Here is a 139,049-nt window from a genome sequence, read left to right as displayed (position 1 = left end):
TCACAGAGTTGGCCTGCCGAGCACTACAGACTGATCTAAATAAACGACCCAAAATGGGACTCTTAAAGGGGCCTTTGAAGTTGTCCCTTGTTCTACCTGGATACTTCCACAGAGGTCAGTGACAAAGGGTCGTGAAAACTACCTTAATGGAACTACTATCCCCATCCTCCCCTCCCCCTACAGAAATGGAGAACAGAGACTACAGCTCTTGGGGGAGGAAGAAACTTTCCTCTACTCTCAAGGTACTTCCCACTGCTCTAATCAGAGGTGAAACAGCCCTGGCAGGTCCGTTTCAACTGTTCAGAACGTGTCTCCATACCTCAAGGTTGGGGGTTCTACCCCCCCAGTCAGGGCACATATAAGAATCAACCAATGACCGTATGAATAAGTCAAACAACAAAATCAGTGTTTCTCTCTCTTTCCCTTTCTCTCCCTCCCTCTAAAGTCAATCAATCAATAAAACAGACATGAGACAGATTACCAAGAAAAATGACCAAATTTAATTACATACCTATGGGTGGGAGCCCCACATGAGACCCCCACATGTGTGAGAGGTTAAGGGGCAGAAAGGGAAAAGGAGGTATTATGTGACATTGGGAGCTATAAAGTAAAGCACCGTGGGGCTTCGGAAGGTAATTGCAAGGAAGAGCACATGCTCAGTAATTAGTAGTTTACCCTGCCACATAGGTAGGTCATAAAATGTTATTTGTGGTGATAACTCTTATCATGGGCCAGGGCCCTAATTTAAATTCTTCTAGATAGTAAAGGAGAGAAGGGGGAGGGGCAGATGTTTCTCTGGAGCCCGCAGGGTCTCAGTTGCTCTTAGCTCAAAATAATCCTCATACCACCGAGGCACATCTTGAGGTGTCCTGGCCCTACAAGGGGTCAGGCAAAACTGCCACCAATACTACTTTATTTTTGTGAGCAATGTTGGGAGCCACCTAATATTTAAGGGAACCTGCCCACGGGGATCACAAAGGTCACCTTTCATTTCCAGATGAAATAATAAAATCTCAAATAAGTTTTTCACAAACCGCCCACACGGTCGTGACAGCACTTCAGCAGAAGCAGAAGGCAGCATAGTCACATGTCACTGACCAGTGATCTGCATGCTATATTTTTTCAACAGATTTTTCTTAAATGACACCAAGAAGGAATCTTGAAATCTTAACCAAAAATGATGCTAATAAGGGCACCAATTCCCCTCCCCCTTGCAAAATGTCCAGATATTCATTCAGGGTGTCATCATCACTAGCATTATTACACTTATCTAGGATGAAATTCCTTGTTGTCATAGCTGCCCTCCTCTGTACAGCCACTCAGCACTTTCCAATTTCCCAGCCAGAACGGTTAAGACACTGAAGGAGTCAAGCAGCTTATCTCTGGGCTTCCGCATGCTCACCCCCAACCATCAAAATTCTCAGACATCTCTATCATCCAGAACCCCTGAATCAGGCGCTAACATTCCATGTTCTTATCCCTCTTGCTTCTGTTCCTCCATAGACATGCATTCTCAGTGCTGAAGGGTCAGAGAACGTTCCAGGGCCTCCTGCCAATGCCTACTCATTGGCATTCTCCCTACACCTCTGCAGTACAACTTCACGGCTCCTAGCACATGGTAGGCAGTCTGTTGATTCTTCCCAGATGAGCAAACCAATTCAACCACAGTGACTAATCCTTAGTGTTATGGACAGAATGTTTGTTTCCACCCCAGATTTATATGTTGAGGCCCTAAGCTCCGATGTGACAGTGGGGCTTTTGAAAAATAATTAGGGTTAGATGAAGTCATGAGGATAGCGCTCCCATAGTGGATCTTACAAAAAAAGGAAGAGACACCAGAGTGTCCTCCCTTCCTCTCCCGCTCCCCACACACCCACACACAGAGGAGGCCATGTGAGCACAGAATGAAATGGTTGCCCTTTGCAAGCCAGGAAGAGGGCCCTTACAAAACCCAAATCTTCCAGCATCTTGATCTGGGACTTCCCAGCCTGCAGAATTGTGACAAATGAATGCCTGTTGTTTAAGCCACTCCGTCCGTGGTACTTTATTTTAGCAGGCCAAGCTGACTACGATGCTTACTTTGCCAAGAACTATGCTAGGCACCTTTACGTCTAAGGCCCTGTTTATGTCCTAACTTGCCCAGGTCAGGTGACTCTCATCATCACCACACATGTAAACATGGCACGAGGGCCCAGAGAAGGTAAATGATCATCCCAAAGCCACACAGCAGGAAGGGGGAGAGTTAGGATAAAAAATGATCTTCAGATTCTGTTCAGAGAACCTAAAATATGCTTGTTGATTAATTAGAATCAAAGGATGTTAAAATCAGAGGGGCCTTCAGCTATTTACCAGCTCAACCACATGGTGTAGACATAAAGAAACCAAGGCCCAGAGAGGAACTTGACTCCTGACAGTTCCTGGCAGAGCCCAGAGGCCATGTGTGTGTGTGCATGTGTGTGTGTGTGCACATATGTGTACGTGTTGTCAGGCCCCTCTGCTCCTGAAGCCTACACTCCCTCTGAATGCAGAGTAACATCAGGAATTACAAGAGAAGCAGCCAGAAATAAAGGGTGCCTGAGGATTAAGGCAAAAAAAAAAATTCAGCCTTCACAAGGGAATCACACTGTACCGAAATGGAACAAAATCCCCGCTGACTATGCCTTACGTGGCTTGGCTGTATCGGTGAGTACTTGGGAGAAAGCAAGAGAGAAAAGAGCAAAGGGGGTATAAATAAAAGAGAGAATTATAATTCAGAGAGAAGAGGAATATGAAAAAGCAAGAAGCATTGGCCAAGGAGCGGGCACATGCTGAGACATCCTTCCCCTCTCCCCTCAGACACTCACACAGCGGGGCTTCAGGAGTCCTATGAAGAAAGGGCTTAGCTAGCTGAAGGGAGGAAGAGCGGGGGACACTGTGGCTTCCACACTCAGCGGGTGGTTTCCCCATGAGCAGCACCTAGGAGCTTCTTAGGAATGTGGGGCCTTGGAGCCCCACTCCAGACCTCCGGAACCTGAGTCTGCATTTTAACAAGACCCCCAGGTACCACATGTGCACCTTAAAGTCTGAGTGGCACTTCCCTGGACAGCCTGCTTGTGGAGAAAGTACTGTGTTTTTATTAAGATTGCATGTTTATTTGAGATGATTTAAATTGGTCAGTGATGAAAAAGAATGGGGGTTGAGGAGGAGAACTAAAGCCCCCCAGGTCAGTCTTTGGTGCCACCATGGTGCCTTCCAGAAAAACAAGAGATTGTGAGGGGTTAGAAATCCCTTGGGGAACTGGTGAGGGACCGAAATCCCTGCTGAAAATAGAGAGCTTGGGCGCAGGAGGGGAGTGCGGGAGAAGAAGGTCTGGGATTTTTCTCCCCATGTGGTTTCTTTAACTCAGCCTGCAGTAGTTGTATCTACCAATTGGTAAGCCAACGGGTGCCAGCAATTCTGCTTCTGCTTAAAATGGCAGTTTGCCAGGGCTGAATTATGATACCCGCACCCCCCTGCCCCCCTCAAGAGCACACACACCCGCTATAAGAAGCCAGAGTACACTACCCATGCCTCTATTCCTGTCCCTGACATCCCCACTCAACTGGGAATCTCCCCAAAAGTTCAGCTCAAGACAGGGCTGTGGACAGATCTTAATGGGTATGCAGCTTCTGAATCCCTCCTGGAAAGGAATGGCCCACAGGAAAGTCCCCTGCAGGACTCGTGGACGCTCGAATGCCCTGCCCAAGGGGGCAGGAAACCAGCCAACAGAAGCGGGCTGGGTTGATCACAACAGAACTGGCAACCAGGGAAGGGAGGAGCTCAGGGCCAGCCAGCCATGGGAGTACCCACAGCAGGGAGTGTGTGCCCTGACGTTGCCACCTGGGATGCACAGCAAGGTGCAGTGGGTCACAGAGGTGCATGTCCAGGTGCCAATACAGCCAGAATTCAGAAAAACCAAGACCTCAGGGAACCAAGAGTTCTTTGTTAAGGAAGCCCCACCTTTCCCGAGGAAGCCCCCCTATTGCTATCCAGGCTGCATAATCGCTCCCAGCAAAAGCATCAAAAACAGAGCCACTGCTTATCAAAATCCAAATAAATACAAACATTCTCGGGCAAAAGGAAACTCACTGGGGCCTGAAATGACAAAGCAGCTTTGAAGGCAGGTGAACAGACTTCCACCCTGAAAACAGCGTGTGACCACTGGCAAGTTAGCTTAACTCTCAGAGCCTGGGCTTCCTCTGTCATAAGATAAAGGCTAACAGCATGTACCGCAGGACTGCGGCGGCAGTTGCAGCATATGGACACACGCACGCAGCACGGTCCTGGCCCACTGGAGGCTTTCAAGCACTGCGAGTCTAAGCCCTCCCCTCACAGTCTCATGTGAGCTCAGAGATGGTACCAAGCTGGGCTCTGGGACCTGCTCAGCCAAGCCCAGCCTTCTCACCTTGTTGCTCTCAGTCTGGTTTCACTTCCCATCCGGACCTGATTGCGATGAGTAGATTCATCCTTCCTACTGGCCCCCTGCCCCATCTAAGGCACCACAGGCCTTTTCAAGGCCTGTCTGAGAGCTACAGCTCTGTTTCCTTGCAGGGTTTGTTGTTTGTAGATCAGTAGGTCCCAGACCAAGCAGACTCAACACTCTGTTACGGGAGTTACAAAACATAGCTCTTTTTTTATGCTTTTGGGTTTTTTTTAACATCTTCTTTATTGTTGTTGGAATACAGTTGTCTCCATTTTCCCACCACCACTTTTCCCCACCCCCCCCACCCCCACCTACCACCTCTCACCCTTTGGCTTTGTCCATGGGTCCTTTATACATGTTCTTTTATGACCCTTTCCCTTCTCCCCCCCCCCCACCGCCCCGTTATCTCCCTCCCCTCTCCCCTCAGGTTACTGTCAGTTTGTTCTTTATTTCAATGCCTCTGGTCATATTGTGCTTGCTTGTTTTGTTGATTAGGTCCCACTTACAGATGAGATCATATGGTGTTTGTCTTTCATCACCTGGCTTACTTCACTTAGCATAATGCTCTCCAGTTCCATCCATGCTGTCGGGAAGCGTAGGAGCTCCTTCTTTCTCTCTGCTGTGTAGAATTCCATTGTGTAAATGTACCACAGTTTTTTGATCCGCTCATTTACTGATGGGCACTTAGGTTGCTTCCAGAACTTGGCTATTGTAAATTTTGCTGCTATGAACATTGGGGTACATAGATTCTTTTGAATTATTGTTTCAGGGTTCTTAGTGTATAATCCCAGCAGTGGAATTGCTGGGTCAAAAGGCAGTTCCATTTTGTTTTTTGAGGAAATTCCATACTGTTTCCCACAGTGGCTGCACCAGTCTGCACTCCCACCAACAGTGCACTAGGGGTCCCTTTTCTCCACATCCTCTCCAACACTTGTTATTTGTTGATTTGTTTATGATGGCCATTTTCACTGGCGTGAAGTGGTATCTCATTGTGGTTTTAATTTGTATGTCTCTGGTGGCTAGTGATGCTGAGCATCCTTTCATATGTCTCTGGGCCCTCTGTATGTCCTCCTTGGAGAAGTGTCTGTTCAGGTCCTTGTCCTATTTTTTAGTTGGGTTGTTTGTCTTCCTGGAGTGAAGTCGTGTGAGTTCTTTATATATTTTGGAGTTCAAACCCCTGTTTGAGATACTATTGGTAAATATATTTTCCCATACGGCTGGTTCCCTTCTCATTTTGCTTATGTTTTCTTTAGCTGTGCAGAAGCTTTTTATTTTGATGAAGTCCCATTTGTTCACTCTTTCCTTTATGACCCTTGCTCTATCAGTGACATATCAGTGAAAATATTGCTATGTGAAATATCTGACATTCTCCTGCCTGTGTTCTCCTCTAGGACTTTTATGGTATAACAACTTATATTTAAGTCTTTTATTCATCTTGAGTTTATTTTTGGTGGTAAGCTGGTGGTCAAGTTTCATTTTTTTGCATGTAGCTGTCCATATATCCCAACACCATTTGTTGAAGAGGCTATTTTTACTCCATGTTATGCTTCTGCCCCCTTTGTTGAATATTAATTGATTGTAGAGACATGGGTTTATTTCTGGGCTCTCTATTCTGTTCCATTGGTCTATGTGTCTGTTCTTATGCCAGTACCAGGCTGTTGTGATTACGGTGGCCTTGTAATATAGTTTGATGTCAGGTATGGTGATTCCTTCCAACTTTGTTATTCTTCCTCAAAATTGCTGAGGCTATTTGGGGTCATTTATGTTTCCATATAAATTTTTTAAATGTTTGTTCTATATCAGTGAAATATGTCTTTGGTATTTTAATAGGAATTGAATCTTTAAATTGCTTCAGGTGGTATGGCCATTTTGATGATGTTAATTCTTCCAATCCATGAACATGGTACATGCTTCCATTTATTTGTGTCTTCCTTAATTTCTTTCTTCAGTGTTCTGTAGTTTTGTGAGTACAGGTCTTGTACCTCGTTGGTTAGGTTTATTCCTTGGTGCTTTATTTTTCTTACTGCTATAGCAAATGGCATTTTTTCCCCTGATTTCTGTTTCTGATGTTTCGCTGCTGTTGTACAAAAATGCCTTTGATTTCTGAATAACAAAATTTATTTGCTATAAACACAAGGAATCTAATACTTGCACGTACAATTCTTTACAATGTAATAGAATGTCCTCACTCTGAAAGTGAAAAGCCACATGAATAGCATCACACACGAAGTTGGCAGAGGCATGAACTTACAATGGATAAGAAATCTGCTTCTTATAGAAAAACTGAAATGGAGTTTTTCACTCACATAACTACGGACTGGCCTTTCACCTACACGAATTTCTGGCAGGACATTCAAAAGACGAGCAGGATTCAGGACAATTCTTCACTGTGAGGGCCTGTCCTTGTGATGTCTGCATGACAAGACATCTAGCCAGCGTCACTGAATGCCAAAGGGACCACCCCCTTCATTTCGACAACTAAAGCTTAAAAAGCTTTCAGGATGCCTCCCAGAGAGCTGACCTGTCCCACTAAGACCTGCTATCGCGGACTGATGATAGGAAAGCACTCTAGCACAAGACTCATTTCACTGTCCACAGCTAGAAAGGACTTAAGCATCATCCAGGCCCATGAACATCGGAAGCTCCAGGGACTTTTCAAAATCCCCGTGTCCGAGCTCTCCCGCAGACATAGTGAATAAGGAGTGGGGCCCCCACATCCATATTTTGAGCATGCCAAGATAAGAGCTGCTAAAGCCCATATCCATTCTCATCAGTTTCTATGCTTTGGTCCCACAGCCAGTGCAGACTGAACCAAGAAATCCTGACTTTCCAGCCCCAAAAGCCCAGGCCCAGAAAATGGAGTAAAACCTATGGGTTCTTGTGCTGGTTTTGGAACGCATGTGCTGTGTAGCTTTGGATGCACCCTTTGCCCCTCTGCGTCTCAATTTCCTCACCTCAAAACTGGGGAGAGAGGGGGAGCTGCTCTTCAGCTCTGTCAGTTTAAAATTCCCAGCACCCCACTTGGGTTATACTTTCCAGAAGCCCCTGTTTGGAAACTCCACATCTCTGTCCCCAGGTTGCCAGGAAGGGCCCGCAACGATGTGGTGATTTGGTTGGAGAGAGTGTCTTCCTGGTTCCGTCTGGAGGGTGAGTGATGCTGCCAGAATGCCCTCAGCTCCCTCCCCCACCAGTGTTAACACAGATAGGATACAATAAGGAGGCCCAGCTTAATGTAAGTCCTGGATAAACAGAGGGCTAAGGGAGTAATTACAACCCTCAGCCCTGGGCTACTCTGTGCCTCGCTCTGCAGAACTGGTTTCCAGGGCTGACTCACTCAGAGCAGCTGCGCTTTGCACAGCTGAGCACACCTGCACTCCGAGCACAGGGGTCAGGGTAGGAGGAGAGGGCGTCCATCTTTACAAGAAGATGAATATCGTTTATGTTTTTAAAATGTAACTAAAGGAATTTTCTCTGGTAGGTTTTGAAGGAACTAACTCCACGCCCTGGGGATTGACCTGGGAGGAATCCAGGACAGTTTGTGCTGAGAGCACAGGATGAGCAGGAGTTAACCAGGAAGAGAGGGGCAAGAAGCGTGTTCTGGCGGAGGGAACTGTATATGCCAAGGCCCACAGGAAGGCCAGTGGGGCCTGAGAGATGAGAGTAAGGGGGAGGGGAGGGAGAAGCTGGTGTGCTGGTCAGTAGGGACAAATGTGTAAGGCAGGTGTGCAAATACACATGCCTTCAGGGGCCCAGGCAAGTCAAGTGACTGCTACCATTTGGGAATGTAAGCCTCAGGCTTATTCATTCATTCATTCATTGAACTATTATATGCTAGGTTGGAATATCCTAGAAGGGGGATGTATGTGACATCATGCAGACAAGATCCCTGTTCTCATGCAACTTACATTCCAGTGGAAGGGGACAGATAACTAAACATACTAAACAAGCTATATGGTAAGTTGGAAGGAGCCAAGGGCTAAGGAAGAAGAAGAAGCAAAGCTGAGTACGAGAAGTAGAAAGTGTGGGGCCTGGGGCAGGATTTCACGGGTGCTGCAATTTTAAATAAAATTTAAATGATAGCGTAGGTTCCACATTTCAATTTTCCGAACAAAGTCAAAAATCCAGACTATTTGGTTAAAATCTCTCAATTTTAAAATTGCGATGAAGCCTTTGCTAGGACGACTTCAGTTCTTTATGTTAAACAATGGGAACAGCTTTGGCAGCCCAAGAGGCAGAGCCCACTGAAAGGGTGTCGCTGCCCCGTAGAAGCAACCTGCAGATGTTAACAACAAGGCTCACAGCCATCTGCGGAGAGCGCTTCTTCCTGTATACGCCCAAGCTGGCATATACAGAATTTCCATTTTCTTAGGGCAGACCCAGAGGGGTTGGCCGCAGCCCCTTCTGTCCAAGCTCTGTTGGGAGGACAGGGCCACGGCTTCAGAAAGGAATGACACTGTCCCTGGAGCAGAAATGATGCTGATCCTCAGTCATACCCGATCTCCTATGGGCACTGGGAGTCAGAGGTAACATGCAGGTCACTCTTTATTCTTAATTAGCAAAAGGAAACAGCAAGCCAATGAGACGGGATAGTAAGAAGCTAGGAAAATTCCTTGGCAAGAGAATAGGAAAACTGAGACGTTTATATCCAGGAGCAGATGGTCACCAGGGCAGAAGGCCCTGAGTGCCTGGCAGGGGGCAAAACTGGGAAAACAAGGTCCTTGCCCCCAGGGTAACCTCTCCTCCCCTGGCCTTTCCTCCCTGGAGATAACATCTAGGAGATGATATCTAGGCCTCAGTCAGACATGTTTTAAATGCTTACTCTTACTATCCACTTTCCAAATATTTAAACCATTTCCACTGACCGCCCTTCCAAACATCTAACTCAACACTCCCTGGTTATCACAATATCTCAGAGTCAAGTAAACTCACTTCATTTGAATAGTCCTACAGGTTCTTCCAATCTACCTGTCACCCCAGTCCTGTAGAGCAAGTTGGTTATAGCCAGTGTGCCTACTCCTGACCCCAGCTATCCCCTTCCAGGGAAGCCTTACAAAATTTCTAGTTGAGGGCTGTCTCAGGACACGACCTCACAACCGTAACAAGTCAAATTCAAGGCCTAGTGGCAGACAATCGGTCACAGCACACACATGAATAAGGATCAGCAGAGATTGTTTGGGCTATACCCAAGGCTACGTGGAAAGCACTTACCTGGTAAGTCTTCCTAAATGATAACCCATAGCACCAGGCATATGTCACTAGATGCGCTGATCTATGAATTAGGTTATATAGAGAGAAGGTGACCTCAAAGGGAAGACACCATACAAAGCTCAGTTAACTGCTCTTCTTGAACTTGGCCCACAAGGCCTCTTACAATCAGCTGGCCACTGCCTCTCTCCACCGTCATCTCCCCATTTTCACCTCACCCTAAATGCTATGTCCCAGGCATACTTAAAGTGATCAGAGAATTTATTATCCCATCTGGGACACTTTTGAGAACGAGGACATAGTTTTTCTGGGACAACAGGCATAAACTGGACTGTTCTGAACAACCTAGGACTTCTGGTCTCCCAAGCCACATAGAACTACCTAAAGTCCCATAACATGCTGTGGGCTCTTATATTCCCAACTTTTGCAGATGTTTTCCCTTCTTCCTGGGCCATCCTATCCCACCTGGTCTACTTAGAACACATTCCACAGCCCAGTCCGTTGTGGATCTTTCCCCAAGACTCCTGGGGGGGCGGCTAGGGTTCTCCTTTCCCTGTGTCTGCACTGTCCCTAGCACAGGTGACATTCTATCTTAATTTCTGTGGCTCCCACAAGACCAGTAACCTCTTGAGGACGGGTATTATACTTTTCGTCTGTGTGTTCATGTTACAGATACCCAAGAAGTATGTGCCTGATCAGTGATTTTATGATTAGCTTGGAGAAGAGGTGGATGTGAGAACTACCTTCAAATATCTAAAGGGTTGTCATCACAAAGACGGCTGAGGCTTGATTTATGTAACCATAAGGATGGAACAGAATACTCACTGGAAGCCTCAAGGAGATATATTTCGGCTTTATATTAAGAAGAACTCTCTAGCCAACAAGACTATACAGAAAACAAACAGGCAGCAGAGTGCTGTTTGGCACTAGAGCTGTTTTGTTGACTAGCACGCATTGCGTAAGAATTTTGAGGCAACGATTCAAGAATGTAGTGGGTGAATGGGCTAACTACCTCAGTCTCTGTGATTCATTCATTCATTCATTCATTCAATGAGTATTTCCTGGGCACCAGGCATTACACCAGGAGTTCCATGAATTAGCACAAAGCGAACACGCCCATGTACCCACCATGCAGAACAAGGCCTTATGCTTAGTAATAAATGAGAGATTTAACCTCTGACCTCTTGGAGTTTGCAGACTTGTAGGACAGACACATGTAATTGTAAGAAGTATTAGGTATTAAAAATTAGTATGAGGGGAGAAATTGGAGTGGGGGCAGAGAAGAGACATTCAGGTTGAAAAGGCATGAATGTAGGAAGCTTGTTTGGTTCCATGCTCTTAGACCTTTCTGGAGAGCTTAGGCTTCTTCTCTCTTACCTGATACCTGCTCTTCCAGTTGGATAACCTCCCTGGGTGCTGTTTTAGATCTGTCCATACCTGTCAGCCCCAGAGCTGTGAGTCTTTCTCAGGTGACAGGTAACTAGGTAACTTGGATCATCCCAGGGGAGACAGGTGGGTGGTCACATGGGGTCTTTAGTCACACTCCTTTCTTTCTTCCCCTCTTCTCTGGAAGACCATCGGAGTGCTAGTCATACACTTCAGGACAATGGAGGCGAGTAATGCCATGGTAGGTATACCCAAGCTTGGCAGAGACTCAAACTCTCAGAGCGCCAACCCTTATCAACGTACCCAACAGTACTGGCCACAATTCAGAACTCCATGTACAAAAGACAATGGGTGAGCAAGGGGCATGCGATCACAAGATTTTCTCCTCTACACTAATGGGGAATAGCATTAGGATAATACACCAGCCATTCAAGAAATGTTTGCTTGATTCTGACATTTTTAAATGAATGAACAAATTTTAAAAATACTATGCATGAAATCTTCACTACGGGCCAGGCACTGTGCAGGAGGATTATATGCAAATTATCTTATTTAATCATCAAACAACCCCTGAAGGCTCACAGAATTGTTATTCCTTTTTTACAGATGAGAAAACTGAAGCTTAGACATTAGCATAACTTACCTAGGGTCCTATATCTAAAGAATGGCAGGCCTGAGTGTCTTCAGAGCCTGTACTCTGACCTCTATTCTGTAGAAACTTCCATGGGGTTAAACGAAATCCCAACAAAGTAAAGTGGATCAAAAGGAGCTACCTTCCTGAACACCAAAGGTAGGCGAGGAAGCCCTCGGCATTTTCGCAGGAGAGAAATCTAAAATCTGAGTTCACAGCATAGGTAAAGTCAAAAGAAAAACAATAAAGTAGGAAAAAACTTTTTATTACTCATATTACCAAAGGATAACTTACTACTTAATATGTAATTCATATGCCCATATAAGAAGGACTAATAAACAGAAAAATGGGCAAAAGATATAAACAGAGATCATAAGAAATATATACAAACAGCACTTAAACATGTGAAAAGATGTTCAACCTCACTCACCAAAGAAATGCAAATTAAAACTAAACAAATGTAGCATTTATCTCCTATAAACTTGAAAAACTTCTCGGATGCAGCTATTACGGCCTTAAATGTATAGTACATTTGAAAATAAGGAAACAATGTCAGTGACTTAAGCATCCATTTTAAGAAATTATAAAAAGAACAGCAAAGAAAGTAGAAGAAAGAAAATAAGAGGAGCAAAAAACTAAAAATCAGTTCTTTGGAAAAAAAAAAAACTAATGAAAATAATAACCCTTGGTAGGACTGATCAAGGAAAGAGAGAGAGAATAACAAATTTTAGTTTGACGTCAGGAATGAAAAAGAAGATATCATTATAGTCTTAAATACAATGCAAAGATATGGCCTATGCTATAAACTTGTAAATGTAAATAATATGGAAACGTTCCTAGGAAAATACAATAGATGTCAACACCAAACTGACGGAGGTCTTAGAATTATCTGGCAGAGATGTTATAGCAGCCATCATTTTTTAAAAGAGTGTTTCCATGAGCAATTAGGAATACCTTTGAAATAAATAGGGAAAAATTCTACACACATAAATTTGGCAAGTTAGAAAAAAAATACCAATTTCCTGAAAAGCACAAACCCCTACAATTTACCCGTTATGAAATAGGTCACTTGAATTGTCCTATAAATATTAACAAAACTGTCTTCATAATTCAGAGACTCCAAAAAAATAAATCTTGAGGTCCAGATGGTTTCACTGGAAAAGTCTAGCAAACATTTAAAGAAAAATTACACACATTTTATATACTCTCTTCTGAAAACTAGAAGAGAGCACTTCCCAATCCATTCAATGAAGCTAACATCAACCTGACACCGGAACCAAACGATAGCAGCACAAAAATGAAAACTAAGATCAATGTCCCTCATCAATATAGAAGTGACATAGAAGCACTAGTCTGTGACAAATTATTAGAATTCAATAATACACAGAAGGAATTATATACTATGTCCAGATGAGGTTTATTCCAGAAATGCAAAGTTGCTTCAATATCGAAAAAACAATCAATGGAATCCACTACATTAGCAAGCTAAAGAAAAAATTATGATTATCTCAATTCATGCAAAAAAGAATTACTTGACAGAATTCAACAACCGTTTATGATAAAAACTCAGAAAAATAAGAATAAAAGGGAAGTTCCTCAACTTAATAAAAAATCTACAAAACCCTACAACTAATGTTATATTTAATAGTTAAAGGCTGAACGCCTGCCTCCTAAGATCAGAAACAACGTAAGGATGTCCGCTCTCTCCACTTTATTGAACATAGTATGAGACGTTCTAGCTAGTGTAATAAGGCAAGAAAAGGAAATAAAAAGCACACCGACTGGAAAGAAAGTACCAAAACTCTCCCTATTTACAGATGATATTATTTTCTACATAGGAAAATCCCAAGAAATCTACACCATATCTTCTAGAACTAATTAGCGAGTTCAGCAAGGTAGCGGGTTACAAAACTAACATACAAAAATCTATAGACTGACAGACAATGCATACATCAACATTGAAATTTAAAACACAATACCATTTACAATTGCTCAAAAAACTTAACAGAACATGTACACGGTTTGCGTGCTAAAGATCACTCGATGCCGATGGAAAAAAATCAAAGATTTAAATATATGGAAAGACATACCATTCTCAGGTACTAGAAGACTCAACATAGTAAAAATGTCAATTCTCCTCAAATAAATACCCAGGTTTAACTTGATTCCTATTAAAATCCCAGCAAAAATTTTTGTAGATATATCAATAGATAAAGATTATTCTAAAATTTACATGGAAAGGCACAAAGAACTAAAATAGCAAAGACAGTCTTAAAAAAAAAAAAGCTGAAAGGCTGTGATATTGTGATTTATAACACGAAATACATACCTGGTCGTCATCCCCATTCCTAGCACAGAGCTCCTGAGGTCTCTTTTGTTATTCAGAATGAGCCCCTTTTAACCACACCTGGGTTTCTGTCAGTGAGATGACTTTTGGTTGCCAGGGCAAGCTCTCAGCCCCTCCCTCACATCTGGGGAGGGGAAAGAGGCTGGAGATTGAATCAATCACCAATGGCCAATGACTTAATCCATCATCTATGTCAGGGGTGTCAAACTCATTTTCACCAGGGGCCACATCAGCCTCGAGGTTGCCTTCAAAGGGCTGAAATAATTTCAGGACTGTATAAATGTAACCACTCCTTAACTGTTAAGGAGTGGAGATTACACCTGGCCCTTTGAAGGCAGCCGCGAGGCTGATGTGGCTCCCGGTGAAAATGAGTTTGACACCCCTAATCTATGCAATAAAGCTTCCACAAAGCCCCAAAAGGATGGGGTTTGGAGAGACCCCAGAGTGGTGAATGCATCCACATGCTGGGAGAGGGGGACACGTCAGTCCCACAGGGACAGAATCTCCTGTGCCCAGGACCTTTCTGGACCTTACCCTATAAACCTCTTCATCTGGCCATTCATCTGTATCCTTAATAATAGTAGCCTTTGTAATAAACTGGCAAACATAGGCAAATGTTTCCCTAAACTCTGTGAGTCATTCTGGCAAATTATAGAGCCCAAGGAGGGGATCATGGGAACCCAGTTTATAACTGGTCAGTCAGAAGAACAGGTGGACCTGAACTTACAGCTGGTGTTTGAAGTGGGGGCAGTCTTGTGGGACTGGGCCCTTAGCCTGTGGCGTCACTAGGCAGACAGTGTCAGAATTGAGTTAAACTCGTGGAGCACCCGCTTAGTGTCTCTGAAATGGAGAATTGCGGGAAGTGGGGAAAACTCCTATACATTTGGTGTCAGAAATATCGAGAGTGGAGAAGAAAATGAGTTTTCCCCGACAAAGTCTTACACCACCAGATATTAAGATGTGTTTAAAATGATAGTTATTAAGAGACTGATGTATCACTGGAATGGTAAACAAAGAGCACGAGAAAAAGCACGGAGTCCAGAGACAGGCCACACATACACGGATGCTTGAATTTTGATAAAAATGATACTGCAGAGAAGCAGGATGTGAACAGTGTTTTGAATAATGGTGCTGTATCAAAGGATATTTTCATGAAGAAATATGGCTCTTGACCCCTATCTTACACCACACACAAAAACCAAACCCAGATTGATATCTAAGTGTTCAAGGTAAAACAATAAGTCTTCTAGAAAACTTGTCCCCAGCCTTTGTGGCACCAGGGACCAGGGTTGGGTATGGGGACCCAGGAGGTGGAGCTCAGGCGGTAATTTGAATGGAGTCCATGGCAGGGAGGGAGGTTAGGGTTGCGTGTTCTAGAAAACCATACAAGAGATAACCTTGAGTGGGCAAAGATCTTTTAAATAGGACATAAACACCACTGATCTTTAAGGATGAGATCAGTAAATTGGGCTATGTTAAAAATAAGGCATTTCTTTCTGTGGTGGGCAGTGGGACAGACATGAGCGGGACAAAGGACTGTGGGCCAAGTGCAGAAGGTCACCAGGGCGGAAAGCCCTGGGTGCCTAGCAATGGGCAAACTGGGAAAACAAGGACCTCGCCCCCAGGGTAACCTTTTCTCCCCTAGCATATCAGAGGTCGTGAGGTTTAGACACCATGACCTTTCATATGGCTGGTCATGTGGTTCAGACCCTCCCCTCCTCGCCTGTCCTCCCCTGGCATGTTGCTAGGCATGCTGTTGGACCCCCTTAAGGGAGGAACAAACGTGGGGTCCAGAGATAGCCCTTAAGCATTAAGGTCCCAGGACAACGAGGTTCTGTCTCACAGCAGATACTCTGGGTCTCGGTCGTGTTTCAGCTCCAGGCCCAGAGAAGCAGCGAAACCAGACAAGCGAAGACACCATGGCTGACCTCAGGACCAGTCAGTAGAGGTCACGACCCTGAAAGGACACACTTGGAAAGCTGGTGAATAGTCTATTGGGATCCTGCCCAGAGACCTCCAGATAAATATCCTCAAGACCAAGGACCCAGTGCGGCTCTCTCTAAGGAGCATGCCCATGCCCTCCCCCACCAGGCACGTTTTTCCTTCCTCTCTTTCTTTTTTTCCCCTCTCTTACAGTCTTTTACTACCACTCAAGACATTTTCCTTTTTTAAAAAAATATTTTATTTATTTACTTTTAGAAAGAGAGGAAGGGAGGGAGAAAGAGAGGGAGAGAAACAGCAATGTACAAGAGATGCATCCATGGGTTGCCTCTCACACACCCCCAACCGGGGACCTGGCCCACAACCCAGGCCTGTGGCCTGTCTGGGAATTGAACCAGCGACCCTTTAGTTCACAGACCAGCACTCAGTCCACTGAGCCACACCAGCCAGGGTGACTCTCCCTTTCTACAAAGCTCCAAGGACCCTTCTTTTGTCCCTGTAACTTGTTCCCTGAGCCGGTGTCTTCTACTATTCACTTCTTCTACTTCTGTGACTTTCTAAATAAACTTCCTCTTACAGTTGGAGTCTTGGCTCTGAAGTCTTTCCTAGCCAGGACTAAGTACCCATGTTGCTAAATCAAGGTCCAGCCTGACCCCACTGGTCTAACACTTGGTGCCATTCTCGCTGCCACCAACATCTCCATCAGAGACTGCGTTTGGAGACAGAAGAGCAAGCCAGGGAAGGCAGAACATATCTGCAACACAATAACTTAGGATTTCTCTGATCATTAGTTCTCTCATCGGTTAAAAGAGATAATATAGCACCATGTAGGAAGTGCTTTTAATATTTTATCTTGTACCTCTTATAACCAAGGCCTCCAGGCAGGAGGACTGTACTTCACACCATTTCCAGGCAGGTAGAATCGGCCTCCTGTTTTTGACACTCTGCAAAGAAAGACGTCATCTTCCTCAGCCATCCTTTCGCAACCCTTTCAAAGCGGTGTTGAGGGCAGTCCCCAAGGTATCCCCTTGGTCCCCCAGATGCAGTCCGCATGCAGACCAGGTGCCTGGTCCTAAGTCGTACCATAGAAGCGTTAAGTGGTGCACGTAGGGAGGGGAATGTGTCTTTTACCGTCAGCCCGCTGTGGGGGATCCCCAAGTGAGCCCAGGGAGGGGCTGGCCAGGAGGGAAGAAGCCGTCTCTTCTTTCAAACATGTCATTTATCATAACAGTCACTAGGATTCCCAGAAGCATGAAAGAGGGGACTTTTAGAACGGTATCAAAGGGGTCACTCACCTCCTTCCCGCTGAGACAGGAGAAGCCAGAGGCCAAATGGGGAACATTCTGACCTGTGTGGGTGGAGAAGCGTTTAGGGAAGGCCAAGATCAGCGGCCACTCCCCATTGTGACCCCACACCACCCCTCAGCAGAAAGACTTGGAGTGGACTCTAGCTGTCCTCCTTCCTTTTATTCTTCCCCAGGAAGAGGACACAGAGTCCAGAAGCATCAGGCCACTAATATGAAGCCAGGAGTGGTGAGGGTAAAGACCCCTGAGTAGGACCATCCCCACTGGTTTCGAGGGCCAGAGGCTTCACGGCTAGGGCAGCATCAAGCACTACGTGCAAACCTTTCCCTAGTGTACAGGACCTCTTTGCACCCTGGCAGCCCTGATCCCTCCACAGCCCCGTGCACCGGGGATCAGCCTCATCCCCATTTTACAGGTGTCCAAGCTGAGCCTTGGAGAAATAGTTACTGACCCAATGCAATTCTCAGGTGGCAGACCTGTCCCACCTAGTAGTCGGCCTCCATTGAGGTACCAATAATAAAGATAGCAGGAATTACCACTTCTGAGCCAGGCATGTAGTCAAATAGGTGCTCACTTCCATTGGCTTTCAGAAGGACCCAGAACTAGGTGAGAGTGCCCCATTTTACAGGCTCAGAGAGGGCGACAGCAATAAGAGAGCACACTTGGGGCAGGGCACTGTTCTAAACACTTCAGTGTGCACTAACCCCTCAGTCTGCCCACAGCCCTGTGAGAATACGTGCCAGTATCATCTCTGTTTCAGAGATACAGAAACTGAGGCTCGGAGACATCGGAGGCCACGCAGCCAGCAAGTAACAGAACTGGGATTTGAACCGAACACGCTCACCACTTTTCCGCATCTGGCAGTACAGGCCACTCTCCCAAGGTAACACATCTAGACAGAGTCAGAATCTATTTGAAACCCCTCCCCTCCTGAAAACCCAGGGTCTTCCCACCCAGTGATCCTGCCGAGGGTAGGGCTAGAGGGCCCTCTGGGTCGTGTCTGTCCCTCCAAGAGACAGCTTTCTGCCAGTCAGTCTCCAGAAACAGGATCCATGGAGACAGAGCCCTCTGTGGTGGCATCTGGCCCAGTCACGCCGACAAAGCTGGGACCCCCAGCCCCACCAACCTTCTTTGCCAGTGTTCCCTTCTCTGCCTGCTACTTGCTGGCTGAAACCAGCCCGACTCTCCTTCTCTCCTTCGGTCCCCATTGAAAGCCCTGAATGGGAGGTGGAGAGGGAGCTTGGAGGGAGAGTAGAGCAGGCTGTCAGCGAGCCCTGCCTTTCCCTCCAGGGGGAGGAGGAGGAACTGGGCGGGGGTGAGGAGAGGGGTGCTGGGGAGCGGTTCTGGAGTTGTGGGGAGGGGGTAACCTAGCAACCACTGGCTCCTGAGTCACAAAGCAGACAGGCTTGCCCATTGAACCCACAAGTCTTCCCTCTGATTGTCCTCTTGCTCCTTCCTGCTCCGGCAACAGGGGCTTCTCACCCACGTGCTGGAGGGGGCACTCCCCCCGGTGAGTCCAGGGATCTGTCCAGGGAAGGAAATGGACACTGGAGCCAGACTGGGGCCCAGGAGAGGGCCCAGAGGGGCCGAGATGGGGAAAGGAGTGTTCTGTCCCTGGACTGACATAAGCGTCCAGACCCCATGTGCCTGGCTGGCGGGGGGCCCAAAGGGGGAGGGAAGTAGGGAAAGGACAGGCCTTACCTCTCTACAGCAGCTGTGCGGTGTGACCCAGTAGTGTCTTATAAAATCAGTTTAGTGGATCACATCTAACATTTCTGGAGTTTCTGGGGGTTTCTGGAGCCCCTTGAAGATTCTGTAACTCCGAGGGTTAATTCTCAGAATGCACCAACTTCCCATTCTTTCCAGCACCACCCCCGGCACCTGAAGCCCCCACACTCTGGCTATGTGTATACGTGTACACATTCAGGCCCATAGATTTAGACGGATCACCATCCTCGGCTTCCGCACCTGTCACCGATCATCCATGTCATTTAATTCATTTACTTAATAACACAATGGACACCAGCAAATGCACCTCCCAAACTGAGAACTGGCTCATCTCCACAAGCAAGTCTTAGGTGCTCCCCCCACCCCGCCCCCCGCAACTGCTCTCAGCAAGAGCCACTAGCTGAATCCTGTGATTCACATTTCCTTGCTTTTTCCATTCGCGTTTCATCATGTTTCAGGTAATTTTACTTGCTTTTGAACTTCATGTTTAATAAGGATCTCAGGCTATATAGTCTTCTACAACTTGCTTGTCTTAGCATTGTATTTGTAAAATTCAGCTATGTTGTGTATAGATGTGGTTCATCCATTTTAGTTGCAACCTGATGTTCAATTGCCTGAACGTACCTCGGTTTGTTTATTCATTCTTCTGCCACTGGACACTGGGGCTGTCCGCAGGTGTTTACTAGTCTGATACTTGTTCCTTTGCACAGTCTTACAAACAGCCCCACGTGGGCGTCTGTAAGAGCTGCGCCTGGGCCCACACCGGGGAGAGGACCTGCTGGATGATGCAGTATGCAAATGTTCAGTTTTATGAGATATTGCCAATCTTTTTCTCCCAAAGTGTCTGTTCCAGTTTACACCCTCGCGGCCAGTCTGTGAGAGCTCCTGATAGTCATCTTCAACACTAGCATTAAATGCACTGATCTTTATTCTAATAGAAACCATACAATGGCTACAGAAGTGAGAACCCAACTGGCTGAGCAACCGCTGACAAGGTGAGGCCCCGAATGCCTACCCTGCGCACTGAGGAGGTGGAGGTACAAAAGCGGCCTCAGAGAAACTCAATAGACTGAGGAGGGTCCAAGGGAGGCTATCCCTCCTCATCTTCCACTGCCATCAGCTAGGCCCCAAATGGGTTCTCAGGCCTGAGGTACCTTAGGTCACAGGCGGGACCCCTCTCTGCATGGGGAGAGGGTACGGTAGCAGGGGCCAGGAGCACTGAGCACAGGAATTCCAGGGATTTTCAAGGGGGGACATTGTTAGCTGGGGGCTAGGGGAGGCCGGCTAATGTGACTTTCAGGGAAGGTTTTCTTTATTTCTTTAAGTCCCAGGTCCCTTAGGAGCAAATCAAGGATGGAACAGGAAACTCAGGGGCCTGGTCAGCAAAATCCTCAGAGGGTCCTGAGGCAGAACACCTTGCTTAGCATATCCAGAGTCCATCTACACTCCAGAAGGACTCCCTCCAGCCAGGGCCACCGGGAGAAGGGGAAGCAGACAGCGAGCAGGCAGGTGGTCCCACCAGGCACCGGGCGGAGAGCAGCGGGGGATCCTTGCTGGAAGAGGACTTTGACCTCTTCCTCCAGGGGCAGAGGCAGAGCGTGCTCAGGAGAGGGAAGGGGTACAAGGTGGAGGACAGAGAACCTGAGACAGCTTGTCTCCAGTGAAGCGAAGCAAGAGCTTGAAGCTTCCCTGCAGCGTCGCACCCCTGAGAGCTGCCCCATCAGCTCAGCATCTACTGGGAGGGGCTCCCACAGGAAAAGGATTTGCTGGTGTAGTCTGACCTTGAGGCCTGCTTTGGCCTCAATGCTGAGTCTGGGCTAGAACTGCCGCTGATGGCATGGGGGGCAGGCGAGGGGGAGGAGTGACAGCCTACAACTGGCTTCTCTTGGGCTGCCAATAGTCTCGCTTGGGGAGAGAGCCTTGCTGGGGTCAGCCCTCTGGCTCTGGAAGTGTATATAATGTGCCTTTGCTCCATCCAGGTATTTGGATGAGTAGGTGGGTCCATAGCTTCTCTTTCTGGCTAGAGAGAGGGTTCCTGTGAGAAAACTGGGGTCCTGGGGAATTCCATTGAGTCTTCTCAGAGGGATCCTAGCTCCCTGCTAAGGCACCTTAGGAAGACAGAAGCCTCCCTGGGACTGGGGGTTGTCTCATTTGGGAAGGGATCCCCTAGGATGCCTGGCTTTAAGCTCAGGTGTGGGGGGAGGGGGCGGGGGAGGATTTGTAGAGAAAATCCTGGAAACTGCATTTCAGAGTATGTCAGGAATGGACTCTCTACTAAGCCCTGAGCTCTGAGTCTGGGCAGGCACTGCTGCCAGGAGGCTTCACTAGCTTCATCTTGACCCTCTTCTTCAGTCCAAAGGCCGAGCTGAAGGCTGAGAAGACAGAGCACAGGCCAAGGAGCCACGAGACCGACAGGCCACAGAAAGAACTGCTGGTCCCAGGGATTGTGGATTTCAAGGTGATCCAAGAGGCACTGAGGACCCCCAAGCCCCAAGCCCCTGGCACCAACCGCTTCGGCCGCCTCAGCCACCACTCTTTCTTCTCCCGGCATCACCCCCACCCACAGCGTGTGACCCACATCCAAGGTAGGGCAGGGGTGGCCAGGGCCTGGCTGCTGGTGGTGGGGACTTTTAAATCCTGGAAAGGGTGGACCCAGCCCCTATTTCTAGCCTAAGGCTCAGAGAGAATGGGAACTTGGCCAGGGTCACAGAGCTGCTTGGCCACTTGCAAGCACTTGGCCAAGCCAAGACTTAACTTGAGGAGCAGGCTCCGAGGGCCCTACAGGGTTTCCCTAGTTGCCGATTCTCCCATCTTACAAATCGGAGAAAGGGACGAATGTTCTGCCTCGGAGCTGCGCTCAGTTCTCCAGCACAGGTCATTTCACCCAGCAGTGTCTACTGAGCGTGAACCACATGTGAGTCAGGCACTGTCTTAGACCCTGGGAATATGACAACAAACAAGACAGTCCCCATCCTCAGGAGCTGACTCTCAGGGGTGTGGGGTGGGGGGAAGGACGGGGAAACAGACCAGGCGTCAGGGCATGGTGAGCGCCAAGGCTGTAGAGGGGGAGAGCTGACCAATGGCATGACTTTCGAGCAAAGAACTGGAAGAAGAGAGGGCATGAATCAACCATGTGGACGTTGGGGTGGGGGCGCAGTGTCCTGGGCAGAGTGAAGAGCGAGTATGAGGACCCCGAGGCAAGCCTCTTGCCTCTGTGGAGGGACAGCAAGGAGGCCAATGCGGCTGGCGCAGAGTAAGGAGGGGGAGAAGGAGATGCAGCAGAGAGGCAATGGGGACACAGATCGTGTGGGCCTTGGAGGCCACTGTAGCCGTCGCTGGGCCATGTCACTGAGTCAGATGAGAGCCACTGAAAGCTGAGAGCAAAGCAGTGTCAGAAGTGACCTATTGGCCTCTGTCTGGGTGGTGGCTCAAACCAGGGAGGTCGTAGTGGGAGAGTCAGGGGCCCCGCCCTAGAGATACACCGAAGGTAGAGCCAGCAAGATCTGCTGATTGATTAAAAATAGTGTGAGAGGGAGAGAGGAGTCGATGTGGACCCTCAGGTTTTGGGAAAACTAGAGTCGCATTAACTGGGACAAAGATGACTTCAGAAGGGGCTGTGGAGGATGGGGGAGGAGTCAGGAGTTTGGTCTGAGACCTATGAGGTTCAGAATGTGAGATCCTTTTAGACATCCAGGCGGAGACGCAGGGGGTCTGGAGTTCGGGGGAGAGGTGCAGACAGGAGGACGATTCCAGGACGGAGGGTGTTTGAAGTGGCGCACCCAGATGGGAGTGTCCAGGAGGCTGTGTGAATACAAGAACCTGGGGACTGAGCCCCAGGGACCCCAAGGCTAAAAGGCCGAGAGGAGGAGTAAGCAGCCAAGGAGATGAGTGGCTGGCAAGCTAGGACAAGCCAGGAGAGTGAGGGGCCTGAAAGGAAAGTGTTTCAGGAAGGGGTCAGTGAGCATTCGCTCTGTCCTGATGAGGCTGGCCCTCAAAGCTTAACTATCTAGCAGTAAGACGATATCACACAGGCCGTAGGCCAAGGGGTCCGCAGGTGTATAGTGCCTGCCACTACCTCCAGGCTGCCCGGAGCTCAAGCCTGCACAGGCCGACAGATGGTAGAAGGCTTTATCCAGAGGCTTAAGCTAAATCTCACTCTCTGCGGTTTGAGCCCAGGTCCCTCTCGTCAGAGACTATGGCTTATTGCTTCCACCCATATGTGTCCCTTGTCAGACTGCTTACCTCTGTATGCTCACACCTGTCACAGCCAAACGGACCTCAGGACTAGGGTCTCAGGAAGCCCAACTTGCTGCGTGACCCTGAGCACATCACTCAGCTGTCCGTTCTAAGTGCCCAGGGTAAGGTCTGGAGGTCACACAGGCTCTCCAGGCTCTAACGGTCGGTCTGTGGGCTGTGGGCACTGGAAGAAGTGGGGCCAGCACTCCCCCTGCCCAGCCTGCTGGGGCTCTCATGGGCCACCCAGGCCCACCCTCTCACAGCCTCCACCCCTTCACAGATCTCACCGGGAAGCCCGTCTGTGTTGTCCAGGACAAGTTCTCTCTGTCTCCCTTGCCTCAAGCCACACTCTTATCGCACTGTCTGATGGGGATGCCAACCATCCCTGCCCCCGTTGGAGACCCGCAGTCCAATCGGGACCCCCGGCTTTTTTCTGGTGGGTACTTGGGCCACAGACCTACCTTGGGTTTATGCCTCTCTCCAAAGGCTGTCCCACTTTCATAGGGGCCTGAGAAAAAAATAGTATCAGTCAGGTACCCCATCTTTCCCCCATTTCCTCTGGTATCTGCATCTACATTATTTCCCACCCCCAAGTCCTCAGAAACGTGCCCCTGCTTGGCTTTGAGGTGTTTGAGGAGTAATCACAAGCAGAGGACGAGCAGATTTGGGCAACAGTCCTGTGACTTACTATAAACAGGAATGAGATCGGAAAGATTTAGGACTTGTATCAGGCACCAGCCATCAGAACAGTCAGCCACAGGTGGCACCACTGCGTGCCCGAGGCCTCTGCTCTGCCAGGCTTCGCCCTTTCTGTTGTGGGGCGGGGTCCTGCGGAAGGAGCTGGGGCAGCCTGCGGGCAGGGGGGTTCAGAAAGCTTGGACAGTGCTCTGTAACCCCCTCTCCAGTAGCTCAGTCTTTTAGTAGCTGGCACTGAGTATTGGCTGAATCTCAATCTTGGCTTCAGTTTCCTAAAACGGACAAAGCTAGATTAAACCACTCGCATCTTGGCATAAATCGCCAAATGCTCTCCAGCAGCTCTCAGTCAAGCCACAGGCTGGGACAACCACAGCCCCTCCACAGCCCCTCCTACCCACCGACTGTGCGACAGTGCGATTCCCAATCCTTCCTCCAAGGGCACCGCTTCCCCTTCCCTTTAAGATGCAGGTGGACAAGTGGGAGGAGAGGATGCTCTTCCACCTACAGCCCCCCAACACCCGGTGCCAAAGGGAGGGCAAGCAGAGGGGCCCCAGACATCAGTTGCCAGGATCTTGTCCCCTTCCCCCAGAGGCTTGGAAGAAGGAGTTGAAGGACCTGGCTTCCCAGGTGGTCACGTTCAGCAAGGAGAATGAGCTGAAGAACAAAGAGGTGGGTGCAGAACAAAGGGGCTGCCTGGGAAGAGACCAGTGGGCCCAGCCCTTTGTAAGGAAACCCCGCCCCAGTCTGGCCAACCTGATCTGCAGAAGGGCAAGCGTTTGCTCAGCACTGCTGTCGGCACAGGGGTGGGGGGGCAACAAGTATGGGGGGCGGGTGGAGAAATGCAGGAAGGGTTCCTAGTTCAGAAGTGGGTGGGGGCATCCTCACAGAGGCACACAGCACAAAAGCTCAGAAGCTGGAAAACACAGAACATCTTTAGAGAGCAGGGAGCTGAAGTGCAGGGCAATGGGAGAGAAGGTGGGGAGGGGCTGACTTAGAATGTGGGCAAGAGCAGCCTTTAATTTCTGAACTTAGTGTGGTGCCTAATCTCATAAGGAGTGGAGAGCCACTGAAGGTTTTCAAACAGGAGCGGAGTGGTCTCATGGGTGCTATTTGCTGAGCAGTAAAGACAAGTTGGAGGCAGCTTGAGGGTAGTAGGAACTGGTCCTAGGAGAGGCCTGGCCCTTTGTGGGTGAGTCTTGTCCTACGCTTGTAACGGGCAGCAGAATTCTCATCTCTGCTCTGCAGCTAATTCGCTGTAGCTCTGGGGGCAACTCAGCTAAACAGCCTGGGTCTCAGTTTTTCTTATCTTTAAAATGGGAAGAAAAGATATTACCAGTCTTAACTGGAGTTGCTGAGTCTAGAGGCCCCAGGCCTTGTGCCCACAGGCCCAGCTTAGGAGGGTTTCCCAGGGCTAAGAAAGGACGCCAAGCTGTGGGAGACAGACCTGGGGGCAGCTGAGCTAGGAATTATGGTAGGTGGTGGGGACCTCAGCACAAAATACTGTTTTCAAATATCTGATAGGCTGGGGGGCAGGGGTGTAGTGAGGGGGTGGAGAGAGTAGGTGGGTGGCCAGAGTTCCGTGAAGTTTCAGGAGGAAGGGCTTTGGCTATAATGGAAGGGCCCTGCTGGGGAGAGGGGTCTAGGACAGGGCGGGGCTGGCCTGCTCAACATCCACGTCCCTGCACTGCTGTGATGCTGAGGTTCCAGGAGAGGAGGGGATAGGCACCCGGAGGCATGACCCAGCCTCCTTCTCTTCTGTCCTATCTGCCCTCTCTCCTGTCTGTCTGGCTGTTTGTCTGTCTATTCCATACCCCCACCCCTGGAGTCTCTGGCCACTTTTCTTCCAGCAGGAGGAGCCTAAACGGGAGCAGGGGGCAAAGTACTCAGCAGAGACCGGGAGGCTCATCCCTGCTTCCGCCCAAGCACTCAGCCGCCGCCACTCCCGCCAGGGCCAAGGGAGCTACCCTTCCAGCAGAGACGTAGGAGGCCAGACCTATGTCCTGCAGGATCAGGAGCTGCTGGTGAGACCCTAGGAAGGCCGGGGCTGTGGCCCTAGAGAGGCCCTAGTCTGAGGACAGAGAACAGGGTGGTGTCGCTCCCAGGCTGACAGCGATCCCAACTAGAACCCTTACAAACTGCTGAGTGTGAATTCTCCCAGGGATACGTGCACCTAATACTGTAAGACCTGAGAACTCCAGACCTGGGAGTCAGGAGCCCAATCCCCTGCTGCTTCCAGGTTTCTGTGTAAGCTTTTCCTTCTTTGTTAAGTCCTTTCCCCTCTTGGGGCCTTAGTCCCATGATTGAGCCAAACTGGGGGCATAGAAATGTTATCACTAAGGTCTGTTCCCGCTTTGGCACCTGGCAAGTTAATGAGGGGAGCTACAGTGGTGGAAGGAGAAGCATGGAGACGAAGGTCCTGCCTAGTGTATCCCCAGACCACCCCCGGTGTGTGGCACTCTGCCACCTGCAAGGCTGGCCCTAGCCTCGTCTCCCCACATTCTGGGAGGCGTCTGGTCTGTGCTATGACAGAGCACAAAGCCCACCTCCCCCACATTCAAGTTTCCCCATCAAGGCCTGAGATGAGTCCGTGACTCATTCCAGTGGGTTAAGGCATTGAAAGTCCCTGTTAAAATGCACACATGTTCTCCAGGAAAGGCCGGACAGTTAGCCAGAATCTCAACGCCGTGCCTGTGACCAGTGCGTTCAAAACAGTCCAATGAAGTGAGCGGAGCAGACAGGGCCCCAGATCCTCATTTCACAGATGGGGAGGCTGAGGCTCTGCCAGGTGACATTTTGTGGCCCAGGTCCCCATAGAGGAAGCAGCACAGCTGGGACTAGAACACAGTACTTTCTCCACCATAGGGCGGCTTCACCTTGTCTGGAAATAGGTTCTCGGGTTCCTTGGGGAGGGTGCACAGGGCAGGTAAGTTGGATGCCGGGGAAATTGAGAGGGACCCTGGGGCAGAGTGGGGGCAGGGTCACCACAGAGGGTGGGTACCCGGGGGCAAGGGTGGACACCCTAGCAGGCATAGGCCCGGGGCAAGTCAAGCGCAGGTTCCCCTCTGACCTCCACTGGTTCAAGTGGGCTCTCCTGAAAGAAGGAACCCCCTTTCCTAGGACACCAGGTGCTCCATCTCCCATCGCGGGCTCAAACTCCAGCCAAGCACAGACACAGTCGCCATCAGCATCATGCCCTAGGGAGCCCCTGTAGCCCTGTCAAGACAGAGCTGGATCTTTTCCCAATGATCCTTGACTGGAGGATGCAGGGGGGAAGGGGCCCTGAAGCAGCAAAGACGGCAGACGCTGAGGACGCAGCTGCCAGCAAAGCGGGCGTGCTGCTCCGTGGCGGGAAGGAGCCCCAAGCCGAGCAGCTTGCAGAACCAGCCGGCCCCCACTGGGATCACCCTGCCTCTTTGCTAACATCTCCAGACTCTGAATTTGGGAACTTCAGGGTGGGGAAGCTCCTGGGGTCCCTGAAATCCCCACACCAAGGACTCGGGCATTTGGGACTCGGTGCGTCTCTGAGGAGCTGACTGTCCAGCTCTGACTTCACCTTCCCCGGGAGGGACTTGGGGTACAACCAGCCCAAGCAGGGTTCAGAGATAGGGGTCCACCTATCTGATTCTGAGGGTTAGTTCTGCCTCCATCTCCCTGCTAGGTGGCCTCCTCTCTCAAGGCCTCAGATTGCTTACCTGTTCAGTGAGGAATTTAAGAATCCCGCCCTCCCACCCCCCAGGGCTGTTGAGAGAGCAGGCCCTCCGTAGAGTGCAAAGTCCCATACAGATGGGAGGCAAGGACCATCGTGGGGACCAATGTAGCCAAGCATGCGGTTCTGGGCCCACTTCAGGAGGCAGGTGCCTGCACTGCCGGCTGGAACAGGCCATCCAGCGCACTGACCCACGTCTGTCCTGCCCACAGATCTTGGAGCTCCTTTGTCAGATCCTGCAAACAGACTCCTTGAGTGCTATCCAGTTCTGGCTGCTCTTTGCTCCTCCCAAGGGTGAGACTCAGCCCCATCCCTGGTCGTCCTCGGAGTGGAGGCTGCTAAGGGCCTTGTCTGCTCATTCGGCAGCACTCAGATGTTACCGGGCTCCCTCCCCAGGGCCTTCTGCCTGAGCCTCGAGTCCTTTTGGAGCCCCAAACTACCTTTGTCCAGCTGGACATCAGCTCCCTCTTCCCATTCCTCAGCAGGATATCCATGACCCTGCTCCTCAGAGGGGACCCCTCCTCTGCGCTGACTGCAGGCCTCGGCACCTGGGAGGGAGAAGTCCAAAGACCAGACTTAGCAGACTCAGCCCTCACCCACCACTGTGGGAAATGCGCGCACACACAAATGCAAATGCATGCACATAAGGACACACATGTATATGCATGTGAACACATGAAAAGACATGCATGCACACGGTGGGACAGGGTAGAGGCTAGGTCTAAGTGGGAAGGTGAGGAGCGATGAGAGCTGAGAGATGATTGGGAAGTCTTCCTGATGGGAAGAGTGAAGGGGGAGGAGGAGGGGGCAGGTCCCCTATGGTCTTCCCAGACGGGCCAGGGTATGTGGTGTGCAGGTGAGCGAAGAGCAAGGTGCACACGAGGAGATGTGGAAGGGCTGGGTACACAGCACACACAGGGCCAGGGAGAAGTAGGGCCTCCCCGTGGGGCCCAGTGGGCAGAATGTGAGGTGGTTAGAGAAAGCCACCCTGGGCCAGGATTAGGCAGAAGGGCTGGAGCCCTGCTTCCTGCATCTCCCATCTAGGGACAAAATGGGGTCTGGGGTCCTGCCCCTGAGGACTCTGCTCCCCGGCTCTGCTTACAGAAAAAGACTTGGCCCTGGGGCTCCTGCAGGCAGCAGTGGCTCAGCTGCTTCCCCAGCCTCTAGTCTCCATCCCAACAGAAAAACTCCTGCACCAGCTCCGAGAAGTCCAGGAACCTCCTCAAGAAAGGCAACAGCCATCATACAGGTGGGCTTCACACCCCTCACTTGCCCCTCTGTTCCCAGAACTGCTCCCTCACATTCAGGCCCTGTCCCCCCAGGTGAGGCTAGTGGGGTCCAGAGAAGGGAGCCTGGGACTAGCCGGAGCCTGTCCTGGAGGGGGAGGTGAGCCTCTCTCATGGGACCCTCCAGGGCTACTTGCGCTGCTCAAAGACCCACTCTGCCAGACCAGACTCCAGCTGCCAGCTGTGGGGGTGCCCGAGGGGGTGGCCCGTGCCAGCTGTAGCAAGACAGGGCTGGAGAACTGCAGCTAGCCCTCCAGAAGCTCTTGGGAAGACACAAGTGGAGAAGGGGAGCTAACACAGGCAGGCAGTGGTGCCTTTCCATTGGTACTAAGGGCCCTGGATGGCTGGAGAGAAAGAAACTGACCCCAAGTGGGGAAAGGGAAGGGGAGGGCCGGACGGCCAGCACTGGCGCCTGCAGTACTGAGTGCCCGTGGTAGCTGCCTGCCATCGCTGGGTGCTTTACGTGGTTCTAGTCCATACAACCACCCGTGGAGGTCCTATCACCTCCATTTTATGGATGAGAAAACTGAGGCTCAGCCACAGTCGAATGGCCCCAAGTCACCTGGCGCTCAGCGGAAGAGCTGGGATCAGACTTGGGAGTGCCTGCCTTACACGCCCAGCTGTGCTCACTCACAGCAGAGCTTGTTAAAAGTGAAAATTCCTGGAAAGTCTAGCACAGCTGGTGGCGTGGGAGGTGGGTACACAGGGTTTGTGTATTTTTAACAATCTCCCAGGTATTTCTGATAGAGCTTGGAGAGCCCTGCTGGGTTGATGAGGACTTGAACGAGGGAAGGAGTGGGGGGAAGTGTCAGGAATGGAATCGGGAATGTGCGCACTTAGAGGTTGTTAGGTTGGGGGTGGTTGCAGCGTGATGGGCTTGGGGAGAAGTACGCAGGTGCTTGTGCTCGCTTAGATTTGTGGAAGGTACGGGTGCTGCATTTGGTTTTCTTTTCCACGTTGGGAAGCCAGAGGAGGCAGAGGAGCAAGGCGGGCTTGCCTCACCGTGGCCTTGGTGAAGCCACCTGCCTGTGTGAGCCGCAGTTTGTCCTCTCAGAAGCCTCTCTGCCATAGTTGTAGGGGGGACAAATTCCATTCGGCGCATAAAAAGGCTTGCCGAAGTGCAAAGCCGATACAAGATAATATAAGAGCGTTATTCATGCTTGTAAGTAATTCATCAGGGAAGCAGGTTCTCTCTTCTCCACTAAGGGGAAAGGATTCCTATCTGCGCGGAAGCAAGAGACCAAGAGAGGGCCTGCCCGGCGGGGCACTGGTGTAGCGGCCTCCCTTACAGCTCCCGGGATGGGAGCGCCTCGTTTCCCTGTGGCCACAGCAGGCAGTGGAGTCACAGTTGTCAGGGTCCTGCTTCGGGTGGTGCCCGCCACAGACAGACGCTTGCTGGCTCTCAGGGAGGCCTGGCTCCTGCCTCTTCCTGGAGAACTTCCCCCACCTCCCCACCCACCCTGCTGCTCTGCCATGATGTGCTCCAGCCTGGCCTTCCCTGACCTCCTTCCCTTTGTGTTGGTTACAGCCAATCCCCAAACAAGTCCAAGGCAGCAGCTCTACCAAAAAGCGAAAAGCCAGGTAAGATTCCCCGTGGCAGGTCACTGGAGGCTCACGGAGGCCCACCCTGGCTGGATTCCTCGGGGGGTTTAAGACTCCTTGGAGATGGGTCTCTGCCCAAAGAAGCTGTTCATCTCATCCACTCAACCATTCACTCATTCATTCGTTCAACAGAAACTTACCTAGCACCTGTGTGCCAGGCTCTAGGGATCACTGGGGAAGAATTCAGACAAGTCCCTGCTGCCAGGGAGCCTGCAGACTCGGGAGGAGGTGTGCAGACAACAAATAAAAACGCTGCAGGGGCACACATGCTGGGAGGAATTAAGGCAGGGCGATGTGGTAGACAGCGAGAAGGCCCAGAGCGGAGAGGGGCGGGCTCCTGGAGCTGAACAGCAGGAAGGATTCAGCCCTAAGCAGTCAGGGGAGAGCCCACAAACAGGAATCCTACCTGCCTGGTGTGATGGTGGAAGAGTGAGCAGACCAGGGTGACCCGGGCCTTGTGGGTTGGGGACAGTGGTAAGAAACGAGATGAGACAGGTGGCCCTGGTGTGTGGTCTCATGCAGAGGGCACTGGGGTGCACTGGAGGGTTATGGGCAGGACCCCTCCGGTTTCTGTGTCGCATATGGACTCTTGGGGGCTGGAGGGAATGAGGGAGGGGAGGAGGAGGCTGCTGTAGTCACCCCTGTGTCTTAAACCAAGGCAGGGAGGAGGGTGTTCGAGGGGAGAGAAGACAGTATCTGCCATGCACTGTATTCTCCCTCACGAGACTGTACCAGGCCCTGAGTGGCTGGCGGAGTGTCTGCAGAGAGTAGGCACTTCATCGATATTTGTTACCTGGATCTAGAAAGAAGAGGGTGGAGGCGAGGCTCAGAGAAGAGTCAGCTCTCCCAGGCACCGGCAGAGCCCAGGGCAGAAGCAGCATTGACTTGGGCTCTCACCCATCTCCCCCTGCTCTTGCACTTCTGCTTGGGGCCTTGTAGGGACAGGGGTCCCCCCAAGTCTCCTGGGCAGCTCCCAGGTAGGGGTCTGGCCCCTCCTGATCCTCTCCCGCCCGCTGTGTCTCCCCTTCTCCCAGAGCACATTGGGAAAGCACAAGTTCTGCGGATACATCCAAGCCAGAACACAGAAGAGAAAGCACCAAAGACAGAGCTCTAAGGAGTCTGCCCCGCTCTGCCCGCCCTGCTCTACAGTCAGCCCGGAGTTCGAGCTTGTTTTCGCCTCTACCACCTCAGAAGCAATACGTGCTTTCCTATCACACAGAGTCTATTAAAATAGGGTCTTCCCTTTAAGAGGACAGTTCCACTCTCCTATCAGCAGCAGGTCTGTGCTTGGGTGGTTTCTTCCCCGAGGGGGGTGAGCTGCGTGGAACCACCCTCACTCCCTTGGAGAGGCCTGAATGCCACTGTCCACGTAGGGCTCGCCTCGTTCCTTTGCCTTCCAGGGAACAAAGGAGCAAATAGTGGCAGGGGCGGCCCGAGAAAGCTCTGCTGCTCCTTGAACCAAGGCGCACAAGGCTCTGGGCAGGTTAGGGCAGAGGTCAGGAACCCACAGGACCCCTTATAATGATCACTGATACCGATTATTGAAGTCCTACATGGCACTGAGGCAGGGACTTTGGTAATAGCTAATGAACAATGTTACCTGTCCCCAAAAAGTCAGGGGGCTTTGGCCAAATACCAATGACAGATTTGCTCAAGGGTCTTAGGGTTTGCACACTGGAAACACACCTGGGCAATACCCAGTGTTCCGAAGGGGAAAGAAAAGCCGAGGGTTGGTACAGTAAAAAGCGCACTCAGCCCTGCACTCGCAGCCCCTGGACCGGGCTGAGATGGTATTTGCCAGGTGTCTGGTGGTCTGGACAACGGGACATTTGCTTCCTGAGGCCACTCACTGGTTCACTGCAGGTTGGATGCACGTCCAGGCATTTCCGCACGACGCGCTGACTTGCGTCCAGGCTTTGACATAGGGTCGGAAAGTTCAACAGTTTAAGTTCCCAGGGTCAGTTAAAACAAGAACAATTGTTTCCTTGTGCCTCGGCCTACCTAATTTCCATAATTTAGCAGCTTGACAGTAATGAGTCCATTTTATTTCTTCACTCCAGTCCTCAAACACTATGTCAACTGTTCTACGTACTTTGTATGTGATCCTATATTTGATTCTCCCAAAATCTCTATGAGGTGGAGTATTAATACTATAACTACTGTTTTATAGATGAATAAACTGAGGCTCAGAAAGGTGAAACAAGGTGTCCGAGGCACATCGTAAGTGGCAGACCCCAGATCCAAACCCAACAGGTCTGGTTCCAGAATCCTCACTGCACTCCACTGACTTACAAACAGCAACCCTCTCCAAAAGCTGGGACTACATTCCTGCAAAGCGCGAGGTTAGCGAGATGGTGGTTGGCAAGGTCAAGGAGGAAAGGGGCATCATCGTATCAATGTGACTCAGACACCCCCAGGGCGTGTCTGTCTTTTAAGGTCTGGAGAGGATGTCCATGACACTCTGGGAAGTCCAATGTCATCCTTGAGATGTCTGCAAGGTGAAATTCCCTGAAAGGTGGAGGGGAGGAAGGCACTGAGGATTTACAATGCCAAGGTCACCTGTGACTCTGTGCTCCTACTTCTCTGAGTTCAGTCCACGGATTGTGGCTCCATTCCACACTTGCAGCGCTGCTCCACTTAGGTCAGTTCAGGTGGACTGAGTCCCTCCGGGTTTTCCCAAATACCCCGTTCCCAGGAAACTTTTGTGTGCGCTAGGCTTCAATGGAGATTAGGGGCTGGATGGGAATTTGCTGTGAATCCAGCAAACAGCTTCATGCTCAATATTCAATAGCTTTGGTTTTGAAAAGTCCTTGGCCACTCTCCCATGGGGGATTTTTCCTTGGCGACAGCCTCCTGCCATGTCTCTGGCTTTCTCCTCCTCTGTCCTCTCCCCTGGACCGGTGTCCCCCTAGAAAGCCCACATTTTAATGCTTTTCCAATGTCTTATTGTGGTAAAATAGGTATCACGTAAAATGCACCACTCTATCCATTTTTAAGTGTACAGTTCAGCGGTGTTGTGCCGCTGTCACCGCGTCCGTCTGCAGGACCCTTTATCTTGCAAAACTGAAACTGTGAGCATTAATCACGACTCCCCACCCCCCGCCCGCCCTCCCCAAGCCCCTGGCCACCGCCATTCTACTTTCTGCCTCTCTGAATCGGGCCGCTCCGGCACCTCATGGAAGTGGGACCACACAGTCACACTTATTTGTCCTTTGGGGTCTGGTCTATTTCAGTCAGCATAACGCCTCAAGGCTCACCCACATTGTAACATGGCGCTGTTTCCCCTCATGTTTATTTATTTATTTTTATCAATGCAGCAGTTTAGCTTCTTCCCCCAGCCGCTCCAGCCCCTCCTTGGCCCGTCCAGCCTCATCACAGGTCTGTTCACGGAACAGGGTCCTTGCCCCTTGGCAGTTGTGGTTATGAGAGTGTACCCTCCTCCGCTACAAGTAATTAGGAATTCACACAGCAAAAATTCTAGAAGATACCTACTTCCAAAATAAACCACGCTTGTTTGCACAAAACCCTGGCCCTTTGGGTAATCCTTCTACCTCGCCTTCGATTTTTCAGGAAATACTGCCATGAGGTGTTCGCCACTGCAGCTTCTCACAACGTTCTCAGTCCACGTGTTGTAGAACAGACCCGGGGTGGGGCAGTGAACGACATACTATTGCCAAAAAGACCCTCCCTTTTTTCCGGGGGTCGTCCCCCCACTAGGTTCGCTTTGCCTGCTGCCAGAGGAAAGACGTCTCTCAATGCTGGAGACTGGTGAAAAGGAAAGGAATTATTTAAAAGTTATACAGACTTAGAGTAATGACTTAATGTCTTCGTTAAAATACTAAAGTCCTTTAGAACACCCACAGATGCACAGTCCTCCCTTCTCTCCTTTGCCCAGTCCAGGGTACCGTGTCTCAGGAAAAGAAGTAGAAGTCTGTGATTCAGGCTCCTTGGAACCATCAGCTGTGTCGCCACCAGGATCTCCAGTTACTCCAAAGCCATGTGGCACCTTCTCATGGCCCACCAGCAAGAGTCCTTTCACCTCTTTTCTTCCTGGCAAAGTCTCTCCTGCTCCCTAAGCTGTGTGGCAAAAGGGAGCACCCCAAAGCCATGTGGTCCTGACTCTCACCCCAGCCGTGGTGCCCCTACTCCACCAAAGCCGTGTGGCCCTCTCCTGGCATGGCTGCCATGCTTGGGTTTAAATCCCAGCGCCAGTCTTCCTCTGCAGCCCCATTTCCGACTCCTCCTACAATCAGTTACACCTGCCAGCATTTCCTATTCTTCCAGCTTTACTGGGCTGCCATAGTAAGTCTGGGCAGGTGTGGCCCCATGGCCTGGAGTCAATCATCTCCAGGATCTCAAGCAGCCACTGTAACCAGGGGGAGTTGCAGACCCTGTAACCAGGGGGAGTTGCCGCCCAGTTGCATCTTGGGGGGAAGTCACTTCCATCCCCCTGGTCCAAAGCATGGCCACAGCTATTTAACATATCCATGAAGCCAGTTAAAGGCTATAGATATGTTAAATAACCATGCCAGAGGTTAGCTGCACTGTTGTTGCTACGCAAAACAGCTGTGAATGGCCCTGCTCCATGTGTCCCTTCCCCCAGCTCAGGCTTGTGGGGATGGGGACATCCTATATATTTTTCTAATATTTCCTGGACACCTTGAGTTCTGGACCCCATTACAAATCCCTATTTGGGGTCCCCCTCTTGGCTGCACCCTGTTACAGACAGACTGCACCTCTCATCAAATTCGCCTAGTCCATCCTTCTAATGTATGCACTCTGCCTTCTCCAGCTGTTGTTTGGTTTTGCAAATCCATGCAAAGTGCCGGAGTCACTGCCTGGCCTTTGCACCCACGGCCATCGCAACTTAAAGAGCAGATGTTCCAGGGCCCACTTCTCACCCCCACGTTTTGAGGGTAGATTGTGAACAGGTCTTTCTCAGCAGCCCTGCAGTCTATCAGGAGGGAGGAAGATAAGGACAGGGAGCTGAACCGTGGACACACAAAAACAAGGTGGAAATAAACACCGTCGTATGCAAATGGAAGCTACTATATTGAAAAAAAAAAAAGTATGGCCCTACTATGGTTGAATGGGATAACTTGAACGCACTCAGTGCTCACAATACATAAGGTAGGTGTCATTAGCCACAGTTTACAGTAACCTGTCAAAGTTTACACAGCCAGTAAGTAGTGGATTCAAGCCCAGGGCTGAGGGGCTCCTCAGTTGGCACCCTTTCTGATACATCGCCAACATACAGGCCACACCCCAAACTCTACAGTCTCCAGACAAAGAAGTAGAGTCTTCTCTCACTTCTAGCCACATCACCCCCTCTTTCTCTCGGTTCTTTCTCTCCAGCTGTTGGATATGGAGCAAGGCGCGGTTGGCTCTGACTCCCGGGCCCTCTTCAAAGTCTCCCAACAGGGAAGCATCCTTTCCGTGTCTGAAGGGAGTCCTTGCGAAACCCCAGGGGGACAGCCAGCGGGGGGAGTCGAAGGTTCCAGACATCTGAAGAAGCACTGGTCAGAGTAGTCAGCGGCCTTCCTCGCCCATCAGCTGCGCTGGGCCTGGGTCCCACCGATCCTGCACAGGCTGGCTGCTGGGCTGTGGCCCGTAGGCCTGTCTGGCTTTGCAGAGTCTCTGTGTCCTGCTCGGCAGCACTGCCTGTCTCAGTGGCTCGGCCCCATTTGACTTCTGGGTGTCAGGACACTTTGGGGTTACTCCTAAGTTTTCCCTAAATCCAGGCCCTGGAATTGCTCTCCTCACCCTCTGCTTCTCTGACTGAAGCATGAAGACAGATTTCCCCTTTGATTGATATCCATAGCATCATAATCTTGGGGTGTTATTATAGAAGTTTCTCATACCATGAAGATAAATATAACTGTGTTAAATTAAATCAACGGCCACCGAAGTTCATCTGTTGTACCATCAGAGTGTACTTACCACACCGTGAGAAACGGTGACTAGAACAGATAGCAATTGAAGACCAGAGAGCCACCCCAGGACTCTTGGCTCAAGGACACACGCGGGGGTCAGCTTCTCGCTGCTCAGTTTGCTGGCTCATCGATCTCCCCGCCCCACCCATCCCACTTAGATAGGCGAGAATAGGCTGGAGACCCATTCCAGCAAAGGCAGGGGGGGAGATTGTGACCTCACTGCTAGAACCGTAGGACTCCATCGTTGGGCCAGGCAGTTAGTCAGCAGCTCTCTAGCCCCTTCCGAGCCCATGGGAAACCCCGCTGTGGCAGCCACAGCGTGGCGTCCAACTTCAGCTTAGACATCTGCAGTAACAGAGATCTCACTACCTGTCCTAGCTGCTCCAAATTTAGCTCTGTCCCCAGAGCCACAGCAATCAAGTCTCTCCTTCCCCTGGCTCATTTTGCCTGTGTCAAAACTCTGCAGGAAAGCTCGATTAGACCATGCCTCCTTTCAAAGCTTTTATACTGTTGGGAACCACCCTGCCTGGTTTCAGAAACTGTAGTCCCTCCTGGCTAAGGCTGAGTAAACAGACATCGCAACCATAAGCGTGAAGGAGACAAAGCTTATCTTCCTTGTAGGGGTCCCGCCTCTGCCCCCTTTCACTTCACTCTGCTTGGCCCCAGGGCGGATGACTGGTTAGCCAATGATGGGTAAGATTCCTCAAAGGAGAGATGACCTAAGACAGGCATGGTTGGAAAAGGGCCCTCAGGGAAGGACTTGGGGGGTTATAGAAAAAGAGGGTGATGGACCCTCGCCCCTCAGTTTTGACATTGCCTGAGTCCTCATTCTGTCTGCAAGAAGTCTCCTAATCTCTTGGCTGCCTTACTTCCCCTGCCCAACTTAAACTTGAAATAATGCCTTAAGCCTGAAACAATGCCGAAGGTGGGTGCGGCCCTGTGCTGGAAAGGGCAGGTTCCCTGGGGCAATCAGGCCTAAGAAAGAATGCATAAAATCCTGTGAAACCTGCTTTGCTAAGAATACCCTCAATTTAAATGATAAAGGTCCAAGCATGAAATGAGTGTTTCCCCAAAGTTTTATGGCCCTTTAGCTATCTGACCCTGACTCAGAATAAGCCCTCAGAGTTCTCTGGATGTTACCTACTGTTTGATCATTACTGCCTGACAATGATTGATGAGCTTTACATATACATATGCCCTGTATTCCTATGCAAATTAAACCCAATAAAAGCCCATTGAGGAACAGGCTCTTGGCCCTTCCCCTTTGAGAGACTGGCCACCTTTCCTCCCCAAGCAGATGGTGTCTTGGTAGACTTATTCTCATCTGTGGCTGCCAGGGGGACCCTGTGGGCAGAGCCCTCCCACATTCTACCTTTCACTTTAAAATTTTTCTTATTGAGTTATCTAATACTTTCAGAGAATGTAGTTAAGTAATAATAATGATAGTAGGCATTTTAATATTTTTTAAAGGAAATGCCTGTCATTTTTCACCATTAAGCATAAGTTGACTCTGTTTATATATCAAATATATGTCAACTGAAATACATATTTATAAGTGTTTCATTATTAAGTGTTTAATCCACATTGTAAACTTATGAGGAAGTTACTGTTATTATGACAAGTTTGCAGAAAAGGAGCTAAAAAAAGAAGCAACTTGGTCAAGGTCATACAAATAGGAAGCAGATTCCAGATTCAAATGTGGCAGCTTGAGTGGGCAGAGCCCAGGCTCTTTGCCCTGTCTGGCCCATGGTAACTCCACGTGGTAGAGATTGGCATTAGCGCAAGTCTATAGATGAGAAGGCAGAAGAGAAGTTAAGTGGTTGGTCCCAACTCCAACAGCTTGCAAGTGTGCCCTTCCCTGGGGTCACAGGGTAGTCTTAGAGCTCACCTCTGCTGCACACTGGGTAAATCTCTTCTGCATGCTGCGCGATTTTTCTCACATCTGCCTTCCATGTCACTGCCTTGGGCTCCAACTATCAATATACCCTTGATATTACTTTACTCTATTTATTAACACTGCAATGCTGTTATTTTTGTCTTTTGCTTCTTTTCCTAGCCCACACAACCTCCTTTTCAACTCCCTCTATTCTCCACTTTGAACTCTTATTTCAAATAGTTTGTTATCTTTAATTTTTTGAGAACACACATTTCTTATGTAATATTATCTTCTATTCCTGGGGGTATCTTCTTCCAGAATGTATACTTCATCATTCTCTGGCATGCTATTTCCTCTCTGCCTTTCCTTTCTTGTTTGATTCCTCCCTCCCTCCCTTTTCTCCTGTAGAATTTTTTGCATGGGTACGGTATGCACCAACGGTGGCTTCTGGATTCTCCTGTTTGTTTACCTGTGCCCTCCCCTCTGAACATGAACTTGAGAGCCTAGTGTCACAGGTTGATAGTCTCCCCGTTTTTTCCTCTTCAGCTGCCTGGGGCAGACTGGGTCCTGGGAAGCCAGTAAATCAATGGCGTCTCTGTTTTCTTCATCTATACTTTTTTTTTTTAAATAAGCTTTTAATTTTAGAACTGTTTTACATTTGCAGAAAATAGTACAGAGCTCCCATATATGCCACACCCAGTTTCCCCTACTATTTTTTAACACAACAGCTTTATTGGGGTTTTATTCACAAACGATAAAATCCACCCATGTAAACAAAGTGTATGACTTGATGGTTTTTAGTATTCACAGATTTGTGCGACACAGTCAATCCCAGAACATTTTCCTCACTCCAGAAACAGACTCCTGCACCCAGGAGGACCCCCCCCCCCCCTTTCATAACAGGTCTGCAGTAAGTTTCCTATACCCACTGGCCACTTTCCATTTGCTTGAAGCTTCCCTTGCCCTGTGCAACCACCAACTATTTTCTGCCTCAGTGGATTTGCCTATTCTGGCCATTTCATATAAATGAAATCAAAACGTGTGCTTCTCTGAATGGCATCTTTCATTCAGCAAAATGTTTTCAGGTTTATCCATGTGGTGGTATCAAGTATCACTACTTCATCCTTTTTATAGCCAAACAATATTTCATAATACAGACACACCAGTTTTCTTTATCCATTCTTCAGCTGATGGACACATGGGTTGGGTTGTTTCTACAGTACCTTTTGGCTATTGTGAATAGTGCTGCTGGACACATTTGTGCGTAAATTTGTGTGCGTTCCAATTCGTGGGGGCATCTACCTAGAGCAGATTTGCTGGGTCATATGACAACACTTTTTTTTAATTTTAATTTTAATTTTTTTGAAGGATGGCTATGCTGTTTTCCAAAGCAATAGCACAATTTTACATTCCCCCTAGCAGTGTATGAGGGTTGGGATTTCTCCACATCCTGTCAACACTTGTTAGTATCTGTCTTGTTAAAATTGTAGCCATCCTAGTGAGCGTGAAATGGTATCTCCCTGTGGTTTGAATGTGCCTTTCTCGGGTGGCACATGGTGTGGAACAGCTTTTCCTGTGCTTATTGGCCATTTATGTATCTGTTTTGAAGGACTGTCTATTCAGGTATAATGTTGTTTTAAAAACAAAACTCCTGTTTTGTATCTGACTCTCCATCCTGTCTGGGACTTCCCTAGGTCTACAGGGGGTGCCCTGCAAGAAAAGCCCGCCCCCCACGTTGGTTTGAGGATCTCAAAGTTCTGCTTGCTCTTTGCAGCCCAGCAGTCGGCGTTTTCTACACACCTAAGCCTGTGTTTGCCATCAGAGATCATTCATCTAGAGTCCTTATTGCTCACACGCTTCCTTCCTGACAGCTGGGGGCAAAGAGCAATGCACATTAGCAATTCTTCCACCTCCACCTAAGGTGCCCTTTACCCCTGCTGGGAGATAAGTACCAGGTGCGACAGCGCCCATCTGGGCACTCCCACACCCACAGTCCCTTCTCCACCAGACTAGGGGGCGGGGAACCTGTGAGGTTCCTAGACTTCTTTGCCCAACTGCTATCATTACACTACTTCCAGGGGACAAAGCAGGTGTCCACTCCTGGAGCCTTCGCTCGATTTGGCCTCAGTGGTGGCGTCTCTGGGTGAACCTTCTGAAGCATGTGGGTGTGGTTGAGACACTCCCCGGGTTTCTACAGTAGTGACCCATTCCTTGCTATTTTCATTTCCTCTGGCCCACCGACATGTGCACAAAGAAATGAAAACAACCACCAAGATGCTGTAATAGTAATTGCACTTTAATTTTGGCCGACTTGGTTGTGAACGAGTAAAAACCTGAGCAGGGTACAAGCACGAAGATCAGCTCGGGCTGGAAAACACACACAGCCCGCTATCCATCAGGAAGGCTGGGGACGCGCACAGCGGGGACGCGCACAGCACGGCCGCGCAGGGTTAACGGGAAAGGCAGTTTTCCCGAAGGTCTGCAGCAGCTGTCAAAGGCCGCAATCACCCCCTCTTTGAGTAACTTACTTTCTTATGAGAGTCCCCCAGAGAACTGTTGCTTTTTGATTTATTCCTGAAGATACCCAATTGCTAAACCACCCTTGCCTCCTGCCAGCCCCCGACCCCCAATTAAGCCTCACTTCCCCTAACCCTGCCTCAGAAAGCCACCAATCCAGGACCCATCCTGCGGTGGAAACCCAAACCTTGGAACAGACACCCCTCGTCCCTCGCGTTCCGTGGCGCTCCACGCCTCCTCGCCGCACCAAGTCAATCAGCTTGCTTTTGTTGAACCACAGGCTGGTCCTCTGCGGTCGCTGGCTGTTCGGCTTTTCAGAGCTGGTATTAAGTTGATGTGGCCCAGCTCTGTTTCTCCCATTCTGCCCAGTTTGGGTATGCCATCCAAGGCAACTAACCCCGGGGATTGATTGCTTAGGTGTTTCTTTCCTGCCAGCAGGAAAGGGGGGAAATAGTGCCGGTTCTCCCAGATCTGTCCACTTCTTCTAGGATCAGGCGGGCCCCCGAACAAGGCTGCCCGTGCAGAAGGTGGGCAGTCGTCCAGTGCCAACCATGGACAGCACTCGGGTGAAGGCCCGAAGACCCGCATGCACATCCCAGGGTCTCTCCCCAAACCCTGCCAGGGAACAGCCCTGTGGCACTCCGCCCCGCCCCAGCGAGCTGTCAGTCTTGAGCCGGGGAGTCCCTCCTCTCCTTGGGCCTCGGGTCATAGGTCAGCTCTCTTAGGCCCCTTCTTACTTGGACAGTGTGATTCTAAGTTCGGACTATAGAATTAACTGGGAATCCCTATAATAAAAATCACTAACATTTGTTAAAAGCTTCAAAAAATGTTTTTTTCTTAATCCTCACCCAAGGATATGTTTATTGATTTTAGAGAGAAAAAGAGAGAGAAATATTGATGTGAGAGAGAAACATCGGTGGGCTGCCTCCTGCACGCACCCCCAATGGGGATCGAACCTGCAACCTTTTGGTGTATGAGACGTCCTTCCAACCAAGCCACCCTGCCAAGGCCATTAAAGGTTTTTGATGTCCCTGGCACTATGTTTAGCATTTCATATATATTATCCCATTCAGTTCTCATAACAAGATTAGATACTACTAGTATCACCATTTTTTTAGGTGAAGAAACAGAGGCAAGGAGAGGCTAAGGAACTTGCAGCTGGTGAGGGCGCCGTGCGCGCAATCTGCGCAGCACACTGCTGCCCCCAGTACCACAGAGAGACCACAAAGCAACCGGGGCTCCGAGGCAGCCGTGACCGCTCCGCCACACGGCCAGACCCAGGTGCCCCGGCTTCCAGGCCAGCACCCTCTTCTAGACTCTCCTTCCAGAGCTGTTCGCAGGGCCCCCTCCGATCCAGGCTAGCCAGAGCCGAGGGAGGGCTCTCCTTGCAGGGCTCTGGCGCTTTTAAATAGCCTGACCTGGAGCTTCACATCCCAGACCAGAGTGAAGGAGGAGGAGAGGACAGAGGGGCTCCAAGCAAAGACGTTTTCGAGGCGGCTCTGGGAAGGTCTGGGCCAGCCCACCTTGGTCCAGCCCAGCAGACCAGAGGCGGTATGCAGCCGGAGGACCAAACCCAGACTGTCGGTAAGTCCCACTTGAGCTTTGGAGTACTTCTTTTTCCCCACCTTGCAGGTGACAGGTGAAGTGAGGCGCTGACGGTCAGACACGAAGGCGTGCAGAGCTGGGCTGGAACCTGCCTCTGCTGCCTCCCAGACCGTGCTCTGCCCCTGCACCCTGCTGACCGCTTAACGGCATGGCCAGCTGAGGCGACTCCGAAGGCATCTCATGTATCCTAGGCTCTTGGCAATGTCACAGTGAATGCCAATTCTTGCCATGCAGACAGCAAAATCAGAAGTTCTGGTAATGTCTGTCATCTGTTTTAATGCCCAAGACTTCTTCTGTGTTTTGAGAGAAGATTATGAAAAACACAATTTTTAAGATTTGGCCTACAGTCCTGTTATCCCACTGGAGAGACTGAAGTCTGAACAACTTTTCTGGAGGCAATTGGGGAGTGTATATGAAGTGTCCGTGAAATGTGGTTCTGGTGCATTTCCCACTCCATTTCCCTTCTGGAAAGCTCTCTACGAAAAACCAGGTGATGGTGAAAAGTTCTACCTCACATCACTGTTTATGGTGCCAACATTTAGGAACAGCCTACAAGTACAGTACCAGGGGATCGGGTTAAATAAATGGTCATTTAGCCACACAGTGGGTGCTATGTGCCACTAAAAATGAGGATATAGCCTGGCCGGGTGGCTCAGTCACCATCCCCTACACCAAAAGTCTGTGGGTTCCATCCCTGGTGAGGGATCAATGTTTCTCTCCCTCTCCCCCTTCCTCTCTCTCTAAAATCAATAAACATATCCTCGGGTGAGGATTAAAATTTTAAAAATGAAGAGGTAGCCTGACAATCTCAGGATGGCAATACCGTTTCCATTGTATTGTTGCGGGGCCATGGGGGAGGGGACAGAGCGTGTTTCCCTGTGGTAGTCCTGCCCCACGCAATGCGCCAAAGCCGCTGTTCGAGCGGGTGCTGGGGCTCTGAGAGGGCCACCCTGCCCACCACAGCAAGGACTGCACTGCCCCACCTGGGGCCCACAGTCCCCTTCTTTGTGAGCTGCCTTCTGGGTGCCGGGGCCCACACTGGGCCTAAACAATCCTGAATGCAATTCTAGGGCCTGTGCTAGCATCTCCGGGTCAGTCTCCCTAAGGTGAGACTGGGTTACTGGGTGTGCACCTCTAGGCCCAAGTGGTAGACGTTTATAGGGGATAGTTCCCAAGGGGAGGTGGTTTACAGGGAGATGTAAATGGAGCTTGAACTTGAAGGCTACAATGCCCCCACAGGCATGTGAGGTCCCTGGACGTGTTCTCTGTGCCCATGTCCTGGCCCCACAATATTAGGGAGGGACCAATCCATACACTAAGTGATGGATCAGTGATGTCTGACACAGCAAGGGGTTAGGTGTGGGTTGGTACTTTTTAAGTTGTATAGCACATGTTTCCTGTCAGCCCTCCCTGTCCGATAAGATGCATCCCATTCCTTCCAGCCCCTGGCCTGCACCTGCATTCCGTGCGGACTTTTTCAGGGAGAGAGCGCTCACCACCTTCTAAGGAAGTCGCCCTTGCAGGTTTGAATAGCTTTGCTAATTATAATGTCCTTCACTATGCAGACCCCAAAACTACTTCCCGTGTACTTCTACCCTTTGAACCCAATTCTGGATGGTGACTTGCCCAAGGCCACAGAGCTACTCGGTGAAGCCTGAGTGGGCCCCCAGCCCTGTGCTTGCCTCTCCACCCTGCGCTGGCGCTCAGAGGGGCCCCGAGCCAGCGAGGCCAAGGCAGGGAGGCCATGGGTCAAGGCTCCTTGTGTCCCCAGCACCTCTCCGTCTGGCCCCCACCCCCAATCATCTTGCTACAGCCCAGCCCAACACACCGGAGCTCTGCCTTCATTGTTCCTGCCCTCTAAAACAGAGGAAAAAAATACAACACAACGTTTTGGGGTCCAAAACACCGAGGACAATGTTAATAAATACATAAAAATTTAAAGATCTGGATTTCAGCCGCAGAGTTTACAGCCCTTAACACAGGCAAGCTGGGTCTCGGGAACGATTCAGTGTGTGCGCAGCACCCAGGGAGGGGCAGGCGGCGGGTGGAGAGGGCACCCGGGAGCCCCCTCTAGGGCTCTCCTCTCCAGGCACGTACAGGCCAACCCCCTGCTCCTATCCCTCCAGCATGGCTCAGAACAGCCCCTCACCCCGGGGAAGGAAGGACTAGCAAGCACCTGTACCGCCTGCTGAAGAGTCTGAGACCCTCTGCGCGGCTGGGAGTAAGGACCCCTTGTGTACTCAGGTGGCTTCCAAGAGCCAGAGTATCTAGGGAAGTTACCTGCCCTTGGAGGCAAGGGGGGTGGGGGCAGCTGAAGCACCACAGCGCTGTGGGTCCATGTCTACTCCCCACGCCGGCAAGGGGCAGAGGCTCATATCTGGCCCTGGGTGGCCCCTGTCATCTCCAGGGCCCAGTCATTAGTGGACTCTGGTCCTCAGCCTTGGGGCCTGAACCCCACCCCCCAACAGCACCACAAACCTCTGGCCCAGCTGGAGCCAGCGGGGGGAGCAGACCCCTTACTCCAGTAGGATTGGTCTTTGGCAAAAGGGCAATGATTGACAGGGCACAGCCTGAGAATTCACGTCTCCCTCTGTGTCCCACAAAGTCCCCTTCCAGGCCGTCTCCCTTCACGTCCTGGAGTGAAGACAAAGTTGCCATTTCTGGACTAGCCAGAGCTCTAGCACCAGTTGGGAAACCTCTGGATGAGGAAGACACATTCTAGAGTATTCAGAGCCCTCTTCTTGGGTGAGCTGGAGGGAGGCTGGAGGGCTCCAGCTGTAACAGAAAGCGCTGTCTGCTGGGCAGAGGCAGCCACTGGCAGTGCCCTCCAGCCAGCGCAGGCGAGCTGGGCTCCGCGCCGTGGCCTTGGCTAAAGAGCTGCATGGAGCTCTGGCTCCAACATGCTGGGCCTGAGATGAACTCGCCTCCTATCTGCCCCAGCCCTGCAGCTGGAGCCTCACGACCACACTCACCCCCAGCTCCCTTCTTCTCTGACTGCCTGCCCTGCGGACACCCCCCTCACTGGGCAGACGGGCCAGTACACAGGGCCTCCACAGGGCCTCACAGTTCTGGAAAGGGATGCACCAGTAGCTCTAAGGACAGAGCATTAGCAGGCCCTCGGTCCTGGCAGGGGAGACAGATGGGAGCACCTGAGAGGTTCGGATCGGTCACCTGGGCTGCTTGCTGAGGTATCTCAGGTTAGGACTTTCCCTGATTTTTTTCTTCCTCACACACCCACCTCATGGGTGAAAAGTATCACAGCCCAAAACTAGAATAAGACAAATAATTTAAAAGGAAGTCTGTGCTTGCCACTGGCCCGCTGCATGTCTGAGCTGGGGGTCTCGAGCCCACAGAGTGTAAACTTGACTGGCGGGATGGGCTCGACAGGGTTCATGTCACGGGGGAGGTGGCGGGAAGGCTGGTGCCGGGATGCTTCAGGTCTTCCCTGAGCTGCCCTTTACCCTCAGAAGCTGGCAGAGGTGGGCCCGTGGTCCAGCCCCAAGGCAGCCACTGGGTGGCGCCAGGGGAAGTACCCCGGAATGTTCCAGGGCTCAGTTTCTGGGGAGTAAAGCGGCGCTGGGTCACTGGGGAGCTTGTGCCCAGGGGTCCTGGGAGCTGTGTAGGTCGACCGTGCAGATGGTTGTCTGAGTTTGTTGGCTCCACAGTGGGCTCCACAGCATCCGGAGGGGCCTTGGCTTCTGGGGAGGGGCTCCCCCGAGTGGAGAAGGGTATTGGTGAGGCCCGGCTGGGGCCCGCGCTGGCGTCAGGGCCTGAGGTCTTCCTGGTACAGGACTTGCAGCACAGCCGGTGGTAGCCGGGGATGGAGCAGTAGCGGTCCTGCATTTCCACCTGACAGAGAATGGACCTGTCCTCCGCGCAGGGCTCTGCTGCACACACAGCACAAAGACCGAAGCCAGGAGGACATTCGTCAGCGGGAGGCACCAGGACACAGCCCCCCACCTCCCACTCAGCCTGCCAGCTGCAGGCCCTTCTGCTGCTGCTCTGGCTGGACTCCCTACAAAGCCTTTTCCCCGATGCAGACATGGAGCTGCTTGACGGGAGAGAGAACTGAGTACCAGCCCTTACCGTGTGACAGAGGACTAAACCCCCCGAGAGCAGTGGTTCTCAAGGCGGGGCCCCCACACTGGCAGCATCAGCATTCCCGAGGGACTCGTCGGAAATGCTAATTCTCAGACCTCCTGAATCAGACACTCTGGGGCTGGGGCCTAGCTCTGTGTTTTGACAAGACCTCCAAGGTGATGCCGATACATGGGAACTCTGGGCCACCACGGCTCTACATCATTCATTGCCCGCTGCCAGCTGCAATCACCTGGGAGCTTTGCAAACGGCTGCTGCCTAGCTCCTCCACCGGGGAGCCTGGGAGGTCTGGGCGTGGCCTGGGCACTGGGAGACCTCACCCGTAGCAGAGCTTGGGAACCTGCTGTAGATGCAAGTAGGAACCCTACCCTCCTCCCAATCTACCCAAAGGAGTCTGATCCTCTCCAGCTGGGACCAGGAGAATGCCCAGGTAAGTCACACTTGTGACAAGCTGATCAAACATCCTGCCACAGGCAGCACATTTGGAACGCTAAGCCCTCCAGCAAGAAGTTTGGAACCAAGCGGACCGAGGTTCTAATCAAGGCTCCACCACTCAAAAGCTCTGAGGCCTTGGGCAAGTCAATCTCTCCAACCCTCAGTTTCCTCACCTGTAAAATGGGGATACTGTTGACATTTACCAATGAGTAATAACATTATAAATAACATGTGTAAAGTTCCTGGCATGGAGTGGTGCTCACTATCTTAGTTTTGTGTGCTTTGGTTAAAACATCTCAAAATGTTTTCATTTTTCTGCACTAACAGAACGTGAAGGGAGGAGTTTTGTGGCCACTAGATGGCGCCAGAAATGTAGGACCAGAATCAGAGCCTCACCCTTTGCTCTTGGGAGGAAAAGGGAAAGCAACCCAGGAACCTGCACAGCCTGAGCCTCAGCACAGGGGCAGAGAGGCAGAGAGGCAGCAAAGCTAGAGCCAGAAAATCCTCTGAAGACATCTAGTCAGACCACTTTACTTTATAGATGAGGTCGCTGAGCTCAGAGACGTTCAGGGATTTACACAGGGTCACACAGCCAACTGGTCCTCTAGCTAGGAGTTAGGGTCTGTGATCTTTCTGTTCCTCATCTTCTCAGACCCTGACCCTTGGGAAGGCAAGGAAGGCAAAGAGAAAAGGAACCTAGGGAGGGCACGTAGAACATTGATCCCGGTACAAGGCAGAGGCTTCATCAGTATTTATTGATGGATGGATGGGTGGATGGGTAGGTGGGTGGGTGGGTGGATATAGGTGGGTGGGTGGATGGGTAGGTGGGTGGGTGGGTGGATGGATAGTTGGGTGGGTGGATGGGTAGGTGGGTGGGTGGGTGGATGGACGTGTGGGAAGAACCGATCATGAGGCAGAGAGAAAATGCTCTTTTGGTTGTTGTTAGCTGACAGCTGGACAGAAGCACATGCATTATCTCATTTAGTTTTCTCAACAGCCCCGTGAAGGCAGCTCAGATCTACAATTGCTTAGCCAAAAATCTTGGAATCAGATATGATTCATAATTCAAAACATTTGAGGTTAGAAAATGCTTGCTGTATTTATGTGATATAATATCCCCAGTGGCAATTTGGATATCACCTTATAACCAAATACGGCAATGTTTTTACAGCAGAGTAACTGAGCTGTTAGTTCAGGTCAGACTTTGCTGTCAAATGAGTCCGCACCAAATTTAGGTAAAGGTTCGCAGCCTTCAGCATTTTAGGGCTGCAGATAAGGGACCATGGACCAGTACAAGCATTATCCCCACCTCAGAGCTGAGGCCTCTGAGGCTTCTGGAAATAAGGTCACAGGGACAAATTGGAGGCCGGGTCTGCTCCACCACATGGCCCATGCTTGTGACACTGGCCACTGGAAGGTTGCGGGGGGTGGGGGGGGGCAGAAATACACTTACTCGATGATATCTTGTTAACAGGATGCAGGGGCCCAGACTGTGGCACCCACTGCCTGTCTGGGGTCACAACTTCCCGGACATCAGCCCTCACTGTGGAGTTCTGGAGACTTCCTGTGAACAGAAGAAGCAGCTCTCATATTTCGTGTTTCTCGGGGGCCAGGATACAGGCTGGGCTGGGTCTCGGGTGGAAGCCACAGGAGCTGGGCCTGCCTATCCTCCGCCCCCTCCTCCCATCCTGTCTGGCTCACCTCTGCAGGCAGGCAGGCTGCAGACCTGGATGGTGTCTGGCTTGTCCCCCTCGCACTGCCCGACACTGTTGGCATTGGTCCGGCACACCACCTGCCGCTGCTGGACAGCCTCTCCGCAGGTGGCAGAGCACTGTCACAGGACGGCCAGGGCCAGGCCGGCCACAGTGGCCCCGGAAGAGCAGGTGGAGAGAGAAGAGGGGCAGTGAGCTCCAATCCGGCCAATGCCCAGGACAGAAAGATACAGAGAAAGGTGCTAACTTGACCAGAGGGACAAGCAAGGACTGCTTCTAAAAAGCCTCATCGGGACAGCACATCAGTTGTCTAATACCCCTGTCCTGGGTGGTGGACAGCCACTGCCCTGAGCCTAGAACCCAGGCACCCTGCTACCATCCAATTGGCTAACCCTGGCTCAGGACCCTGTTCTGGCACCCAGGCCTGTGTCCTCGCTGGCCATTCTGTGCCTGGTCCTTAAATATTTTGTGTATCACCCTGGCAAATATTTTGTGTATCACTCCCCTGTGTGACCCACCCGCCCTTGGGACCTGGGGAAGGTCCATTTACTTGATGACATCCTGGTAATAAGATGTCGGGACCTGGACTGTGGCATCTGCTAAACAGAGAGCTGGGTGACAAGGTCGCTGTAGAACCTTCTAGCTCTGACATTCAATGACTCTGTGGCTCAGTTTACCAAAACTCAGCCTGCAGAGGCACGTTCTATGTGCCTTCGTCCCCAAGAAGAAAAGGTGTGGCTACACGGAGCAGAAGACGACGGCCACTTGCCAGGGCTGCCATACTGACTGCATCCCCGGAACCCCACACACTTCTTCCCCGATAAACAGGTGGCGGCAGGTGGGCCCTCCCGGAAGAGCAAGACTGCCCCCTGTGGCCAGGTCACCGGGTGTTAGGCACTAACCACAGCCTCTCCCAGTGGGAGGGGAAGGAGCTTGCAGAGGTCCACTTCTCCTACTGGGCAGGGGGCAACCCTAGGGAGAAACGAGGGTCACGGGCCACAGGGAACCATGGGACAAAGACGGCTCATTCTCCCCGGGGTGAATAATTACAAACAATTGCTCTCAAGTGCTTGTCAGTCTCATAAGGGGCAACTGTCTCCACGACCTGTCATACTTCTGTTGGATTGACCTGTGGGATCTTTTCTGGGACCGGCCATCTTTCTGTTTCATATTAGAGCAAATCTACGTATCATGGAGAAAAATATAAAATCTTCATGAGTTGTGTGGGGATTTCTGGTTATTTCAAAGCACTCTTATTATGCAATATTTTAAGCACACAGAAAAGTATGAGGATGTTTGTCATGGAAACCTGTTCAAATACCATCCCCAGCTTTAGTAAGTCAGCATTTGGCATATTTTCAAATATGGTGTTGTGCCTTTTAAACTTTAAGTAAATTGGAAGTGCTTTTTTTCTCCAGAACTCAGGGCTCTTTCTCACCTAAATTTACTTTTCTGGGACTTATGTTGATATGTAGAGTTCACACTGACTTGTTTTTCTTGCTGTAAATATTTTATGGTATGAATAGACCGTGACTTTCCCCCCAATCTCTGATGAATAACACTTAGAATGTTTCCTAGTTTTGTTTTTTTTTTGCCATTACGATAAGCATCTTTGTGCTTACCTCCTTGACCAAATCAGCTTTTTGTATTGCGGTAAAATACCACACACAGTTGACCAATTTTACCCACTTTAGGCGCACAGTTCATGCTGTGGCATTGAGCACATTCGCGTCGCTGTGCCGCCCTCACCGCCAGACCCTCAGCACCCCCCCCCCCCCCCCCCCCCCGCCGTGACCGGCGCTGTCCCCATTAACCAACTCCCTGGCCCTCCCTCCCCCAACCCTGGGAACCGTCGTTCTCCCTTCTGTCCTTGCGAATGTGACCATTCCAGGCACCTCACGTCGGTGGAATCACGCAGTATTTGTCATTTTGTGGCTGGTTGATCTCACATAGCATAACGTCTTCAAGGTTCATGTCGAGTGAATTTTTAAGAGAGAACCCCAGACATCAAAAAAGACCCTGTGGCCACGTCCAGGGCCGACCCACGAGCACCTGGGCCATTCCTCAACCTTCTCCCTGTTTTCCTCTTCCTACCCTGCTCCTCAACAACGAACTTCCTACCGAGTTGCCAGAGTGAGCCCTGAAACCTGAAATCAGAGCTTGCACACTCACATAAAAGTTCGGCAAGAGTTCCCTGCTGCCCTGAGAACACAGCATAACTGTTCACCACACCCCGACCGCCTTTCCAGTGTCCTCTTACAGCCCCTGCCCCTTGCCTTCCACTCTAGCCCTGCTGTCCTTTCAGTTTCCGGAATGTGGCAAGGTTGGTCCTGCCTCAGGGGCTGCCTGCGGCTCATCCCTCAAGTCTCAACTCAAAGGTCACCTCCTCAGAGAGGCCCTCCCAGACACAATCCACTCACTTCCCACACAGCTCCAACCGCAACATGTAAATGCTTTTGTTTTTGGTTTACTTGTCCCTTATGTCTCCCTCCCTGGACTCTAAGCTTTGCAGGCACAAGAACCAGACTGTTTGGCTAATGCTGGATTCCTACTTTCCTAGTTCAGTGTGCCTGGCATGCAGTTGGCACTTAGTACATATTTCCTGAGTGTAAGAATATGCTTTAATTGGCTCATCTGTAACTGCGGACATCAGCGCATGTATCCTAGCGCTGCGTGAAGCTCAAGGCAGACAGTGAATGAATGTAGAGACCTAGCTCAGAGCCGTGGCCGGTGTCCACAGGAGCTGTTCCACTTAGTTTTGAGAGAAACCAAATCAGATGATGATGCAGACAGATCTGATCAGATCACTGGGGAGAAGTAGGCAGGGGCCACAGGAGGAGGCAATGGTAAACAGTCTAGGGTAGGATTGGCTGAGCTGCTGAACCCCTTCGGAGCGCATGGAATTATGGGCTAGAAGGTTTGAAATAAAAGAGGGCTGACGCCGGGGCTCTCTGGCTCCTGGGAGGGCTCTCTCTGGCTCTGAGGCTCTCCTTCCTCGAAGATGCCTGGATGATGGTGCTGCACCTTCCTGAGTTTCTCAAGAGACAGTGTTTTTAATGGGGAGGAACTCCGGGCACAGCCTAGGCTCGGGCTGGCCTGGCAGAGGGTGGCAGGGTTATTCTTCTTCAGGTATTTTGGAGGGGATGAGCTCTGAGGCAGAGGCCTGCCATTCTTCCAACATTGTGTAGATTTGGGTATTATGTTTTTTAGTTTGTAAACTAATCCTATAGAAATAAGATACCATAACTAAAAACTAACAGGGAAAATGCTAGGAGAACCCAGGTGTTTAGAGTTTAGCCTTAATTGATGAGCCTAAGTGACTAATTCTTGTGGAAAGCTGTTATTCCAAAATTGTGAAGCTTTTGAATAAAGACTCCTTTAGCAGCACATCTTGGCCTCTGGAATTTTGCCTAGAGGGTGGCGGCAGCAGCAGGACCCCAGCTGGCTGTTGGGTCACAATAAGGGGAGAGGAAGTCAGCCGGAAACACTACCTGTGGGCAGCGCCAGATCCCTCGGCAGTTCCCCCATCCAGACTGACCTCCCTGACTCCCCAGAGAAGGTGCCCCAATGGCCCAGTCGCTGCCACCTTCTGAGGACAACTCACCTGGGACCAGGCTCCCGTCCGCCACTGGGCTGGGCAAGGCACTCGGAGGCAGGGTCGCCGAGCCTCGGGCCGATCCCCAGGGCAGGCTTTGGCTGGCATGGCCTTGTGGGTACCGTTGGAGAGGGGCAGCAGGCACTGCACTCCCCGAGTCTGCACCCCCAGCTTCCCACAGCTCCGGCTGCAGGCGCCCCACTCCTCCATCACCCACCTGCAGACAGACAAGGCAGAAGGTGGAGGGGAGGTGGGACCATAGGGACATCCCTCCTAGGGTCGTTTCCACCCACTGGGCTGCAGACAGGAGCCAGAGAGTGGGTTTGGGCTTCAGAATGCTTGGGGGCCAGGACAACTGTCCATCTGGCTCTGCATCTGTTAGCCTGTGTGGCCTCAAGGAGGGTCAGTTAATCTCTCCTCTGTCTCCTCATCTGAAAAATGGGTATAATGCATATTTAAATCCCGGCACCCTGCATATCCTTGGGCAAGCTATTAACCCCCCTAAGCCTCAGTTACCCCATCTTTACATCAGGAGCCTCTCAGCACCTCATGAATATTGAGTGCCTACCCTGTGCAGGCACTGTCCCAGGTGCTGAGGTGCGGCACTGCACAAAGCAGATGAGAGCCACAACTTGCGTAGTAGAAGCCCCTCCCACAGGGCCCTTGGGATGATTAAAGGACTTGGTATGTGTAAAGCACCTGGCAGGGTGCATAGCATCCAGTAGGTGTGTAATAAATGTAGGCACTATCAGTATCACCATCAGCGCCTGCAGAGCTTCAGTGCTGATCAGCTAACCTGTTGGTGAACCAGGGGCTTTCAGCCAAGACCCTCCTTTAAAAACAAAAAGCCCCAAAACTTCATCGAGCAATTTTACAGACAAGCCAGGGTGGGTGACCCATGGCTTTTGAGTGCTCTGAGATCACTGGCATGTGTGGGGAAAGTGGCCAGAATAACACTGCACAGTAAGATAGGAAAGGAAAGTGTGGAGGGCTGAGGGGCCAGGGACCACAGACCGGGCTGGCACAGGGAGGCTGTGGCAGGCTCTAGCGCTGGCCACCAGCTCCAGCCTGGCCCTGGAGCTCCTCTAGCCCTAGGGAGCAGAAGCTGCCAGTCGGCACCTGACCTCCACCCTGGAAGGACTGCTGGGAAGGCAAGAGGTTGGATTTGGCTCTCTGCGGTTTCCTGCTGGCCAGTTACCAGTGCTGAGCTGGCTCTGCGACAGGCTCAGAGGCCTGACCTTGAATCCCCAACAAGTCACAGCTCCTTCCTCTCCCCAAGGCTCCCTCCAAATAACCCAGGAACATGACCCTGTGCTCAAAAGAGCCCATATGCTCAGGCCAGGGAACCCCAACCAGGGGTTAGGCACCGGCTGGACCTGGCAGGCTACGCTGAGTCCAGGGCCCAGAGGACGGGGCTGAGACAAGCGGGGGGACCATGTCCTCACCCGGGAAGCACTGCAATCTGCTTCGCCTCCATGGACCTCCCACATCACGGAGGGGAAGCTGTGTCCCCAAATTGGGCCTCAGTTTCCCAATCTGTGAAAGAACGCTGGGGCTGACAGAACAAAGGAGCACCTTCCTTCCAGGAGTAGAAGTTAACCCAGAAACCCGGAGGGGACGGAGGCACCGGAGGGCAGTGCTGGCTGTGGGCAGAGCCTGGCGTGGGCGCCTCTGCTCAGGGATCCTGCTGCAGGTGCTGAGTCTCCAGGCTGCAGGGCTGGAGGAAGCAGGCTCCGCAGCCCCTCATCCAAGGCCGGGGCTGAGAGCAGGTCTGCAACAGCCCGGGCGTGGGATCAGCCTCCTCATCCCTCCCCGGCACTCACTCGGGCTGGGGACACTGGTGCTGGTTGCAGCGCCGGCGGATGGGCTTGGGCCTCTTCTTGTGGTCACACAGGTGCCGCTGTACCATGTGGTGGTCTCGGCGGCGCCGGCAGCCGTATTTGGTGAACTGGATACCTGTGGGGAGCGCAGGCTGCCAAGGGGCTGGTCCTGCCACACCCTTACTGCCCTGCCTGGGGCCTTGGGGACAGTAAGCTCTGGACAGCCTGGAGGTCAGTTCCACCCCTCTGCCCGTCGCTTTCTGAGACAGCCTTCCTTGATCAGCCTATCTTTCATGTCCCCCCTGTGGTGTGGGTGGGGACATGGCTCAGGGGGGCGGCCTCTCTGCACGGAGGCTCTGTCCTCGATACTGCCCGAGCACCCCAGCCCCATGCCGGAGACCCTACCCAGACAGGCTTCCACACCCTGGAGGTCTTCAAGGACAAACTGAGACCTGAGCTGAGGACGCGTCAGGTAGACACAGTGTCAGCCCTCTGGCCACTCCTGCCCCGCTCCTTCTGAGAGGCCCTGGGCTGCCCCCACAAGGCGGCAGGATGGCTGGGGCAGCCGGGCCCAAGCAGGCCAGTACCTCCTCCGCAGGCCTTGGTGCAGGGGGCCCAGCTCTTGAGTGCCCACTCGTAGGTGTCCGTCTCCTCCAGGAGAATGTTGTTGCTCCCGATTAGGGGCAGCAGGTCCTCATGGATGACGTACTTGTAGGCCAGGCTGCTGCGGGGGCCACCCTCAGCTGGGGGGAGCACCTAAGGGGAGATGGGGAGACGGCACAGGCCTGGAGAGCAGGGAAGCAAGGCCAGCACCGGGGGAAGGTCAAAGGGAGGAGCGTAGGTCAGAAACAGAAGTAAAGGCCAGAAGGAGGCCCTGGCTGGTGTGGCTCAGTGGGTTGGGCATCGTCCCACAAACCAAAAGGTCACCAGTTCAATTCCAAGTCAGGGCACATGCCTGGGTTGAGGGCCAGACCCCCAGCTGGAGGTATGCAGGAGGCAACCGATCGATGTTTCTCTTGTACATGGATGTTCCTCTCCCTCTCTTTCTCCCCCCCACAGACCTCAGCTCCAACAAGGGCAGAAGCCACGTCTGCGGGTCTGTCCTGCCCACCAGGGCGCCCGCCCTGCCTGACTCCAGTAGACAGGCAGCGCATGCAGACCGGGCGCGGGCTCTCCCTACATGTATGATTACAAACTCTATAGGCTGACTTTTCACTTTCCTGATACTGTCCTTCGATGTATAAAAGTTTTCAGTTTCCATGAAGACCAACTCATCTGTTTTTCTTTTGTTGCGCGTGCTCTCAAAGTCGCACCTAAGACTCCAATCTCGTCAGACTCATCCTGTTTCCTCTAAGACTTCTATGGTTTGAGCTCTCGTATTTAGGTCTTTAATCTATCTTGAGCTAACTTTTGTATATGATGTCAGGTAGAGGTCCACCTTCATTCTTTTACTTATGGATTTCCAGTTGAGATTCTTCTGTCCCCACTGAATGGCCTTGGTACCTTTGTTGAAAATCAACGGGCCATAGATGTGTGGGTGATCAACAAGCAGGAGGTGAACAGAAAATGCGTGTTGGGTGGAATTACTCCGTTGACATCAGCAGGCCTTAGACCCCGGCCCCCAGGACCTCCTTGGCTAGTGAGGGGCGCACCGGGAGCAAAGCCTGTCCGAGTGCTGCGACCGGCCGGAGCCAAGAGCAGTAGGCACGGAGCCCACCCTGGTCTCCTGGGCTCACAGTCCCTATTCCATAAGCACTGGCCTGTAGTCCAGGAAGAAGGGCTGGACAGAGAGGCCCCAGCCAGGACAGGGCCCCGTTCCCTTCTCAGGAAGCCAGCAGTGCCAGACGGCACCCCGGGGTCAGTTGCCAAGTCACTTGTTGGCGATGCCATAATGTGTGCTGACACCAGACGATGCCAGGACAACACCAGGAATCAACCCAGGTCCCTCCCGCTCCTTCAGGCCCCACTTCTGACCCTCTGTTAAGGAGAACAAACTCTGTGTGTGGCATCTCTGATCTGACAGTGAGACACTGTTTCCTTTCCCCTCCTTGCTCACCCTCCTGCCAGCCTTTAAGCACAAATGAGCTTGCCTGGGACGGAGGGCAGCTTGGCCTTGTTCAGATTCCTGAAGACAGTGGAACAGGGGGATTTCCACTGGGCTTGTGCTGGCCCAGCTGCGGAGACAGTGAGCCGGGAGGACCAGGCTGGGGCAGCAAGGGGGCAAGCAGGGGCCCCGGTGCAGGGTGGGGACTCACCAGGACAGCGATGGCTTCAGGCAGGGGCCCGCTGGTCTTGAGGCTTGCCTTAGCGTCCTCCGCCGTATACTCCCACTCCAGGCCCATTGCAGTGAAGGTCCTGCTAGTGGCCTCCTTGCCCTTGGGGTTGAACACGAAGCTGCCTGTGACCTGGTTCTTCACCACTGGCCAGGGCGAGAGGGGCACACAGATTTCTGTTCCCCTCCACAGAAGCACAAGCCAGACCCCTTCAGGGGCTTCAGGCCTTGCCAGTGGGCCCCTCAGGGCTCCCTGCCTACCTGTTACTCCTTCCCATCTGAGCCTTTCTCCAATCAAACAGGCACCCACAGTGCCCCCCGCAGTGTCGCTGCCTCTGGACCATTGTGGGACACCATTCCTTCCACCCTCACTGTCTTCCCTTCTTCCTGCCTGACTAATCTCCACCCACATTTAAGGCCAGCACAATTTCCCTCTCTTCCAGGAAGCCTTCTTTGATTGCCCAGCCCTTGGGGATTTACCCTCCCTAGAATGTCTACAGCAGAGCACACCCATCAAGAGTACAGGTTCCGAAGTCAGGTTGACCGTGGGGAAGTTCCTGAGCTTCCCTGTGCTGCCTCGGTTTCACCACTTGCAGACTGGGAATGCCAGCTGTATCTAGACCACGGGGCTGCTGCCCCAGGATGATAATCACAGTCCCCCCCACCCCCTACCTTCCCTGGGGCTCTTGGGACAATTAAAAGAGCTCATATATGTGAAAAACTAGGCAGAGAGCATGGCATGCAGTAGGCAGTTAATAAGTGGTGGGCACTGTTGCTATCACCAGAAAAGTGCCTGACTTTCAACAGCTGTGATTACAGATGTCTCGTGTCTCCTGCAGCCTGTCAGCTCTCCTCCTCTTTCCCTGTGTCCTTGGCCCAGCACATAGCCTGGCATGGAGTGGGAGTTTCTAAAATATCTGTGAATTTCTACCCCTTAAAGTCCTAGTCAGTGAGTAACTCACAGCCTGTTACTAAAAGGCGGGGTGGGAGGTGTGTCGGTGCAGACACCCAGGCAAAGCCCTGAGTTACAGCCTCACCGGAATCAGCAGGGGCAGGAAGGGCTGCTGCCTGGGACCTGAGCCCCCCAGCCAGGAGGGGCAGGCAAGGCTCCAGAGCCCCGGCGTGGCCCCTCTGTGTGCAGATGAAAGCCATCAGCGTAACTGCAATAGAAAAGCTAACGAGCTTGCGCACAAACCACGTGCTGATCTCTCTGCTAACTGCCTCGGTGGAACCCTCACACACATCCTGAGGTTGGTGCTATTATTAATCCAGATGGGGAGTCAGAGGCTCTGAGCGGGGCAGTGGGCTGGTGGCCCAGTTCTCTGCAGCAGCGGTCCCCAACCTTTTTGGCACTGGGGGCTGGTTTCGTGGAAGACAGTTTTTCCATGGCCAGGGGAGGCGGGTGGCGGTGGGGGGAGACAGGAGGCGGTGCTCAGGAAGTAATGCAAGCAAAGCTTCCCTGGCTCACCCACCGCTCACCTCTTGCTGTGCGGCCCAGTTCTAACAGGCCACAGGCCCTTACTGGTCTGTAGCTGGGGGCTTGGAGACCCCTGTTCTGGAGAACCAGCATCCCTGCTGAGCAGGAGGAGGAGAAATGCACCCTCATCTCTGGTATTTCTCAGCCTTCAGGGTCACCAGAATGTCTAGGCAAGAGCCGGGCAGCTTCTCAGGCCGGGCCCAGCCTCCGATCTTGTCTGCTCCCACACCTCAGGGCAGCCGCCGACCCCGCCCTGCTGCAGAATGCTCATTCCGAGGGGCGGTGCCTCAGCACGGACTCAGCAGGGACTCTACCATCCGGGCCTAGCTCCGAGTCCTGGCCCTACCCCTGACCAGCTTGGCAGCTTAGGCAACCATCTTACCCTCTTCCCCAACCACAAGCGGGATACAACAGGAGCCTCCATGGGTCATCCTGACGCTTGAACAGGACAATGTGTGGAAAGCGCCAGCTCAGGGCCAGCACATGCAGACTCACAACAGCGTGGTTCCTCTTCCTTTCAAAGAGTCTGCATGGAGACTCTTCCTCTCCTGGAGTCTGTCCCTAGATTCCAGGAGAGTCTAAACAGCTTGGACAGGCCTTGGCCTTCATTGCCAAGGCTGCCACCTGCCTTGGGCTTCCCCAGAGAGCACATACCATCAGGCACCCCATACACGGGCACGTGCAAAGGCACATGTGCGCACATGTGCACAGACAGCTGACACATCCTTACTGAATAATCACACAGCCTGTGCCAGTGCCGAGTTCCACTCCCCTCCCTGTCCTGGCTCCGGCAGAGCTCCGACAGAGCTCCGACCTTGCGGGGAATACAGCCAATAAACACACAGGCAGATATGCACGTACAGAGCCTGCCCTGGTGCTAGAAGCCTCTGTCCCATCTCTAAGGAAGCTACCTGGATCCCTCCCTTCCTACAGAGGATAAACGCACTAGACTCATGGAGACGGGGGTAGAGGGAGCTGGCGGAGGAGGCCCAAGGAGCTGCTGATAGTGTGGGATCATTTGTAGCGTGCAGTAATAGCCGGGGAGCTCAATCCTCCTTCTGGAGTAAAGGGCCCTTCTCTCCTTGCCCCTCCCTTCCCTGGCTCTATTTCAGCAGGATTCCCGGGACAAGTGGGCAGAGAGTTGGCAGAGCCAAAGCCATCTAAACTTGTACTCCCTGAGCAGAGTGACGCGGCTGCCAAGGCACGGGGCAGGAGGAGGAGACCCAGGCCCAGACTGGCTCACCCTGTAGGCTGATCAGGGCACACAGAGGGCCCACCATCCACTTGGGGCCTGTGCCTACTGCCTGTTTGGACCACACCCTCTCGGTGCCTTCCAGATCAGCCACAGCTATGTTAATGTGCTTGTACTTTCCAAAGATGTTATCCAGGAGACTTAAAAATGTTTGTATTACTTTGAAGATAATCTAAAAATATAAATGTCAGCATTTTTGTGATATAAAAACCTGCCTCAAGAGATGTTATGTTTTGTGTTTATGTTCCCAACGTGTTGGGGCCAAGCAGTGTGATATGGTGGGCATCACACATGAGAGGGGCCTGGGAGACGCTGTAGCCCACATGCCCTCTGTGAGGGGCTGAACACAGACGGGTGAGAGAACCATCGCTGCCCAAAGCACAGGCCATAGCCTGCTGCCCACCTCCCTGCCAGGACCTGCTCTAAACCAGGCTTATGATTTTAAATTCAGATGTAACTCACATACCGTACAATCAAGCCTTTGAAAGTGTGCGATTCAGTGATCTTTAGTACAGTGACAAGGTTGTGCAACCATCCCCACCATCTAATTCCAGGACATTCTCGTCATCCCCGGCGAAATCTGAGACCCGTTAGCAGTCACTCCCCACCCCCCTCCGCTGGCCCCGGACAATCACCCATCTGTTTCTACCCTATGGGTTTGCCTCTTCGGGACACGTTCATTTTCTGACCGCCAACTCAGTTTCAGCAGAAACAGAACCAACCAACCAACAGCAACAAAAATCTCTCCCGTTACATTAATATTTTAAATTTGAATTTTATTGATTTATTTGGAGGCCCTAACCTTTCATCTGTTTTGGCTACACGGTTGCATACCTGCTATAAAGAGTACGCATCTAGTTTAGTGACTCTGTGTCTGTCGTTATGAGAATAAGTTCAGGGTCCAGGTGGCAGACCGGGAAAATGGCTACAAAGTCCTCCTGCTCCTGCAAACCTGCCCCTCTGCACCCTGACTCCAGCACGGTTCCCATCGAGAGATGGCCTGTTTCTGCACCTGGGGTCGGCGCTTGGCCGCAGGACTTGCCGGGCCAATGTGACATTAGAAAGCATGACGCAAGCAGGGACTTACGAAGTGCTTGCGCACTGGACTCACCCACTCTGGCCACTCCTGAGGACCATGTGACAGACACCACGTACATAACCCTGGGCTAGCCTGCTGGGAACATGGCCTGTCACCCCCACAACCCCAGCTGACAGCCAGTACCAACCAGGTTCCTACAGACCCACCCACTGACTGCATTTGCATGGATGAGTCCAGGCAATGGGGCACCAGCAGCCCCCCCTGAGCCCAGCCCACACTGCCACACCACAGGAAAAGAACGTAAAAAGGGGTTCTCTGCCATTATTCAAACTCGTGACATCCTCCCTGCATTGGAATCCTCTCCTCTACTGTCCCAGCTCCCCGCAACCTGCGGGCAGGTCCCCGGGCCTGGCAGCCGTCTCCGGCACGCCGGCACTCACCGATGTGGTAGGGGGCCTTCTCCAGCTCCTCAATCTGGAGGTGCCGGGCACCCGCTGGGATCTGTACCAGTTTGAGAGCTCCTGCCAGAGGGGGATCCAGAAAAGCCGTGAGCATCCTGAGCTGGTGGCCCCACTGCCCAGCACCCCCTGTCTCGCCGCCCCCTCCCTGCAGGTACCCAGGAACCTCGGTTTCCTGATGGGTGAACCAAGCCCAGGCCCTTCCCCACAGCGCGACTACAGGATCAAAGGAGCTGCCGTAGCTAAGAACGCTCTACGGACTCTAGGGCTCTGTGCGTGTCAGTTGCTAGTATTTCCCACTTTCTGCGCCCTCCCCTTCGCTCCTGACACTCCTTCCTCCCTCTATTTTCACACCTCAAGCCACTGCAGGGATTTAGATGAAGCAGGCCACAAAGACCCCGCATGGCTGCCCCAGGCCCTCGTGGCCCTCCCAGTCCGAGGCCTGGGAACAAACCTTCCTCAGAGCTGCCAATCTTCTCCCATCAAGGAGAAGCAAGGTAAAGCCATAACATCCCCCAAGGGGAAATGGATCTAGTTCATACTAAAATGTAAAGGACTAGTATCTGGCCTTTTCCACAGCAAGTTTGGCGACATTGCAGGTGGAGAGGGAATCAAGGAACTCAAAAGTACCAGGAGTTCAAGGCAGGAGGCACCACAGGTGGGTTTTTTTTCTCACCTGAGGATGTTCATTGATTTTAGAGGGAGAGGAAGGGAGAGACAGAGAGAAACCCTGATGTGAGAGACAAACATTGACTGGTTGCCTCCCAAATGCACCCCTACCAGGGAGCAAACCCGCAGCCTAAGTATGTACCCTGACTGGGAGTCAAACCCGCAACCTTTTGGTGCATGGGACAACACTCCAACCAACTAAGCCACCCAGCTAGGGTGCCACAGGTGTTTTTAAAGTGAAAGAGGAAAGAGGAAAAGAATGCTACCAGTTCAGTCTGGGCCACATGGTCAGACCTGCCTGACGCCTCACCCCACCAGCAGCCCCAGAGCCAATGGCAGCTGACCCCCTATCACAGCACCTGCCTGGCAGGAAACTGCTCCTGAGCTCCAGGCCCTAGACACAGGTAGCAGAGCACCTAGAAAATGAGGTGACCAGCTGCAGCATCTGGCTCACCCTGCGCACCCTGGGAAGGTCAACGACAGGCTTGAAGGCCCTCTCTGCCCACCGTAAACTCGAGGAGGAGGGGCCCACTTCACGGACAGCCCAGGCTCTAGGACCCTGGCTGGGCCAGACCCCAGTCACTCCCAGCCATCCCTCCGGCCCCAGCCTGCTTACCTGGCTGCTTGGAGGCCTTGCCCAGCGTCCCCTTCACAGTCCGGCAGTGGGAGTTGTCGCCGCCACACACCCCACACTTGTCATCTGCCTTCATGGACCCCACCTCTTTGTCACAGCCGATGGGCTGAGGCCAGAGATGGCGTCAGTGGAGGAGGCTCCCATGTCCTCTTCACCATGCCGGGGTCAGCAGCCAGTGGTCCCCTCCCTGGCCCCCAGGCTCCAGACAGGAGAGGACCCTGAACCAAGAGGCATTCCTGGACAGGGCTCTGTCACAAACTTGCATGTGACGTGGGCAAGGTCTTAAAACTGGCCCACTCCTCTCCTCTTGAATGTGGCTCGATGACAACCCCTTTCTAGCAACTCAGGGCTGTTGAGGACCAAGGGGTGTCACGGGTGGGGACAGTACGGCAATGCATGTCTTTGTAGGGGGCATAAGGGGCAGACAGTGAGGCCCTCCAGTCCCCCGGAGCTGGCAGTGGGTGGCCTGCAGGGGGTCACCTACCACACACTCGCCCCGGGCACAGACGCTGTAGGGGTCCCGGTAGCTGCAGCGTGTCCCATCATGGACCACCTGGTTCATGAAGACCACGTCCCCTGTGTCCTCTGACCTGCAGATGAGCTCACACTTCTGGGTGTCTGTGGGGAGAGGGGCCGTGGTGAACCCCTCGCTGGGGCCGGAGAGAGTGGGCAGGGCCCAGACGACAACGGCACAGGGCCCATGCAGGAAACTCCAGGTCCAGCTCTGGGCAGTAGGGGGAGCACTGGGGCTGGGGCTTAAAATTCCTGCTGTGTCACTTATTTATTAGTATGTGACCTTAAATGATCTGACCCCTTTGACCCTCGGTTTCTTATTAATTATCCTTGATCAGTAAAATGGCACATCAGATTTTTAAGAAAAATCAAGTGATAAAATCATAACAACAATAATAAGCCAACATTTACTGAATGCTTACTATGTGCCAGATACCGCCAAACCCTTTACACACACTTGATGCACAACTTTAAACGCTTTTTGTGAATGAACTCATGTAAAACTCTCAATACCCCAAGGAAGTACGTTCTAGTATTACAAAGGAGGAAACCAAGGACCAGAGAGGTTAAGGAATTTGCCCAAGGCCACACAGTAAGTGGAAGGGCCAGGATTCTAACCCAGGCAGTCTGGCTCAAGTCCTGCTCTGATCTTACGCCCATTTCCCTAGTCACACCTATGACGGTGCCCCTTAACACGCTTGCAAACGTTATGAGACTGTGTGAGAGGCAGGCAGAGCAATCAAGGGTCTGTGTTTGGGTTTGTAAATGGAGCGGCAGTGAGGGAGGGAAGGGGATCCTTCCTAGTTCTAACAGTTAAATGTTCTCTTTTCTATCTGGGCTACTGGTGTCCTAAGAAGGATGTCCCAGAGAACATATAAACACTCTCTGTGTTTCTTAGAAAATGGGAGGTTGGGGCTTAGCTTACTTCCTGGAATTTGTCTAAGAGTCTTGGGAAAACCCAAAGTCCCGCTGCCCCGTCCACTCCACAGCCCGTGCTGCGGTGGCTTGTTTGGATTCTGACTGCATCTGCAAGGCTTTCAAAGCAAGCCCCTCACTCAGTCAAATTCCAAAGGAGCCATCGGGCTCCTGTCCTGGTTCCTGGGTTCCCAGGATACCTAGTGGTGTCGTGCCCCAGCACACAGGACTCGCGTCTAGAGCCACAACATCCAATACTACTTCGGAGTTCACACGCAGAAGCCAGAATCCTGGTGGGACCTAGTGGGGCCAAAGGGCGGGGGCTCCAACCATCCCAAAGACAGGTACGACCCTGACCACAGTGCCTGGGCTGGAGGGTCCGGGACAGCCGTGGAAGACAGCCTATGGTGGCAAGGTAGTGGTGAGCTCCCCAGAGCAGGAGGAATCCAAGCAGAGGGAAGACATTCCCTATAAACATGTTCCAGAGGGGTGTGTACTGGCATGCAATGGAGAGGCTTCTGAGGCCCCTTCCAACTTGAAGACAGACATTCTAAACGTGAGCTGAAGAGCTGAGGGGCCTCCAAGCGACACTGTGGAACCAGGGCTACAGAGAGGCAGCCAGGGCTGGGACAGGAAAAGCTGTTCTAATCCACACTGTCTGAGGCCTGAGGCTGGGGGCTGCGTGGTCGGGGTGAGCCTCAGTCCGCGGAAGGACAGTGGAGAGAATGGCAGGGGAAGGTGGGCTCAGAGGACCATTAAGGGCCCTTCAGCCTGAAGGCTCGAGGGCACCGTGAATCCCAGCCCTTCGCTGGCTTCCCTCTGCCGAGACAAGAGCCATCACTGGAAATGCTCCACAACAGACGGGCCCTAGCACTGTCTCGGGCCCCTCTGCATGAGTCCCAAGGCCTTGGTCTGTCCCACAGCAGCCTGGAGGGGTTTTGTATGAGGACCCCAGAGGTTCCCATCGCCTGCCTTTCAAACCGTTTTCATTAACTGCTGAAATGGTAGCACAAGCAGTAAAACCTAAAACCACGGCATTAGGACAGGGCTGAGCTTCTCAGGACATTGGTTTCGCAAAGCCTGCACCTGCACTGTACAGGTGAGGCAGGTGTAAAAGGCACCAACCCCAACAGCCAGCACAGCTGCCAGCCCCAAGGCACCCCCAGGGGAGCCGCCCTTGCTCAAGACATCTTCCCTGCCCCTCCAGAAAACAGTTGTTGTAAGTAGGTAGGTCAGGGATGACTAAGAGGACGGTGGCCTTCCCGAGGCACACACAACGTGAGGGTCTGCACAGACGTAGGCGGCAAGCCTGCTGACTGCAACGTCCCTTTTGGCGCCCCCACTGTCCCTCCACCTTCACTGTTGGGCCCAGGCCTGGGAGGCCCTGCCTAGCCAGACTCGGACCCAGCAGATGCTCAAGGACACGGGGGTGGGAGGAGAATAGGGCCCACTCACCATCATCGGGCTCGTGGGGGACCCAGCTGTGCTTGGCGTTCTGATGGATGTAGTAGGAGTTGCGCTTGGCACACTGCTGGGCCCGGAAGTCCTCATAGGGCCCCGGACACTCCTCGCTGTTGCAGACCCGGTACTGGAACATGGGCCCGGAGCACGGGCGGCCTCCATAGGCTGGGCTGGGGCAGTCACAGGGAGACCCGGTGACCTCGCTGCTGGGAGGGCTGGGAAGGTCCGGGCTTCCCACGGGGCAGCTCAGCCTTTTAGACTAGCTTAACGAGGGGCTCTACTAACTGTAAACTGTAGAGGCTCCCCCACTGGGGGGTGCTGCTGAGCTCAGTCTGCTGGATCAGTGGCTCCATCCTTCAAATATATGCTGCCTATTCCACTGGGGGTGGGGGAGCAGACAAGGGTGAAAGAGAAGGGGAAAGAGAGGCGGGAGATGGGGAAGATGGGAATGACTAACCCTCCCAACTGGGCTGGAAGAGAAATCATCCCATTCATCGCTGCACTACATTCTTTTGACTGTAGCACAGGGCCTGACGTACAGTGCAGACCCAATAAATGACTCAGCACTGCTATAGCCCAGCCCTGACTGCGCCATCAGGCAAGCTACTTCGTTCTGCTGTGCCTTCGTTTCCCCTTAAAGGAGGGGCCATAATACCTCGTATTTTACCTACCTCCTCGTGTGTCTTCAAAGAATAAATAAGAAAAGGTACTCTAAAGCGATCTGGCCCTGGTTGGGTTGCTCGGTTGGAGCTCTGTCCCATACACCAAAGGATTATGGGTATGTATCCCTGGTCAGGACACATACCTAGGTTGCAGGTTCAAGTCCTGGTTGGGGCATGTACAGAAGGCAACCAATTAATGTTTCTCACATCAATGTTTCTCTCTCTCTCTTTCTTTCCTCCCCACCCCCTCTCTCCCTTCTTCTCTCTCTGAAATCAATAAACATATCCTTGGGTGAGGATTAAAAAAATAAATAAAAATAAATAAGGCAATCTATACTCGCTGCTCCGTTGAATTCAGAAGATTAGGTAAGATTACCAATACAAAGTATTTGAGTGCACCAGGTTGCTGGTACTCTGCTCAGAGGTGCTGGGAGAACTACATGGGTTTACGCAGGAACACACCCGGCACAGAGAAAGTGCTCCAGAGACTGGAATAATTAAAACAGCAGATGTCATTTAGTAGTGCTTCGTCTGTGCTGGGTATGGTGCGGAGACTATGCGTATTTATTTCATTTAAGCCTCATAAAATAAAAAGTTATCACTACAGAGAAGTCAGTAACTGGAGGCTTTGATCAAGGGGGTCACTACCCATCATGATTGGAAGACGGTTCACTCAGAGTGGGTGCCACTGGGCCTTGCCTTAGCCCCAGCTTCCACACCCCAAAGGGGGGAGTCACGAGCACTGCATTTTGGCTCCTGTGCATGGGAGGTCAGTACAGCCACCTGACACGGGGACAGGCTACTCCAGGAGGAAGTGAGCTTCCCATCCCTGGGGATAAACAGCAGGGTATGTGGACCTACTCTGAGGATGCTGGGGGTGGGGGGTGACTGCTACCGAGCCACTGTGATGCTAGGACCCTGCTGTCCTGCAGTCCTCGACCCACCGCTCCTGGAGCCAGCAGGCCCCCATGCCAGCCCAGCCAGGCGCATCTCTCATAAGGTGGCGGTGAGCGAGCTGCTTCAGCCTGGGAGAAGGAGTCCGTGCTGAGCTGGTGCCCAGAAGTTCCAACACCATGGGGAAGGGGCCCCCACAGAGGGGATGATAGGGCAGAAATAGAATGCTCCCCCAGAATGCTGAAAGTTAGGTGGGAGGGGGTAAGAGGGGAGATTCGATATTGGAAAGAGGTAAGTCAAGAAAAATTAAGGAAAGTTTTGTTTCATGTGGTAGAAAACAAACTTGGGGAAGTTATTCTCCCAAGACATAACCACTAAGCAAGGTAGATGTGTGTTTTCTCAAAGTTTAGCAGGAGGATCAGGGTCACAGGAGGGCTGGTTACACCGGCAGAGACTTGGGCCCCCAAGTCCCCGGGAAAACTTCTGCACACAAGTGGGAAAATCACTGGTTTGGACTCATTCCGAGATGTCAGAGCCAGTGGGAGATGTCAGACCCAGGCGGGAGTGATCTTCCCCTCCGCCCTGACAATTTTGGGTCCTCACCCATTAGAAGGCACAGCCACCTGCAGGGGCCCTTCTCTCTCGTGCACTGCCCCCAGTGCCTTCCTCTCCAAGCCCCTCAGGCCTAAGGAGAGGGGGCCCCTGCTGTGCCCGCCCCAGCCAAGCATACTCACAGGGGATTGTCACAGTGTCGGCTCCGGGATCGCACTCCACCCCCACAGGACCTTGAACACGACCCGAAGTTGGTCCAGGAGCTCCAGCCACCATCCTGGCCGTAAGTCTGCTCTGGTGACTTCCAGATACAGTGACCTTTGAAGCACCACTGGGATGGAGCAGAGGACATGAGGTCACTCTGGGGCCACTGCCATCTAGCCTGCCATGGAGGTGCCCAACGAGGCACATGGCGCAGCTGGTGGGCACCATGGGTGACCCCAGAGAAAGGGTCATTAAGAGCACAAGCCTCAGATTACACAGAACCCCACCCCTGCCACGAGCAGAGTGGCCTTCAGCAAAAGGGCTCCCCTTTGTGAGCCGACTCCTCGACTGCACCACGTGGGTAGCAGCGCCTGCCCACAGGGCTGCCGAGAGCATTCAGTGAGAGAATGGCCCTCCGGGAGCGGCAGGCAGCACCGTCAATGATGATGATAGTTCTGTGTTCGCCACCTGGGAGAAGCAAAGGGCTGACGCGGGCGAGAAGACACAGCCTTCCTGCACTAGATGGTCCGGAGTCGGTGTGGCTCTGTACCTTGAAACCACCAACCAGGGGCCATAAGCAGGTGTGTTTGTGGGATCATGGAGGTGAGCCTGCCCTGTGGGGAGACCCATCCGTGCAGTGGGGGGAGTGTGCGCATGGAGTCCAAGAGGCCTGGGTTTGAGTCCCAGCTCGGCCACGACTAGCTGTGTGCGGCTTTGGCAGACTTCACCTTGCTAATCCCTGTTGACTCACCAGCTCTTGGAGATGTTCTAAGAACTGAAGGCCGTAACACCTACAGAGAGAGGCCTTAGCATAGCGCCAGGCACAAAGGGGCTCCACCAAAATCAGCTCCCTTCTCCACTAAGGCAACTGGAAAGAAACACAGCAGAGCTCCAGGTCTCTTTCAGGAGACAGCTCAGTGGGTCTCAGCCTCGGAGTTGCCTGGGGAACCTTCAAAACCCCAGATGCTTCGGCTTCACCCAGACCAACTGAATCAGACCCTTTCGGGGAAGGAACTTTTTAAATGAAGCTGTAATAAGATATGTACTTTACATACCATGAAATGCACTCGTTCCAAATCTATAATTCAATGATTTTTCATAAATTCACAGTGTTGTGCAACCGTCACCACAATCCAGTTTTAGAACGTTTCCATCAGCCCAGAGAGAGCGCGTCACTTCTGCAGTCACTCCCTGCTCTGGGGGCGGGGACTTTTAAAGCTCCCTAGACGGTTCCAGTATGCGTCAAAACTGAGACCCACTGATAAACTGTGGTGTGAAGTTGTGACAGCAGAGGCCCTGTGACTTTGATAGCACGTGGAACAGGCAAATTCAGTCTCCAGGGTAACAGCCAGCCGGGTTTGGAGCCTGCTGGGCCTAGAGGATATGCGAGGCCCCAGAGGGGAGTGGGAGGAGCCTGGTGAGAGCACAGGGTGGAGGGCGGCGGACAGAGGACAGGCTTGTGGGGGTGGGTCCCAGGGGCTGGGTGCACAGCTGGGGCTGAGTAATCACCACGTTAGTGGTGATTACTTCTTCCAAGCCCTCTCATTAGTTTTGACCTGACTCAGTGTCTTCAGAAACCCATGAGGGGCGGGGAGTGCGTGTGGCCAGCAGTCAGCAGGGTCCCAAGAAGTTCAAGAAACGGCCTGAGGTCACACACAGCAACTGGAGCAGGGCCAGCCATAGAGCAGAGGTGGGTTTCGGAAGCCAGCTCAGGGCTCTCACACCTGACCTCAAGGCCCCTCACAAGGAAGCCTGAGCCCACACATATGCATGTGGGAGCAAGCACACACCAGGAAAACACGAGAAAGGTCAAGCGTGCAGGGGGAGAACGTGTGTGGGAGAGACAGCGTGGTGGGGCGTGGGGCAGTAGGCAGGGCACTGGAGTCCTCCCTTCATCCCTTGCCTGCTTCCCTTTGTGACCTACACAAGCTCCTAACCTGCGTGGGCCTCACTCTCCTCATCTGGGAAGTGGGAGTAGGCGTTTCTGCTGGATGGGCTAGGAGGTGACGCCAAACCCTGCCAACTACAGAAGCACAGGCTGTGATGTGGGAGAGAAGAAAGAGTGTATGTGGGAGTTCATGGGAGGCTTCCATGTACATGGGGCTCACATCTGCTCTCTAGCATCCCCCCCACACACACACTTTACATGCTTGGTGAGGAGGCAGGGGCTTCCCTGGGGCCTGAGCCCAGGAAGGTCGCTCCTGCTGCAGGTACCTTGCCTGGTGCACACTCGGTGCCGTCCAGCGGGGGCCCCTTCTTGGTCTTGCAGAAGTACGGGTTGTCAGGGTGGCTGCACCACAGCTGCTTGCAGGGCTCAAAGGTTGTGAACTGGGTGGCAAGGAGAACAGGGTCACCTGGCTGGCCTGGCTTTCCAGCTCTGACAAGGGGGCAAAGGGCGGTGACAGAGAGGAGGAAGTGGCGGAAGCTGGGAGCAGGAGCCTGTCCAGCCAGAGCCCCGCCCAGCCTCAAGCTCAACACTTCCCCAAGTGTCTGCACGGCCAGCAACCCCTTCTCTCTCCAACAGGGCACCAAGGAGAAGGGGCCAGCCACAGCCCACATTCCCCTTGTCTCCCTCCCCAGGCCTCCCTTCCTGCCTTTCAGAAAGTAAATACTTTGTCACTGAGTGGGGACTAGGGTTTGAGGCTGTAAGGAGGTGGGCACACCAATGCCCCGAGCCCTGTGCACGTGGGGGCACCGAGGGGGCCGCTGGTCCAGCCCACCCCCTGCCGGACTCGGACAAGGTTGGGACTGCCATCTCCCCCTGTCTGACCCAGCCACGTCACCGGTCGGTAACTGCATATTTCAGATCGTCCAGAAAGGCCCCAACTTCTTGTTCTATCCTGTCATCCCACGCTAGCCAGACAGCTGTTCTTATAAATACAGCATTGGACATGAAATACCATATCCCAGGCTGCTTCTCCACCCCCAAAGCAGAGACGACATGTCCCTGTATGGCCTGGGCAGTGGGGAAGGTGACTATGCACAGGGCCTCCTGGTCCTGCAGAGCTGGGGAGGGGGCTACTTTCCTGGGTGGGGGGTTTGGGGCACTCAGTGCAGTGAGTCCCTGAGGCCTGATCCTCAAAAAGCACCCTGCCCTGGGATGTCCCCTTCTCTGAGCCTCTGCCTGGGTCCTGGTTGGCGACTGTTGCCATCCTTCCCAGGGCTGAAGCTCTCCAGCCACTGCATGCACCCACCCCTACAGGCAGGACTGGGTGGGGCAGGTGTGGGGCAGGTGCAGGGCAGGAGGTGGCAGGGCCTGGGCCCTGGTCTCCCTGAATCAACCTGAAGGAACGGAGCCTCTGGGCCCATCTCCAGGCCACCAGCCCAGCTGGGCAGAAGATGCTCTGTGAATGACCGGCCTGGGTCACAGAAGGACATGGCCTCGGTGAGCTGGCTGGCAGAGGCCGGTGGGAACTCACCGCGGCGCAGGTGTGGTACCCAGTGCCGAAGTCAAAACGGCACTGCTCGTCCATCGAGTAGTCGACACCGGGCAGCTCTGAGGGCTGGGGCCAGGTGGGTGCAAAGGGGTCATCAAGGAGGCAGTCGTAGGAGCTGCCGGTGAAGATGGGGAGGTGAGACAGGCTGAGATGGGAGTTCTCAAGATTCCAGGAGCAGGAAGTCGAGCAGAAACCCACCCCGCTGCATCTCACAGGGCCTCGTGCCCACCTCCGACTCTGTCCGGGGTGCTCCGGGGCCAGGGCACCTAGAGCTGGAGCTAGGAGCGCAGCGAGCAGCTGTCTCATGCGCCAGTTTGCCCATGTTAAAGGAACACGCTATGGCCAAGGTTAAGGGCTGCTTCATGGACAAATTGAGGGCTCGCTGCACTGAGGGTAGAAAATATGCCAGCCTGCCATGCAGGGCACAGGATGCTGGGCCCTGGCCAGCTGCCATGTGAGGTTAGTGACGCAATCTCTGCTCACACCTGCCCCACCCAAACCCACTCTGTGCCCATTCTCTGCGTTACGCCCTCGAGTCTAACACTGTTCTGGGCCTCCAGGGGCATGGAGGCCCATGAGCTAACCATGAGCAAAGCTTTGAATTGAGTGTGTTTCAGAGGTGGCACAGTATTGGAAAGGGCGATGACTTGAGGGAGAGGGAGATGAAGTGGCGGGCTGCATGCTCCCCCATCCAGGGCCCCAAAGAGGGGTGTGGCCTACGGGAGGTAGCGGCTGAGCTCCAGCTTGCTGCAGCGGGACCAGTGGAAGCGGTGGAAGGCAGCCTGCACCAGGGGTGCCATGACGCTGCCCAGGCTGGTCTCATCCGCACAGCCGTTCCCCTGACCGTCATGCTCCATGCCGAGCCTAGAGGGCAGGGGGAGAGAGAGGAGCGCCTCCAGTCATACCCAGGGAGCCCACCTCTGAGAAGGCAGGCCGGTGGGCCAGCAACGGGAAACCCTGCCTGCCCTGACCAGGCTTCAGACTGCCTCGTGGCCTCCGTTTCCCAACCACGCAGTGGGGAGGACCGCCCCTCTGGATGGAAGCTGAGGCCCCACTCTCCCTCCATAGAGCCAGACTCATTCTTCCCTAAAAGCCTTGCCCCTGTTGTTCTCTACTCCTGGACCCTCTGCCCCCTCTGCGAACCCCACCCACACCTTCGCAGCTTCCAAGGTCAGCTCAAGCCCCATTCCTGCCTTAGGGCACCCTCCCTCGCCACCCAGCCCTTGGGCTGACCTCCTGCAGCAGAAGCCACCTATCCCACCATTAACAGCTCTCACACCGTTAGCTATCTTCCCAACAGGCCCAAGGCCTTCAAGTGCAAGGCCAGGTCCCATTCCGTTCAGTTCAGCCCCATTTACGGAGGCCCTCTGTGCTGGCCTCTCAAGCTTCTCCAAGACCCCACGGTACTCAGCACACAGCTTTGCATATGGTGTGCACCTACTATGCGATAGTGTAAACTTTAAACTTTGTTTTTCATACTTGATATTTAACACTGAAGCCTCAAGGTTCTAAATTCTTAAATACTGCCAAGTGTCTGCCTGTGGCCTTGACCACCAGACAGACACACGGTCCTCTAAGCTCGACCTTATCTTTCCACACGGAGGGGCCTCTGCTCAGTGAAAAGTAGACATCCCCTGCCCTGCCCCACTCAGGAAGACAGACTCCTGACTGCAGAATGTGTGAAACCATTGGCTTCCAGGGCGGAAAGGGACCTCAGAGATAGCCCTGATGTCAGCTTCCATGTTGCACTGAGGAAACCAGGGCCCAGCGAGTAGGTGCCACCTGCCCAGTGAGGGGCAGAGCTGGGAGGAAATCGGCATGGGCCTCCTGTGCTGACAGGCATGATGCAGAGAGGGGCAGAGACTGTGGACAGCAGACCCTTCCTCCAGGGCTGGCCTACCCCTCTCCCTCCCTCAGACTGTAGAGAACAGCTCTCACTGTGTGTGGGCTGGAAGGCGTGTCCCTTAGCTCTGCCCCCATGGACAGACAGGCTGGGAGGCATGACGGTGGCACATGCATGTCACCATCTGACACATCAGATGGAGGCTTACTGGCTTTCTCCCAGAGTGCAGCTGCTTGTGTTCTCTGTCCTGTTCCCCACTGAGGCCCCGCCCCTAGACCTGGGCCTGGTGCACGGTAGGCACTCACAAAGTCCTGGGTACGGGAGGGAGTGAGCATGCTCTACACGAAATCCAGGCTCAGAGATGCAGCGAGCCAGCCTCCAGCCCAGCGGGCAGCCTGAGCCTAAGGGGGCACAGGCCAGCACTCCAGTGTGGAGCAGGTCTCAGAGGGGCCTTGAGGATGGATGAGACAAAGGGATAGAGACCACCCAGAATGCTGACTACTGCTTATTGATGGGGCACTGCCACTGCCCTGCCCAAACACAGGGCCACATCTGGTCCCCCAGCGCCCCGGGCTTTGGGAGTGGGCCCAAGGCAGGCCCGTAGCTGCTGTCTAAGCTGCAGGCTCTCCCCCCACCAGGGCAGAGCCTCACTGAGGGCAGCTCCTCGGGCAGCTCCCGAAACACTGGGACCAGAGCCCAAGCTGGGGCAAAGCTCCCACCCCATGGACCTCCTCAGAGCTCACGGAACAGCCCACCCTCTCCGTGCCACTTACACATGACCAGTTTCATGGGCCACCACGAAGGCCGAAGAGAAGCCGTCCTCATGGTTAAGGGCACAGCTTCTCAGGGGGTGGCACATGCCAGTGACAGGTGCGTACCCTGTGGGGGGGGGCAGAGAGAACCAACGCATGGTGAGATGGGACACACCGAGGTCTGCGCCCAGCAGTCCCACAGGGACACCCTGACTGGCCACTGCCAGAGGGTCCCTGGAGTAAGAAGGATCCTTGTCAAGTTCCACCCGCAGCAGAGAGACCGGGCCAAGCTGCCCCGTATCCCGAGGCTGTACGGCCCCTGCTCTAAACCAGGCAGCGGCATTTCGAGATAGGCCCAAACCTGCTCATGCCTGACTTCCACATCCCTCCAGCCAGCCGGTCAGTTGGTCAGTCAACAATAAGCTTTTTTTAAAAATGTGGGCATAGCGGTGGCACTATGTTAGATTCTATGGGGAAAACAGAGGAATCAGGTCCAACCCCCCACCCCTCCCTGCCACACACCCACACATTAAGGAGCAGGTAGCTGAGCAGGGGGACTTGGAGTCAGGGGTCAGCTTAGGTGTGGCCTGCAGGGCCAGAGTTCCAGGAGCACAGAGGGCAGTTCGGGGGTGATCTGGAGGAAGGGATGGGTTCAACTGAAGGGGTTAAGGGGCATCAGCAATGACTCAGGTGGCATAGAGCCAGGCCAGGAAAACAAGTGAGACAACCCTCCAGGGGTGGGGGAGAGGGCACGTGGTGGGGAGAACACAGGCAGGGTGCAGGCCTCTGGGAGCAATGGGCAGTGCAGCGGGACTGGCACACACCAGCCAGAGCCAGGGCAACATGTGCTAAGCTGCAATTGCGGGCGAGGCCTGTGTGGTAAGGGGCCCGCTGCCCAGCCTCCCCTGGGGCCCAGTTATGGGCCGGGCACAGATTTGACTGGGGAAGGCCTGCAAGGAGGAAACGACGGGAGAGCACTCCCTGCCTGGGCCGGCAGCTGACCCGACAGCTAAGCCTGCCTCCAGGGCCGCTGAAATGCTCTTCATGTGAGACGCTGTGGGGGCTAGTGACAAATAATGAGGGGTGCAGCGGGAAGGGGGTTCCAGGGCCTCTACTGTCCTGAAGGTCTGAGACATGCTCTACATGGGTACAGGCATACCCATGAACAGGTGTGTGTGCGTGTGTGTGCATGTGTATGCATGTGCGATGTGTTTGTGTGTGCATGTGTCTGTGCATGTGCAGGCACGTCCCCACATCAGTGTATACCTGTGCCTGTGTATCTGCTTGCTTGTAGGCCTGTGTGTGTATCTGCCTGTTTATACGGGTGTGTGGATGTGTGTGCCTGTATGTGTGCGTGCAAGCCCACTTTGGGGCTTCAGGGATTCAGACGAGGAGCACTTTGGGCAGAGGCAGGGCTGGCTGACTCACGTCTAGCATCGAGCCAGAGAGAACTAGAAAGCCCTCAACTAGACATGCAGGCTGAGCCTCAGACCTGCCTCCTCTGCACCTCCCTGTGCCTCAGCTGCCCCCTGTATGGAAAACTGGGGTAGTCAAAGCTTCATGCATTTATAGGGCTCAGTCACACTCTGTCACAGACATGTCACACACACCCTGACCCCTTTAGCAGCCCTGGAGTGAAGGAAGAAAATACTTTTATTTTCTCTGTTTGGCAGCTGGGGGAACCCAGGGAGATAAAGAGAGCTTGGGTCACCGGGCTAGAGACTCGCGTAGCTGCGGGTGGAACATGGACTTCCTCTCCCAGTTCCCCACCAGCCCCACTAGGTACCCACGACTGTGGTGAGGACAGATGAACACAGAGTGGGCAGAGCACCTTGAAGGTGACGGAGGGTCTTCAGACTGCCGGGCCCTGGGAAGGCAAGCCCAGAGCCGGCTGCAGGCTCAGCCAAGACAGCAGCAGAGCCCGGAGTAGGGACCCCTTCATTTCTCCTGCTCCCCAAGAAATATTGCAAAGCTTGCCCGCCTGTCCATCCAGGTCCTGTCTCTGCAGTCCCGGGGTCCTCTTTGCTGACAGGGAGCCCAGCCCTGGGGCACGCACAGCCCCGAGCCTCGGCCTCCGCCCTGCAGCTGCACGCACCCTGCGTAGGCAGTACAGTACCTGGCATACCTGAGGGCCCGAAGTCCTGCCGCGTGAGGAAGATGACGTGGTCGTGGTGCTCTGCGTGGCCGGGATCCTGGCGCTGCTGCGAGTGCGCCCAGCGACACACCTGCTCCAGGCTGCGGGAAGGGTTCCCACGCTCGATCAGGCTCAGGGACTGTGGGGAGCCGGAGAGTATCAACAGCAGAGTGGACGGTCGGATCCCGCAGACCTCGGTGGGTGTCGAGAGCTCCCCTCCCACTGGCAGCGGGGAACACAGGAGCCCACAGGACTGCAGCGCCTGTCCAAGGTCACTAGCTGTCCCAAGGTCACCGACACTGGCTGCTACTGGCACACGGCCCTCCTACTTTAGGGAATGTTCACGAGCCAAGCCCTGTGTGGGCACACCTGTCTGCCAAGAACTGGAAATGATTCGTCTCTAATCCCTCAACTACCCCACAAGGTGGTGTGGTTCTGAGTATTTCCTCTAGTATGTTCACTGTCTTATTTCATCTTTACAAGAGCCCCGGGAGGAAAATTTGGCTGTTACCCCCATTCGAGGGAGAATAAACAACTGGTCTAAGGCAGCAGAGCCCAGGGCCCCTGGGCCCAACCACAGCCGGGCTTTCTTAGGCACTGCCCCTCTCTAAGCCCCACTTTCCCCATCAGTTCCTCCAAGAGAGGGACCTTCAGCGGTAAGGATCTAGGATTGTCCCTGCGTCAGATTGCAGGGAGCCCAGGAATCCCTGCTCACCACCCCCAAATGCCTCTGTCACAGAAGCCTCAACTTTAATGGTCCCAGGGTTCTGATTCTGGACAACAAATGTTCCCTGGATGCTGTCCCCGACCCCCTACCCCATGCCATAGCCAGGACGATGCACCGGCCCCATACCCCTTCTCCCTGCAAAGCCTGCCTGCTGACAAGGGGCTTACCTGGCGGTAGCCCACCATGATCAAGCGGACAAGAGCAATGTTAATGTGGGCCCCCAGGGACTCGTCATGGTAAATTTCATTCACCTGCAAGGAGAGACGAGCGTGCAGCTTTAGGGGACGCAAACATTCACTAAGGGCCTACTATGTAACAGGTACTGGGCCCGGTACCTGTCCTGCGTTGTCCCATTTCACCCTCACCGGCCTTTTGAGCAGGCATTCTTATCTCCACTTTACGGATGAAGAAACTGAGGCAGAGAGAGACAAAATGACCTGTCCAAGGCCATGCAGCAAACAGGCTACAGGGCTGGGATTCAAATTCTAATTCAAACTGTGAGCTCTCTCCTCAAAGCCACAGTGGGAGGGGCCTTCATCAAACTCAGCCTCTCTGATGAAAGCTCTCATCTTTCCTCCTCTCTAAGGAGCCCTTCTAGAAATGCCATCGGGTCAGGCTGCTCATTCTCACATCCTCGTGTACCTTTCCAAGTGCCACTGGAACCTCTGTCTGCCCTGCGGTGCCTAGGCGCTCCTCCAGGGAAAAGCCCGGGGGAGCTACTCTAGCACTTTGGTCCAACAACATCAGCATCCCCTGCAAGCTTGTTAGAAATGCAGTCTCAGGCCCACCTCCCAAGTCAAAGTTTTCATTTGAACTTGATCTCCGGTGCTTCTCAGGCACAGCCAGGTTTGAGGAGCACGGCACTGGATAGCTCTCTTGTCCCACAGCCCAGCAACCTATGGGGAAGTGCCTGCACAGTTGATTAAAAAATGCAGTCCTCTCCATTCCACTGTTCTCACCACTTCTGTATCTCCATACACTTCAGCTCAGGAGCAAAGTAACCAGTCTGCCACCCACAAAGGGACTGCTGTCTACCAATGGAAAGGTCCAGTGAGGCCAACCCTACATTTGAGAGTCCCTCGGGGAGTGGAGAGCTGGCAGGGGGACTGGAGGCCTGTTCCTGTGCTGACACACCCCTCCTAGGCCAGCCAAGGACAGAGCCAGGCTGTGGGCGCAGGGCTGCAGCAGCAAAAGCTGCAGGCACTGCAGAGCCCCGCCCACTCTCCCAGTGCCCAGAACTGGCAGCTGCCCCGGTTCATGCACGCGCAGACTTGAGAGCTGCGAGCGTGAGGCTTCCACCAGGGTCTGCCTGGCATCTGTGTCTGGATCCCAATGAGATCAAAGACCACAGCCACTGTGGGACAGCAGGTCCTCCCAAAACCTCACCACAGGGAGTGACGGGAAGTCCAATGGGGGGTGGTGCTTCCTTCCACCCTCCTTTCCTCCCCAGCAGGGGGAAAGGCATCATGGAAGCAGAGTGCTCAGATGCATAAAGAGATAATATTCTTCTCAACCTGCATGCTCCTGACCCACCCTAGAACTGCTGGGTAGAGAACGTGGGGTCCAATCAGCCACACACACATTTTCTCCCTAATGGAATTCCAACCTAAGGGTTCTTTACTGATCTGCAGAAATCATCACTGATCTGCCATAGAATGACTCTTCAGTAACCCCGTCATCTCAGCCCCTCCCACACTGGAACAGGGCCTTCCTTCTCTGTGGGGGCGGGGTCAGTGTCTCAGACCTCCCTGACATGCCCTGTAGGCATGCGGACCAAGGATGGGGTCGTGGGCAACACACACCCTACCTAGCCACATCTGTGCCCCACATGTACACATGTAAACCCACCAGTTGCCCAGGGGCAAGGGAAGAGAGTGGTCACTGGGCTACCCTGAGGGGGACACATCTGCAGGGCCTCTGGCATTTGGAAGTACCCAGGGCCATTGCCTTCCTGCCTTCACCTCTCTCCGAAATGGACCAGGCGAACTGCTGCCAGAATGCTGCCGTGTTACTCACTTTGTCCCCACGCTCAGCAGGCCAAACCCACCCTCCAGTGACCCTGCTCCAACGGATGCCATCTCCACCCGGGACACTGGAAGGTCCTCACGGTGGGACTGAGGAAGGGCAGCTGCACCCTGAGCAGGAGGTAGAATCAGAACCTGAGTGTCCAACACTGGTGGCGGGTTGAGTGGGGCCTCCTGACCCCACCTCCCACCCTAGGTACCTGTACCAAACGTAAATCTTGAGCGAGCAGAAAAGGGCATGTCGGCTGCAGTGACCGCTCAGCACTCTGAAATAACCTGGAGACCAAAGGCTTCAGGAGACCAGAGTACTGGGCTCCGCGGCATCTGCGCCACACTCCAGGAGCTGGGGGAGCAGAAGGTGGCCGTGTGAGGCCAGTAGGGGTCAGGAAGGGCTCACTGGAGGAGCCGGACTGAGAAGGTCATGGACCCTTCAAAGGAGATGGGCAGAGGCCAGGTGCAGGGGGAAGCAAGGCAGAAGCCACTAAAAGCTCCAGGGTCACTGGCCATCAGGGTAACTGAGGCCGTTGAGGCACAACTAAGGCATAACTGAGGCACAGAGAGGGGAGTTCTTCCCGGCCCACACTCACACACTCCCAGTGACGGGCTGCTCTCTGCCCTGAGCCCCACTCAGCCTTCCCGCCCACCCCTCCACCAGCCTTGTCGCCCTCCTGCAGTTTCATTGAGCACATCTGCTCCATTCCTGGGGACAGATGGTGACCGGTCTCTCCGGGACTTCCTTCTCTCCAAGGTTACAGCAGTCAAAGAGAAAATCTTATGAGCAGCAGGAGAGAAGACAGACCACTCACCAAGGAACGCGGACTGGGTTGAGAATGGGTTTGCAACAGTAACGCGGGGAGACAGTGCAGCGACACCATCAAAAGCACCAGGATAAGAGAAAGCTGTCAGCCTAGAGTCCTGGACCCAACGAACTGCCCTCTAGGAACCATGATGGGCCCTGACCGGTGTGGCTCAGCCAGCTGGACACCGCCCCATGGAGAGAAAGGTCGCCGCTTCGATTCCCGTCAGGGCCCACGCCTGGGAAGTGGGTTCGGTCCCCAGTTGGGGCACATGAAAGAGGCATGTTTCTCTCTCACATCAATGTTTCCCTCTCTTCCTCCCTCCCTTCCCCTCTCTTTAAAAATAAATAAGTAAAACCTAAAAAAAAAAGAACTATGATAAAACTAAGGCATTATCATATTTTTAAAAAACTGAAATTGTTACCCAGACCCCACTAAAGGATCTGCAAGAAGGAAGATGGAAAAGTTGGCCTAAGGTACAAGAATGGCTGAACCGTTTTGAGGCTGTGATAGAAGCAGGGTTCAGCAATGAGATCGTTTGTTTTTTTCTTATACTAAATAAGGATAATAAAAATTAAGTAGTTCCCTTTTATTCCCTTATTCCTCCATTAAAAAGAAAGGTGGGGTTGGCCCTGCCATTCCAAGTGCCCTGGTCTGGCCCGTCTCTGGGGCCCTGGCACGCTCATCCGCACACACCGCTATCAGCGCCAGGCTGGTGCTGGAGCCACAGCTAAGAAACGCGGCTCCCTGAGAGGCCCCGGCCCCCCGCCCCTGGAACACGCACACGGGCAGCTCCCTGACAGGCTCCAGCCTGGCTGCACACCCAAGGTCTGGCTTTGTCAGCTAGGCCTCCCGAACGCCAGAGGTGAGGCCAGTGAGGCAGCTCAGGGGGCACAGGAATTGCTTCGCAAGGCCGTGGGCACAGGCATGACCACCTTGAGACACACCCACAGGGCAGAAAAGAACAGTGTGTCTGGTCTCCTTGCTGCCGCCAAGTTCAAGTAGTCTGCCAAGGCCCCCAGGTTAGGGTTCAGCAGCACATATTGGCCTAGGATGGCCATAGAGTGTAGAGCAGAAAAACAAGCAAAGGTCAGGGGAGAAGGGGAGACAAAACAGGAGAAGAAAGTGAATGGCTAGAGAGTGCTAGGGTTGGAGGAACAAGCCACTATTCTCTGAACACCTACTACGTGCCAGGCTTTGCTGCGCTGAGGGCTTTGCATACAATCTCCCGACAACCTTATGGAGACAGGAATGATTCCCTTTTCATAGGTGAGATATCCAAGGCTCAGAGAGATTAAGCAACTTGCCAAAGGCCACCCAGCTGGAAAGTGGGAGGCCCAGGATTTGAACTCATTTCTCTGTGACTCTTATCAACTACACGCAGCTGCTGTCCAGAACCAGCTTCTGTGGCAGGCTGGCTGGGGTGACTTTGTCTGGTCTGGGGGAGAAGACGAGGGAATTTACAACTCAGAGGAGGAAGGCAGGCTGCAGGCACCTTGGTTACCTGAGCCCATTAGCCTGGCTCAGCTGACCATGGCATCAGTGGGCAACAGACGGAAACCGAGCCCCTGGGGGCCCGGGGTGTGCCAGGCAGTCCTGATTGCAGACACTCTGTCTCCATCAGCACTCTTGTGCCCTTCAATCCGTATTTCCTCATCCTCACTTCAGAAAATGCCGTCCCCCTTGCTAGGGTGGGAACATGAGAGAGGCCTTGTTCTCAAATAGTTTACAGTCTTACTACGAAGATACGAGCTGCACTGGGAGATCGGAAGACAAGGTTCAGTGGAGGTAAGATTAGAGCAGCCCGAAGGAGCCGGGGTTGGAGAACCTTAAGCAGGGCAGGCTATGGAGGGGTGGGGTAGGGGGGGCGGGGGATTTCACCTAAGCCAGGGATGGCGAAGGACAGAACTGCCCAGTGGCCAGGAAGCAACGGGCTAGCAGGCAGCTCAGCAGGAGAAGGGGCAGAAAGAGAGGCTGGCCCTTCTGATGTCTCAACCACATTCTCTGCACTTTCTAGAACCTACTTACAAATATTCTGTCCTACAGGCACCCTAACTTCTGAATCACAAAAAGGCTTTGTGAGGACCAAATACAGGATGGAGATGAGTTTCCACGGCTGGTAACCAGTAACGCTGTTGGCCAGGGAGTCTTTAGATGAACCCTTTCCCTGTTCTGTGACCCTGCAAGGCAAAGCCTCCTGAGGACTTCGTGGTCAAGCCCACAGCGCAGGAGGAAGGGATGGAGGGACTGGTGGGGTGGGAGTGTTAAGTCTGTTTTCCTGCCAGCAGGGAGGGTCAGACTCTGGGGGCCTTTGGCAGGGATGCCCTGCTTCAGCCTGCGGCTGGAGTGGGGAGCCAGGCCCCCAGGGAGCTCACGGCAGGGCAGTTGGCAGACTTCCCTTCTAGACCCAGACAAGGTGGGCCTCTCCTTGGCGGGGAGATGCTGAGGAACCCAGCAGAGAACAGCCCCTAGCCAACCCCAAGTTCACTCCCAGGGAGCACGTTCCCGAGGAGGTAGGGAGCAGGATGCCCATCTGTTTCCTGGCAGGCAGGTTCAAGCAGGTCTCACATACCGGGAGGGGCAGTCCTGAGAAAGCACGACCCTGGGGTCTTAAGACCATCCCAAGTTCAAACAGGACAGAGCACTGGCTGGTGCAGCCCCCATCTCCCTGCGTCACCCCACCGCACCTTCCTAGCAACCTGCCAGGGAGGAGGTGCTATCCTTTCTTTTCTCTTTAACTAATAAACTTTAAAGTTCAGAATAGCTGTAGATGTGCAGAAAAGCTGCAAGGACAATACAGAGGTTCCCACATGCACTGCGCCCAGGTTCCCCTTTGGTTACCAACTGCCGTTTCTATGGTGCCTCTGTCACGACCTGTGGGCCAACACTGACACATCACCCGTATTAACTAAAGCCCACATTTTACTCAGGTTCACCTCCCTTTCACCTAACATCTTGTTTTGCTCTGGAATCTCATGCAGGACACATTTAGTCATTGTATCTCCTCTGACTGCTGCAGGCTCTTTCTCCTCTTTGACGTTCCTCAAACTCTCCTGGGATTTGAGGACCTAACCATACTGGTGAGGTATCTTGTAGACTATCCTTCAATTTGGGTACATCTGAGGTTTTCCTTGAGGGCAGACAGGGGTTGTAGGTTTAGGGGAAGAAGACACCAGGCGAAGTGCCATTCCCATCTCGGTGTATCAAAGATGCGCGCTTACTCTCCAACGTGACTCATCACTGATGATGTTGACCTTGGTCTCCTGATGGAAGAGTGTCTGCCAGGTTTCTGCTATGAAGTTACTCTCTCCCCACCCCTCTCCTGTCTGAGATCTTGAAAAGAAAGTCACTGCTCCGACTGGTGTGGCTCAGTGGGTTGAGCGTCGTCCCGCAAACCAAAAGGTCACCGGTTTGATTCCCAGTCAGGGCACATGCCAGGGTTGCCGGCCAGGTCTCCGGTTGGGGGAGTGCGAGGGGCGTGCGAGAGGCAAACGATCGAATTTCCCACACACACTGATATTTCTCCCCCTCTTTCTCCCTCCCTTGCCCTCTCTCTAAAAATAAATAGACATAAATCTTTAAAACAAGAAAAAAGAAAGTCACTATGCACAGCCCACACTCCGGGAGTGAGGAGTTGAAAGCTGTCTCCTGGAGAGCACAGTAGCTCCATCAATTATTTGGAATTTTTCTGCACAGATATGCTTCTTCTCCCCCTCCTGCTCATTTTATTCAGTTATTTAAGTATCACTATGGACTCGCGGATATTTATTTTACACTCCGAGTATAATTCAATGCTCCATTATTTATTTTGCTGCTCAAATTGTCCCAGCTTTGGCTACTGGGAGCTCCTACAGCTGGTTCCTGTGTCCCTTTAACATACCCCAGCACTCTGGTTTGGTGGTGGTGGTGGTTTGTTGGTTTTTGAGCCCTCCTTACTTTGTGGCCCTACAAGCTACTTAGCCTGGACATCCTCCACCCCTGTGCTAGAGTCAGCCATTCCTCCACGGAGGTCCAAGGAGCCTGGTCCATGATCTCTATTCTCATGGTGAGAAAAACAGCCCAAAGCTATGGAGGAGCTGCCCAAGCACAGCAACCGCAGTCAGAGTTTGAGCCCGGCCTCTGCTAATGTGCCTTCCCCAGACACTCACTGCCCTTGGACCTGGCCAGGATGGGAGCAGCACTGCCTGAAGGCAGGGCAATGACCCAAGGACCTGCCCTGCCCTGTCTCAGTCCCAGACCCTGGGACCAGCCCTCCTGTCTCCCCAGCCCTGAATCCCTTCGAAAAACAGGTGGTGACTGCGGTCCAGGCGCTCCAACACCTAGGTACCTGAGGCACACGCTGCATTTCATGAGTCTAAGACACTGCCCTTTTCCCTATTTACAACTGCAGCAGACCAGGCAGAAGCCATGGTGTGTTGCCACTCTCTGTGCAAGCAAGAACCCCTATTTCTGGTGGCTTCCCAAGACAACTGTAACCCCTCGACATTGCAGACAGTGAGTCATTGAGGGACTATCTGAGGAAGGAATGTGGGTCCTGGTTGGCAGAAAACCTCCGCCCCCTGGTAAGATCAAAAGGCACCACATCAGAGCCCGCAGAACGGGTGCATGGCTGCGCCAAAGCCCCAGATTAAGAGCGCAGCACTCAGCAGCATGCCCCGTGCTCTTGATGGCACGGGGGACAACACTGTGCAGAAAAGCAGAGACTGATGGCTCTGGGCTGAACCATCCACTGAAAGTGCCTTGGATGAGTAATACTCTGAAAGTGAAGCATGCAGTTATGGGAATTCCTTGCTTTCTCCTCCTGCCATATGTATGTATGTACAAGAGTAGTCGCTGATAAAAATCAAAGTCTAAACAAGGCAAAAAGAGCTCTTGTGAATAGTACAAATCAAAGTGCAAGTGCTAAGAAAACCACAGCAAAGTTCAGCCGACAGCACTTTTTCTCAAGTACACAAAATAAACAATTTGATGAAGTATGCCAGTATGTGTGCACACACATGAGTGAATTATTCTGCGTGCACACCTCATTTGTTCCGGTACATGCAGGTGTATGCACCTATGCACACACATCTGTGTTACACACAGGGGTGACTGGATGTGTGCACGCATATGCATGTGTGTGGACACATGTACTATGTATGTGTGTGTATATGGCACTGTGTGGGGGTGTATATCATGCAATTATTGCTGCCTGCAGCCTGGGATCCCTACCTTCCTAGGCCCTCAGGGGCTGACCAACGCAGTAGCCAGAACTGAGCTGTGGTTTCCCCTGGGTCAGGACACTGACACCTCACCAGGGTGCAACCCCCACTCACGCGCCACACTGGCAGGCCCTCCCCCCAAGGTGCCCAGTGAGAACCTGGAGGCTGAGGCTGCTCTCTGGGTGGTGGGTGGAGGGTGCTGAATCTCCTGACTCCTGTCTCAGTCGCCGCAGGCTCAACTACTCCATCCTCTCACAAGTTCAAGATCATGGCCCCGTATTTCAAAGGGCTGCTGTAGGCTACAGATAAGCACTTGAAGCTGCCTTCTAACCAGCACACCTCTTCAAGGTGTGGCTCTCTCCAGGACTCCCAGGAGCCTGCACACTGGCTGGGGTGGTTCTCCTGGGACCCAGCTACTCGGCCCACCTCCTGCCCAGCTGTTTGTGCAGGGTGGCTCCAGAGTGCACAGGAACAGACCACCCGGCCCCACAGAGTGCCTTTCACGAGTCCACAGTGCTCAGCCTTTGCCCCTCACGACCCGTTTCCAACAGGCAGCAGCCTTGCTGCCCCAGGCTGGCCAGCCTCGGTGTGAAGAGAGGCAGTGCAGAGGCCTGGGAAGACGCATGCTCTGCAGGTGACCTCGCCCCTCACCACTCTCCTCGTCCAGGTGTGGGCACACAGGTCTTGCAGGGGCCTGAGAACGGAAGGGGAGCAAATGTCAATCAGTGGCATCCATCAGTCTAGAACTGCTGCTTCCCACTTCGAGAGCTGAGGAGTGGCCTCTTGGATCACCCCAGGAATGAGATTTGGGGAGTCTGGCCAACATGCCTAGTGTGATGCTGGGTACAAAGGTGCTTTGTGAACTGGAAAGCTCTCTTCACACACGAGGGGACTCAGCGCTCCGCCTCTTCTGCCAGGAACCCCAGCACGAGTCCTGTGTCAGACGTCATTCTCTGCCCAGTGGGCTTGCTCTGAAAATGTAAGTACCTGTGTGTGGCAAGGAGCTGACCCCTTAGGGCAGGGTTCTCAGACTGGCCATGAGGGACACTTTGACATTGGTGATTCTGTTTGGGGTCCGTCCTGTACACAGGGATGCTTAGTAGCATCCCTGGCCTTCCTCTATTAGATGCCAGTAGCAGCCACCCCCTCCAGCTGTGATAGCCAAAAAACATCTCCAAACCTCCCCAAATAGCCCTTGGGTAGCACAACTGTCCTCAGTTAAGAACCACTACCTTAAAGTAGGTGAATTTTTGCTTTGTTTTGGGGGTCTCTGAGTGCCCTAAAAGCAGTGAAGAGCTTTTTGGGGGAAAGCAAAAAAAGAGGGTCAAAAAGAGGGAGGAGAAGGGTGCACCCATCTAGCGCACAGAGAGGATGAGCTGCTTTGGAAGCTCACGCGTCCCAAAAGGAAAAGGGCTGGCAAAGCAACAACCTCCTGGATAGCAGGAAGGCGGTTTCCATGGTATTCCAAGTAGCCTGTATGAGGAATGTTTAACACATGTTTTGTGCCAACAGAATGCCACCCTCCCAGGCTGAAGCCACTAAGGTCCTGGTCTGACAGCCATCTGCACCCAAACCTCCCAGGTCTAAAAGGGGCACCGAGCTTTTCCAAGCAGGGCATCTGGGAGGCCTTGGTGCTCCAAAAGGGGCCCAGAGGTGGGTCAGACCTGGAAGGACCCTTGCAGAGGCATCAGCCAGTGTCTCCCCAACAGCCACACCCAACACCTTTGTAGGTGAGCCCAGCCGGGTAGGGTGAGGAACAGGGTAGGCAGGGAGCCCACCACCCAGGCAGTGGGCTGCCGACAGGGGTCAGGCTGTGGAGACTGATCAAAGGGCCTCTTTGGCTTATCTCACCCTCCCTCTGCTCCAGCTCCAGGCCCTCGGAGGGTCCCCATATCCTCACGTCCAAAGGAGTCCTCGCCCCAGGGACTTGGTGCCTCGCCCCCTCGCAAGAAGAAGATTCTTGTCCTGTGCCTGCTGGTGGCCCAGCCACAGGGTGAAGTGTGTGACCCTGGCCCTGCTGTGGAGACCCATCTCAGGAAGAGGGTCCTCCATCAAGGGGCAGCACCCTTCCCACCACCCAGGCTGGGAGCCCAGCGACTGCCTTCTCCTGCTTCCTCAGAGCTGCTTACCCCAAGTCTGCCGCTGTGGCTGTGCAGGGTAAAAGCAAAGCCTTTGGAACCAGACAGATCTGGGTTCAAATCTTGGCTCTGCCACCTATTAGCTGCGCAGATTCTGAGCAAGTCACTTGGTTTCTCAGAGCCACAGAGGTCAAGGAGTGCCAACCGTGTAAGGCCGCAGTGAGGATTCAAGGAGCCCATCTGTACAGTTGCCAGCCCTGTGCCTGACAGGTCGTAGGTACTGGAACGGAACTGCGATATCTGAGATACCCAAGATAGATTGGAGAGTTCCTGCTTCTCAGGCCTTTACACTGGCCCATCACAGCTTCAGCTGGGTTCTGGTGTCCATCCTCTCTGCCCCCAAATCCGCCTTGGATGCCACTCTTGGGCACTGTTCTTCATACATGTTCTCTACACAAGAGCCCATGCTAATGCCTGGTGGCATTCCTGTCATAGCTTAGTCCCTGAGACTTCTAAGTACACCCATCACCTTCCTGTATACCCAGGACAACCTTCCCATGCTTGCATCCACAACCCTGCCCTGCCACCCCGCCACCGCCACACTCCCTCTGCCTGCTCTTCACCTCCCCAAAACCCCCTCCCTCGAAGGCTGGCTCAGCTCCAACACCCACCAGAAAGCTTGCCTCTCCCCTCCAGTGCATAGAGATGGCCATCTCTTCTCCACTCCTTCAGCGCTGTTTTCAACAGTTCCCGTTATTCCATGGGACCGAGGCTTGTTTTTGCAGCCAGACCAAAGCCTCTAAAACAAGAGTCTGTCTGAAATGCTAGGCACACACCACACACTCACTAAATGCCGTACATACAGCCCTTATATGTCAAAGCTCTCGAATGGTTCCCTAGTCCTGAGATTTGAAGAAGCCTTAAGGAAAGTGACCCAGTAGGCATGGGTAAACTGAGAAAAACAAGTCTATCCCGAGCCCACCAACATGTGAAGGAGGGGTGAACAAGGAGTACTTGCCTACCATCTGGAGCTGCATGAATATTTATAGTACATCCCAGGTCAATGCAAAAAAACCAGAGAGAGAGAGAGAGGACGTCCCCGAGAGCTGTAGTAAGAGGGCCTGCAGTCTTTTTGATTCTTTCACTAATGGCTGCTGCCCCCTCCTCCCTGGGCTAGCACAATGGGGCCCTCCATTCCGGGAACCCGATCTCATCTCTCTAATCCCGCAGAGCTGGCCTTGGCCCTGGAAATCAGGATCGGAAATGGACACAGGCGGGCACTGAGGGGAGAGCAAAGGGAAACCCTTTTACTGGCTTCATGAAGTTCCTAAGGGAGTTAGTGCTTTAAACATCCCAGACAAATAAAAGTTCCCAAACAATGCTCAGGATGAGCTGCTGGACCCCTGGGAGGGAGAGGCAGTCGGCCGCCCATCTGCTCATTTCCACGGGCCAGAACTGGGGCTGGCTGTCCTCTGAACCTTGGGAAGCCAGAACCCCGCCTGCCAGCCAGCTTTCCCCCTGGCAGCAGCTGATTTGCAAGCAACAGCTCCCTAAGCGTGGCCGGCTCAGTGCTGTAAGCCTGTCTCCCCCAGAGGAATGGGGTCTCTTCATGGGAAGCTCTACCTCGAATGCACCCCTCATGCATCTGAGCCCTTCTCGGTTCTCACATTCACAAGGGCAAGCCAAGAAGGAGCACAACCAGCCTCAAACACCCTTCGGAAACCTCCGAAAAGAACTTACTCTCCTCCTCTCCTACTTTCCGGTAGGCTGTGAAGGAAGGAAGGTGGAACCAATGGTATGGGAACAGCAGTCCCCAAGGCAGGTGCTCCTGGCACAGTCTTTGGTGAGGATGAAGTGGAGGAGCTCCTTGGCCAAGATTGTCAGTCATGGGTCAGAGGTCAAGGGTGAGAATTGGAACACATTAATGTGGTCAAGAGGGCTGAAACAGGTCACGGGCTTACCTCCTCCTACGGTAAATTTCTGGGGACACAAGGAGGGGCACCAGGGACTGGAAGGCAATTGGCCTCCACATTGCGAACCTCAAGAACTTAGTAGAACTTCCCACCTGCTCCCCACCACCATCCATATGAGCTCTTACAGCTCCGGGGCTGAGGGACTTAACTAGACCCTTCTGAATTAACCCCATTTCAATCTGGCCAAGGCAGTGGAACACCCAGTTCCAAAAGTGCACTTTTCTCTTCGGAAAGAAATAGCTCCTCATACAACCCACCAAAACATCTCTTCTAATTGTGCAAGGGGAGACCCCATATTCTGCTTGGGGAATAGGATCTTGCTGACTCCCCCTATCACCTTCCCAGCTTCACTGCCTTCTGCCCTACACCTCAGGGTTCACCTTTGGCCAAGGCCCTGAGGGGCAGCCCCTCCAACCCCCAGGTCACCTGAGCGGACCCTCCCAGAATCGTCTCTAGAGGGCTTCAGAGTGGGCCAGTCAGGGGTCTGGTGGGGACCTTGCCGAGGGCTCACAGGGGCCCAAAACGCACAAGTGCGGGTTTCCACTGCAAGCAGGGACTACAGGGAGTGGCACAGGGTCGTGGCCCCTCCAGGACAGGCACACATACAATCTTCATTTCCTGGGTTGCTCCTGAGGTCCTGTCCCTAGCCTGTCTGGGGAATGACTCAGAACCCAGAGTTGGTATAAAGATTATCATAAGCTAAGGTCATTTGAGATTTAATAGATGCAGAGAGAGGCTTTCTCAGAAATTCCCTCATGGGACAAAGCAGCAACTACCGGGACACAGGTCACCATGGGTCCTTTACCCAAGGGGATTTCATGGCCGTAAAGAAGACAGACCACTTGTACCTGCTTAAACAAATATTATCACAAACTTTCCTATTTCCCATTTTTTCTCCTAGACCCCATTTGTCTTTCCTAAACAAACCTATTTGTCCTCCCCATAGAACACTCCCCCACCACCCCCGTATTTAGATACAGAAGCCCCATTCTAACTGCCCCTTTGAGTTACTCGTGACCAACTACTCCCACAGCACTCACTTTGCACACATACACGAACTCTTTTCTCTTGCTAATCTGTCTTTTGTCAGTTTAAATCGCAGGTCCCCAGACACCGAACCTAAGAAGGTAGAGGAAAAGCTGCTTCTTTTCTCTGTCACCTGAGTCGCCAGCCATGGACAGCACCACCAGGCACGAGGCTGCAGACCTCTGTGCTGAGGCGGAGGGGAGAGGGTGGGCTCTGAAGCCGACAGAGCAGCACGCAGACCCTAGCCCCTCCGCTGACCAGAGGGGGCGCCAGCAAGTTACCGCGTAAGGAAACTGGGCTACTGCGATCTCTCACAGGGTTAGGGGCAGACGGAGTAAATGAGATCATGAGTACTAGGAGTCTGGTTCCCAGTGGTTGCTCAAAAAACGATTCTAATGATTTCTACAGTGATGTCACTTACAATCATTCGTGGACACACAGCAGCACCAGTGCCCTGAGGGCAGGAGCTACTGTTTTCTACTCCTGCCGGGCCTTTATCATGGAAGCTACTTCTTCGTCCACACGCCTGTGAACAAAACAGGGGCCACATACTAACCCTGACACGCTCAGCGGAGGCCTGCATGGTGGCCTTACAGACGCAGAGACAGCAAGCAACCACAGAGGAAGGTCTGGATACAGAACTTCCTAACTAAAAGTGCGTCACCGTGAGCAGTCACATCCTGGCCTGTAGCTTCCTTGAGAAGGTCCATCTTTACTAAGTGAGCCTGTCTACTGTCTTTTCAAATAAGATAACATGCCTTTGAAATGTCAGAGTGATGGCCTTTCCCAGACCCCTCAGGGCACACGCACCGCAGCAGAGCACAGGACCGGAGAACTCCTCACTGCTACCTTCTTCCCAGATTCCGTCTCTTTGTGCTGTTAATGTTAATTAACTACCCTGTGCCCACCCATGTAAAAGAAGTACATACCTGTTTTACTTTTTGTCCAATTCCAGAGATCTCTCCACTTTGCTTTCTCCCGCCCCCTTTATTTACCCTCTTCACGTCTCCTCCTTTGATTGTAATGTATAAAATAAGCTGAAAAATGGCCATTCTCCAGGGCATTTTCTCAATTCGTTGAAATTTTGCTTCCCAGCAGTTGTCAGCTGGGCTCAAATAAGCTCATAAAAATTCTCTACGGGTTTTGATTTTTTTAATTATATTTTATTATGTTATTACAGTTGTCCTAATTTTTCTACCTTTGTCCCCCTCCCCCCAGACCCTGCACTCCCTCACGCAATCCCCACACCGTTGTCCATGTCCGTGGGTCCTGCATGTAAGTTCTTTGGCTACTCTATTCCCTATGCTGTACTTTACATCCCATGGCTGTTCTGTAACTACCAATTTGTACTTCTTAATCTCTTCATCTTTTTCACTCATCTCCCTGTTCTCCCTCCCATATGGCCACCATCAAAACATTGCCCATATCTGTGATTCTGTTTCTGTTCCGTTTGTTTGGTTATTTTGTTTTTTAGATTCAATTGTTGATAGATATGTATTTATTACCATTTTATTGTTCATATTTTTGATCTTCTTGTTCTTCTTCTTAAGAAGACCAGTATTTCATGTAATACTGGTTTGGTGATGATGAAATCCTTTAGCTTTTTCTTGTCTGGGAAGTTCTTTATCTGTCCTTTGATGCTAAATGATAGCTTTGCTGGATAAAGTAATCTTGGTTGTAGGTCCTTGCTTTTCAGCATTTTGAGTAATTCTTGCCAATTCTTTCTAGCCTGCAAAGTTTCTTTTGAGAATGCAACTGACATCTTATGGGAGCTCCCTTGTAGGTAACTAACTGCTTTTCACTTGCTGCTTTTAAGATTATCTTTTTTATGTCTAACCTTTGGCATTTTAATTATGATGTGTCTTGGTGTGGGTCTCTTTGGGTTCATCTTGGTTGGGACTCTCTGTGCTTCTTGGACTTGTATGTCTATTTCCTTCACCAACTTAGGGAAGTTTTCTGTCATTATTTTTTCAAATAAGTTTCCAATTTCTTGCTCTCTCTTCTCCTTCCGGCACCCCCATGATGAGAATGTTGGTATGCTTGAAGTTTTCCAAGAGGTTCCTTACACTGTCCTCATTTTTTTTTTTTTTTGATTCTTCTTTCTTCTTGCTGTTCTGATTGGTTGTTTTTTGCTTCCTTATGATCCAAATCACTGATATGATTCTTGGCTTTATTCACTCTATTATTGATTCCCTGTAAATTGTTCTTTATTTCAATTAGTATATCCTTCATTTCTAATTGGATCTTTTTTATGCTATTGAGGTCCTCACTAAGTTCCTTGAGCATCCTTATAACCAGTGTTTTGAACTCTGCATCTAATTGATTGCTTATGTCCATTTAGTTTAGTTTTTTTTCTGGAGTTTTGTTCTGTTCTTTCATTTTGGCCATGTTTCTTTGTCTCCTCATTTTGGCAAATTCCCTGTTTGTTTCTAGGTATTAGGTAGAGCTGCTACATCTCCCAGGCTTGATAGAGTGGCCTAATGTAGTAGGTGTCCTCTAGGGTCCAGTGGCACAGCCTCCCGTTATCCAAGGTTGGTACTCAAGGTGAGCTCACCATGCGGGCTGTGTACGGTTTGGATGTTTCCTACATGGACTCTTCACTGCCTGCTCTCCGGGGACAGATCCTGCTCCACCTTGCCCCTACACACCACCAGGCTCCACTGGGGCTCCAAGCCAACCATCCCATCTCAGCAATTAGTCCAGAATGACCACATGACCCAATCCAGGCCAATCCTCCCTAGAAGAGCAGGAAGGATCCCTGTGCCTTTGGGTCCTAACAGCAAAAGGGTCAGAATCTGGGGTTGCAAGGAGCCCCATTTCCCACCATGGGGAGAAAGTCTGGCTCCTGTCAGTTGATATCACCAAGCAGAGACAAGGGAGGGAGGAAGAGGAGAGAGTGTCTTAACGGGCATGAAACCATAATCCCTGTGGTCCCTAAAGTTGCCTGGTCCCACAGCTCTTGTAGGACTCTGTGGGTACTGTCAGGGCTTAAGATCACCTTTCTGGTTTAAGCTAGTGTGAGTTAGGTCTCTGTCACTTGCAAACACAGATCCCTGACAAAAAAAATCACCCCTGCCCAATGCTTAACACTGAAGCAGGACAGTACCTGGCTTTGAACAAATGAGTTAAATGATAGCTCAGACTGGGGGGTGAGGCCACCTGAAGGGGCTCCAGGAAGCCTATCCCACCCTACCAGAATGTGCAGACCCCCTCATACCAACCAAGATATATATAAGGAGAAGCTGAGCAATGGAATGCTCAATGGAAGCACTCAGACAGGAGGGTTTCTCTAAAAGACGCGAGAACAACTAAAGCACATGGCCCATGGGAGCTTGGTCTTTCTCAGACTGCCCACCACCAACCATCCCAACCCTAGGTCTTCTCTCCACACCCCTACTCTCCAGCCAGAATCTGGAAAGAGAGAGTTGGTAGTGAGGCTAGGGAGGGGAGGAAAAAGTGGGGGACCCATCACTTAGTTGCTTAGGACTGTCACAAAGCCAGAATCCAGGGAGTGTCCTGACTGAGGCTGCCACCACTCTAGCTCCAGGAGCAGGATGGAGCCTGTAACTTAGATGGGTAGTCGGATGCCCTGACATCCAGGAAAAGGGCTCTTGACCTGGGAGCCAGTCCAGACCTAGCAATCAGGGAATAAAAATTTGTATTTCATGGAAACTATGTATTGTCCACAGCATACCTCTCAGCCTCTGTTGAATCTGATTCCAGGAAACTTGTTTACAACTGAGAGAGCTGTAGATAACTGAGGGTAATGCAAAATTCTTGTCTACGGGCATGCAAATTTTGTCTTCCCTTCCACTCCATGAAAAACACCAATATTGTCTGTATTTGCACATTCATTTCAACATTCCTGATCTATAAATGTTTCTGTTCTTTGGTTCTCTTTGAACACGTTATAACTCTGCCTGCTTCCCTCATTAATGAATGAGTAGAGCACAATCTTCAACACACATCATTTTAATTTTCTTTTTATTTCAGGCTCTTCAGCCCCAGCTTTGGACCCAGACTCCCAGCACCAGAGGGCCTCTTTAACCTCTTCCCCTCTCCTGCTCCTCCTCCTCTCCCACCTGCTGGCTACTGGGGCCAACCTGGCTCTCCCACTAATGGGAATAGTACTCAGCTGTGTGGTCAGCTGTGTGGTCTTAGGTTGAGCCAGTTATTTATAGAATGTGGGTGGGTGGTCCAGTGCTCCAGTGAGGTAGATGTGTTTCTAACATAGTCATCCTCCCTCTCTCCCTCTCCCTCTTTCTCAAACAGCCCCACATGGTAGTCTTTGCTCTTTCAGTCCCAAACCACATGCTCCGTAAAGGATAGAAGAATTAATAACCAAACAAAGAGGTGGTAGGAGCAGACTTTTTGGCAGCCCCTCTCTTCCCTGGGGCTCCTGTAATTGGAGCTGATTTCTACCCCTGCCTTTTTCCTAATGCTGGCGTTTCAGATGGAAACCTGCTTTCTTCCCCCTTTCCCATCTCAGTGGATACTGACCCCCTAATCCTCCCATAGACACCATTACCTTCCACATGTACTGATCACCTATCAGGTGTCAGGCACTCTGCTGTGTGCGGTTGGGGTTCAAAAAAGTAGAAGAAAAGTCCCCACCCTCCAGGACCTTACTTTCAGAGACTTAGACAAAGAATTGTTTATACACACACTTTAAGACAAATGTATGGCTAGAACGATGGAACACGTAACTTGAGTGCTCACTGTGTGCCAAGAGTGTGCTAAATACTTTATACACATTTAACCTTCACAAAAAAACCAACAGCAGATAGTATTATGAAACTATGGAGTCTCTCAGAAGTTAAATATTGTAGCTGACACAAACTGGGGTATATGGCCATCCCAGAACTACTTCTCCAGTGACCATCCTATGTCTAGTCCCTCTCTTCCTTTGAAAAATTCTATTTCCTTCTCCAACATACAGTGATTGGTCCAAAGAGTGGTCATGTGATCCAAAGTTAGACCAATCAGAGTCCTGCCCTAGGAATTTTTACCTGGGAACCAGAGATGAAACTTCTTTTGTCTCTGGCCACAGAGCTATGGAGATAGGAGTCAGCCTGATGTCGTTAAAGGCCAGAATCTGTCACATACTAAAGTTAGAGAGAACTAGGATGTCATAGAGAGAAGGGAACATAAGCCTCTAGTAACAGTTACACTTACAACCAGCTCCATCATGTCCCTCCCACAGTTTGGCGCACGAGTGAGCCGATAAATTACCCTGCTTTTCTTAATCTAGTTTGAGTTAGTTTTCCATCATTTACTACCTACAGAGTCCAAAGCAAGTCAGGTCTCTTGTGCAAGGTCACACAGCTAACAAGGGGCTGGCGGCATGCCCTCCTAGCAGTCACCTCGCCTACCATGTGGCCAGATTATGGACCCCAGACAGCACAGGCAGTGTTGTGCTGTTTTCTTATCCTACAAATGTTTCCAGGGGACTGGCAGGACCACTAGGGTGACACTTCTGCTCACAGACTGTTGACTTCCCAGAAGTGTGTTACCACTCCCCTCATGAGAGCCATACCATCCCCAACCACTTTTGGGAGCTTATGCTATGGAAGGTAACATGCTATGTGCTGTTTAATCTCCCCGAAACCTTGCATGGTGAGTATTGTTAATGCTGTTTAAGAGCAGGGAAAGCGACTCTTGAGAACTTGCCCCCAAGGTCAAAAGAGTCGGACAAAGCCCAAAGCCCCAAAGCCCACGCTCTTGGCCACACTAACGCTCTCTCTATGCAGTACTGTGATTGGCTGCATGTCCGTCACAGCCTCCAAGAACCGCCCATGTTAGACTGAGTGTAAGGTGATTCTATCCCAGCCCTGGCTCACCTGCAGTCATCTTTTGGTCTGCATGAGAATGCAGCTAGCCAACTTCCTCATGGGCCTCAGGTCAGAGGACCCTAATCTTAAAGCCAGTAGAGGCCCATACAGGGGCTGGAGCCTTTGGCTTTTGAAAAAGGCCCTGCTCAAATTCTTTGGGACCCACCATGCATATGGATCTTCCTTCTCAGCTCTTTTGTTCTGGATGAATATCTATGATGAGCCATTAAGCTGTCACCAGCAGACTTGGAGGCGAAGCCTCTGCCCTGTTGTCTCCTGTTGAGGCGGCATTTGCCCACCCGCTGCCCTGCTTGCCTCGTCCTGACCAGACTCCACAGTGCCTCGGCATGCTGAGTCTCCACCCCCTCCACAGTGCCACCCCCTTCGCCCAGCTTCATAGGAGAGAACCTGGGGTCCTGCCCACCTCCCCCAGCATCTGGCTGTGGCCGGCAGAGTTTCCACTGCAGGTCCCACTTTCACCTACACCAGCTCTCACCCTTCCCAGGATCACAGCCACACGCACATCTGACGGAGGCCTCATGCCAGAAGAGCAGCAGTGCGGGGGGGGCCCACCTCTGACATTCTGACGTGTTCCCTCCCCCTCCTTCCCTTCCTGGTGTCTGTTGTCTGCCGCTTTGGCGCAGAGGCGCCCGCTCTGAGGCGCTCACAGGTCACACGCGGTACATAGACAGATTCTGTTTGGCATTCGCAATGGTTATTCATTTTAACATTTAGCAATTGGCAGTTTCACTTCGATAACTGGATTTAAGTTTTCCATAAAAGGTTTTTTTAAAAGTACTAAAAACAACTGCATTTCTGACTTTTCTTGAAACACCTTTGTATGACCTGCATGTCTCCATGACAGCTACCAGCAGCAGGTGAGCAGCCACCACCCACCTGGGACAGGGCGCAGCTCTCTGCTTCACCGGCCTTAAATTTGCCTGTGACCCTCATTTTCCTTGCTTTTCAGGTCTCTGTGAACACCCAAGGCCCACAGTGGGGGCCTGAGCCCACCCTCCGCCCACCCCCCAGCAGGCTGAGAGCACCTAGCCAGGATCCCAGGCTGGCATTGCACGTTTTCTCTGGATGAGAAGTCTCAGGCAAGTACTAGCCACTCCTGACCTAGACTCGGAATGTGTCCAAGCCCAGAACCCACTGTCCAAATGCTCCAGCTTGCCAGGGACTAGCGTGTGTACAGCTGAGGTCAGGCTGGGGTGGATGCCAGGCCCACTCAGGCCCATTTCCTCACGGAGCCCGAGTCCAACTGGACCAAGGAGCAAAGAGAGACTCCCCAAGTCCACTCAGAAAACGCAAGCCTGAGAGAAACAGTGCATTTAGGCCAATTCCGGCGGTCCCACCCTACCCCTGCCCAGTCCCCCAGCCCCAAGGCTCAGGGACACTCACGATGTTCATGAGAGTGAGGACGTAGTTCTGCACGTGCTCCTTGCCGTGGAAGCGCACCACCGAGTCGTCCACTGCTAGCAGTACCTCGATGCTGTAGCTGCCCGGCTTGGCATGGCGCCGCTTCCGCTCCACTTCTCCCAGCTGGCCCCTCACCAGGCCCAGCAGGTTGGGAAGGTCACCCAGGCCAAAGGCTGGAACCAGGATGAGAAGAGACCGAGGTCAAATCCGCATAAGGGGCTGTCACTGTGACACTGCCCGTCAACCCACCCCTGCCCCTGTCACACGTGCCCCACTCCCTGCTTCTGCAACCCCAGGGAGCACGAGGGTTTGTTACATAGCAAGTCATTCGTGAGCGGGAGCCCTTCTCCGGGCACAGACGCATGGCTGCCTTTGAGGTAAGGAGCAGCAAAGAAGGGAGAACTGCCCTGGGTTCCCGTTCCTCCCCGGTCCAATCTCACTGCGCGTCCTGCCAAGCCCCGCCCCTTCACTTCTCTGGACCCCATCTCCCTCCCCGTGACATGCGCACGGATGATCCTTGATCTCCTGCCCCAAAGCTTACTATAAAAATCAAAGGTGACAGCAGGTGGAAACATCCAGATAAAGAAAAGACTGCAATATCACTGTGGCCGATGCGTGACATTTTAGGCACCTCTGTAGTATGTCCCAAGCCTCTCAAAGCCCAGTCACTGCCGGGGACCCAAAATTCCACCACCACAGCTTTGGCTTTTGGCTAAAAACAAATATGTATATAACTAGGATTTATTAACTTCTATTATATAATCTAGGAGTTGTCAAACTTTTTCTGCAGGTAGTAAATATTTTAGGCTTTGTGAATCATACAGCCTCTATCTCAGCTATTCAGTTTGGCTATTGAAGCATAAAAGTAGCCACAGATAATACATAAACAAATGCGTGGTTCTGTGTTCCAATAAAACTTTATTGACAAAAACAAGTGGTGGGCCATTTTTGGTCCATAGGCCTTATTTCTACCCAATCTAATCTACCCAATCTAACCTAATCTAATTCAGTCCTTACAACTCTATCAGTTTATTGTCCCTGTTACACAGGTGAACAAACTGAGGTTCAAAGTAGCTTGTCCAGGTCTATCTGCAGCAAAAGACCATGCTCTCTAACATTACTATGTATACTGCTACTTATAAAGGCAACACCTTCAACAGTTATCAGTCATTGACACCATAGTCTGAATGAAGATTGAAGAAACATTTGTTGGGGCAGTAGAATGAAGGTGCATGAGGACACTACAGTGAAAGCTAAGAAAGTGAGAGAGAAGCCTGGGGTCTCTCAAGAAAGCTTCAGTCTTAACTTTTAATGCCTTTCCTGCCATCCCACCCTGAAGTTCTGATATTTGTACTATTGATTTCTAAGAACATTCATTTTATCTACAGTTATTTGTGACCTTGCAGAGAGTGGGCCAGGGCCAAGGCTGTAAAGATGCCACCACTAAAATCCTAGAATGTACCCAAGGATACAGCTACAGGAAAGTGGATGGTGGGTGGGCGGATGTGCAGGTGACAGGTGAGATGCCAGCTGTGATAACACAGTAATGTCAGGGCCTGAGTAGGACTGACCAGGAAAGGCTTTTACACCAAGTCCCAAAGCAGGACCAGGGTGCCGAGGGAGGCTTCTGGAGGAGGGGACATCTAAACTGGGCCAGACAGGAAGCAGGACAACCTGCTGGAGCATAGGAAGCAGAGGAAACCATCCCTGCAAAATCCTTTTGAGCAACTTTGTGAAGACACTACCCACAGTGTGGGCGACCCTCAGGGATGAGTCGAAAGATACCTTTGCGGAGACCCAAGTTCTGCCTTTACGCCTCTGCTGACGGGTTCTTGAGGAACTGAAATCCAAGGACAGGGCCACAGGAGCCACAGGACTCGGCACTACTGTCTATTTTCCCTGTGGTTAGGGAGTTACAGTGCAAAGGGGAAAAAGCACTGGATTAAAGACTGAAAAAAAATGTGTGGCCACTGGCCTACGGCGGAAACCAGAAAAGGGCAGCCAGCCCCTGGGCGATCACAGCCTGGCGAGCAGGGCTCACGCCCGGGTTGCTCTTACCTGCCCCCAAGACCAACGTGTCCCTCTTCACAGGCGACACTGCACAAGAGCGCCTGGCAGCCCTGGGGCCCAAGCCCGACAGTGTGCACAGCAGCCCACAGACAAATTCCTGGGAGAGAGGAGGGGGGACCCCCAGGAGGAGAGGAGAAGGGATGATGGCTCGCTCCGTGGAGTGGGGAGAACCTTCCGCAGTGCCCAAAGGTTCACATACCACAAGTGAAACGTGGAACTTGACCTTCACAGCTTTCCCTGCCAAGTCTGTCAAAGGGAGGCTCAGAGAGGTTACCTGACTCATCCCAGGTCACACAGCAAGTTGACAGCAGAAGCCCAGAATGTAAACTCAGATCTGCCCCCCTCCCATTATCACTCCCTATCAGGGCCCACCCAATATCTCTCCCTCAGCAAAAACAGCGAGGGGAGTTGGAGAGGGCCTACTGACGTCAGCCATAGATCCCAGAGATGTTCCACCCACACCCTCTTCTATGTGTCTCTCACCCTTCAGGCCAAAATAGGTGACCCTCAAAATGTGGAGGGATGGGGGCAGCAGGCCGCTGGGAGGCTTTCAGTGAGCCCACCCAAGAAGCCTCCAGAGAATACAAAATGATGCAGCTGCTTTGAAAGACAGTTTGGCAGTTCCCCAGCAAGTTACACACAGAACTGTCCTAGGACCCAGAAATTCCACTCCTAGGTATACACCGAAAAGAATCGAAAACACATGTTCCACCAAAACTTGCGCACGAACGTTCACTGCAGCACGATCGTAACAGAAAATACGGAGAGAACCCAAACGGCTATCAGCGGGCGGATAAACAAACTGTGCTGTGCCCACACAGCGGAGCATTACCCGCCATAAAGAGGAGTGACGTGCCGAACAGGCTCCGACGCGGAGGAAGCATGCGTGCTAAATGAAGGAAGCCAGTCCCAGAAGGCCACATATTCTGCAATACCATTTATACGAGATGTCCAGAATAGGCAAATGTGTAGAGATAGAGGGTAGACTAGCGATTGATTGCCGGGGCGTCGGGCCGGAAGGAGACGGGAGTGGCTGCTAATAAATGGGTACAGAGGTTTTTTATGGGAATTATGGAAATGTTCTGGAACTCCATAGTGGTGATGGTTACACAATATTGTGAATGTAGTAAGAAACCACTGAACTGTACACTTTAATTAAAATGGTTAAAATGGTGGCTTTCATCACAGTTTAAAACACACACACACACACACACACACACAGCAGCCCTAGGCCCCAGCCTGGCCGGCTGCCCTGGCAGATGGCAGCCCCAGCCTCCAGCCTGGGAGCCGGAACCCTGGCCACAGGCACACATGGCCTATTGGCACTCAGGAAGGAAGTGGAGGGTGGGAAGGGGTGACAGAGAGCAGGACCATGGGTTACGGAAGGAAAGGGTAGCGCTAGGAGTATGGGAACGTCCAGGGCATACCCTGCAAGGTCAAGGCAGGGTCCACAGGGAAGCCCCCGGGGGCCTGCGGTGAGGCCCAGCTCATACCTGGAGGTCAGGCTAAGGGAGTCTCTACCCAGTACTTGGAACGGTTTGGATTTCCCACCAGAGCCTTTGAGAGAGAATCACTTAACTCTTCTTTGGAGCCCATCAAGGGCATGGGGGGTGCTGAGTATGTGACTGTGGGAGGTGTGAGTGGGTGAGTGTCAGTGTGTGGGGGAGTGTGAGTAGGTGAGTGTCAGTGTGTGAGATGTGTGACTGTGGGGGGGTGTGTGAATGGGAGAGTGTCAGTGTGTGGGGGGTGTGAGTGGGGGGGTGTGAGTGGGTATTAGCATGTGTGAATGAGTATGAGTGAATGTGTAAGCTGTGTGACTGAGTGTGAGTGGGTGAGGTATGACTAGTGTGTTGCACGTGAGTGAGCAAGTGTGTACAGCTGAGTGTCAGCATGGGGCGTGCATGCATGCACTCCTCAGGAAGCAGCAGCCAAGGCGCAGCCAACAGGAAGAGCCCTGCCACGGGCCCGGTTCACCGGTGCACCTCACACGCCTCCGCTGAGAGGCAGCTAGAAAGCAGTCCGGTAGGCCCTTGGCGCCTCCTTTCCTTCCTTGAGGAGAGCTGGACACACCCCACAGGACAGCAGAGCTCACGTGAGTGACACAAACATCACTAAGACTTGGTGTCTGTCCTCTAGGACACCCCACCCCAGCCAGTTTGGAAGAAGGGGATAGTCCTGGGAGAAATCCCAGGGGCTGAGGGATCCAGGAGGGGGCATCTGAGCTGGGCTGACACTTGGGCAGGATGGGGACAGACAGACGGGGAAGGCGCTCAGCTGGGGGAGATTCCTCAACAGCCTGTCTCCTGTGGCTAAGCAGGCGCTGACTAGCTGGCCTGGGCCTCTGAGGCATTTCTCTGTGTGCCAAGCACTAAACCCAAAGACTTGAGGCAAAACCTTTCATCTTCATGAAGAATGGTAAATGGAAGACAGGCGCACCCACAAACACTTCTCCACACGCTGGGCTCAGACCCACTGCTGGTCTGAAACACAGAGTAAGAGTCACAGGTTTCCAGGAAATTCTTCCATCGCCCCTTGCCTTTCCAAGGCAGAACTCCACTGCCCAGGGCAGGGCATCGCCGCAGGCAGCCAGACAAGAGGGAGTCACACCGGAGTCCCTGGGCCGGAACTGCAGCTCCGCCAGCTCAGTGGTCCACCCGGGCTTCCCAGCCACAGATGGAGGCTGGCCACAGGGTTGGTTCCAGGCTCAGACCCACGAGCAGAACTTCCCCAGGGCCTCTCCCCAAAAGGGGATTTATGGATTTTTGATTCAAAACTGGCCTCAAATAAAACGGAGCCCAATGAGCCTTGCTATTCGTTCTTCCCGGCTGTGATCCAGTGAAGGGTGCAGGTCCCCACCCTGCCCCTGCAGTCCACCCAGCCCCCAAGGCTCTGCCCAGCCCCCTGCCCCAACCCCACAGCGCAGGCCAGCAGGGCCCTCCTCCTCTGGGCTAGTGCCGGTGCTGCAGCTCCCCTTATGAGGAACATGGAGAGCAGCTGGAGCTTCAAAGGAGTCACTGTATGTGAGGACAACCGGATTTCAAGCATTCCTTCACGCTATGCTCAACCCCACCAGGGCCCTGGCTGGAGGGTGTGGTTGCTCGTGGCGGGCTTCCACCCAGGGCCTTCTCACGTCCTCTTGGCCGAAGTCTTCATGACGAGGCGAACTGGGACTATGAAGTTGGCCACGGGCCTGGGACCAGCTCACACTGCATCCATTGCTTCATTCGCTCAGCCATGGGTCCTGAGTGCTGTGCTGCTCACCAGGGTACAGGGACACCTCTGCTCACAGGGGGTCTCACCCTAACCTGTCAGCAGTCAGCCTGATAACTGACTAGTAGTCATCCAGCACCTACCACCATGTGCCAAGCTCCACCATCACTAATCCATACAATCTCAGAGGTAAACAATGAGCCCTCCCACTTCACAGATTCGAAAATGAGGCTCAGAGGTGGTAAGTAACTTGCTTAGGGTCGCACACTAGACAGCATTGGAGACAGGGTTTAAAGGGGTCTAGTGGGCACCAAGCTGACCCTGATGCCCTGACACAGGGCAGGTTCCCTACAAGTGTCCTAAGAACTTCCTTCCTGTGGCTCCTGGAGGCTGAGTTGAGCGTCAGGGGACAGAGCGAACTGCAGCCATTCCGCCTGCTACTTGGGCAGAGAAATGGCCTTGCAAAGCAACGCTGCAGCCCCAGGTTCTATCGTTCAGGGGGCTCAGGTAGCTCCTCCGGCCCCCAGCTGCAGCCAGCTGTAGTAGCCTCTAAAAGCCCTGGGCACAGAGGTGCAGTAGGTCTGCATGGCCCAGGCCCACATTACAGAGAAGCCTACGGCCAGGCATTGAGAGGTTTAAGGCCCGAAGTTACCTAAAGACACCGTGAAGGTGCGGGCAGAAGCAGAGCTTGGGGCCCTGCCCGCAGCTTACCTTCATTGTGGAGGTCCCCTCCGGGCTCTGCCCACTCCTGCTGGATGACTTCCCGGCGGTACACCACGTGTGTCCTCCCGCTCGCCTCCTTGTCCTGCTGCCCCCGCTCCAGGGGCTCAATGAAATAGTCGGTGACATCTGTACGGATGAGGCCAGCCTGAACCAGGGGCACGGCAAACAGAAGGGGGAGAGAGAAGAGGCATGAATACATGGCACAGTACGAGTGAGCATTAGTGAGTGCACACATATGTGACCACGTGAGGGCGACCACAGGTAGGCAGGCTCTCCCCCTGGGGCCCTGGGGGAGCTCTGGCACCCAGCAGGCCGCTGGGAGGGGTTGAAGGAGCCGTGGGAAGGAACCTGTGCCAGTTACAGGGAAAGCAGACCTATTTTCACGGTGTTGTCCGCTCATGGGTGCTACGCACGCCCCACGTGAACGAGGGGTTCCAGTGTTTAAAGGGGGGACCACTGCCATGAGGGACATACACACACACCAGGGTGCCACATGGCACCCTGAAGCGCCACCACCGTCGCAGGGGGTTGCCTTTCCCTGCAGGCAGAGGGGAGACCCTATCGGTAAAGCTTCATTATGTTGAAGGGGGGAGCGGGTACCCGCTCCGGTACAAAGTGCTATTATTTCAGATTTGAGGCACGTGTGCATGCGGGCCAGGAGAGCAGCTGTTCGCTGACTGTAAACGAGCCGGGATAGTGCCCCGGGAGTGCGCTCTGTTTTTAATCTAATTTTTGCCTGCATCACAATAGTCTCTTTTAAAAAAAGCAGGTATTGGCCTTGGAAATAAAAACATACAGCCTTAGCCAAGCCCAGCCCACATGCTATTAGGCCCCAGTGGAGGCAATAATCCCCGGGCACTGAACCTTTAACTAGATGTGTGTGAACGTGTGTGCCGCCGCACAGCCCCCACCCCCCCAACACGGGTCCACCCATAAGAGGGGTAAGACCCACCCCCCACCACAGTGCCTGGAAAATGGAAGGCGATCCTAACAAATATAAGTATTTGTTGAATTCCCTCGCTCCTTCGACAACTATCTATTGAGTGCCTACTGCATACCCACACTGCTTCGGACGCTGGGAACACAGCTGTGAACACAAAGCAGAGGATGAAGAGGCCATTTTTATAAATGTGCTGGGCCCTCCCCATCCAAGGAGGGGTGCCTCTTCCCCAGGCAGCCACTTTATGAACCTGAAACCCACCAGTTTCCCCAGTGTTCCCGCCCAGCCTGCTTTGAGGTTGCTTCTCAGGGACCCCCCTCCAACACCTAGGGAGCCTCCCAGCAGCGGCCAGTCTTTTTAGTGTCCCTTCCGGCTGGAGCTCTTGGTCAGACCGAAAACCCCACTTTGGATCAAAACGAAGACGGCTGCCTTCTGTGGCTCACAAACTGACCCAATCGGGGCCAAACACGTTCTAGGGGAAAGTAGCAGCATTATACCGGAATAAGTGTGGGGCTCCCCAAGGTAACTATTTCGTAAGGCAACACTCAGTTGTCTGCAAAAGCCCTCCCGTCTGCTTATTAAAATGTCAACATCAAACCTTATATTGTGCATACTTCCTTTCATCCAAAGCGATTTTACTTTTTTGCCTTGGCACCTGCTATGTGCCAAGGTCAGGGAGAAACATCATAAATAAAGCCCAGCTTTCGGCTGTGAGCTGCTCATCGCCTGGAGGGAAGGGCCCGAAGAGGAGCTGTGGTGGGCAGGTCTGACCGAAGGGCGGGGATCCGACAGGCTCTCAGGCGCAAGGGGCAGCCATTCAACTTGAACCCTCTCGGTCCCAAGTGCAGCGTATTAGCCCCGTGACAGAGTATGGCAGGGGCAGGCACTCAGCTCCCTGTCCACCCTCCTCTCAGCACCCTCTGCAGCAGCTGTGCTCCCCCAGACAGGGCTACGTAGCCCACTCTCGTAGACACGTCTCCAGCCCACCACCAGAGACAAGGAGGCTCTCCTTTCATAGCCCCACCTGCCACAGCCCAGGGGAGGCTGTGGTTGGTCCAGCCTGAGTCGCATGGTCACCCTGGGACTCGCAGTCCCTGCTACACCCCCATGGCCAGCAGAAGGGTGACAACTGCATCGGAAAGGAGAAGCTATTGGGGGAGCAGAAGAAGCCCACCTGAGCTGGAAAGGGCATATCCGGTAGGGGCCTGGGCAAGGGTGCGGAAGCATGAAGGCAGTGTGGGGACCCGGGAGGAGTCCAGGCTCATGGGCAGAGGCTGAGCCGGAACCTAGACAACATGGCCCAGTAGAAGGGCCTCTGCTGCGGCAGCCCAGCAGAATCCCCAAAGGAAGGCTGTCTTTCAGGGAACACAGGGCTGTGTGGCAGGAGGGCCAGGGCATTCCCCGCAAAGCTACTGCAGCTCTGTGGCCACAGGGCTTGTGAGGGGACTCGCAGCCAGGCCCCACACCCATCCCACCCCTCTTGTCATACCCTCCTCTGATACTCAGGGGGACCGTTCCTGCTCTGTTCAAGGCCAACCAAAGCAAGAGACCCTCACAGCACAACTCAGAAGGCTGGTGCTTCACCCAGACCGAAGTCATATAAACCAGGCTCGCCAGGCACTGCAGTCTCTGTTGCCTCTGCCCATCACACCTCCAGAAGCAGCCTGGCAGCGGAATTCTCCAGGTCTGGAGGCAGAGGACCCCACTCAGCCATCCCTGCCCGCTGGGCCACCTGGCATGGCCCTCCCCAGTTCTGAGACTTAGTTAACCAACCATAGAAGGAGGATTCTTCAGGCATTCCCTGCCTCACCACCCAGTGACTCGATTTGGCCACTCTATCTCAGTGCCTTATATGATGCAGGCAGGTTCCAGAATAATCCACACAGCCCTGGGCGGGGCTGCAAGGCACTGCCTTCCAGCCCACCCCTACCTGCCCTCAATCATGGGTTACACTGACCTTTCAAAATCGTCATGCCTGCCCTAGTTTGGGGCTTCAAAGCCTTAACAACATCTCCAGTTAGGGTACCTCTAACTTTTGTTTGGATGCCTCTAGTGATAGAGAACTCCCTCCCTCAAGATACAATCTTTTCTATGTGAGGATACAGTGTTTTACTTAGCTGAAGCACACGTACCTACATGCTACCCTTTATAAAGAGTGTGATTATCATAGTAACAGGATCTGCCACTTACACTTAGATCTTATTGAGTCTTTACAACAATCCTATGAGGTAGCAGATCCGTTTCATGGGTAAGGAAACGGATCACAAATATCAGATCCGTTTCATGGGTAAGGAAACAGAGGCTCAGAATGGTTAAGTAACTTGTCCAGAGTCACCTAGCAGGTGACAGGCCTAGAACAAGAGCCCAGCTCTGTGTGGCTCTTAACCACTAGGCTGCATTACCTCAGGCTGTCCCTGGGCCCTGCTTCTGCCCTTCAGGGCCCTTGGAATGAAGAAACTTTTCTTTCATTGTCCCATTTGCAAATCCCTGAGCCTCTGGTCTGGTCTGACCTTGCAAAGCAAGCAAGATGTTCCCTTTCCACCTCTGGGCAAAAAAAAAAAAAAAAATACAAACAACAGCGCTCCCCTGGAAGCCAGTCCTCCTCCCACTGTGGCGTGGGGGGAGAATGCGGAGAGATTTCAGCACACAGCCTTAGAAGGAACAGAGCCCTTCACTCCCCCGGCAGCCCACCCCAGCAGGACAGGGTTCTCACCCCACACGCCACGCTCATCACACCCTCAGCATTCCTCTGCTCCAGCGAGTCCAGCCCCCACGCTGCCCACCAGCCTCTCCCCAGGCAAGGGTTAAACAACCTCTATTTCCCCAACCCACTTTAACTATTTAGGGCAAAGACAGCCCTGTAATATGCAACCTGGACAATAGATTTCAAGCTCCTTTCTGACTGGGGGTCCCACCAGCCCCCACCCCAGGATCAAGGGCAGAACTTCTCCAGCAATTTTCCTTGTCCATCTTGTGCATCATGTCCAGCCTTGACTGGCAGTTCTTGTCCAGGCCTGGGTGCCCCCTCAGCCTCTGAGGGGACGGGAAGGCAGGCCTGGCCACCAGATCCAGCCGCAGGCTGGGTCAGTGCCTCCCACGAGGCCCTCGGTTTCCCATCTACAACACAACAAGGGCCCTCGGTTTCCCATCTACAACACAACAAGGGTTTGGCCCACGATCCCCTCCAGCTCTGGCCTGGCCAGGAAACCGGCCCGCGCAGGGCAGACAGACTGGCAAAGGGAACTTTCTGGCTCTCTGCCTCCTTGCCAAATTACTCCCGCCTCTCAGTTTATGAGATGTTTATGTTTCTGAAAAGTGGTGGCTAATTTTAAAGCTCTAAAATCAACTCAGATTTCTGTGTAAGAAGTAAAGGGGGGTGATTAGTTCTACTTAGTTGGAAAAGAAATGTCAACCATATCTGTTTTCCCCCTTACCTTATTCTTTTGGAAATAGTAAATAGGTAGAAAATACATGCTAGGAAGTTTCTTTATGCAATAAAAAAAAAAAATAGCTGATCACACCCAGTTAAGCCACACACACTATTCAGACCCTCAGACTATTTTTCTGAATGGAAACTCTCCAGTGGGCAGGCTGGCCCTTCAGCCAAGCTCAAGACCCTTCAATGTAACTGCTTTTGAGGGGCCTTTCCTAGGAGGCGACTGGCTGATGGGGGAGACCTGTCTGATATCACTGTGACACTGTTTCGGTTGCAAAGGTGACACCTTCTGCTGCCCCTTCATGCAGAGGCCCCAGGCCATGCTAATTGAGGCTTTCCAGGCCTGCTTCCCCTCAGAGGAAGCCCCCAACTCCCAGAGTAGAATTCCAGGGAATGAAGGACACTTGTCAGGGGTCACAGGAGAGCTGCATGCTGGCGTAGAAACCACCTCGTGCCCTGCCCTGGGCCATGACTGAGCAAGTTCAGTTCTCACCAGTAGCTGCCGTCAGGGTGGGGTCCCAAATATTTTAGCGGATAACTGGAGCCATATTATTTTGGAATTAGGCTGTATGTATGTAAACAAACACATTTATTCTAAAATTGGATGTACTTGCCTGTAAATTGGGAGGCAAGGGTACAGAGCCAGCAAAGAGAGGTCCAAGGAAGGTCCCAGGAAGGCATCCCCAAAGACTGGAATGCATGTCCTTAGGCGATGCAAAAGTCCAGGCTTGGACAAGGGCGGCGCTCCATCTGTGCTGAGTCCAATGCTGAGACAATAAGCAAGGACCCAGCCTGTGGTCCAGACGGGGCACGTGGCTTGGCTCCAGGACAGGGGGATCCTGAACCCACATTTGCACCCTCGGATTCACCAGCCTTTGTTGAATGCCAGGAGGAAGTATTTCAAGATGGCAGGTCCAGTGGCACCAGGCCTCCTCTTCCTCCTCCTTCCGAGACTGGCCTATGAGGGGCCTCCCAGAACACAAAGGAGCAGGACAGGTCTCCTCCAACCCAACCAACCCACCACCTCCTAAGGAGAGTGTATTCTTGGACCTGAACTTGTTCTGGGAATTCCATTACGAGAGTTTTACTGCCTGCTGTGCTGTCTCAGGTTCTAGGCTTCTAGCAAATTCAGCTTGAAACTGTTCCACTGTAGGAAATGAAAGAAAACCCAGCAAGTGGAGTCTGCGGTGAGGCACACAACTGGGAGGGGAGTGAGAATCAGAAATGGCTTCCACCAGGTTCTCCCCCAACCCAGCAACCTGCTTCTTTGCCAGCCGCTGCCAGCCACGCTCCCTCCCTGACCCCCTCCCTGGACTGCATCACCTGCTCCCGCCTCAGAACCCTTGACTTCAGCAGTCTCCTTCCCTCCCACCTCTGCCCTGCTCACTTACCTCCCCAGCATGCTGGTTCCACTTCTGCTAAACTTCATCGGGACCTCCAATGTGTGACCCCACCACTTTATCACTGTCATTCCCCAGGCCCCCTATCAAGTCCTCATGCCCCTTCTCACTACCTGGGACTTCTTGGTCTAGATACATAATAATTCCCCTGCAAACATGTATAACTCTCCCCCCCTTCCCATCCATCCTACTTTCCCAGAGCAGCCGCTGACCTGGTTCAACCCAACCAGCCACCCACTCCATGCCCACACACTGATGGAGAAAACGCTAGTCTCACCCAAAACCAGCAGCCACCACTCTCATGTGAGCGTGCTGCTGGCCGGGGGCTGTGCCCCGCCTCCCTGTTCCTCCTGCACTCCAGCTCTCCCAGTGGCTTAGACTTCCAACACTGCCCCGACCTCACCCTCTCCTATTCTCAAGGAGAAAGCAGACACCATCAGGAGGGCCCTCCCCTGTCCTCGCACCACCCTGTGCTCAGGATCACCTCCCGTTCACCTCCTCGAGGACTTAGCTCTGGCAGTTAGTACCCTCTTTCTGGCTTCGCCAGGCTTGCTACCTCTCCTGATCATTCTCATCAACACACAGGTGCACCCAGAGACCTCCCATCTGGGAAACTCCCTCCCTCGCTCCCTCCCAGCCCAGGGCAGCTGTTGCCCAGTCTCAGCTTTCCTCCCAAGCAGAAACAGGTATCTATGCTCACTGCCTCCACCTCCAGGTCCCATGCCTCCCCTCTACCCACCCCACAGGGCCTTCTGGAGCCACCACTTCCTGGAAACTGCTCTCATCCGGGCCACCTGTGACCTCATGTGTCCAGAGCTGGCAATCAATTCTTTGTCCTGGTCTCACTCAGCTCCTCCAGCCTCACGTGCCCCCTGGAAATTTCCCCTGATCCCATGGCTTTAAACGCAGTGTGTGTGCTTTCAGAGAGCTCCTCAATCCCATGTCCAGCCCCGACCCCTCCCAGAGTCCAGGTAGGACTGTCCACCAGCCTTCCTGACAGAGACCCTGGGCCTCTGCAGGGCACACCAGACTTCAGAGCAGACCTAAGAGCTGTATGGAGACATCTCAAAAAATTAAAACGGATCTGCCTTTTGACCAGCGATCCTACTTCTGGGAATACATCGGAAGGAACCCAAAACGCTAATTCGAAAGAACATAAGCACCCCTACGTTCACTGCAGCATTATTTACAATCACCACGATACGGGAGCAGCCCAAGTCCATCAGTAGGTGAGAGGATAAAACAACTACGAGACATTGACACAATGGAGTACTACTTAGCTGTAAAAGAGAAAAAAAATTTACCCTTTGCAACAAGGACCTGGAGAACGTTATGCTACATGAAATAAGCCAGTCAGAGAAAAACAAATACCATGATTTTACTCATATGTAGGACCTAATGAATAAACTAACTAATAAGGAAAATGGGGACAGACTCATAGACAGCAGGATGACAGCTATCTGGGGCTGGGGAAGGGTAGGGAGTGGAGGGAGTGAGCAAAAGGAAAAAGGACTCATGGACATGGATGACAGTGTGGTGATTGGTGAGGGGAAAGAGGTATTAGGAGACTAAAGGGTAAAGGGAAAAAATACAATAAAGATTAAATAAAATACAAAACACAAACAAAAGCAGACCTTTTCCTCCCTAGCCACCCTCATCCCAGAGAACGGCACCATCATGTTCCCAGCCACTCAAGCTAAAAATCAAGAGCAGCGGTGGGCCCAGGGACTGGGTTTTTTCAAATCCTTTCCCCGTCTCTCCCACCAGCCATCATTCTGTCGATGTCAGGTCAGCTGAAAGCCTCACTGACGTAATCTGCAGGTACTAGAACCTCTGATGGGTCACCCTGCGCCACTATCTCTGAGTCATGACAGGTGAGAGGGAGCCAGCTCCACCCCACACACCCCCCTACACCCTGGGACCACCCTCCTGCCAGCACTCTCCCAGGAAGCCCAGATCCCTTCCTCCCTCAATATGGCCTTATGTCTCCACGAAGCACCTACTGCAAGCTGGACATGAGGGGGTTGGGCATGTGCACAAGGTCGTGAGAGACCAGCCTCTGCCCTTCCGATAAGGGCCTTGTATCTAGAACAAATAAAGGACTCATACAACTCAATAATAAAAGGACAGACAACCCCACTTAAAAATGAAAAAAAGAATCTAAGTAAACATTTCTCCAAGGAATATACCCAAATGACCAATAGGCATGTGAAAAAGTACTCGACATCGTTTGTCGCTGGGGAAATGCAAATCAAAACCACAGCGAGATATCCTTCACACCCACTAGGAGGGCTGGAATCAGTCAGATAATAAGTGTTGCCAAGGATGCGGAGAAACTGGAACCCTGCGCACTGCTGTTGGGAGTGTGAAGTGATGCAGCCACGTTGGAAAACAGTCTGGCAGTTCCTCAAACATTAAACAGAGTTGCCATATGGCCCGGGAACTCCACTCCTCGGTATATACTCAGAAGCAATGAAGACATATGTCCACACAAACACTTTATACAAATGTTCGCTGCAGCACTACTCACAAGAGCCAAAAAGTAGAAACAACCCAAATGTCCATCAGCTGATGAGTTGGATAAACAGAATGTGGTACATCACACAATGAAATGTTATTCATCCATAAAAGGAATGGAGGGACTCTTCCGGTCAAGATGGCGGTGTAGGCAGACATGGCTCGCCTCTTCACACAACCACATCAGAATTACAACTAATATATAGAACAACCATCACTCAGGAACATCAGAAATCAAGCGGAATGGAAGTCTGGCGACTACAAAATTGAGTTGAATGGAAGTCTGACAACTATGGAATTAAAGAAACCACATCCATCCAGACTGGTAGGAGGGGCGCAGATGCAGAACAGACTGGTCCAACACCCATGTAGATAAAAATTCAAGAGGGATATCTTGGGAGTGAGGAGTCCCAGACCCATACCAGGCCCCCCAGCCCAGGATTCCAGTGGCAGGAAGACAAATCCAAGTTTTGGCTGCAAAAATCAGTGGGGATCCAGTTGGTGGAAGAAACAGCTAGAGCCCCAAGCAGTTCCTCTTAAAGAACCCACACACGGACTCACTTACTCAGACTCAGTCCCTCTGAGCTCCAGCACTAGGGTAGTAGTTGAAAGGCACCAGTGGCATAGTGGGAGAAACTGAAGTGTCTGGCATCAAGGCAAGCAGAGGCCATTGTCCCTTTCCAAAACCCTCCCCCCACAGAGCCAGTTAGCTGGTACCATATCTGAGACTCCATCAACATGGCTAACACTGTTTGACCCACCTTGGAGATTCCCAAAAGCTCTGCCCCACCCAATTGACCGGCCCACGCAAGCTGCTTTTCCATAAGAATGACTGGTCTTGGCTCCTAAATCCTATCAAACGAGCAAGAGCTGGCTTCAGTGAGCCCTAGTGGCAGCCAGATTAGATTCACAGCTTGGTTTCCCTGGGAATCTCTAAGCCCAGCACAAGTAGCAGCCACCTCAGATTGCTTTACAGCTCAGGCAGGGTGCCCCAGGCAAAACACAGGTGGGGGCTGACCTTGGTCTGCACCACCCAGGAAACCCCAGGGCCAGCACACCCAGTGGACAGCTACAGACCATGTCAGAGCACCACCACCCCGCCCCTGCACAGCTGATCCTCCACAGACTATGGAGGTTGGTGGTCAGTGGTCACAGCCAGTCCTTGCAGCTGACTGGCCTAGGTAAATCCCTCCCATTGATCTGCCAACAGAAATCAAGGCTCAACTACAAGAGGAAAGTGTACTCAGTCCACAAGAAGGGTGCACCTCGAGTACCTAGCTTGGGAGACAGGGGAGGCTGTGCCACTGGACCCTACAAGACAGCTGCTACATTAGACCACACGACCAAGACAAGAGTCAAAGCAGCTCTGCCTAATACATAGAAGCAAACACAGGGATGCTGCCAAAATGAGGAGACAAAGAAACATGGCTCAAATGAAAGAACAGATCAAAACTCCAGAAAAACAGCTAAATAAAATGGAGATAAGCAACCTATCAGATGGAGAGTTCAAAACACTGATTATAAGAATGCTCAAGGAACTTAGTGAGGACCTCAGCAGCATAAAAAAGACCCAATCAGAGACAAAGGATACACTAATTGAAATAAAGAACAATTTACAGGGAAATAACTGTAGAGTGGATGGAGCTGAGAATCAAATCAATGATTTGGAACATAAGGAAGCAAAAAACAACCATGCAGGACAAGAAGAAAAAAGAATAAAAAAAAATGAGGATAGTATAAACTGCCCCTGGGACAACTTCAAGAGGTCCAACATTCACATTATAGAAGTGCCAGAAAAAGAGAAAGAGTAAGAAATTGCAAATCTACCTGAAAAAATAAGGAATGAAAACTTCCTTAACTTGGTAAAGGAAATAGACATGCAAGTCCAGGAAGCACAGAAAGTTCCAATTATGATGGATGCAAAGAGGCCCACTCCAAGAAAAATCATAATTAAAATGCCAATGGTTAAAGGTAAAGAGAGACTCTTAAAATCAGCAAAAGAAAAGAAGTTAGTTACCAGATGGTTGCCAGATGGGAGGGGGGCAGGGAAGAATGGGTGTAGAGGTCAGGGGATTAAGAAGTACAAATAGGTAGTTACAAAATAGCCATGGGGTTGTAAAGTACAGCGTAGGGAATAGAGTAGCCAAAGAACTTATGCGCATGACCCATGGGCATGAACAATGCTGAGGGGATTGCTTGAGGGAGTGGGGGGCATTGGGTAGAGGGGAGCAAAGAGGGAAAAATCAGAACTGTAATAGCACCATCAATAAAATATAATTAAAAAAATAAAAAGACAATGAAGCCTTAAAAAAATAAAAATAAAAAAGGAATGAAGTAGTGATACATGTTATAACATGGTGAATCTTGAAAACATTATGCAAATGAAAGAAGCCAACCACCAAAAGCCTCGTATTATATGATTCCATGTACATGTTTATGAAACGGAACAGGGGGAAATCTATAGAGACAGAAAGTAGATTAGTGGCTGCTGGGGGCTGGGGTAATAGATGAAGGGGGATTGTTCCTGTTCTGTTCAAGGCCAAGCAAAGCAAGAGACCCTCACGGCACAAGTCAGAAGGCCTGTGTGCTTCATCCAGGCCGAAGTCATGCAAACCAGGCTCGCCAAGGGCTGCAGCCTTTGCTGGGGGTGATAGCAAAAGGGTACAGGGCTTCTTTCTGAGAAAGTGGAAATGTTCTCAAATTGTGTGTGGTAATAATTACCCAGCTCTGTGCACATGATAACAACCCACTGATTTTTAAATGGGTGAACTGCATGGCGTATGAGTTTTATCTCAATAAAGCTATGGAAAAAAGATGTCACAGACACAGGGAGATGACACACGTGCACGAAGGTGACACACAGTGACAACACACGTGCAGGCAGGCAACACACACACGCAGCGCACAGGCTGCCCACTACCACGAAAGCATGAGTCAGCATAGCTGGGATGAAAGCCTGCGGATGCTGAGACTCCATATAATTCAAACCTGATGTGGAAGCCCCAAGCCACAGGAGCTCTGCTGGAGAGGCTGGGCTGCCAAGGCCTGGGCCCAAGCCAAGGAAAGTCTAAAAGCTGATTCATCTCAAGCTGCAGCCTTGGGGAGAGGCAGGAGGAAGAGCCCTTGGAGGAGGGAGCTGAGAATCATCAGGCTTGTCCTCAACTGGCACACCCTGCCATGCCCCGCACAGGCAGCATTAGAACCCCCACAGTAGGCCCGAGGGCCGGAAGAAACACTAGGAATCGGACAGCCTCCACCATCTGGAGGAAGTTATCTGGGATAACCACTTGGCCTCACTTCCTAGGGTTATGATCCCTGCAGGCCCCACACCCAGAGAGTTGCTGGGTGAAAGGATACTGCGGTCTTGCTGGCCCCAATCCACCTGCAGCAAGAATCCCTCTCGGGGAGAGGTGATGTGGTGTGTGTGAGTGGTGGGTAAATGCAGGGACCCTAGAGCCAGAACCTGGGCTCTGCTACTGAGACCACGTTGTCTCCGCGAGTCGCTTAACTTCCCTGGGCTTCAGGGTTACAACGCCCCATACGGTAGGGTTGCTCCGAGAATACACACAGAGCAGCTCATGGGGTCCTACTTGGCAGCAAGGACCAGGCACGTGTCCGAGTTCGCTGCAGGGGTATCATGGCCATCGTTCCAAGTGTGCGGGGAGCCCCAGTGGCTCATAAAGGGAGTGCCAGGAGCAACATTCTAGAACCACAAGACAGCTTGTCTCTAACTCCTGGCTCCACTATGGCCCGGCTTTGACCTGCTCAAATTCCCTGCCTGTAAACAGGACAAAATGCCAGTGGTTGAGCATCCTTAAGGGGAAAATCCTTACCAAGAGAACAGGCTGGTTCAGGGTAATTTTATTTCTTATGGTTAGCAGGGTTACCTTTATTTTTTTAAGTATATTTACTGATTATGTTATTAAAAATTAATATATTAAAAATTGGGACAGTTGTCCCAACTTTTCTTCCTTTGCCCCCCTCCAACTGGTATCCCCCTCCCCTCCAGCAATCCCCCCCTTAGTTCATGTCCATGGATCATGAATATAAGTTCTTTGACTTCTCCATTTCCTACACTTTTCTTAACCTCCCCCTGTCTATTTTGTACCTACCAGTGCTTCTAAACCCCTGTGCCTTTTCCCCCATTCTCCCCCTTCCCCCTCCCTGTTGATAGCCCTCCATGTGATCTCCATACCTATGATTCTGTTCCTGTTTTAGTTGTTTGCTTAGGTTGTTTTTGTTTTGTCTTTTAGATTCAGTTGATAGTTGTGAGCTTGTTGTCATTTTAATGTTCGTAGTTTTGATCTTTTTCTTAAATAAGTTCTTTTAACATTTCATATAATAAGGGCTTGGTGATGATGAACTCCTTTAACTTGACCTTATCTGGGAAGGACTTTATCTGCCCTTCCATTCTAAATGACAGTTTTGCTAGATAGAGTAATCTAGTTGTAGGTCCTTGCTTTTCATGACTTTGAATACTTCTCTCCAGTCCCTTCTTGCTTGTAAAGTTTCTTTTTAGAAATCAGCTAATAGTCTTATGGGAACTCCTTTGTAGGTAACTCTCTGCTTTTCTCTCGCTGCTTTTAAGATTCTCGTTATCTTTAACCTTTGGCATTTTAATTGTGATGTGTCTTGGTGTGGTCCTCTTTGGGTCCAAATGGTTTCAGAGTCTCTCTGCTTCCCGGACTTGTATGTCTATTTCCTTTGCCAAACTAGGGAAGTTTTCCGTTATTATTTTTTCAATTAAGTTTTCAATTTCTTGCTCTTCCTCTTCTCTTGACATCCCTATGATTAGGATGTTGTCCTGTTTGGAGATGTTCCAGAGTCTTCTTATTCTCTACTTGTTTTTTTGAATTCTGTCTCTTCATTCTGTTCTGGTTGAATGTTTATTTCTTCCTTATGTCCCAAATCATTGATTTGAACCCTGGCTTCCTTCCCTTCACTGTTAGTTCCCTGTGGATTTTTTCATTTCACTTAGTGTGGCCTTCACTTATTCCCTTATCCTGAGCATCCTGATCACCAGTGTTTTCACCTCTGCATCTGATAGGTTGGCTATCTCTGTTTCATTTAGTTCTTTTTCTGGGTTTCTTTCCTTTGGGCCATATTTTTTTGTCTCCTCAATTTGGCAGCCTCCTTGTGTTTGTTTCTGTGTATTACATAGAGCTGCTTTGTAATATAGCAGCTGTTAAGTTGTGTGGGGCAGAGCCTTAGGTATTTGCCAGGGCTGAGCAACCTGCTTCCCTACTTTGGTGGCTCTGTATGTGGGGGAGGGCTTGGAAAGGAGACAATGTCACTGCTGGCTGCTGGAGGTTTGCTCGCCACTGTCCCCATTTCTGGTCACTTTATCTACTTCCTACATGCAACTGCACTCCTCCAGCTGTTGTCCTGGTGTTGGTTCCCAGAGAGGGTGGGTTTGCGTACGTTCTAGGACAATGTGGGCCCTTTAATGGACTCTCCTGAGAGACCAACAGTTTCTTCCACTGCCTCCACCCCCACTGGCTTTTTTATAGCCAGAAGTTATGAGGTTTTATTCTCCCAGCACGGGAACCTTGGGCTGCACGGTCTGGCCTGGGGCTGGGATCCTTCACTCCCCAGGGATCCCTCTGGTTTTTATCCACTACACATGAGTGTGGGACCACCACCTGTTCTGCTGGCTGCCGCCACACTAGGTCCTCTCTGCCCGGCTCTGCCACTCTTACCCATCTGGATGAGTGTGTCTTCTTTAAACCCTTGGTTGTCAGACTTCCACACAGTTCGATTTTCTGGAAGTTCTGGGTATTTTTTGTTTTGAGGTTAGTTGTGATCCTTCTTACGGTTGTGCCAAGAGGTGAAGAGGGTCTACCTACACCTCCCCCTTTCCCGGAAGTCTGGTTCAGGGTAGTTTTAAAAGTGACAGAGAGAACGCACAGATACAAGGTTGGTGGAAACGCACCCTGTTACTGTACAGTTGTCTCTGGGTGACAAAGTAGTAGGCGATTCCTCTCCCTAAGCCTTTAGGTCTTTTCTAAGTTTCCTGTAAGTCCCCTATCCTAAAAGGAAAGCCAATCCTGCACAGAATGTCTGTCTGCCTGCTACAACGAGCAAGTCATAACTGTATAACAATTACTTTAAGTGAAGTTTTTTTAAAAAGAGACAAACGACAAGTAACTCCCCTTTTGTCATCCAACCTCCCTGCAAAGTGGTATAGAGGCTGCTTGAGGGGAGGGAGTCTGGACTGGCCGGCTCATGGCACCTCTTCCAGCCGTTGTGAGCATCTCTCCAGGCTGAGTGTGACCAAGGATCATCTGGACCACAGGTGGTCTGGGCCTTAGGTGCTGTCTTAGAACCTACCCATCTCCCCTCAAGGTGTGACTCTAAGGTGAGTAAAGAATAATTCGCTACAATTTCCCTGAGCGGAGTGGGGGTCTGGCAGGTGGGGGAGGGGGACTGTGATCTGCTGGGCCACCAGTGGCAAATCAATGATGTCACAGCCACCCCAGCTGGGGAGTCCCCAAGCCAGTACCTCTAGGATGATGCTGCTGCTGATGATGATGAAGATGAAGGCGGCAATTGATTCTGTCCTCTGGCCCATGGAAAACACAGTTGCTTAGGTCTTCAAAAGCTTGGTAAACATTCTTAAAGAAAAGGTGCTCATGTTTTAGGACCCCACCTCCAGTGTCAGGGCCACTGGCCCCGGGGCAGGGCAGGGCAGGGCCTCACACTGCAGGTGTCAGGGACTCCCGTCTGGCTGCAAACTCCCACCCTCAAGCCCAGCCAGAGACAAGGGCAGACCTTGCCAGACTGGCAGCCATGCCCAGTTTCCATTCCCTGGGCCCAGGAGCCACGTGGCTCTGAGGCTCCCCCTCTGTCACCACTGCGGCCCACCAAGCATGGCTGGGAGCGCTGCCTGGCCCCCTGCTTGGCCCAGAGCCCTGGCAGCAGTGGCGGCAGCTTCAGGACGAGGAGACAGGAAGCACTCCTCACGTGCCAGAGGGCGGGTGGCTGCCAGGCCCTGCTGAGAAGCGGCCCCCTGCGTTGAGGCCCTGCCGCCTGAACCCTTCTCCTCAGAAGCCAACAAGCTGACGGTGGGGCGGCTCTAGAGAAAAGATGCAGCCAGTCCCTCCCAAGGCTGAGGTCACCTGTCCCAGGTCAATGGTCCGGCCAGGCCTCTCCTCTGACCCATCAGCCTGGCCCAGTGGGTGCTGACATGGCTTTAAACCATGCCTCCCCACACGAGATGAGGCATGAAAAGTGTTTCCCACGTAGTCTGACACGTGGTAGGTCTGCAGGGAGTGACGAATGGGGGGTGTGGGGTGGGGAGAACTCCCTACAGAAGATGGATGAGCACAGGAGGATGGAAAGGAGTAGACCCAGCCGCCTGAATCCCTGTGCCGGGCCCAGCTCTCCAGAACAACACCTGACAACACATCCCCTCAGCCTCACCACGCCCTCGCAGGGCGGGGAGGAGCGCAGGAACAAACCAGGTATCTTACTGTCCTTGATCCTGCTCAGGGCCCGGCACCAGCAGCACCTTTTCCAGGTTCCCTAGAACTGGGACACTTCATCGAAGCTCATCTGCGCTGAGCCCTCAGCCACGGACAAGGCATCCGGCCACTCGGCCACTCACCAGGTCCTCCACTCGCTTCACGCGTTCACACACATCTCTGCAATTTCCCTCTGCTAACCTCCGTCTGCAAGACTCTTGTCGACTCAGTCACTCGTTCACTCACCAGACACTCACCGAGCAGGCCCCGTTCTCGTTGCTGGGGCCACAGCCAAAAGTGCTCCTCACCTGGCGCTAATATTCTACCAAGGAGTGACATAGGTAAAAATATGGAACCCAATGGAAATAGCTATGGAGAAAGATTAATCAGAGAGAACTGAGGGTTGAAATTTTAAATAAGGGAGTCAGGGAAGATGTCACTAAGGTGACACCTGAGCCAAAGGCCTGAGAAAGATGAGGGGCAGGTGTTGGCATTTTCTGGGGAGGGATGTCCCAGCAAGGAGGGGCATCAGGAGCGGGGGAGGCGGGGGAGGAGCAGAGGGGCCGCGGGAGGACTGAGAGGAGGGGCAACTCCCGGGGCCTACTTGGCTGCTCCCCACAGGGTATCAGGGGAGGTCCTGGGGAATAGACGAAAGGACAGCAGCAGGGAAATCAGTCAGAGGCCACGACCATCACAGGGAGAGGCAGCAGGGCGGTTCGGACCACCCCAGCACTTGCTATTCTTGTAGAGCCCTGTTTGTTTCCCTTTTGGAATTAAGAGCGCAGAAATCCTCCCACCCCACGTGGGACCTGCTGTGTACCCAGAACTGTGGTGTTCACACAGCCGCAGGCCTTTGCCCCTGGCTGTGAGCTCTGCCAGGATGCCCATCCCTCCCGGCGTCTCTCCCTCCTCTGTGCCCCCAGGGGTTCCTGGCGAGTGCTCTACCCCAGTTCAGGTATGTCCGTCCTTCCGTCTTCCCCATATGCGCTGTAGGAGGGCAAGAACTGATCCGCGTTGTAGCACCAGCTTCAGCACCAAACCACACTAAACAAGCACCCTTGGCGCCAAACCTCCAAAACAAACTCCCTCGGGCATGTGGCACTTAGTGAAAGCTCTGCTCTCCCACAAGATGTGGCCGTGGCTTAGGGAACGCACGTTTTACCTACAGCCTCTCCATCCAGGGACTGTAAATTATGAGGTGACAAAGCTTTAAGCTCTCAACGCACCTAGGCCAGCAGCCTGCTGCGCCACGGAACACAAGGCCTCTTTGGGCTGGAGGAGCTAATTGGGAGCGTGAGCTCCTGCCAGGCTCACCGGCGGAAATGAACCTCCGCTGTGGGCCGGGTGGCTTGGGGTCACAGGTGCTTTCTGGACACATCAAAGGTATGAGTGTTTGGTTGGCTTAGAAGCAAAAGCTGACAAAGGGCTTCAAGCGGCCCACTGGGAACAGGGTTTGCGTCAGACAACCGCGTCCTGACCAGCGTCCCACCTTCAGAGGTTCCTGTGACAGGGGCCTGTTCAGCGGTGCCGCAGAAAGCAGGAGAGAGTGAGACTGCAGGTTTTGCAACGATCCGGGACAGTGCTGTGCACACAAGAGCGGCCCGCTGCCCTGCAGCATTTGGAAAAGGATCAGACCTCGGCAGCGCAGACTCTGGGCTAAGAAACACCAGGTTCCTTTTGAGCTTCAGATCCCGCTAACGCTAATTAATGGGGCTGTTGAGGTTTGTATTTTCTTAGTTGGCTTCCCAGGGGAGGGAAACAATGACCCGCACAGTGGGAGCCTTGTAAACACCTCCGCCTGGGCTCCAGCCCCACGGACTCCCAGGACACCCCCACAGGGCAACCACTGGACCAATCCCTTTAGCATTCTGCTCTCAAGCCACTGCCACACCACCATATCACTGGCCATCACGTGGTTTATGACCTTGAGTCGCTATTCCCGTTTACTCGGGCCTTTCCACTGACTGAAGAGAAGCCACGTGGGATTGTGGGGGAGCACAGGACGGGGAGTCAGGCACCCAGACTCCATCGGCCCTGACAATCGCCCATGGCACAACCCTGGGTGAGTCTCTTCCCTTCCCTGAGCCTTGGTTTTCTGGTCTGTTAAGTGAAGAGGGGACTGAGAGGCCTCCACAACCTCTTTGGGCCGCAGCTGCCCACACTCAGGCCAAAGTCCAGGTGCACCGTGAGGACACTGAGCTGGGATCACCACTGGAGGTTCTCACAACACGAGGATTATTTGTGCTGACAAGGAGCTCCCTGGAGCTGCCAGGGATGAGGTGGCCTGCAAGCGTGGCTATTGTAGTCCCTACCATGGTTTTTTAAGGCTTTGGAGGCAGGGCAAGACCCGCTTGCTGAAAACAGAATGCTGGGCCTGGCAGGTGGCTTGGGAACTTCCCACTGCAGCATCCGGGGAATGCAGAGATTCCCTGGGAGCTCGCCGAGGCCCCACCCTGGGCCCTGCCACACCGACACTGGGAGGGAGGTGGAAGGCAGGTGCAGTCCCCAGCACACTCGCCAGTGCTCCAGCCAGGCCGGAAGATGCCAGGAAAGAAAATGAAACCTGCCCCCAGCCCGGGCCGTCCCTCGCTGGACCGGGAGGCCGGCTCTGCTCAGGAGGAATGGCAGTGAGGTGATGTCTGGCTTCTATTCCGTATCATAAATAAGTTATTAATCCGGCAAGACACAGCTGTGGGGAGCCGAGGGAGCTGAATCTCTGCAGAATCAGACTACCTCGGAGGCAGGAGAACTCTCCAGGACCCAGAAAACCACCTGTCCACTCAGACAGAGGCCTGGGCGGGATGGGGCCTCCTGGGATGCAAAAGAGTGCTGGGCTGGGCGACCAGGGCTCCGGAAACGAACCTACTGTGGGCTCTGTCTCAGTGTCCATATGTAACCCAAGAGACCAACCACAGTAACAAAAGCTACCACTTTTCTAGGCGCCGCGGCAGCACTTCACGAACTCCTGACTCTTCTCTCCCCGACCCATCCCGTCCGACGCAGCAGTGAAGCCGCACCATTTAACGGTGACAATGGAGCCCAGCCCTTTACACACAACGACTCCGTGACATGGCTACTATTACAATCCCCACTTTACAGATGAGGAAGTTGAGGCACGGAGAGATTCGGACACTGCCCAAGGCCACGCAGCAGTGGAAGGAGAGCGGGGTCTCAACCCAGGCGGTCTGGCTCCAGCGGTCACGCTCTCCTGCCTGCTCACACTGCCTGCACTCAATCCACGGCCTCTAGCTAGCAAACCTGCTGTGTTAAAAAATAGAGCACTTTGCTTAACGAACAGACCATCTTGCTTAAAAATCCGTATTTCTGACTTCTCCTTAAAACACTCAAGCGTGTTGTGATGCCAAATTGTCACTCCCTTTAGAGAGGGTGTTGTCCTCTCCCATCTGCACGGTCCTACCTCCCCTGCTCATGCTGGCCCCCTTCTCTTCCTTGTGTGATTCCCTGCCCAAGCAGGCACTGAGGTCAGGACCTCCTGTGTCCCATGAACCCAACCCTGTGCTCAGCGCTCGGAGAAAAGCAAAGATGTAAGGCGCATGTCTGATTTCTGAGAACCAAATGGCCAAGATGGGGCATGCATCAAGCAGAGAGAAGGGGGAGGCGCCACAGGAGGTGAAAACAGAATGAACAAAGGCAGAGGGGCCACAGAAGGGGGCACGAACTCTAGCCTGGCTGAAGGGGAGGAAGGGTCTGCAGAGCAGGGACCAGTGTTAAGGATGGAGATGCAGGTGGGGCAAGGAGGTGGGGCCTACACTAATGTGGGGCCAGACACCCCGCCCCTCCCCGGGTTCTCAGCACGGACATGTGTGTGCAGGCAGCCTGTGGTCCACGATGTACCGGGACAGGCCAGCGAGGTGGTTCGGAGGGGGCACCACTCAAACTCCAGACCTCCCACTCCACATCCCCTGCACAGGGTTGGACGGCGGAGCAGAGGGGAGCCCAGGCTCCCAAAGGAGCTGCAGGACAGTGCATTCACTCCGCAGCTGACCAGCAGCAGCCCCCAGAGCGAGGACAGGTGTTGGCACAAGGACACCAAGGGGCCCCAGGACTGTCTGCCGTGCCGGCACTGCACCCGTGTGTTCCAGAAAAGACCCTTCCTCAAGTACTAATGTGGCCCCTGTTAGCAACCTCCCGTGCTCCCTATGCCCACGGGGGCCGGTCTAAGCTCCACGGTGAGGCAGACGGTCTCCAGACTGTCTGTTCACTGCGCCCCGGGCCCATGGGGAGCTGGGATGACTCGCCATTCCCTGCACCCCGGGAAGACACATGGTTTCCGTCCCTGCAGACTGTTTGTAATTCCTATCTCTTGGCTTTAAAAACTCCTACTGATGCTTAAAAACCCGGCCCAAATGGCCCCTCCCCAGGAAGCCCTCCTTCCCAGGAAGCACCCCTCCTCCTCAGTACTCCCCTCTGGGACACCTGCTGAGTGCATGGTGCTTCCCGGCATTTCCGGAACGGTGAGTTCGGTGCGGTCTGTCTTGTTTCACACTATCTACTGTGGGTTGGCCTCTTTAAACTGAAGAGCACGGGAAGGGTGGGCTGAGTTCCATCCCTGCACTCCCAGGACCGAAGTGCTCCACTTAGGACCTCTCAGGGTCCCCCCACCCCGTCCCAGAAGCCATCTCTGTATTACAGACCCGTGTAGACTTCCCGCTCTGCACCCCGAGCAAGCACTGCTTGACCCATTGAGCAGAGAAAGCTGCAGCAGCAGAGAAAACAGGCTTTGGGCAGCCTGGGGACCACAGGTGGCCTCAGACACACATCAGGAACACGGACGATCTACTCCCTGTGGCAATACAAGGGACTCTGGCAGTATTTGTAGTATTTTTCACTAGTCACCATAACTGCAGTTACGGTAGCCATTACTGTAAGAAAGTACTAAACATCACCATGAATAATATCCCCATTTTTAAGGCCCCACCATACACCAGACCCTTCACTTTTTTATACTACCATATTTAATCCTCTGAACAGCCTTACCAGGGTGTCCAACCTTCAGCCCAACACAAAGTCGTAAATTTAGTTAAAACATTATGAGATTTTTTTTGTGTGATTACGTGTCACAATGTATTTAATGTGTGGCCCAAGACAAGTCTTCTTCCAGTGTGGCGCAGAGATGCCAAAAAGTTGGACACCCTTGATTGTTCGCCCCTCCTTACAGATGAGGAATGTAAGCCCAGAGAGGTTTAGAAACTTATCCAAGGCCACACAGCAGGTCTGTATCGAGCAAGGAGACCCCACACTTTCTAGCACCCCAGACTGTCGCCCCTGAATTACTACTAACAGTGATTGCCACTGTCCTTTCTGTGGGCCAGACACTTTTTGTAACAGTTTTCCTGGGATATAATTCACACACCATACAATTCACTCATTTACACTGTAGAATTCAATGGCTTTTAGTCACACACACAGTTGCGCGACCACCGCCACAATCAATTTTAGAACATTTCATCGCCCCCGAAAAGCAGCCCTGACCTTTGTGGCTGTCAATCCCCAGCCCCTCCAACGGCCCCACCACCCACCCCCTGCATTACCCACTGTAACCCCTCTTTAAAAACCCAGAACCGAGGCTCAGAGAGCTTCTGTGACCACACGACATGAGGCAGGTAGGAAGCGGGGCTGGGACTCGGCCGCCCCCGCCCCGCCCACCGGGTCTGCCGGAGGCACACTCAGCATGACCTGCTAAAAACGCACCATCTGCAGACGGTGGAAAATGAAACCAGATGGTGACAAAGCTTACACGTGCGGCTACTTCCGCACCGAGAAGGTGACTCGCAGAGGCGGCAGGGCCGAGCCCCCATGGCCCCAGTGCAGGGGAGAAAGGCTGGGGACTCAGGAGGGAGGAGAAACTGGCAGTCCAGGTTCTAGCTGGGCACAGTGAGCACAGGGCCCTCCCCCCCGCCCCCGAGAGGCAGGGACCCCACCTGCTCACCTCATTCCTGTACCCCAGAACATCTGTGGGACCCACAGGGAACTGGCCTCCACCCCAGGCCTCCATGTTCCCCCCAGGAACTCAGGGGCACAGTCACCAGCAGAGGGGCTGTTCTGCCCCTGGCCCCCAGCCAGGGGTCCTACCAGGTGCTCCCTGCCCACAGGCCCTCAGAGATTGGGGGCCGGGGGAGCATTGGGAGGACTGCGGCAATGACTGGCCAGGCTCCCCGAGGAGCACAGGTTGCCACTGCTGCCCAGGCACGTTCTTAATCGGGAACCCTAGGGTCTGACAGCCACCCCCGGCCCCAGAAGAAACGCTGCAGTAGGACTCGGCCTCTCTGAGTCAAGCTTCTCTGAGTCAGTTGTTCTCTCTGCTGGCCACAGCCCTGCATTTTCTTCCTTATTTACAATATGTACACAGTCTTGAGCCAATGCCGCCTCCTCTGGGGAGTCTTCCCGGATGCCCTAACCAAAACAAATGGGTCCTTCCATGCTGCCTCACACAGGATTTTAATTTGTCAGCTTTTATATCTGGGTTCCCGTTAGCCTAGAGACTTATCCAGGGCAGGGGTCCTGGCTTCCTCAATCCTGGATCCCTCCCACCGCCTCCCCCAGATGTAACACCAGACCCCTCAGAAGAGCAGGTGGGAAGTAAGGTCAAGTGCCCGTTGCTCGGTTTTAGGCATGAATTTAGTGCATAGAATCCTCCCAGTGTCCGTGCCAGGTACTCACTGGTGAGTGACCCTGTAGATGGTAGAAGAATTGGAAGGGGGTGATGGTCACTGCCCCCCATTGCAGTTGAAATGAGGATTGAGCCACCAGGTTAGACACAGTGCTTCTCACCAGAGCCGCTAAAATGCCATGTGGCTGCAAGGCTGGCAAGAGGGCTTTGTTCAGAGCATCTTACAACTGGCAGGGTTGCTCGGCTGTGAGGGCCAAGTTCAGGGCTGGTGTCTTTCCTCTCTGCACCTACAGCCCAGCCCAGTCCCGACATGGAGGAGGCCCCAGGACCAATGGGGAGAGAGGAGTCAACTATGGGTTTACAAGGGCCTTCAAACTCCTGCCGAACTCCTGCCGCATGTCACAAGGGCCAACACCAGAGCTGGAAGGGGCTCTGAGATATACCTAGGAGGCAAGTGAAGCCCAGAGAAGGGAGGCAGCTTGCCCAGGGTCACCCAGCCGTATCTCCCAACCCCCAGCCAGATTCTTTTCAGAGAGCAGGCTGCCGCAGCCCTCCCCTGTCCCCTCTCTCCCATCCTACCCTTCCTTCACGGTCAGACCAAGGCCCACCTACCCGGCGTGTCTTCTCGGATCCCCCACCCCCGGACCCGTCCAGCATGGGCCTCCCTCACTCACTTGCTCACGCTCTTCCCTCTGCCCTACGCTTCAGACCCAGCAAACTTCTACCCATCCCTCAAGGCCCACTTCAAATACCATCTTCTCCGACACCACAGATAATAATCACTCCCATTTACTGAGTACCCACCCCACTGTGTTCTGAAAAACCAACGAGGTAATGAATGGTGAATCTACTTTTGGGGTCCTCGCGGCTTGGCACCCAAGTTCCTCAAGGGCAGAAACTTGACTCTGTGCAAAGCAGGGTAACAACAGTACCTGCCCACACCGCGCACACGACTACAGGGCTTTGCAAACTATAAAGTCCTGTGCTGCTGCGAGCTACCTGCATTCCCTTCAGACCTCCTCCCCACGGCTCAGTTTCCTGGCCTGCACGGAAGTGAAGTTAGTGGGTGAAATGACAGTACGTGTCCCGGGACCATGTGCGAGCTACGCCCGGGCTGTGGGAGGGACGCATTCCTGTTGCTGTTATTATTTGTGTTGCTTTCGTTTTCTTACACCTCCCTGTGGGCCTTGCTCACAGCTCATGCTCAGTACATATTTTCTTTGGAATGAACAACTTTGGCATTTGAGTTGTTGAAGAAAATGAGGTTAAAATCCAGAGGCCACATGAAGACGCAGAGTTCAATCCTATCATCGAAATGCTGCCCTGGAGCCTTCTAGTCCAAAGGTGGCCTGGCTGGGTCACTGTAAATAGCCCCTCACCCTCACACGGTGGGCTTCTGAAAGGGCCAGGAGTCAGCAGCTTGGCCCTGAGAGGCCACTGTGCTGGGCTGGGGCCCCATCAGGAACCTGGAGGGAAAGGCGTCTTGGGATCGAGACAGAGGGACAGGCCTCTAGAGACAGTCAAGGGCACATGCAATGGCCTGGTGGAAACAAGGGCCCAGCCTGACGCTCAGCCCTGTGAGGTCCACTTTTACCCCTTACCAGGGGCAGGGGACCCAGGCGAGCCTCAGTCCCGGAGGGAAGCCCATCCACGCATCGGCCTCTGAGACCTGATTCGACTTCTACAAATAGCACATCGAATCGATTTCCATCTGCCAGGGAGCATCAAACTCAGCTCCTCTTTGGACAAATGAGGAGAGTAAAGCCCAGAGATGGGCTATGACTTGCCCAGGTCACACCACTGATCAGAACATTTACTCAGAGGCCACCAAACGCCAACAACTTCGGCTGAGCGATGCCTGGCCCCAGGCCCACCAAGTAGCCTCCCACCCCGAACAACCAGAGTGCAGCCGGTCGCTGTACGCCACAGCCTGCGGCCACATGATTCTGGTTCAAGGGTGCTGAGATGGGGGTCCTTCGTGACCCCGATCCCTCCATCACCTAACAGTCACTGACCACTTACCAAGGGGCTGCTGAATGAGTTCAACGACAGGGAGGTTTTCAAGTGTAAAGGGTGTGGACAGTTACTCATTAATGGTGATGACCATCCCCTACCGCCTTTGTTCAGGTCCCCAGTGCACACTTACAGAGGCAGTCCAAGCAGTGGGAGACCCAGCCCCATCACCGCACAGCTGATGACTTTGGAAAGAGTTCCCATCACTCAGCCAAGCCACTGGTTTGCACCGGCGCTTTCCCTCCCCACCTGCACGGATGCTGCATCCCTGGGTGATTCCAAACGTCACCTTGGATTTTCAGCCAAAAGCTGTGGCCATGCACAGCGCTAGCCAGAGGCCGACCGAGGACTCCTGCTGCAGCCAAGGCTCACCCGGCACCAGGACAAGGTCCGAGCCTTCTCAGCTGTCCTTACACCCGGGTTTGTCATTCTGCTGCACAGAACTCTTGCATCCCTGGTGATTCCGAAACACACTCAACTTTGAGAACCAACTGCTGCCTAGACCATGCCCCTCAGCAGGGGCCCCATCACTCCAATGGGCAAAAAAAAATCACTTTATATATAAGGCACAGATACACATACAGTTCATAAACATCTATTCAGTATATCTGTGGTGTTAAAATGTTATGGGGCTGGTGATTAGGAAAAATGTCTAAAAAGGCTCTTTGGCCACAGGGGTGGGGGGCGTGATGAAAGAAAGACTGAGAAGCACTGGTCTAGACAAAGGTGGCCATGACATTCAGCGGGAAGACAACCCTGAAGGGTGGGAGCACGGTGAGAAGTGCTCCCAGCCTGCCAGAAAGGAAAGAGCCCCCTTCCCATCCCCTCATGGGACTCATCCCTCTCTTAAAGACGCAGAGAAGGGGCAAGCAGGTCCTTTCCTGGGACACATCAGCTCCTACCTGACCAAGTACACACCACAAAAAGAGTGCCCACTGCCCTGAGGCTGCACACAGGCTCGTGCGGCCTGACGCCCTGAGGAAGAAGCAGGGAAGATTCAGCAGGAATTGAGTGTGAGAAAGAGAGAAGCCACTCATGGCTTTCTGGTTTGCAAGGTGACGCCTGGGAGGAGGGGGCAGATGCTAAGAAAGGGAACTCACAGGGCAGAGCACTGGGAAAGGGCAGGCTGGCTTCAGGGACCAGAGACAGTGGGGCACGTAACGGTAAGAATAAGAGCAGCTAATACTGACAGAGGCTTGACCTCATGCCAGGCAGGCGCCACCAACTGTAAGGTAGGTCACGTGATCGTCACCAGCACCTCAGCCCCAGGAGATCAGGGACCGCGTGTGCCTCGAGCCCTGCTGCAGCCCCAGAGCCTGAGCAGAGCTGGGCATACGGGACACACGAAGGAAGTATGTGCAGAATGAATAAACCCTCACTTTGCACTCAGGAAAGAACCACAGGGACGGTAAGTAACTTATCCAAAGCCTTGTGGCTAGAAGTGGCACAGCCAAGAATCCACCCCAGCAGAGCCCGCCTTCCTCACCCCTGCATGTGTCTGGGCTCACAAACCCCTGCCAGGTAAGCTGCGGTCCCAATGTGGTGGCGGATGGTGAGGGGTTGAACCAGGCAAGGCATCATCCTTGCTGGGCCGATCCCCACCTGGCAGAGCATAGAGCTGGTGCCAGCAGGGCATGCGGGGTTCTCTGCAGAAAGCAGCATGCCCAAGCCACACCACCTGCCCACAGGAGCACCACACACAGGGGAGCTAAGGAGAAAACCAGGTCTGCCGGGCTCAGGGACTGGAGTTAGCCAGCACCTGGGGAGAGGAGCAAAAGCAGGCTTGAGGAAAGGCTTGTCCCTTACCAATCCATCACAGTTGCTGATGGCGACAGCTGCCCCCGGCATGCCTGTGACACTCCCGGTGTAGACACATTCTTGCTGCAAGGGCTGTCGGAAGAGCTCCCGAAAGTCTTCCTGCCACTCTGCAGAGGCCCCGGGCACCACCAGCCTCCGGCTGGGCCGCAGGCGCAAGTGCAGTTCCTCCCCGAAAACAGTGACATTGAAGTACAAGGAGTAGCGCCCTGCCCGGCCAGGCCCAGGAGGTGGGGTGGCTCCTCTGTGATGCAGGGGGCTGCGGGCCACCCGGAGGTGACCTGAGTGTGAGGGTGGTGCAGGTGGCCTGTCCACTGCCGCACTCCCTGCAGAGGCTGCTGCTGGGCCAGACACCACGTGGGAGAGGAAGCGTCCCCGAAAATCTGTGCTGCAGGGCACTGTCACACCATAGTCACGGAGCCTTCCGGAGGGGCACAGCTCTGCTGGAGGTAAACAAACAGTCACTTCAGTACAGGCTGTGCAAAGGGAAGGGAAAGCCAGACGTCCCACTGGGACGGGGAGCCATCTGCAACTCCGAGTGTCGCCCTGAAGGGACCCCTTAGCCCAGTTCACCCATTTCCTATCTCCTTCTTCCTGACCCCCCCGGATGACTGGTATTCAAGCACTTTGTGGACCTAAATTGTTTCCGGGAGTCCTCAGGTGTTTTTTCAACTGAGCAGAAGAAAACAAAGGATGCCAAACAGAGACGTGTCACTGTAGCAACAAGCCTTCCAATCTTGGGCACTGCCGAGCAAGGCACGGAATTTCCCCGCCAGCCCCCAGGGCGCAGAGAGGGTCTGCCCAAACATTCCCGCGGGCTGAAGTCACCAGACCAGCCTGGGGTAGGACCCTCCTGGCCAAGCTCCCTGAGCGCAGCTGGCAAAACAAACACACCTAGAAACCCAGGGGATCCTGGGCACGTGTCAAGGAGAAAGGTGGAGCTGGATAGGGAAGGGAGGGAGTACAAGTTCTATATTTTTCCAAGTTTAGAAAGAAATCTTTTTTAAGCAGCACAGTGGCTGCTGAGATTTCTCCACGGCCCAGTCCCAAGCTGGGTAAGTATAGATCTTCAAAAATAAAAAAAGATGCACAGGGTGACCTGACCACTCAGGCCGAATTAAGTGTGAGGTCATGGCCCCATGCTCCAGGCTGCGTGCCAGCGGCCCCGTCCTCGTCCTCACACAGCTCTTCCTGAGCCCAAGCCAAGCCAGGCAGAAATGACAGTTCCCTGGCTTCCAGGCCTGGTGATTCATGGATACGAGTCTGGGAGGAATTTTCATGTCCACACAGCTCTACTCCTGCCTCCCCAGCCCTTCACAGCGCTGATAAAACCTGGAAAGTGATGTGTGCTGAAAATCCCCCATGTCCAAGGCAGTTGTGGGTGGGAGAGTGCCAACTTTGCTCTCGTTTACCCACTAGTGCAAGGAACCCCAAGACTTCAGCTAGAAGGATCCGTTTAGTACATGAACAGAGCTCACAGATAAGCAACCACCCTGCCTGGAAATGACGGAAGCCACCTCCCCATGCTCAGAGCCACCAGGAGGGCGTCCTACACAGGGAGGTGAAGGTGGAGCGTGTCTGGTCTCGGTGTGGTAGGGTGTCTGCAGAGAGCACGACAATGTTGGAGAGAGGGGTGCCTATTTCTGTACAGGAGGGTTCACTGGGGTGTGGGGTAACCACCTGCCAGTCTGATTCTGTGTGCGTGAGACAGACGCTTGCACACAAGTACATACATGCGCACACATGCATACTAGTTGCAGACAGAAAAGACACTGATAGAGTAAGACAGAGGGGGTAAAACCACAGAGACGGATGTGCATCCCCTAAAAGAGGCTTTGTATTCCCAAATCTTCTGGGGTCTCTCTCCACATCTTGTGCCAGACAGAGAAATAGCGGGACAGCATCGGTGACACAGAGGAAAAAAAGAGAGCTTAGCCGCGTGTGCGCACCGCCTCCCACCCTCACGTTACCCAGCTCCTCTGCGCCGCCTGTCACCCGGACCCGCGTGCACCCCATAACCCACGCGCTGCCGCGCGCCCGACCGCACGCACCTGGGGTTCGGCTGCCCGCGGCGGCGCAGAGCGCGCAGTGCAGGGGCAGCAGGCAGGACAGCAGCGCGCGGAGCCCAGCCATGTGGCCGCGCGGGAACGCCGGTCGGGCAGGCGCCGGAGCCCCGAGCTCCGCGTTGCGAGCGAGGCTAGGGCTCACCAGGGGCTGCCTGAGCGCCCGCCGGCTGGCCTCCGCCGCCGCCTCCTCCCTCCTCGTCGCCTCCCGCCCTCCCGCTCCCTGTCCCCGGAGCGGCGCCGCCGACTGGACAGCTGGCTCCGGGCACCCGAGGCTGCCGGCGGGAGAGCGAAACAGCCGAAGTGCCATCGCCTCCGGTGCAACCATCGGTGGATCGGTTTGCCCGCGCCGTGACGCCCGGGGACTCGCGGGAGCCGGACGATGGGGCGGCGGGGCGAGCCAGGGGTGGGCACACTGGCGGGGCGGGGCGGGGCCGGGCGCGGGTCGGAACTGGGGGCGCAGCGCGCTCGGGGGCGGGGCGCGGTGCTGGAGAGTGCAGCTGCATGCGGCCCCGCCGGATCGGAAGTGCCACGCGGAGCCACAGCTGGGGCTCGGAGCGTTTTGGGCGAGGGTCCCATCAGCTGCCCGGAGTGACAGCCTGTAGCCGCTTTCCCTGGCTCCTCCGCTCCTCTTGTTTTGACCTCAGGATGGCTCTCCAGAGCCACAGGGCAGAAGGGATGACCGACTGCATTTGAGTGGGGAGACTGAGAGCACCCCATAGAGAAGGTCTCCATGATGCCCCACTAACCTTCGGACCCCTAGGATCTCCCTATTTTGCAGACTACAGCTTCCTAGGCCCCAAGCACAGAGTAACTGGCCTGTGTCCCAGTCGAGAAGAATAGGGCAGAGGGACGTGAGGGGAGAGCCCTGACTTTAGAGTCAGACAGCCCAGATTGAAACCCTACTGCTGAGCCTCGACTTCCTTATCTGTGAAGTGGGTGTTAATTATAGCGCACACGGTCGGTGTTCAGTACATAACTGCTCTCCATTTCCACCCCTGGCACCAGCAGCACCCGACGCTGGGCCCTAGGTGGGAAAAACCCACAGTCAGAGATGCCAGTGCGTTGCCAGGACCAGCTCAGTAATCAGGTAAACAGCCCAACTCCTGCTCTGCTCTCTAGCTTAACTCTGTAACCGTGTTCCTGATGATTTGCAAGTGAACTGTATTTCAAGCAATCCAGAGGAGGGAACTGGAGATTTTTTTTTTTTTAAAGAACTGTGGAATAAAGAATCTTTGTGTAAAGTGTATAAAGACCCCTAATCTTTCTGCTTTTGAGTTCAGACATTGTGTCCTGGGGCTTTCTTAAAAGGAGGCCAGCTTGTGGTGGAAAGTTTCTAACCAGACTTCTCTTGGGGATCCCTGAGTCCTCTGAGAAAAGGCCTGGGTTCCTGCCCTCTTCTCCCCATGCGAGGTATCTCAGCTGACGCCCTTGCTGTGAGACAGAATAATAAGAAGCTAGCAAAATTCCTTGGCAAGTGGAATAGAAAAACTGAGACAGAGAGCTGAACACACTGGCCGCGCACTTGACTAGCCAGGTGAGATGGTCAAAACTGACCCGGGCAAAACTGGGAAACAGGGACCCCTCCCCCAGGGTAACCCTCCTCCCTTGGCCTTTCCTCTCCGCAGATAACATCTAGGCCCCAGTTGTATTTCAGCTCCAGGACCAGAAAAGCAGCAAAACCAGGTGGGCGATACCAGAACCAACCAACCAACCAAAGACCCCCTGCCCTGTCACTGACCAATCAGAGGAGACAATGGCCCTGAAAGGGCGCACCTGGAGCATTGGTGGATATTCTGCGGGAACCCTCCCCTGAGACCTGCCCTAAGACTCCCGCCTGCAAGAGAGAGACAAGCCTCAAGACAAAGGACCCAGGGTGTGTGCTCTCCCTCTGGGGAGCAGCCCACGCCATTTCCTTTTCCTTCTTCTTCCCCCACTTCTTTCGTCACAGGCACGCGACTCCCAAACTCTAAGGCAACGGGCAGCTGGCAGCTTGTCCCAGGCTAATCCCCTGAACCTGTGCCCAAAGTCCCCTTTTCTCTGACTTCCCAGTGAGCTAAGGCTGCCCAGCCTAGGCTCTCCTGTTGCTCCTTCTATGCTAAGCCCTTTCTTGTTTCACTGTCCACAGCTTTGAAACCTTGTGTTGTGAAATCTCTCCTACATGAAGTCAAGACCTCACACACTAGGCAGACGCGCTCAGGGCCAGGCCCCTTGTCCTATAGCAGCTGGGCTCGGACTGTGCTCCTGCCTCGTGGGCCCAGAGCTGGAGTCTTCATCCTCACAGCCCCAGCACCATGCCCAGTGACTCCTGAGAGGCAGCGCTTGTGGAACAAACGAAATGACATCGAGATTTTGGGGGGGCAGTGCATTCATGAAGCAGGTTCAGAGAGCTGAAGTGACGTGTCGTCCCAGGTCACACAGCTCATTCGTAGCAAAGCTGGCATCAGAACCCAGAGTCTAGCTCTGACAGGGAGAGAGAGACTAGAGTAGCAGTCAGGAAGCTGTTCTAGGCTGGGCTTTGCCAAGTCCAGGCCACGGGACCGAGGGCTGGCCGTTTCCTGTGGGCTGCAGTATGTCTCTGTCAAAGGGAAAGTCACGAGGGTCACTGGGGTCACAGACGTAAACTCCGGAGTCCCGCGGAAATGCAGAGTGTATTCTGTCCCAAGCAACAGGAGAGCAGTCGGCGAGTCCTTCCTCTGTACGCTCGGGGGATGGTCCCAGGGCCTCACAGACACCAAAATTTTGAATGCTCAAGTCCCTCCTATAAAACGGCATAGTGCGTGCACATGATCTATATTTGCATTCCGGCTACAGCTGGGCACGCCTGCGCATCACTCCATTCACAGGGACTCAGCATAGTGCTCAGCGCGTGGCAAGTTCAGGTTCTGCTCTTGGAACTTTCTGGAATTTTTTTCCAAACATTGTCACCTGAGGGGCCCAAGCCATGCCTCCCCCAACTCACCCCATTGCTGCCTTGGATTTGGTAAGCCAAGAGGGACAGACCACAGCTGGGATCCCAGCACCCTGACTGTGAGCAATGGGGCGGGGCCTTCCCTGGAGTCAGTCTTGGCAAAAGGAGAGCAAAACCTCACTCCGATTCCCTCCCCTCCCCTCCCCTGGGGCTACAATGGCTGCTTTTGTTGGTCAGTATTTTATGTCCAAGTTCTTTTCTACTGAGGAAGCCTTTGTTAGGAAGAGGGGACACAGGAACAGAGCTCAGAGTCTGGGCCAGACGGTGGGGAAAATGGCTAGGTGGCTCTCCCTTCTCTGGAGATGAACAGGGCCAAAGCAAAGAAATCCACAGGCGTCAGCTGGTGACCCTCTTCAACAGGCAAGTTCTGGGTCCCAGTTTCTCGCCTTGGGACTCTGCACAGGGGAGAATGGCTTGGGGGGTTCTCTTCCTGACAGTCCTTATCCAGCACTGACCCAACACTCCTCCGGTCCACGGCCCTGGCAGCACAGGGAGAGATGCTCTTTGCCCTGCACAGAGTCAGCAACCAACTGGAAGACATGGCAGGTGCATGAGAGAGCCTGAAGACCAGGTAAGACAGGGAGAGAAGCATGTTCTGGATGAAGGAGCAGAGTGACCCAGGGCTATGGGATTCGGAAGGAGTGGGGCTCAGGGTAAAAGTCCATGGAGGACCCGGATCTGCTGAGCCCACAGCAGAAGGGGAGAGGAGGAAGCGCTGCTGCCAGAGCACAGGCCTGGAGGTGGCAACAGTCCGCCTTGAGTGAGCGCCCCCCTGAGGAGGAAGGCAGTCCTGGAGGACAGCCCATTCTCCTTTGGGCGCAGGCAAAAACCCAGAGAGCTGGAGCTAGAGGTGCTCAGAGACAGTTTCCAATCCAATGTTCACCCCATTATACACGTTAGGTAAACTGAGGCCTAGAGAGGGAAAGGGACTTGCCCCTGTCACACAACTAGTTTAGAGTAGGGCCAGACGCCCTGGCTTCCAAACCAAGGCCCCTGCCCTCTGGCCTGCAGAAGCGCAGCCTCTCCCCCACACACCAGCTCTCTCCCTCTCTTGCTCCGCCTTCCAAGGTGAAGAGGAGATGGCTGGAGGTTGAGACAGCAAAGTCTCCCCACCTGAGGGGGAGGCACAGACACCACAGAGACCCCCCCAAGGAAGTAAGAGTCAGCCTAAGACAGGTCTCCACAGCAAGAGACCAGGAAACCTGAGGGACACAGTGGCAGGCAGTGTTGTCGCAGCTCAGGGGGCCCAGCAGGTGGCTGTCATTTGTTGAGCACCAGCTGCTCTGCTATGTACTTCATGTGTTTCCCTGAAATACACACAGAGGGTCCCTTTCGTATAACCTCTGGCATGAACAGTGGCCAGCTGGGCCCTGACGACCTCAGGAGAGGAGAAAGGGAACTCCGCCCCAACTCAGGGGCAGCCACCACCGTCCATCCACCCAGTTAGGAAGCCAGGCAGCCAGAGCCACCCTGGTCACCTCTCTCACGAGCCACATCAATCACCTCTAAGCCCTGTGGTGTCTGCTCCAAAGGACCCACACCCCCACCCAAATATAGCTACTTCCTTCCGTCTCAAATGCACTCCCCGCTGCACCCAGGCCACTGGTGCTCCTTCTTTGGTCACGGCCATACACTGTCCTACAGATCTCCACCCTCTTCTCAGCCTCTGAAGTCTCCTCTCCAAACACACCCAGAGGAGGCTACCTGAAACACACCTGCAAAGCTTCTGTTGCTCTTGGGATAAAGACCAGACACCCTAATTCAGCCTGTGAGGCTCCGTACGGGGTAGTTCTGCCAACCCTTCTGCCTCTACATTCCTCTAGCCAGCTCCCGGAATGCCTGCTCACCTTGCCTCAGGGCTTTTGCACAGGCTGTTCCCTCCACTCTGAAAGCTCTATTCCCCCTCTTCCCACAGTCCACCCCTGCTCATTTTGGGGACATCCTTCCAGTCACCACTTCCTGAAGCCTGTCCTGTCCCACCAACTAGGTCAAACCCCCCGTTGTTGCACCGTCTCCGTCTCCTTCGCAGCACTGCTCACTGTTGAGTTTCACCTGATTCCCTGTGACGCACAGGTCAGTATCTGCCTCCCCCACTAGACTCTGGGGCCCACAGGGAGCCGGGGCCTTTGGACTTTTCTCCTCATTGTATCCCCTGTCCTGTGTTTGGCACCTAGTGGGCCCTCAATCAATATTAGCTTAATTAATAATCAAAGGAAAGGGAGTTGGAGGAGGAACAGCTCACGGGAAAGCCGGCGGGTTGTTTCCCAGAATCATCACTCCAGGGGAAAACTTGCGACGCCTGCGTTCTGGTGCCGCCGTCAACACGAAGGCCAGCAGGCCGTGGGGGCGGGCAGGGATGGGGAGAAGAGGTGCTTTTGTGTCCCCCGAGCCTCGACATGATACTGAAAAAAGCAAAATCAGTCACCATCGCTGCCACTCATCGGCCAGACACTTTATATAGTTACCTCAGTTCTCACAGAAACCTCGCAACCCAGTCTCCTTCCCCCCTCTCCCAGGCTCTGTGAGGGCAAGCAACTAGCCCCGGTACTCACAGCCGGGTACCATCAGAGCCACGCTGACCCCACATCAGAGGCTAACCCACAAGCTTCTGGGGGCGCGTGGTGCCCGCGGGAGACCCTTCCGCCCTTTCACCTTGGAAGTCACCTACTTCGTTGTGTCTTCCTTTTTATTTTTAAAAAGCTTTTTGTTCCAAAAACTGTAACACGTACAGAAAAGTACTTGTCTTACAAAGGGGTAAACTGAGGCCCAGAGAGCAGAGGTGACCCCCCCAAGGCCATACAGTGAGATTGTTCAGGGGCAGGAGCTCACCCCAAGACTGCTGGTTCCTGGTGCACTGGTCCTAGAGCGCCATCAGTCGCAGTCCCTCCTGTGCAAGGACCACAGGCCTCTGGGCCATTCAGCATTGGTCCCCACCTCAGCCCGATGAGGAAGAAAGGTTTGCATCTCTTCCCGCTGCTCCCTGAGAGCCACAGTCCTGCGAAGAAGCTGTAGGCCAGCAGTTCTCGAATCAGCGTCCACCAGACCAGCAGAACCAGCATCACTTGGGTGTCCGTTCAATTTGCAAATTCTCAGGCCCCAGGCCTCCACAGTCAGAGATTCAGGGGCTGGGACCCCACAATCTGTGTTTTAAACCCTCCAAGGGATTCTGATGTATCTTCAAATGGAAGAATCACTGTTCTGAGCAAAGCCTTGAAAATAGGGGCCAAATTAGGACTGAGAACAGATTCATTGAGGACTGGTGACCCGCTCCAAAATAAAGGCTGCCATGCTCACCTCCCACCCGGTCTTCCAAGCCTGGGCTGAAGCTGCATTTGAACTGTTGAGTCTGGGCCGAGCTCCAGGAGCATCGAAAGGAACCAGAGACCATGCCTTGCGGTCCTTCTCCACGTCACCCTTCTCCTCCCCCGCCCCCAGCACTCCCTCTGCACATTTTTGGCAAGCGCCTGATGGCCGTATCTAGGAGACCCACACGGGGTAAGTTAACCACAGTGACTCGCCATGCATTACGGAACAGCTGATACCCCTGAGACCGGCTGAATCGTGAGATCAGTAAGAAACAATGCTGTTTGTGCCCTGCGCGTGGGCGTGGTGCGTTTCTGGTGACCGCATGTTAAAGGGCTTGGAGAGAGGAGGTCTCCTGGTCCTTGGAAGGAGGGATGCCAGAAAGGCCAGCTGTCCTCGGGAACTCTGTTTCTGCCATTTCCTCTTCTGAAACTGTATGATTGCAACATCAGCATCCTTCTAACCAAAGTCCAGTGCAGCCCCTGACGTTGGCCCTTTGGGGTTCAAGAGAGGTGGGCAGAAAGCAGAGGCGGCTCCCATTTCCCGGAGCCCCTTGGGTGTGTGAAGGACTCAGAGAGATTTGTCAGGGACCCACCACTCACAAGCCTTCCTTCTGATCCTGGTGTCCTCATAGGTGCTGTGGGTTCACCCTGAGCAATGAGGGGCCTGGCCTCCGTTCTTTTCCCTCCTCTAGATCAGTAGAGTTACATGTAATAAAAAACAAATGAATAAACACAGCTTAATTTATTAACCCACATCATATGGAATACTGAAGCAGGCCTGTTCCGGCCTGGTTACTTTGACAGCCCAACAGAATCACCCAGCACCCCAGTTCCTTTCTGTTTCCACGCTGCCATGTGGTCAGTCTGGTCCTCAGACACATCCCCTCTTAGTCACAGAGTGGCTGCGTTAACTCCAGGCAACGTATGTTCACCAGATGCAGCAGTGACCAGAGGCAGGGGGAGAGGGAGTTCTTTCTCGTCCTCTTGTTTTGAAAATCTTATGCCAATTTTCAAACATACACAACAGGAGACAGAATAGTATGAAGACCCCTACTTACGCAACCAGCTTCAATCATCGTCAGCACACGGCCAGTCTTCTTCCCTTTTCCCGCTCCCCCCCCCACAGCCTGTGTTATTTTAAAGCAAATCTCAGATATCATTTCTCATGTAGTAGATAATAGATAAAGACTGTCTTCTGTAAAACAAAACCATGTCAACAACAAAACCTGTAATTCTTTGTCAGAGCTAACAAAATTAACCATGGTCCCTAAAATTATATTTAATCGTTGCTCAAATTTCCCTGTCAAACAAACAAAAATGCTTGTTTCATGTAGCTTTTTTTTTTAATTCTCACCAGAAGATATTTTTTTAATTGATTTTAGAGAGAGAGAAACATCAATCGGTTGCTTCCCACACACGCCCTAACTGGGGCTTGAACCCGCAGCCTAGATATGTGGCCTGACCAGAAATCAAATCCACAACCTTTTGGTGTATGGGACGACGCCCCACCCAACTGAGCCACCCAGCCAGGGCTGTTTAGTTTTGTTTTCAAGACTCAGTTTGTTCAAATCAGAGTCCAAACAAAATCCACACACTGCATTTGGCTGGTGTGTCTCAGAAGAATCTTCATCTAAAGCACAGGCGAGCAAACTACACCCAAGGCCAAGTCCAGCCCACAGCCTGCTTTGTCAACGCACCCAGCCCCTCCCGTTTACGTGATCTTTGGTCCACTTTGGGCTACACAGGCAGAGTGGAGTCGCTTCTACATACAGAGCCAGTAGGGCCACAAAGACTAAAATCTTTATTTTTTGGTTTGTACAGAAAAGGTTTGCTGACCCCTAATACAAACGATTTTCCCTTTTTTTCCTCCTCTCCATTTTCTTGGTTGAGAAACCAGGACATTTGTCCTATAGAATTCTGCATTTTCTTGTGCCTCCTTTGAAGAACAAAGTGGAGGTTTTCCGAGGCCCTGCCTGCGCAACAGTTTGCCTTCAAGGGCCGGTGCCCAGAACTGCCCTCGGCCTCTCCTTCGCCCGTCCGGACAAGGGCAGAGGCCCTCCCCGGAAGCACGCGGCCACTCAGGAGAAGGTGAACCAAATCTGGTTTCTGTCCCAAAGAGGGAGGGGAGTGAATGGTTACTAGGGG

The 139,049-nt window shown here is 52.9% G+C and overlaps 2 protein-coding genes and 1 long non-coding RNA gene across 9 annotated transcripts; 2 read left to right on the top strand and 1 right to left on the bottom strand.

Moving 5' to 3' along the window:
- The first annotated feature begins 19,990 nt into the window (after positions 1-19,990).
- On the top strand, positions 19,991-33,424 carry TBATA (thymus, brain and testes associated). The gene is made up of 9 exons (XM_053923439.1): positions 19,991-20,020; positions 21,286-21,568; positions 23,500-23,655; positions 24,505-24,584; positions 25,763-25,936; positions 27,834-27,915; positions 28,726-28,870; positions 30,436-30,488; positions 31,544-33,424. Exons 1-9 carry the CDS (start codon positions 19,991-19,993, stop codon positions 31,621-31,623), a joined length of 1,083 nt encoding a protein of 360 aa, XP_053779414.1. The 3' UTR covers positions 31,624-33,424.
- A 9,860-nt stretch (positions 33,425-43,284) lies between these two features.
- On the bottom strand, positions 43,285-130,972 carry ADAMTS14 (ADAM metallopeptidase with thrombospondin type 1 motif 14). 7 transcript variants are annotated; one of them, XM_053922792.1, is made up of 22 exons: positions 130,617-130,972; positions 128,557-129,008; positions 102,339-102,495; positions 96,330-96,520; positions 76,163-76,246; positions 75,251-75,407; positions 73,156-73,261; positions 71,260-71,403; positions 70,522-70,654; positions 69,317-69,430; positions 67,081-67,229; positions 64,785-64,960; positions 62,386-62,519; positions 61,884-62,007; positions 60,581-60,661; positions 56,356-56,519; positions 54,688-54,856; positions 54,104-54,236; positions 52,290-52,497; positions 48,675-48,804; positions 48,427-48,537; positions 43,285-46,327 (listed from the first exon to the last, which is right to left on the bottom strand). In XM_053922792.1, exons 1-22 carry the CDS (start codon positions 130,954-130,956, stop codon positions 45,831-45,833), a joined length of 3,954 nt encoding a protein of 1,317 aa, XP_053778767.1. In that variant the 5' UTR covers positions 130,957-130,972; the 3' UTR covers positions 43,285-45,830. The 7 variants fall into 7 exon arrangements, 6 of the variants coding, with proteins under 6 accessions (XP_053778767.1, XP_053778769.1, XP_053778770.1 ...); XM_053922794.1 differs by having other exon boundaries at positions 43,285-46,324; XM_053922795.1 differs by having other exon boundaries at positions 75,260-75,407.
- Positions 130,973-131,235: 263 nt separating this feature from the next.
- LOC123479790 (uncharacterized) lies at positions 131,236-137,676 on the top strand. The gene is made up of 5 exons (XR_006655536.2): positions 131,236-131,718; positions 132,042-132,165; positions 132,257-134,170; positions 135,515-135,672; positions 136,116-137,676. It is a non-coding gene; the product is annotated as an uncharacterized lncRNA (long non-coding RNA).
- The last annotated feature ends 1,373 nt before the right edge of the window (positions 137,677-139,049 follow it).

This window comes from Desmodus rotundus, chromosome 4 (genome assembly GCF_022682495.2).
Source record: "Desmodus rotundus isolate HL8 chromosome 4, HLdesRot8A.1, whole genome shotgun sequence".
In the NCBI taxonomy this organism is placed as follows: domain Eukaryota; kingdom Metazoa; phylum Chordata; class Mammalia; order Chiroptera; family Phyllostomidae; genus Desmodus; species Desmodus rotundus.
Note: the sequence above shows the minus strand (reverse complement) of the source record. Positions and strands in the feature narration are given on the sequence as shown.

What these genes read in the sequence shown, in the direction of transcription:
- TBATA (XM_053923439.1), top strand. Translation starts at nt 19,991, where the DNA reads ATGCCTACCCTGCGCACTGAGGAGGTGGAG. An exon ending in GCGTGTGACCCACATCCAAG is followed by an intron (nt 21,569 to 23,499) that starts GTAGGGCAGGGG and finishes ACCCCTTCACAG; the next exon opens with ATCTCACCGGGAAGCCCGTC. An exon ending in GGACCCCCGGCTTTTTTCTG is followed by an intron (nt 23,656 to 24,504) that starts GTGGGTACTTGG and finishes CCCTTCCCCCAG; the next exon opens with AGGCTTGGAAGAAGGAGTTG.
- ADAMTS14 (XM_053922792.1), bottom strand. Translation starts at nt 130,956, where the DNA reads ATGGTTGCACCGGAGGCGATGGCACTTCGGCTGTTTCGCTCTCCCGCC. An exon ending in GCCCATGAAACTGGTCATGT is followed by an intron (nt 71,404 to 73,155) that starts GTAAGTGGCACG and finishes CCTGCCCTCTAG; the next exon opens with GCTCGGCATGGAGCATGACG. An exon ending in CCCCCACGAGCCCGATGATG is followed by an intron (nt 62,520 to 64,784) that starts GTGAGTGGGCCC and finishes CTCTCCCCACAG; the next exon opens with ACACCCAGAAGTGTGAGCTC.